This window comes from Hypomesus transpacificus, unplaced genomic scaffold, assembly GCF_021917145.1.
Source record: "Hypomesus transpacificus isolate Combined female unplaced genomic scaffold, fHypTra1 scaffold_170, whole genome shotgun sequence".
Lineage (NCBI taxonomy): Eukaryota > Metazoa > Chordata > Actinopteri > Osmeriformes > Osmeridae > Hypomesus > Hypomesus transpacificus.
In genome coordinates, this window is record NW_025813728.1 from 294,178 (window position 1) to 408,514 (window position 114,337).

Below are 114,337 nucleotides of genomic sequence, written 5' to 3' on the forward strand. Positions count from 1 at the left end.
CCTCCTCCTCTTGGCTTTCTCCGACTGAAGTCATTTAGCACGGCAATTATGGGGGCGGTGTTGGTGGGGAGAGAGGGGAGGGAGGGAGCGAAAGAAGCAAGGTAGAGGGGGTGGTTTGACTCATTTTGATGACATCACTGCGATACAGGGTGTGTGATTTGAGTTGTCATCTGAGTGGCCATATCTGCCCCCTCCCCCCCCCCCCCCCCCATCACCCTGAGGATCTGACTGGATTGGACAGATGAGTGAGTGAAATATTTTTAAATCCACTTAGCCAATCAGAGGCCACCGTGACAGGGTCTGCTCCCATAGGGTTGCCGTACAGCATCAGCTATTGGCTCCAATCAGACATCCAATACAAGCGTACAGACGTCCAATAGAAGCGAACAACTCAGTGGTCAGACGATGTTGGACCAACTTTTTCAACTGTGAAAATGTATGCTTGGAAGCTGTAGAAAGTGAGAAGAGTGTGATGAATCCCAGAATGTACTAGCAGTCTGTACGAATACAAGTGCTCAGGGTTTAGGGGTGTGGGGTTAGAACTCAGCCGGTAACTCTCAGCCCCCATAACAACCCTGCCACGAAGCCCCGTTGTTTATATTTGGAAGTAACCCGCCCCCACCCCACACAAACGCCAGTCCATCTCGCTCACTCTCGGTTATCCATCAAGTTTTGTTGTTTGAAGGAATCTCTCCCTGAGATCCTCCCCTTTCTCCATCGTCACCCGCGCTATTCATTTGGAGCTCTCTGTTAGCCTGACTCCTGGGTTAGGGTCAAGGTCGGGGACGGGAAGGGGTGCGGACAAAAGTTGATTCCGACGCGATGTTCCTTTAAAGCCATATTTGCCGCCGCACACCACTCTCCAGCCCCTTCGATCCAGTGAGACGTCCCTTAACGTCCTGCATGCTGTGTCTGTCGAGACGTGAATCTGTTAGTTCATCCTGTTACTTCGATTTGGTCGTACGCCTGCTTCGTTCCGTCCACACAGAGAGATCCTGTCGGTCCTCACAGGGTTCGTCACTGTCCGGCCATCCTGCTGACGATGCGGCTGTGTTTAGACCGACAGTCTGGGAGGGGGGGGGGGGCGACTTTCAGGATTCTTGTGCTTCCGGGGCTCAAGATGTTTTTGTTTAGGGTTGAGCGACGCTGTTTTCTTAAGTGGTTTGAAGGACTGAGAGTTTCTTTTGTCCGTTGGCCTACTTTGGACTTTTAGAAATTCGGCGCCGCGAAGCGATTGACAGAACGCCTAGTTTGATGTAAAAGGGTTTGAGGGGAACTTAGATCATAGTGGTGTCGGGTCGGTTGGTTTCTAGGTTTTTAACCTCGCACGTCCTCCGCAGCAAGGTGAAATGGTGACTTCTTGACCTTTCAGGGAGGCAGCAGCCAATCAGGAAGCCCCTTCGAATATCCCCCGGCAACCTCTTTGCGGCGAAAACTCATCATAAACACACTCACTCAACTGCCTCTTTATTTACATTTCATTCATGATCGATATCTTATTATTTATTGGTGCTTTAATCATGTCTGTGATGTTATTTATGTGGATGTTTCTACCTACCAACCCACTGGTGGTCTGTAACTTTTTTCTTTTTTGTTGTTTTGGAGTGTTTCCTCTGTTGGTCGTACGTGACGAATCCATGCCGTATGTTTATGAAAGCTGTAATGATTATTCCTCTTTGTGATTCATAAATACAGAGTTCTGGTAGGTGTGGGGGATGGGGGGGGCTGTTAGAGAGAGAACACACATGAACACTCCCTGTACTGTCTTTTCTGCACTAATAAAAAAGAATTGCTGCATTATCGCTTCTAAAGGATTTTGGCGCGTGTTGTTTCCTTCTTTGTCGTTTGCACTGTTTATGCCTTGCGCCTCTCGCCCGAGGGCTAAAACACCATAAGGGGGTTGTAAACGGGCAAAGATTCACAGTTTTCACAGTTTGACAGGTTTCATATATCTGAGGAATTAGAATTAGAAACATTATTATGGCGTTCAGCATAATTACATGGGAGTGGTTTAAAAATACCGTACAACCTTGAAAATGTACCCAGAACACACCCTGTACCATACTATACCACACTGTACCATGGAAACCGTAGATGGACAAACACCACTGGTGTATAAGCTGCTTCTAATCACGGTCCTGTCTGGCGTAGAACCTTCTGGTGTCCTTTCTCTCCACACCCCTCTAGGTTCCACTGTCGTGTGGGAGTTCTCTCTGGAACCTTGGTCTTTATGGCATTCCCTCAGGGTTCTAATTCCGCCTCAGCGTCATTCTCCTTGGAGGTTCCACATTCCGTCACAGCGTTCCTCTCCCAGTCCTCTCCTCGATCCAGCTTTAGCCTCTCCCTCAGGGCCCCCAATGGCTCCATCCACTTCTTTTTGGACTTCCTGGTGTTGGGAGTAAAGCCCCCTGGGTATTGCGGTTTAATGCGGATCCCTCCAGAGTGCTGTTCCATTAAGGCAGGCAGGCCATCTGAAGACATGGCACTGCAGCTTCATTAGTTCTGTTGTACCCACGGCTGCCCCCTAGGGGCCTGGAAAGCTCAGCTGCATGATTCCTGTCTGTCTGCAAGTCCAGCCAGCCTCTATCTGTCTGTCTGCCTGCCTGCCTGCTTGTCCATCCCCGTCTCATGTTTGTCAAGTCTGCTGCACTCCAGAGAAGAACAACTAGCCCTGAAATAACATGGATATCTCTCCAGGAACTATGCAGTGTCACATGCATAGGCTTCTGTAGAGGGTCCAAGAGGGGAGGAATAATAATCCTAATAATGAGAGGAATAAGATGATTCCAATAACTACACTGAGCCGTGTCCATACCACATAACATGGATCATTACTCTAGGGTTTTGTGACTGGGAACCTCAGTGTGAGGGCTCTGGAGGACGTTGCCGAGAGAGAGAGAGAGAGAGAGAGAGAGAGAGAGAGACAGAGACAGAGAGAGAGAGAGAGAGAGAGAGAGAGAGAGAGAGAGAGAGAGAGAGACAGAGAGAGAGAGAGAGAGAGAGAGAGAGAGAGAGAGAGAGAGAGAGAGAGAGAGAGAGAGAGAGAGGAGTTCTCCGACAGGAAGTGATGTGAAGGTGACGAGGGTAAAAACCACAAGGGAGTTCACATCAGGGAAGGGAAAAACGCGTAAGTCCTCGAGAATTCCAAGAACTGCAGCCCCCAAAGAATTTAAAGGGGGAGGGGGGAGTGGGTTGTGTTTAGTTAATGATTGATTTGGGTGTAAAATATGATGTTCTTCTCATGACTGGATCTTTCCAAGCGACCACCAAGGGTTGTTAAAATGCACTTCAACCAGAAACAAACCCCTTAGGAAAGCTAAAACCCATCCCTGGGTCTGAATCCTTTTGGGTTTTGTCATGTTACTGAACTACTTCCAGAGGTTATCTGTCACACCAGGAGTGAGAGACAGGGAAGTGGTGGCGTCAATATCTATGACAAGCACTGTTGCATCTCCACACTGGAGGGGACGTTTGTGTGTGTGTGTGTTTAGGGGTTTGTGCGCGTGTGTGGTGAGTGTGCGAGTGTGGTGAGTGTGAGAGAAAGAGAGCATGTTTGTGTGATGTGTGTGACGGTGTGTAAGTGAGTTTGTGTCAGTGGTGTGTGTGTGTGTTCCCGATGCAGGGTGGCTGACTCCTTTCACTGCATTCTAACGTGCAGAACGGGCACAGTCCGACAGGTAAAACCAAACCCAGGGAGGTTCGTGTCTGGTTAATGCACTGTTGGTACTTGGTGCTGGCTTGGGGAAAACCATGTCCTTTCTGTACGTACAGTACAGACATGATGGCGGACGTGCGGGGGGAAAAAAGAGGTCAAAGGATAGAGGGATCTGTGTCGCTGGCGGGCGTTACAGAGGGCTCCACTGTGTCGTCGTCAAGGGAAGGCAGAGTTCTTTCACACAAGGCCTTTCAGCAGCGAGGACTGTGCCAGAAAGGCATGGGGGGGAGGGCAGTGTACAAGACGAGAGGGGGAGAGAGAGAAAGGGAGAAAAGAGAGCGGGGATATAGACAGGAAAAACACAGTGCAGCGTCGCTTCCTGCAGCGCCACGGCTAAGTGCTGGATTTGCGGGGGAGGAGACCGGAGCAGGAAAGGAAGGGGGAGAGAGAGAGAGTGAGAGAGCGAAAGAGAACGAGGGGGAAAAAAGAAAGAGAAAGAAAGAGAGGAGGGCATGGAAGGCTATTTATAACCCTGAGAGGGAACACTCTGATAGGGTTATGGAATGGAGCAGAGAGGAGACAGAGAACAGGGATGGAGGAGAGATGGATGGATGAAAAGATCGAATGATTCAAAGAAAACAGTGAGGTGGAAAAACGTGACTCCGAAAACGAAAAGGGGATGAAAGAGAGAAAGAGAGGAAATGGAAGGACAGAGGGAGAGAAAGCGAGAGAGAGAGAGAGAGGTAGTGAGAGAGAGAGGAAGAGGGGAATGCATTTACCTTGACTGACACTGCGACACTAAGCTAGCGCAGGAGAGAGAGAGAGAGAGAGCAGGATGTCAGGATTCCAAGAGTTTCCAGTTTTGTAACACAGTGCTTCTCTTCACCACTGCAGTGGTTTGACAGTCAGGTGTCTCATGAAGTATCTGAGACGCACAAACCCCAAAATACCCCAATGGTAACCTCATCACACACACACAAACACACACACACACGCACACAAACACCAATTAAAACAGTATTACTCAGGAGTAATTGCCATTAGATGACATGCATGGAAGCTGCTTTAAGGAAACCCATGAGGAAGGCTCTGATGAACAGTTCTGTAGTACGTTTGTTTTGTTTCGTTTGTTTCTAAGTATATAGAGACCCTGTGCTAATGCAGTCAACGTCCCACACACAGGAAGACACAAAAACATTTAAATGCAGCTGCATTACATTCTTAATTAGGAACTGGGTTAATTCATTTCTGTATGAAGTTCAAAAACGTGGTTAATCGCATAGTTTATGGTCATCAATGAAAAGGTTTTTGAACATGTGCAGTGTACCTAATTCTACACAAATTCAATGTTGGTAGTTATGTCACCAGACACAGGGCAGCTATGACACCAGACACAGGACAGCTATGTCACCAGACACAGGGTAGCTATGTCACCAGACACAGGGTAGTTATGTCACCAGACACAGGGTAGCTATGTCACCAGACACAGGGCAGCTATGTCACCAGACACAGGGTAGCTATGTCACCAGACACAGGGCAGCAATGTCACCAGACACAGGGTAGTTATGTCACCAGACACAGGGTAGCTATGACACCAGACACAGGGCAGCTATGACACCAGACACAGGGTAGCTATGACACCACACACAGGGTAGCTATGACACCAGACACAGGGTAGCTATGACACCAGACACGGGGCTGCTATGTCACCAGGCACAGGGTAGCTATGACACCAGACACAGGGTAGCTATGTCACCAGACACAGGGCAGCTATGTCACCAGACACAGGGTAGCTATGACACCAGACACAGGGTAGCTATGTCACCAGACACAGGGCAGCTATGTCACCAGACACAGGGTAGCTATGACACCAGACACAGGGCAGCTATGACATCAGACACAGGGTAGCTATGCTATCAGAATTTAATTTCTCTTTCACAGTGTCAGGATACAAATAGTTCAAGAACACACACAAACTAAATCAGCACAAATAAGCCCATCCCCAACTGTTGCAGCACCCAATGCCATCTTGAGGACCTTAAAGACCTAGTCCAATCAGATTTCAGTTGGAAGGTTGAACCAGGAAATGTTTCAGAAAAACAAAGTGCTGGTGCTTTATGAGAAAGTGTGAAGCATTCAGCTACAGGTATACAGTTACAGTAAGTATTTTCTTGCCTCTTTTTGCTCACGCATGTACTTTAATATTATTGATAGGGGGTCAGCAACAGTGCCTCGGTTATTTTGGTTATTATGATCTGTTTAAGGCAAATTAATACACATTCAAGTGTATTCTAGGGAGTAATTGTTATATTTTTAGACAGGGATTGTTTCTGGCAAGCCGTTTTATTTGAGTGACACATTTTGTTTTACTTTGGTAACTTTAATAAAGGCTTGGCAGATCAAATAATATTTCTTCACTTTTGTACAGTCACTTGCTAAAAACAAAAGTCATACTTTTGGTTCCTACTTTTTGGGGGGATGGTCACAGAGTTTAGTTTCATTTTTGTTTTTCTCTCTGCCAACCCAAAGTTGCTCCCGGTGGACAGGCAAGTGCCTTCCATGGCAGCTCTGCGACTATTGTTGTGTGTGTGTGTGTGTGTGTGTGTGTAAATAGGTGAAAGAGACTCAAAATGGTAAAGTGAAGAAAAGTTTACAAGAAAAAGTGTTACATGAATGCAGTTCATTTAGCATGTATTCCCTCCTGTTCCCCGAAAATAAAAATTTTGTTTTTTCATCCTGCCTCGCCTGCCTCTGATAGTGTTTCAGACATGGCTACTCTGGACAACTCTATGGATGAGGCTCGGTTCACCTGCTCTATCTGTCTACAACTCTTCACTGACCCAGTGTCCACACCCTGTGGACACAACTACTGTCAAAGTTGTATTGAGGAGTACTGGAACAGCAGTGATTATTGCAAGTGTCCCCTGTGCTAACAGACATTTCCGATAAGACCTGTGCTTCGTATCAACACATCGTTCAGAGACGTTGTAGGTATTTTTCAGATGATGAACGTCAGTGACGATGAGTCTGTCGTCAGGCCGGGGGAGGTGGCGTGTGATGTCTGCGTTGGGAGGAAGCTCCGGGCTCTGAAGTCCTGTCTGGTGTGTCTGACCTCCTACTGTGAGACCCACCTGGAGCCTCACCAGAGAGTGGCCGGTCTGAAGATCCACAAGCTGGTCGACCCAGTGGAGAACCTGGAGGAAAGGATCTGCATGAATCACCAGAGGCTCCTGGAGATGTTCTGTAAGACTGACCAGAAGTTTCTGTGTCAAATGTGTTGTGAGGCAGAACACAAACAACATAATGTTGTGCTTTTAGATATTGAGTCCAGAAATCAAAAGGTAAGATCAAACACAAGACTGTGTTTCACTTACAACCCCCAATTTTGTGGAAGGAATTTTAATGAAGGACATGAAATGTGACTTGTTCTGTGCAGATCTCCACTCGGAAAATAACAGATGATTCAAAACAAGCTACAAAAAATGGAGGAGATCAATCAATCAGTTGATATTACCAGGGTGAGTCTGATCTTTTTAACACTCTTATTTACAGTTTACATTTTATTCATTTAAAGGTTGCTTTATCCAAATTGACATACAAATAGTGCATGAAGAAAACAGCAGAAAATCAAGGAAGAGATGTGCATAGATAGATACAAAAAACACCAATATCTACTTCTAATTCATGCATACGAAGATAACCTTGAGTCCTTAAGTAACAAAATGAATCTTACTTCCCAATATTTGTCAGATGAATGCAAAGAAAGAGTTGGAGACCTGTGACCAGGTCTACACTGCTCTCATCAACTCCATTGAAAAGAACCAGGCTACACTCATTGGGGAGATAACGGAGTATAGATAGCAGCAGAGACTAGAGCTGAAGGCCTCATCCAAGATCTGGAGAAGGAGATTGCGGAGCTTCAGAGGAGAAGCACAGAGCTTAATGACATCTTACACACTGAGGACCACTTCCTTGTCCTAACGGTGGGGAAGTATTGTTTTTTCCATATAATTCATTTATCAGATGCGTTCTTTCGAAGCTATATACAATTGGTGCTTGGAGAAAGTATAGGAGATTATCAAGGGCCAGAAGGTCATTGTTCAAGCAGTTTTTAAGAGGCCGGATTTGGGTGGTCTACTTAAAAAATATTGAGGAATCACAAACATGCAGTCACTTGTAATGAATACCAGAAGTTCTACATCCAATGATCTCATTCAACAGGGATTCAGTCAAAGTTGTCACCAGCCACCACCAATTAAAGATTGGACGAACATCCATGTTGGCCAAGAGGATTTCTTGAGCTGTGTCAGAAATGCTTTGTGTGAGGTGGAGGGTTTGGTCAGGAGTCAAGTTAATCAGCTTTCAGCCACTGGTAAGTCTGTTGACCTTCATAGCTTTATAAGGTTTTGACTTTCATTTACATATCATTAAAAAAAAATATATAATTACAATGACTATCATCATTACCATTTACCACTTCAGTAAAATGATCAAAACTTGTTTTATCTTCTCTAGAATTGAAAAGGATGCAGCATTTTCCAGGTATTCAGACTTCCTTTCCAGTTAATCATTCAAGGTTCACGTTCAGTCATTTAAATCTTTTTGTGTTGTACTTCCTGTTTAGTGGACATTACGCTAGATCCCAACACTGCAGGACCGTGGGTCATCATCTCTGAAGATGGAAAGCAAGTCAAAAAGTTACCAAGGGCACGCAAGGTTCCAAACAACCCAGAGAGATTCACAGAGGATGTGTGTGTCCTGGCCAAACAGGGATTCACCTCAGGGAGGCATTACTGGGAAGTAGAGGTGGGGGGGAAAACAGATTGGAATGTTGGAGTTGCGACTATGTCTGTGAATAGAAAAGAATTCATTTTTATCACACCTGACAAGGGTTTCTTCACTATTGGTCTTACAGGTGGCAATGAGTATTCTGCCAACACAAAACCTGCAGTCCCATTAATAATTTCTGATCCTCTACAAATAGTGGGAGTCTTCTTGGATAATGATGTCGGTCATGTGTCCTTCTTCAATGTGGAGGCTAAGACTCATCTGTTCACTTTCAGAGTGGGTAAATTCACAGAGAAGATCCTGCCCATATTTGATCCATGTCGTCGTAATGACACTAAAGATACCTTCCCGCTTGTAATAAGATGATTTACCTGTGCAGGTAAACAATAAATCAGAGTCTTCTTGGGTCTTCTTCTCTCAAGCCGTACATGGTAAACATATGATGTGATTTTGAAGTTTTGTGAAATTGTTTTAAACAAAAAATTATGTGGATAATGCATGTAAAGGAACAAGGTTAGTACTCAATACTTGCGACGATAAAAATAATTTAAAAAAGATCAATCACTTTTAATGTATTTTTCTTTCTACGTTATGTTTTATGTCATGGAACATTAGAAAGTCCAGAAGGGAACTAAAACAGAGGGGTTCCACAACATGGAGTTAACTTCTCTGTGCCCAATGGATAGTCTCCTGTCATGTCAGATCCAGGGTCATTATTTTTCTGCTCCAATTTGATCATTCAGTAATTCATTCAAGTTGTGTAAGCATGGTATGATTTTGGTTATATATTTCCCTTCATAATGCATTTTACAATTAGTCATTTTAGCAGACGCTCTTATCCAGAGCGACTTACAGTAAGTACAGGGACGTTCTCCCCGAGGCAAGTAGGGTGAAGTGTCTTGCCCAAGGACACAATGTCATGTGCACCGGCCGGGAATCGATCAGGCAACCTTCAGATTACTAGCCCGATTCCCTCAATGTTCAGCCACCTGACTCCCTAATACTAATGGTATGGTTTCTTGGTCTCTTTGGAAAAAAATCATGACACATGATGACACAAAATCATCAACATTGATTTTGCAGTGATGCACTGTGTATATCATGTTGGTGTCCCATTTGTATCTGTTAAATAAATAACATGTCAAATGTAAAAAAAAGTGTTGAAAAGTTTAAACGTTTTAATTTATTGAATAGAATGATTATAATATATATTTTTTGGACTGTTTAGTTTTAAGTGAATAAAAACTCAAGTGAATCCTCACTTTCATTTGAATTTCTATCTCTCTATCTCTTTGGCACACAAACATCAATTATGTCAATCATCCAAGCAATTAAGAGGTTCACTATACAGTTTTATTGACTGGTGCAATGGGAATTCAAACTGTTGACTCACAGACTCTTAACATGGATTAAGAAAATGTGTAACCATATCCATGTGGTATTGTACTTGTGATTTCAAACAACTTCTTTTTTGTGTTTGTGTGTGTGTGTTTGTGGCGTGTGTGTTAGTGGGGATGTGCGTTTGTTTGCACTGGGAGGGACGTTATGATTGGGTGTGTCCTTGTTGAAAGAGGGAGGGGCTTGGAGTTCCAGGAAGAGAACCTGTCAAAGGACTCACACCCAGAGAGTTCCTGGGTAAAGTCCTTTTGCTCACAAGACAAGAAATAAGGGGAAAACAACATGCAAAGTGAGTAGTATCTTAAGTCTACGACTATAAAATGTATCCACTGGAACAGGTGGTGTGTTTGTGAATATGTGGTACTAGGTGCTTTCTCTAAATATGTTTTTTGGAAATACAAAGGCTCATTCAGGTCAACCCATACCTGCGACTAAAGCAAATATTAGTTCTCAGTGCTGTTCATTAAGGGAGGAAGGAGACAGAAAAGTAAACAGTGTTACTAGTTGTTAGTTCAACTGTAGCCTAACCTACCTACTGATACAATTGAATCTGTTTGGTTCACAATTTAGATAACACTTTAATGAGAAAATACTTTTTTCGACCACTGAGACAAACCATTACAGCAACACAATGTCGTTTGTCAAAGTAACAAAACGGGCAACATGAGCATTTTTTAAATGTAGCACTAAACAAACTAAACGGAAAGAAGGGAGATGTTGTTTTTTAAATGACACATACGCGGCAGGTGTGAGTGCTCTGTTGGGCACTTGAGATCAGCACAAGAACTCTGTGGTTTCATCCCGTTCTTCTGCATTCCTGCCATTACAGCAACACAACAAACACCCCCATGGATGACGTAGCAAGTGTTTTCATTTGTTTGATGGTTCGATTGTGGCAAAAATTGTATAAGTTATATTTTGTCGTTGTGCTTAAAATCTACATATAGCAACCATCGTTTGAGGAACTAACTCTCTCTAATCCTGTACGGTCTGATCCTGTTTTATGTGTTGCCCTCTCTCTCGTCCTTTTGATCTGTCTTTTTCTTGCTCTCTCTCCCTCTCTATTTTCCTCTCTCTCTCTCTTGCAGTCCAATGCTAATTATCTCTCTTCCTACCTCTCTCTCCTTCGTTCTCCCGTCTCTCACTCTCTCTCCGTGTCCCTCTATCCGCCCCTCTCCTCTCCCATCTGTCTCACCCACACACACACTCTCAGCGGGAGGTTGGGGGGGGGGGGAGCACGTCCTCCCTCTCTTCACCAGCCATCTTAGCCCCCCCCCCTCTTCCTCTTTTCTCACCCGCCCACACACTCTCACACTACCCGTAATGTCATCTCTCTCTCTCTCACCCCCCTCCATCACCTCCTCCTCCTCCTCCCCCCCCCCCCCCAGGCGTCAGCTCCCCAGGTGGGCGCGTCCTCTGCGAGGAGCAGTTCCAGTGCTCCATCTGCCTAGAGGTGTTCGTGGAGCCCGTCTCCACCCCTTGCGGACACAGCTTCTGCAAGGCCTGCCTGCAGGGCTACTGGAACCACAGCAAGAAGTTCCAGTGCCCCATGTGCAAGAAGAGCTACTCCAGACGCCCCGAGCTGAGCGTCAACCGCGTCCTCGCCGAGATCTCCGAGCAGTTCCAGGGGTTGACGGTGGCGGGGGGAGGAGGAGGCGGGGCGGCCTCGCCCGGCTCCATCCTCAGGCTGGTCCCGGAGGCGACGCACGGGGAGCCGCCGCCGCCGCCGTCGGAAGGCGGGGAGTTTGCCCGGGCGGGGGATGTGCCATGCGACTCGTGCATCGGTAGGAAGATGAGGGCGCTGAAGTCGTGCGTGAACTGCCCCGGGTCGTACTGCGAGGCTCACCTCAGGCAGCACAAGAAGGTGAGCGCCGGAGATCCTGCCAGGGACCACGCCTGTGGACTTCACACGTTAGTCGTCCTTTCTCCAGGATCTGACACTCCTGAAGGCTGACGTTCTTTTTCGCACCTGTTCCGCCGCCCCTCCACCCTTCCGCCCTATCCTCCACCCCTTCCCCCCTCCATCCTCCCCCCCTCCTTCCCAGGTGAAGTCTCTGATGTCCCACCGGCTGGTGGCCCCCACCCTGCACCTGGAGGACAAGATCTGCAAGAAGCACGAACGTCTCCTGGAGGTGTACTGCCGGCACGACCACGTCTGCCTCTGCACTGTCTGCGCCCAGTCCTGCCGCAAGACCCACGAGGTGGTCTCCACCGAGCGCGAGTGGAAGAAGAAGTTGGTGAGCTCCTGTAAACGCATCCTGCTCCTCGTTGAATCCATTTTTTATAAGTATTGATTGGCAAATTGGTGAAGAATGATTCTGGGGCTCTTTGAGCGCGGACTAAACGTCCTGCTTGTGCTTACTCTGATCTTGCGGATCTTCTCTCCCTTTACTTCCTCTCTTTTCTCCTTTTCCTCTATGTCCACCTTCTCTTCCTGCTCATTCCTTCCATTTCCTCCCTCTCCTCCCCCCCCTCTCTGTCTCATTCCTCTCCTCTCTCTCCTCCTTCTCTCCCTCTTCTTCCTCTCTCACGCAGAGTCACCTGGGGAAGATGCGAGCGGAGCTGAAACACCTCGTCAAGGAGCGAACCAGGAAACTGGAGGAGGTCACGCAGTCCATCAAGGTCATCAAAGTGAGTGCCGGGCCTGAGGGGGTGATGTCATCAAAACGCGCCATCTTTCCTTTCATCCCTTCGTAAGAATCATTTAGCCTTCCAAAGTGTACCGCGTCACTAGTATTTTTTTTTATTGAGTTCGCTGCTTTTTCAAATGGTTCTTTTACGATTACAAAGTGGTTCCAGAAGGCACCATTTTGGTCTTCTGGTGAGTCGAGAAAATTCTCCCCTCTGACGCCCCCCCCTTTCCCTCCAGAGGAACAACAAGCACATTTGACACCGTCCCCCTAGCGTCTCCTCCCAGATGGATGACAAACTGTAGGCGTGCTCCGGGTTAGGCTCCGGCTCCGAGGCCGTCCGACCGGTGTGACCGGTACAGAGCCCTGCCTGCTGCCTGCTGCAGCCCCACCCCAGGTGCCTTCTGGGAAATACCAGGCTGGTCGTTAGGGACAATTAAACTCATGGCTGGCAAGGGATAGACAAATACATAGGATAGGATGGAGTTGTTTTGGATGGTTATGCGCGTGTTGAAGCTGACGATGTAAGAAACAAATACGAGTGGTAATGGATATGAGCATGTAAATAAACGCTTTAAAAAGAATTCAGAGGGCCGGATGCCTGTGATGCCACACCCGGAACTCACACAACTCAGAGTACAGGATCGCATGAACAATACAATACAGGAAAGGTTTCGTTTTTCATCGTTTTTTTTTAACACTTTTTTGACGTAGAGACTTCCTCAGGTATCAAAAACAAGTGGGCTCTAATTTCCTGATAGTGTGTTCCAGTTTCCTGCTCTCCTATTGACCGTAAATAGAGAGGATTGCGACTGTGGTCAGTGAGAGCAGTGTTAAAAATACAATAAGGATGAAGTTACAGTGGGGGGTGAAGGGAGGGCTGGATATCTGGAGAGTGACTTCTGCTGACCTCTGGACTTTCAGGAGGCAGGGAAGGCGAGAGAAAAGAGAGAGATACGAAGAGAGAGAGGGAGAAATGAGAAAGGGCAAGAGAGAGCATATTCACAACAATGCAGTCATGTTGTAGTTACAGTTGCAACATTGCATTTACATTTAGTCATTTAGCAGATGCTCTTATCCAGAGCGACTTACAGCAAGTACAGGGACATTCCCCCCGAGGCAAGTAGGGTGAAATGCCTTGCCCAAGGACACAACGTCATTTGGCACAGCCAGGAATCGAACCAACAACCTTCTGATTAATAGCCCGACTCCCTAACCGCTCAGCCATCTGACATACTTTTGTACGAAGTGTTTTAAAGTCGGGTGTCGTTCTGAAAACGATTCAAAACACGCAGACATCTCTCCTGAGACACATAAGCAGACGTTTCGCTGCGGAGGCGTGAGTGAAGTCAGACCGGTTACGGTGGTTCACCTGGTGAAAGGTGACTAACTCCTGGGAGATTACTAAGGATAGGCACGCTCTGCTTCCAAAATAAATAAAAGGTGATTCCGGGTGCAAGTGAAAAAAGACTAGTAACTTACAGTAGAAAAAACCGCACTCTCAAGCTTGCTCGTTGCATCTATTGACCAGTTTATTAAGCTGACAGACGCGTTTCGGCCTAAGTCATCGTCAATGACACAGAAGCAACGAGTAAGCTTGAGAGTGCGTTTTTTTTCTACTTTAAACTCTTGGGAAATGCATTCTGATAAACTTAAACCTCAGATGAGCTCACCGTAGAACACGGAAGGACTCCTCCCCCCTCCCCCCCCCCCCCCCCCCTTGAGCATGGTAACTCTGGAAGACGTGTGTTTGTGCATGTCTGTCATGCCATACATAACCCAAGCATCCATCCCCCCCTCCCCTCCTCCTCCCCCAGAGCGGTGCCCAGAAAGAGCTGGAGGAGAGCTGGCAGGTGTACGCGGAGCTCCAGCGGCTGGTGGAGCAGAGCCAGGCCGAGCTGGTGGAGGTGATCTCGTCCCGGCAGCGCGAGGCTGAGCGGCACGCCCAGGAGCTGGCCCGCGGCCTGGAGAACGAGCTGGGCCTGCTCCGGAGGAGGGCCAGCGAGCTGGATGCCCTCGCGCACGCACAGGACAAGGTCGTCTTCCTGCAGGTGGGCCGGGTCGGGCTGGCTCGTCGACTGGACGCACACATGAACGACAGGCACACACACACAGGCACACACGAACACACACACAGGCTCACACACACACAGGCACACAAGGGCACACACACAGGCACAAACACAGGCACACACACACACATACAAGGTCACACACACAGGCACACACGAACACACACACAGGCACACACACAGGCACACACGAACACACACACAGGCACACACACAGGCACACACACACACATACAAGGTCACACACACAGGCACACACGCACACAAGGGCACACACACACACAGGCACAAACACACACTTGAGAGATCTCAAGTCGCTTATCTACCAGCGAGTGGGTGAGGAAATAGATACACACACACACACACTCATACACACACACCAAGACTAACCTCCCGTCTCCTATCTCTCTCCCATAGAGTTATCTCAACCTTGCGCCCTCCCCCGAGCCTTCTGATTGGTCGGCAGTGAACGTTGACACCGACCTGTACCTCGGCACCCTCCGCTCCACTGTCAGCACCCTGATCGACCGCTTCCAGGAAGAGCTCAAGAGACTGTTCGGGAAAGGTAGAGACGGGAGAGCTTTACAACCGCTTCGTTTATTTTTTAAGAAACATCATTCCAAAGTGCTCTGTGATCCCTGAACGTTTTTCTATTATGAAAATGTTATCTGACACATGTCCTAGAGAAATGCAAGAACCTAATGACTTGAGTTTAATACACAGTGCTGTAGTCAGTTCTGTACTATATTTAGGCTCATCTACATTTTGTCTAAATCATGATCAATTCCTGTTTGACCTCACTTCCTGAGCCCAGAATCTGGGTCAGTGGACTGGCACCTGTAAATAGATGCTGAGTCACACAGATGACAGATGGACCCTCTGTTTGTTTATTACTCCTGGGTAACCCTGCATGGGAGGAGTTTCCTCTAATTTGAACAACTACATCCACTCTAATGCCTTAACTCAGCCCAGCTAGGCTGCCTTGAGTTACAAAACGAGATTACCCCAATCTAGGCGCCAGAATTCAGCCATCTGGTTGTAATGAGCTTCAGACAACAGAGACCTGACAGCAACACACACACACGCACAAACACAACCACACACACGCCTAACTGACAGCAGCACATGTCTGCCAGAGCAGCAGGTTATCACAGTGTGTGTGTCACTCTGCTTGGCTGTGTGTGTTCCTGCTGTGACGTTGACACTGTGCCCTCTCTCTGTTTCTGCCCACAGAGCTGAGGAAGGTGCAGAGCTATGCAAGTGAGTATCAGTTTCAATCACATTTACATCATTTACAGTTACATGACGTCATTTATCAGACGCTCTTATCCAAAGCGACTTACAGTAAGTACAGGGATATTCCTCCCCGTGGCATGTAAGATTTGTGTACATACCAAATTATGGTTCTGGATGAAGGGTCTCAATAAATGTTCAAACAAGACTGGCAAGTTTACAGCTTCCTGCTGTAAAGTTGAGGCACCATGTGGGGGCAGCATTGCACTGTGTGAGTCGGTCTCAAGGTGATTCAACCCATATACATGAAGAACTATGGAATAAGTGCTGTTGTAAAAGCTCTCTCTCTCTCTCACTGGATCTTTATGTCTCTCTCTCCAGGTGAGGTGTACCTGGACCCGGCCACAGCCCAGCGGAACCTGGTGGTGTCCGACGACGGCCGCCAGGTGAGGTACGAGGAATCGCGCAAGGCCTCGCTCAACGAGAGTTCCCGCTGTTTCAGCCCCGCCCTGTTCGTACTGGCCACCGAGGGCCTCTCCTCGGGCCGCCACTACTGGGAGGTGGAGGTGGGCCACAAGACCGCCTGGACGCTGGGCGTGGCGCGGGCCTCCGCCCGCCGGAAGGGCGAGATCAAGCTGAGCCCGGACGGAGGGTTCTGGTGCCTGTGGCTGAAGAGCGGGGAGGTCAAGGCCCTGGCGTCCTCCAGGCTGACCCTCCACCTGGCCGCTCAGCCCAGCAAGGTGGGGGTGTTCCTGGACTACGAGGGAGGCCAGGTGTCCTTCTACGACGTCAAGACCAGGGAGCACCTGTTCACCTTCGTGGATACCTTCAACGAGAGCCTGTTTCCCATCTTCAGTCCCTGCCTCGCCCAGGAGGGGAAGAACGCCGCCCCTCTCGTCGTCAGTCCGGTCAACCTGAGACCCACCGTCCACTCAGGGAAAATCTGACATCGACCAGCCAATCGTGGTTGAAATATACCTCAATCTGGTTTATGTCTGCCCAATCGCAGTTGCGCTACTTATGATGGACTGCCATACTGACTTTCCGAAGTTTCTCTACACTCAACTGGACATGGAAGGAACTATAAGGATTTTTCCCATTCTAATTTTTTTTTACATTTATGTAAGGCACAGATGTTTACTGATGAAGATAAAATCACTTCCGATCTTGCACATGCACAACTGATTTTCTGGGTGTTGATTGCTTCTCAAGGCTAAGGGCTAATTTAAGCTAATGTGAACTACAGTACTGTCTTGTTCTTTTATGTATTGCAGGGTGATAAATATGTACTTTTGTATCTTAATCTGCAGCTGATAAATAAAGATGAATGAATTGGATCGTGTTCCTGCTGAGTCTGAGGAAAGCTAATTTGCATACGTGGTTGGAATTATCTGAAGGGAGAGAACAAAGAACAGGTTCACAACCCAAAGAGAAAGTTAAACACGGAAATTCATTTAAATAGAGACTTCGAAAGGGAAATTGATAAGACTGTTCCAGCAAAACACAGCAAAAACCTGAGAATCAAGACAAGAGAAAGGACACAAAAGTGTCAGGGATAAGATGAGCCCTCGCCAGCTTTGTCTAAAGAGTTAACCCAGCTCCTTCAGCTGACAGGGGGGCCTGGAAAGGGAGGTGGAAGCTGGTCTCTGGGGTACGGGAAGGGGTAGGGACAGGGGCATATTTTTGGGTCTGGTGGGTGGGGTGGGGGGGGGGAGGTCGGAGACGGTGTCGATGGCCGTGTCGTGTGTCATTCTTGGCTGAACGGTCACTGTGGACCGTGAAGCCCCTGGAGCAGCTGCCTTCTGGTGAGTCCCTCTGCTAAGCGCTCCCTCTCTCTCCCTCTCTCTCTGTTTCTCTATGTCTCTCTCCCTCTCTGCTCCCCTGTCACTAACCCTTCCTCTGTCGAAGCGAGGTGTTTTTCTTAACTGATCGGAACGCGTTTTCTTTCAGTTCCTGAGGGTGTTCTTTGGGGTGAGTGAGAGGGCTGTTGTTTGAACATGTCAAATCGTGTGTGAAATACTGGAGCCTGCAACAAACTTCTAAGAGCTTAACTTTTTCTTTCAGTTGGAACGTCTCGACACTTAGATTCTTGACGTTGTGCAATGGGAGGTTTGGACAGAGCTATAAAAACAAATCATTGAGCATGATGAAAGGATTAGAAAGCTGAGGCCGACTGTTGTTTGTGAGAAACTGCAGAGCAGGGCGCTGGGTAGACCAGTATTTTTGGAAAGATGTTAATCTTGGCTTCTATGAATAGCCAACCTTTCTGGACGAGGATTCATAAACCCTGAGCGCTGGTGTTCAAAAGCAGCTACACACACACACACACACGGACACACACACACACACAGTGCTGACATAGCACAGTGTCTCCCAATCAAACAACTGTGTTGAGCATGGGAGGATTATAGCTGCAGAAAATAACAACACAACTGTTCATCACAGTAAAGCGACAAACACCTGACATCAGAAAATAGGCCAAACCCAGCTTTACACATTTTGGAATCATCGCAAACTAATGAGAAAAACTTCTAACTGTATGCCAGAGCATCAAAACATAATTCTGCTCTGTCAGTTACCCAAAATAAATAACGACACCCTATCCACATGACCTAGTTACCTTCTGGGTCAAAGATACACCATCAACGTCATTGTTCTGGGAATAACCCCCTTTTTCAGTTTTCTCTCCCTTTGAATTACTTGTTTATCTATTTAATGAGTCAAAGTTTCAAGCCAACTCCCTCCCCTCTCTCTCCTCTCCTATTTCTCTCTCTTCCCTCTACGATCTCTCTCTCTCCTCTCTCCCCTCTCCTATCTCTCTCCTATCTCTCTCTCCAATCTCTCTCTCTCCCCTCTCCTATCTCTCTCTCTCCCCTCTCCTATCTCTCTCTCTCCTCTCTCTCCTCTCCAATCTCTCCTCTCCTATCTCTCTCTCTCCTCTCTCCCTCTGTCAGGGAATGGCCTCGACGGGTAAGTTGTCCGAGGAGCAGGTCCACTGTTCCATCTGCCTCGACGTCTTCACCAACCCCGTGTCCATCCCCTGCGGACACAACTTCTGCCAGAGCTGCATTCTGGGATACTGGAGGACCAGCCCCCTGTACCAGTGCCCCATGTGCAAGAAGAGCTTCTACAAGAGGCCCGACATCAGCATCAACACGGTCCTGAGAGACATCGCCGAGCAGTTCAAGGAGATCCGCGTGAGGAACATGGAGAAGCTCCAGCAGGAGGAGAAGGAGGAGGAGAAGACGGCGATGGAGGAGAAGAAGAGGAAAGAAGAGGAGGAGGAGAAGTTGGTGAAACAGCAACAGGAGAAGCTCCTTCAGGAGCTCAAACAGAAGCAGGAGGCGGATCAGAAGAAGAAGGCGCTCCAGCAGGGGTCCCTGGTGACACCAGGGGAGGTACGTAAAGGACTGCAGGAGGATCTGCCACCCCTGGTTCCTCCACCACCGCCCCTATCTCCAACCCTGGACCCGAACCCCACCCTGGAACCAGCGCTGGACCCCTGCCTGACCCCATCCCCGTCCCAAACCCCAGCCCTGGACACAGCCTCCACCTCAGCCCCAGCCCGGCCTCCACCCCCAATCCCGGCCGGGTCGCCAAGTCCCTGGGGCGAAGTGTTCTGCGACGTGTGCCTGGGGGAGCGGCTGAGGGCGGTCAAGTCCTGCCTGGTGTGTCTGACGTCATACTGCGAGGAGCACCTCCGCTCCCACAGCGCCCGCTTCACCAAACACAAGCTGATGGAGCCCGTGGCCAACCTGGAGGACCGGATGTGTCCGAAACACGAGAGGCTGCTGGAGCTGTTCTGCAAGAAGGATCAGGTGTGCGTTTGCGTGCTCTGTACCGAGACCGACCACAGGGCCCACTTCACCGTCCCTGTCGAGAGGGAATGGACAGAGAAGAAGGTGAGGTGACGTGGGAGAACGCTGGGGGGGAAATATAAATGTACAAATTTTGTTTTTTTGTTGCTCCTGTTGTTTGTAACTCTACATTCAGATATCGTTCAACATGTCATTGGAAATCAGTCATATCAACTATATTTTAAGGACATTTAGTTTGTCGTTAGTTATCAGTGTGGCAAACTGTTTCAATGAAAATGAACACAGCTACCTCTTAGCTTCAGTCTCACAAATTACAATAAAAGGATTCGACGGCTGTGTTGATTGGATCGACAGTCAGCAGGAAGAGATCGATGACAGGACGTCGCGGTCAGACATCTGAGGGAGTTGTCATGTCGTAATCTGTAATCTGTAATCTGTAATCTGACCGACTGTCCCTTATCTGGACAGGCCCACCTGAGGAGGACGGAGATGGAGGTGCAGCAGATGATCCAGGACAGGCTCAGGAAGGTGGAGGAGATCAAACACTCGGTGGAGCTCAACAAAGTTAGTACTAGAACACTCACCCCACAACCACACCTACTGACCCAGTGTTGTAACCATGCCTACCACCATCCTGACCCAGTGTTGTAACCATGCTTACCATCACTCCAGTCCAGTGCCCAAAGGGAGATTGAGGACAGCATGGCGGTGTTCTCTGAGCTGATCCGCTCCCTCCAGAGGAACCAGGCTGAGCTGGTTCTGGCCTTGGAGGAGAGGCAGAGGCAGACAGAGAGCTGGGCCCAGGGCCTGATCACCGAGCTGGAGCAGGAGATCGCCGAGCTCAACAGTAGGAACACCGACCTGGAGCGCCTGGGACGCACCGACGACCACATCCACTTCCTGCAGGTGAGCGTCTGCTTCCTGTGGGAGGGCATTCACTTCCTGTAGGTAAGCATCCGCTTCCTGTGGGAGGGCATTTGCTTCCTGCACTTTGAACAGATAAGACAACACCAGCTTCTAGGTTTGAAGCATTTTCGTGCTTCATTTCATGTCATATCAACATAATGATAAATTTTACCAGTTGACATGAGGTAAAGAACCGTTAAATCTCATCCTCAGAAACAACCGTAGACATCCTGACAGACCAAACAAGGCAATATCTCTTTTCTTCTCTACTGATCCAGAGTTTTCCGGCCCTGCTCACTCCTCCCCACACTAAGGATTGGTCTGACACCAGCGTCAACACCGAGGTCTGCGTTGGCATCATCAGAAGGGGCGTGGCCAAGCTAGAAGAAACTCTGAGTGAAGAGTTAGAGAAACTGGTTGATACTGGTAGGAACACAGAGCATTATTTTGCTTGCACGATTCAAAGTCGAAACTTGTTCTACTGTAAGGGAGTGTGTGGTGAATGTTATTCTATATCATACATACTAAATGCTACGTATGTACAAACATTTTATTCAGTTTGTTTTATTTTCATTTCACAGAGCTTAAAAGGACTCTCAAATATGCAGGTAAAACTTTCTCAGTTCCATCGAAATGTAAAGAAAATCCCCCTCGCACCAACGCCATCACCCTCACCTCAGCCTCTAACGCCTAACCTCCTTTTCCTCCCTGTCCTCCCTGTCCTCCTTCTCCTCCCTGTCCTCCCTGTCCTCCTTCTCCTCCCTGTCCTCCCTGTCCTCCCTGTCCTCCCTGTCCTCCCTGTCCTCCTTCTCCTCCCTGTCCTCCCTGTCCTCCCTGTCCTCCCTGTCCTTCCTGTCCTCCTTCTACTCCCTGTCCTCCCTGTCCTCCCTGTCCTCCCTGTCCTCCCTGTCCTCCCTGTCCTTCCTGTCCTCCCTGTCCTCCCCGTCCTTCCTGTCCTCCCTGTCCTCCCCGTCCTCCCTGTCCTTCCTGTCCTCCTTCTACTCCCTGTCCTCCCTGTCCTTCCTGTCCTCCCTGTCCTCCCCGTCCTTCCTGTCCTCCCTGTCCTCCCCGTCCTCCCCGTCCTTCCTGTCCTCCCCGTCCTCCCTGTCCTCCCTGTCCTCCCTGTCCTCCCTGTCCTTCCTGTCCTCCTTCTACTCCCTGTCCTCCCTGTCCTCCCTGTCCTCCCTGTCCTCCCTGTCCTCCTTCTCCTTCCTGTCCTCCCTGTCCTTCCTGTCCTCCTTCTACTCCCTGTCCTCCCTGTCCTCCCCGTCCTCCCTGTCCTCCCTGTCCTCCTTCTCCTTCCTGTCCTGCCTCTCCTCCCTGTCCTCCCCGTCCTCCCTGTCCTCCCTGTCCTCCCTGTCCTTCCTGTCCTCCTTCTCCTCCCTGTCCTCCTTCTCCTTCCTGTCCTCCCTGTCCTCCCTGTCCTCCCCGTCCTCCCTGTCCTTCCTGTCCTCCCCGTCCTCCCCGTCCTCCCCGTCCTCCCTGTCCTCCCTGTCCTCCTTCTCCTCCCTGTCCTTCCTGTCCTCCCCATCTTCCCCGTCCTCCCTGTCCTCCCCATCTTCCCCGTCCTCCCTGTCCTCCCCATCTTCCCCGTCCTCCCTGTCCTTCTCTCTCCCAGTGGACCTGACCCTTGACCCCGACACCGCCAACCCCTGGTTGCAGCTTTCGGAGGACCGGCGGCAGGTCCGGCACCTCGGGTCGTGGCAGGACCTACCCGACAACCCGGAGCGTTTCGACACCGTGGTCATCGTCTTCGGCCACGAGGGATTCTCCTCCGGCCGCCATTACTGGGAGGTTGCCGTGGGCGACAAGGACGACTGGTACCTGGGCGTGGCCAGAGCTTCCGTCAACAGGAAGGGGCGGATCGCCGTCAGCACCGCCCATGGTTACTGGGCCCTGGCGATGAAGAAGGGGCAGGGGTATCGGGTGTCGACAGCCCCGCCTCTGCTACTGACCCTTGACCCCAAACCCAAACGTGTGGGAGTTTATGTGGACTACGAGGAAGGGCAGGTGTCGTTTTACGACGTGAGGGCCCGGACTCACATTTACACATTCATGGATAGTTTCAGAGAGAAGATCTTCCCATTCTTTTACTTGTACTGCTCTGACAAGGCCTCGGATACCATGGCGATTTGTCCTGTCACTGAGAAGACCAAGCTATGCTGAAGAGAAGAACTACAAAAGAAATACTACTGGACTACAAGTGCCTTAAGGGCCGGGATTCATTTTGTGTGCTAATAACTTCTTAATGTATAGGTTTGAATGTTTATATTTCTGTTGAGTGTGTGTGGAAGTATTTTCCCTACATGCAATAGTAGTGCTAATGGATTTATATAAAATTATAAATAATTAAGTGACAAATAAAATTACTTTGATTATATTTTGACCCATGAAAATAGCCCAACATGCTTGAATGTATCTACTGGACTCTGAACAATACAGTATGTTAATGTTTTTACTTGTTATTGCATGTCAAACATGTTCCAAAGATACTTTACTATACTCTATGTTGCATAAAACTATGACACAGGTTTACAATAATAAAGATTTTGCAACAATAAATGTACATCATTTGCCCACCTCATGATGTTTTGTCACATTCTACATTTGTAATTATTGATAAAAACCGATGTTGTGTATGACTTCACAACAAAGGCGATTTTCATGACTTCACAACAAAGGCAATTTTCATGACTCCACAACAAAGGACATTTTCATGACTTCACAAAAGAGTTTCGCAGGAAAATCGGTCTCTTCTCCTCCCACAGCTGTGTATTCATGTGGGTGTGAGTGAGTGTTTGCTGACATGTAGCCTACAGTCAATTGTTTGGCTGAGGTGTCCTGGCTTCGTCCAAAACGTGTCCTGCCGAAGGCTACATCAAAACCAGGTATAATTTTCTTTTTCTTTGTCGTTGCTCTGGATCGATTGGGATGATATTTTACAACACGGCAGAGGGATGGTTCATATCGTTGGGAAGTTCTTGAGGACTTTTCTGCGTCAGTTTATTTACCGTGAGATATAAGTTTGTTTGTGTGAGATATTATATCGCATGCACGCACGATAAGTCATCCAGCACCTGACAGGGTGGGGAACAGTCACATGATTTAACCAGCCAATGAAACAACACTTTGTTTGTAAAGAAGCCAAGAATCTATTTGCCTACTTTACCTCCACCTGTGTGACACTTTCCATAATCCACTCTAATAGTACACGCTGGAAGACCACAGACATTCATGAGGTCATTTCTCTCCTGTAGCAATGTCTTCATTGACCTTTTGACCCCAGTCTCCTGTCCAAGGAGCAGTTCCAGTGTTCCATCTGCCTGCAGGTGTTTACCGACCCGGTCACCACTCCTTGCGGACACACCTTCTGCAAGGCCTGCATTGGACAGAGGTGGGAGGCCACAGAGGTATGCCAGTGTCCCAAATGCAATAAAAGATTTTACGGAAGACCCGAGGTCTCCACAAATTCAGTTCTAGAGGAGATTTCCGTGCAAATCAAAAAAAGGAAACTCCAAGTACCAAAATGCTTTGCGGAAGCTTGGGAGGTGGCGTGTGACGTCTGCGTTGGGAGGAAGATCCGGGCTCTGAAGTCCTGCCTGGTGTGTCTGACCTCCTACTGCGAGACCCACCTGGAGCCTCACCAGAGAGTGGCCGGTCTGAAGATCCACAAGCTGATCAACCCTGTGGAGAACCTGGAGGACAGGAAGTGTAGGAAGCACCAGAGGCTCCTGGAGATGTTCTGTAAGACCGACAAGAGGTGTGTGTGTGTGCTGTGCGTCGAGGCAGAACACAAGTCTCATGACACTGTGCCAGTGGAGGAATTGGGAGGGAAAGTCAAGGTAGGGAAAGGTTCTTTTTTTTCGTTTTTTTTGTTCACACACACTCTAGAATGTTCTGCTTAAACAATTCTCAGATGAACAAAGATTCTTCTTATCTTTTCTATAGGCTGAACTTGGGTCCACGAAGATGAAGATTCAGCAGAAGATCCAGACCAGACTGGAGAAGGTGGAGGAGATCAAGAAAGCAGTAGAGCTCAGTAAAGTAAGGCCCCGCCCTCCAAAAACAGACTTAAAAAAAGCATATAACCTCTTTAGTTCTTTCCCTCGACTCCAACCGTTATTTTCCTCCTCGACTCCATTAGGTCAATTCTGATAAGGAAGTGGAGGACAGTGGCAAGGCCTTCACCGCGCTGTTGGAAACTCTGAAGAAAAGAAAAGTTAAACTCCGCCGTGTGATACAGGAGAGGCAGAAGGCAGAAGACGAGTGGGCAAAATACCTCATCGAAACTCTGGAGGCCGAAATCGCTGAGCTACGGAAGGAGAGCACTGAGCTGGAGCAGCTCTCACACACCGAGGACCCCCTGCTCCTCCTACAGGTCAGTACTCCACCTCCACCTCCTCCTCCTCCTCTGGGTCAGTACTCCACCTCCACCTCCTCCTCCTCTGGGTCAGTACTCCACCTCCACCTCCTCCTCCTACAGGTCAGTACTCCACCTCCTCCTCCTCCTCCTCTGGGTCAGTACTCCCCCTCCTCCTCCTCCTCCTCTGGGTCAGTACTCCCCCTCCACCTCCTCCTCCTCTGGGTCAGTACTCCCCCTCCACATCCTCCTCCTACAGGTCAGTACTCCCCCTCCACCTCCTCCTCCTCTGGGTCAGTACTCCCTCTCCACCTCCACCTCCTCCTCCTCTGGGTCAGTACTCCCCCTCCACCTCCTCCTCCTCTGGGTCAGTACTCCACCTCCACCTCCTCCTCCTACAGGTCAGTACTCCCCCTCCACCTCCTCCTCCTACAGGTCAGTACTCCACCTCCTCCTCCTCTGGGTCAGTATTCCCCCTCCACCTCCTCCTCCTCTGGGTCAGTACTCCCCCTCCCCTTCCTCCTCCTACAGGTCAGTACTCCCCCTCCACCTCCTACAGGTCAGTACTCCCCCTCCACCTCCTACAGGTCAGTACTCCACCTCCTCCTCCTCCTCCTCTGGGTCAGTACTCCCCCTCCACCTCCTCCTCCTACAGGTCAGTACTCCCCCTCCACCTCCTCCTCCTCTGGGTCAGTACTCCACCTCCTCCTCCTCTGGGTCAGTACTCCCCCTCCACCTCCTCCTCCTACAGGTCAGTACTCCCCCTCCTCCTCCTCTGGGTCAGTACTCCCCCTCCACCTCCTCCTCCTCTGGGTCAGTACTCCCCCTCCACCTCCTCCTCCTACAGGTCAGTACTCCACCTCAACCTCCTCCTCCTACAGGTCAGTGTCCCCCATCGCACGTCAAGCTAGCCTAGCGACGACAACAAAACTATCTAAGAATGCATTGCAATCCCTGGATTGATGTTGATTCGTGATGACATCTTCCTGCAGAGCCGTCCTCCGCTTGGCATGTCTCTGTCCACTAAGAAGTGGCCCAGGGTCCAGGTTCACACAGACATGTGTGTGGGTACTGTGAGGAGAGCTTGGGCTCAGATAGAGGAGACAGTCAAGATGGAAGTCAAATCATTCACCGACACAGGTAAGATCTGGACGATGTACTTGTGACTGCGTGTCGTGTAACTACGTTTTACTTTACATGTGATTTTTGTCAACAGAGCTGAAGAGAATGCAGAGATTCAAAGGTGTGTCTAGTAAGAATAATTGTTTTGTCTTCAAATACAAAGGGACTATTGTGTGTTTTCATACCGATTAAAGCCTATACTGAGATGTATTTGTGTCTACAGAGGACGTTAAGATGGACGTCAACACCGCAAGCTGCACACTGAAACTCTCTCTGGGAGGGAAAAAGATCAAATATGCCAAAGTGGCCCAGGTGTTACAGGAGCAGCCACAGAGGTTCACCTTCTACTCAGCCGTTTTGGGAGAGAAGGGCTTCAACTCCGGACGCCATTACTGGGAGGTGACGGTCGGCGCGTACGGGCGGTGGGAGGTCGGCGTTGCCACGGAAAAGGTCAACAGGAAGGACGCGGTCGCAAAGAACTCCCAAAATGGCTTCTTTGCTCTCTCAAAGAGTGGATTCTGGGAGTTTGAGGCTCTTTCCTCGCCCTCGACCACCCTCCACCTCACCCCCAAGCCCAGACAGGTGGGCGTGTATGTGGACTATGAGAAAGGGCAGGTGTCTTTTTATGATGTTACCATGACGTCCCACATCTTCTCCTTTTTTGGACAATCCTTCACCGGGAAACTGTACCCTTACTTCTACCTTTACAGTCTGGCCAGGAAATCTGAATCACTGGTCCTTAGCTGAAATACATGTGACAGGTGCTACTGTCTCTTTAAGACAAGGGAAATTGCTGCGTCAGAAATCGCCTTATAGGCCAGCTGTTATCTGGTGTGGTGGATAGCAATCAAGTTGTCTTATGTTGCTTGGTGTGCTTGAAGCTGGTCCCTCTGCTATGATCTTAAGGTTACCAAGTTACATGCATCGCCTCATGACTGACTTGCCTTGTGATTGACTGATCTATTAAAATACACACTTCTACAAAGAGTCCTGTGCAGCTCCTGAGTGGTGATTCTGCTGACAGAGAGTCAAACGTGAAATGTTTTGCAGTTAGTACATGTCTGTATACGCCTGCTCTTTTGGGGAGCTCCGTTGAAAAGTATTTTAAGTGTTTCTAAACAAAACGGTGAGGAAATGCATCCTTGCCCGTCATGTTTATGAGAACAAGCAGGCCAGCGTCAGTAACCGTGCTGTGTCCATAGTCCAGAAGAACCGCCTCTTTTTACTAGATAGTCAATACGAGGAGTGTTCAGATCCGTAGGGGAGGGCGGTACTCTAAGCCGACCCCCGCCAGCCTTCTGAAGACACACTCTGGTTGAGACTATCCAAGACTGGTACCTGGTCTTTAGTAGGACACAGGTAAGTGGACCTTTATTCTTTGGTTTACCAGGTCTTACCAGTCAATTACAAAATATTATTCGTACAATACGGCCTGTCACAAAAGAAAGGCCTTTGTAGGGAAAGGGGGAAATTGTTGGGAAATTAAGAATAGAACAAATGGAACAAAACAACAAAAAATATAGACCGAGCTGTTGTTTTCTTAATGAAAACTTGTAGAAATGTATGTAGATTTTTAGTCCAAGGTATTTGAATACACATCTAAGGCTTGTCATAGGCTAAGCCAAGATGTTCTGCATTTAACTGTTTGTTGTGGTTGAGAGATATCGCAGACTGAAGAGAGTTTCTAGCTTTTAAAATGGTGTTTGTGTCCAGTCGACAGGACACTAACAGAACACATGGTAAATGAACCATTACAATGTGATAATGATTGTTCAGATTCTGGCCAAAAGATCAGATTAAAGTTAATAAAGAACAAATGTACATTTTATGCTGGCTTTTGAAGGGTTAAACGGAGCATTTCCTCGTACGGCAAAGCCATCTTGATCACATGTTTTATGGTAACACTTATGACGTTGCTCTTGCAACATTTCCAATCCTCAATAACAGTAAATGATAAAACAGCCAGCCAAACCTGAACTCATTCAGGATGTTCCTCAAAGATCAAAGGCTGCTCGCATCAATACAAGTTGCGCAACGACCCGCGCTTTAACCCAGGCCCGTCTCCTCCTCCAGCCATGTCTGACGGCGGGCCGCCTCCATGCTGCATCTGCCTGAACGCGTTCACAAGCCCGGTGTCCATCCCCTGCGGTCACCGCTTCTGCCTGGCCTGCATCGGAGAGTACTGGAGGCTCCATCCAGTCTGTCAGTGCCCCCTCTGCAAGGCCAGCTTCCCCACCAGACCCCAACTCTCCCCGGCGCACACGGCCCAGGGAGACGCCACCCGACCTGGGGCCTCGGCATCCGGCTCGCCCCCGCCAAGACCCGGAGAGGTGCCGTGCGACGTCTGCGCGGAGAGACGTCGAGCGGCCGTCAAGTCCTGCTTGGTGTGCCTGGAGTGTTACTGCGAGGCCCACCTGGAGCCTCACTACCGGGAAGCCGCTCTCTGGCGCCACCCGCTGGTGTCGGTGTGGAAGGACCTGGAGGAGGCCGTGTGCAGGCTGCACGGCAGGAGGCTGGACCGCTTCTGTCGGAGCGATCAGACCTGCGTCTGTGCCGTGTGCGCCCGGGAGGACCACAGGGGGCATCGGGTGGTGTCTGTCGCCAAGGAAGCCGTGGGGAAAAAGGTTAGGAAAATCAATTCAATTATAAGTCTTATACCATGGTCTGGGTGAATAGTCGATTCTGATTGGCTGCAGGGGTGTCCATTATCAGGTGATATTGTACACCTCGTCGGGCATTATCTCTTACTTGGACTTTGATGAACTTATTGATAACTAATAGAATAGGTGTTTCTCATTACTAATTTGGTTGTAATTGCTGATGGACGCTATCCATCCATCCATCCATCCAATCTAATCCTTTGCTCTGATCTCCAGGTGAAGCTCAAGAGATCCATGTCGAGGGTTCATCAGGTGATCCAGGAGCACCAGAAGAAGGTGGAGGAGATCAAGCAGTCCCTGGAAGACGCTAGCAGGGTGGGGCAGGTGGCCAGGAGACAGGGCGAGGGACTAGTCAAAGACCTGGAGCAGGAGGTCGCAGAGCTTCAGAGGAGAAGCACTGAGCTGGAGGAGCTCTCACACACTGAGGACCCCCTCCACCTGCTACAGGTCAGTACCCCTTCCTTCCACCTCCCCTCCACCTCCCTCCACCTTCCCTCCCCTCCCCCTCCCTTCACCTCCCCTCCCTCCCCTCAACCTTCCCTCCCCTCCCCCTCCCTCCACCTCCCCTCCCTCCACCTCCTCTCCAGTCAGGTGACCCCCCTTCCTCCCCCTGCATCTTACTTTGTTAATGCACTCTCGTATTTAGGAATGACTGATGGTAGAACATCTGAAGTCTTGGGTGGATCCCTGTGATTAGGCCCTGAGATGGTGTGTGCAGGGCAACACAGTATGATCTGGGTTTAAGTCCCGCGCCCACGTGTACGGTAGAAGGTAGTTTGATTTCCTTTTCTTTTTTCTTCACAGAGATTTCCGTCGTTTTCCTCTCCTCCGCACGTGAAGGACTGGTCTCACTCCATCAAGTCTCTGTTTCAAGACCTGCGGGAGAAACTAGAGATATCCTGACTGCACAGAGATGAACTCTCAGTTTATTCTATGGAATACTGTCCTACTGAAGTGCTTGTATAGTATAATGTTTTACTTTGTATGGAGACATCTTTTTTCATAACTGCACTGTATATGAATGTGGAATCGGTGTTTAAAATGTTAAGAATAGTCTGTCTGTTTATCCTATTTATTGGTTAGCACTGGGTTTTGATACTTTGAACCTTACTACCTCCTGTGAATGAATTTGATCGATGTAATATTAATAAAAATCTTGATTTGTACTGGCCTCTTATTGTCTTATTGTCAGTAAAGGAAGAAGGTGGAATTTGATATATCTGTCAAAGTGAATGCTACCCTAATGTTTGTTTTACAGACAAATTAATCTTTAAGTACATGACGTCCTCAAAAGTTGTTGACTTGTGTTTACCTTCACAAGCAAACAAACACCCACAGAGACAACCTTTATATTTGTATACAAAGTAGATGTGCAAACAGATGTGGCCTTTTTACAGAGAAAGGGAAGTAGTTTACGATCCTTTAGTGGGAAACGAAACTCAACTTGTACAAAGGGCAGGAAGGAGTGAGAGGGAGAGCGAGAGGGAGAGAAAGGGAGAGAGAGAGCAAGAGAGAGCAAGAGAGAGGGAGGGAGAGAGACAGAGAGAGAGAGAGAGAGAGAGAGAGAGAGAGAGAGAGAGAGAGAGAGAGAGAGAAAACAAAACAGAGACAGTATAAAAGAGTGATAGAGAGAGTGAGAGACACATCTCTGCACCTGTGAGGTAAGATGACAGCTGTCCTTCATACTGTACTGCTCTGCTTCTCTACTTTAAAATATATTTGTCACTTACACAACTGGTCCATTTCATTGATGTTACAGTTTATTCAATATTTAGTAACTTCATTGTTGGCACAGTTTGCTAACAAAATCTTGTAAACTATTTAATTGTCTTTACCTTACTGAGCAAATTAACTTGAGCAAACAAGTTATGATATGATACTCATAAAAAACAACTTCATTGTGTCAGTCAGTCATCAGTATAGTATTGAAAAGCTTTTACAAATAGCAGTTGATCGAGGCTCGGGCTGTGCTCCTGATGAGGAAACTGTTCCACCTGAAGTGTGATACTGCAGGAGTTTGTCTGTGTGATTTACCTAACGTACATGAAGACTGGAAAGATGATCTGATCCTTTCCATTCGCTTTTCCTGGTGGAGGAGGAAGAGACGGATTAGTAACCTGTGGCTCCTCCTGCTGTGGGTGGGCCTGGTCTGTGTGTTCATGTGTTTGGAGGTTTGACTTTGAGTTGTTGTGTCGGTTAGTTACCACTAGAGGGCAGTGACATACTGCATTGACCCCCATGTACTTTGCGTAAAGTTAGGATGGCTCGTTCAGCTCATTTCAGTTCCAGTGGGAAGTTCTGAATAGTTCTATATTATTGGGGTACAAGTTGGTTGCGTGAAGCTCAGTCAGTAGCAGAAGAAGTGAGCTTGAGAGTCCAATAATGTGTTCATTCTCCTTCTGACACCAATCAGACATGGCCTCCGCTCTCTTCACCCCCTCCACCTCCTCAACGGCGTTCTCCTGCACCCCCGTCCTGATCGGAGACCACCTGATGTGTTCCATCTGCTTGGAACTGTTCGAGGACCCCGTCACGACCCCCTGTGGTCACACCTTCTGCAAGGGTTGCCTCGAAAGGAACATGGCGCTCAACGACCTGGTGTGCCCGCTCTGCAAGGCCCACCTGCGGAGCAAGCCGGAGGTGAACATCATCCTGAGGGAGCTGATCCAGGAGCTGAAGATAGCCCAGAGCAAGAGGGACGACCACCTGATCGGAGGAGATCCAGGGGAGGTGAGCTCTGTTTCTGATTGGATGATTGAATGGCGGATTGTAGTCATCGACTGAGTAGCGGTTTGATCGTCTTTTCGCATGGTTGGTTGGAAGGACGGATGGATGAATAGATAGATGGATCGGTGGATGAATGAATGAGTAGATGGATGAAAGAATAATTAGTTGAACGAATGAATGAGTAGATGAATGAATGAATGAATGAGTAGATGGATGAATGAAAGAGTAGATGAATGAATGAGTAGATGAATGGATTTGTTAGATGGATGAATAAATGGATCACTACAGCAGAGAAGCCGTCAACATGGATGAGACTCCATCGACAGCACACACCCTGTCAGCAGAAAACTCAACTGGTTGAAACGTCTTTTTCCCGCAGGTGGTGTGTGACGTCTGCACCGGGAGCAAGCTCCAAGCCCTGAAGTCCTGCTTGGTGTGTCTGACCTCCTACTGTGAGACCCACCTGGAGCCTCACTACCAGGCCCGGAGGCTGAAGGGCCACAGGCTGGTGGCCCCCGTGGAGGACCTGGACGGGCGGGCCTGCCTGACTCACGGGCGCCCCCTGGAGCTGTACAGCCGGGAGGACGAGCGCTGCGTCTGCGCTCTCTGTCTGGAGGAAGGTCAAGAGGTCGTCTCCACGGAGACCGAATGGGAGAAGAAGAAGGTGACGTCCGTTTGTCTGTGAGGCGTGACGTGTTGTTGGCTGACGTTGCCTTACACGTATATTGTGTGTGTATGTGTGTGTGTGTTGTATGTGTGTGTCACAGGCTGAGTTGGAGGAAACGATAGCCGAGATCCGACAAAAGGTCGACGAGAGAAAAAGGAAACTGAAGGAGATCAATGAATCTGTCGAGAACTGCAAGGTGAGAGCTAGCATTGAGAGAAGAAGAGGGAAGAGAAGGGAAGAAAGAGCGCAGGAGAGAAAGAGGGGAAGAGAGAAGTGAAAACGTCAGCAGGGTGGAGATCCCACACAGCACCAGGAGTTCAAACCCACTCCTGAGAGACGTTCCCTCTCCCCAGGCCCGGCTGGACCGCGAGCGGAGGGACATCCAGGCGGCGTTCGGTGCAGTCTTGGCCACCGTGCTGGAGGCTCAGGAGGACGCCCTGCGGCCCCTGGAGGAGCGACAGGAGAGCCTGGGGAGGGAGGGGGACCGGCTCTGCCTGGAGCTGCAGGGAGACGTCAACAAGCTGGGAGAGGCCGTCTCAAAGATGGAGGACATCGCCAACATCGAGGACCACATCCTCTTCCTCCAGGTGAGGACAGGGGATGGGGGGGGGGGGGGGGGCTTAGGGAAGGAAGTCCTGAGGAGCGTTAGGGTACTGTGGTGGAAACTTCCATAGACCCCTTGTCCATTATGCATGGTTAGCTGCCATGAAGGATGTGTTTGAAGTGTGGGTTTTATTATCATGAAATATATATTTGAGAGATATACTGTATATAGATTCTCTATAGATGGAGAATATACAGGACTTGTAGGGGAAAGAGAGAGAGAGAGAGAGAGAGAGAGAGAGAGAGAGAGAGAGAGAGAGAGAGAGGAAGACATGCAGAAATAGTGTGAGTTGGCCACGAGAGCGTTTACACCCGTGCAGCTCTAAACAAGTCACGTGACACCTCCATCCAATCAGACGTTTCCGTCCCTGTCGGGCCTGACCGGCGGCAGAGACTGGACCGCCGTTTCCGTGGATACGTCGCTGTCTTTCGGAACGCTGAGGAGCGTCTGCTCCGCCCTGACGGAGAGGACGCAGCAGGAGCTGGAGAAGCTCACCTCCGTGGGTGAGACACCCCTCTCTCTTTTACATCCCTCTCTTTCTTACCTCTCTCTATCACTCTCTCGCTCTGTCTGAGTTTACCTATGGTGAGGAGTGAAAAAGAAATCCCTCTTAATGATGATGACCTGTTTGTTTGTTTGTTCTCAGAACTCGAGAGGATCCAGAAATTTGAAGGTATGCTTTTAAAAACTAAGGATATCATCTAGGAAAAGCCTTGTCCTACATAATTATTTGAACGCCGTTTAAAACCCCATTTCACCCCATTTTCTATCATTATGGTGTTAGTTTTTTTGTATCCGCTAAAGTCCATTTCCACTTCAACCTGTGTGTGTCCCAAACAGTTGCCGTGACGTTGGACACGGACACGGCTAACCCCCAGCTGGTCGTGTCGGCGGACGGCAGAGAGGTGAGACACGGGGCGAGTGCCCGGGAGCGCCCCGACGACCCCGGACGCTTCGACCTCTTCGCCAGCGTCCTCGCCGTCAACCGCCTCAGCTTTGGACGCTCCTACTGGGAGGTGGAGGTCGGAGACAAGACCGGCTGGGATCTGGGCGTCGCCAGCGAGGACGCCAACCGGAAGGGGAAACTGGCTTTGAACCCGGCGAACGGTTACTGGGCCATAGTGCTGTATAACGAGGACCAGTACGGAGCCCTGGAGGATCCACCCACCCTGCTCCACCCCAGGGACAAGCCCCGGAAGGTGGGGGTGTTTGTGGACTACGAGGAGGGGCTGGTGTCCTTCTACGACGTGGAGGCCGGGGCTCACCTCTACTCCTACACTGGGTGTGGCTTCACAAGGAGCCTCTACCCCTACTTCAGTCCACACCTTCTTCTCAATGAGAAGAACGGAGGTCCTCTGACTATCTCACCTGTCAAGCATCGATAGTGTTGGAACTCTGGATACAAAACTAGATAGCCTAACCAAAGTGAAATGTTAATAGCCTGTGTGAAGGCATGATTGATATGCTTTTGATTTACTTTGTATGGTGAAAGGTTTACACTTGAAAACTTTGCATTCATGCCCTTTTATATATGTTTTTGGTATAAAGAGTTAACATTCTGCTGATAATGTACAATAAAGATATATGCAAAAAAAATCTATTAAGTTTTATAGTTAAGTGCATTGGTGTTCAGTTTTTCAATGAAATATTGATTCTTATAAAACTCTTTTTAGGTATCACTGAATTAAACAAACTAAAGTACAGCAAGGGGGAACAGCACATTATTGAAACAAAAGCAAAGAAGAATTTATGAAAAAAATACTGGACTTGTACTGTTAACTAAGGGATTGTATGTCTCAGTGGTTAAAGCATTTGACTGCAGATTAAGACGTTGCAGGTCCATCATGAATACAAACAACATCAATGTATTTGTATGGAGACTTTATTCTTTAAAAGATGCATGATTGTCAGTTAGGCAAGAAGTTTATGCATTCTGAAATAAACAAACAGCTGTATCCTAGTCAGCACTGAGGAGGAAGCCACTGAAAGTGGTATGACCAAAGTCATCCCCCCAAACGTGAGTTTGAGAGCGCATGATCACATAGACCGGGTCCCCCTCGTTCAGCTCCAGGGTCACTGCGTTGCCCCCGTTGTCGGCCTTATCCTCAGCTTTGTGATCCGACGTGGTGACGATTCGTTTTCCATTCTTGAGTAGTAATAACACTACTCCCTCTTCGCCTCCTGCATGATAGAAGTAGCAGAAATAGTACACCCCTTTCATTGGGGCGGTAAAGACTCCTGTGGAGAGAGAGAGAGTTTTTTGTGGTAATCTGTACAGTCCATTTAAAAGGTTAAATATGAGGTTGTCTCGATCTGAAACCCTTCTGCTGTTCCTACTAGTCTAAAACTGATTTCTTTCAAAGCTGGTTCGTAAATTGTTCAGTTTTTTCCTACTATTTTGTTTACTTAGGGAAAAAGTGAACAATTGTGTAGATATAATTAGATCAAATGTACCTGTATTTGAATTGTAGGCATTGCCAATGTTAGTGATGACGGTTTTGTAAATCATTGTGGTGTCAACATTGAAAGGACCAATTGTTCCAGTTCCTCCTGCTGCAGCAGAGAAGATGACCTGTGTTCTCTCTGTGTAAAACAAAACCACATCATTACATTTACATATTTAGCAGACACTCTTATCCAGAGCGACTTACAGTAAGTACAGGGACAGTCTCCCCTGAGGCAAGTAGGGTGAAGTGCCTAGCCCAAGGACACAACGTCATTTGGCGCAGCCAAGAATCGAACCGGCAACCTTCTGATTAATAGCCAGAGTCCCTAACCGCTCAGCCATCTGACTCCCCGTCATCATTACAATCATTACAATTAGCTTGTGTTGTCGAGAAACAATAACGTTTCCTTGAAATTATCCCTTTTACCTTTCTTTCGGAGATGATCAACTTGGCTTTCTAGAAGTTTCAGCCTGTCTTCCAAGGTTGAGGAGGGAAGCTGTGTCGACTCTTGGTCTTCCTGAGCAGCAGACAGACCACAGAACAGCAACACCAGCAAACAGGACAAGTTCTTCATCTTCAGCACGATTCTGTTGGCTATCAAACACCTTCAATGGTTCCCCGAGAAGAAGTCTCTTATTTTATAAAGCAACTGGCAGTTTTTTTTTGTAAATTTCTGGGATTTAGTCCAGGCATATAACTTATTGACAGAGCAGCATACATTCTCTACCAGTGTTTCTGTCATTTACGGGAAATACCTAGCAAAAACATGTGTTAACCCTGAACATACAGATCACCGTCTGAACCAGAGTTGATTGACCGAGTGTCTACACTTCAGGTTAAAGACATTTTTCTGTCCAATAAATCAACTGATGAACAGCAATAGTTGAAGTTAATATCCACTAACTAGACATGGGACCCAATAAACAATAAAACATTGATTGTTCTATACCACATGAAAATAAGTAACAGCAATAGATTTATTCAGTAATAATTATTGAAACATTACTTGGCACTGGGCATTCAAACATTGACAGAGCAGCATACTGTCTGGTTATGCCAGTTTAGCAGTCATTTCCCTCAAATGCTTGGCACAAATTATGTGGATCCTGAACTGACTGGTAAGACAATGAATCAACACAGCGTGTCCACACTGCAGGTTCATGTGGTCATTTATGCGATAAATGAACTGACAAAGAGAAGTTAATACCCACTTGCTAGACATGGCTAAACCCAATCAACAATAAAATATAGCTTGTTCTATACCACAAGAAGAAAAGTAATAATAGTGGATATAAAAACTGAAAACAAACAAACACAAAACAAAAGACTACACTAATATTGTTTTCTTGCAAAACAATTACAATACTTAATAATAATAACTACTGATATAATTCATTACATTAGTCATCAGTAGGCTATAATATTGAAAATCATTTAAAAATAGCAGTTGATCGAGGCTTTGGCTGTGCTCCAGATGTGGAAACTGTTCTGCCTGAAGTGCAACACAGCAGGGGTTTGAAAGTTGTATCGGTTAATTAGCACTAGAGGGCAGTAATGTACATCACTGACCAGTGACCATCCTGTGTACTTGTACATGATGATGGCTCGTTATGCTCATATCAGTTACAATGGGAAGTTCTGAAATTGTTCTTGCCCAGTGCCAAGTAATGTTTTAATAAATATTGTTGATCCTGAACTCTATTGACTGGTAAGACAATCAACACAGTGTATCCACACTGCAGGTTTTAGTGGTAATTTATGCGATAAATGAACTGACAAAGAGAAGTTACGGTAATATCCACTGAATACAGGAGAGTATAAACCATAAGCTATTAAAGTGGTTAACTTGTGTACAGTAAATGCATTGTTTGCTGGTTTATTTTGCTACTTCTCAGTACACCACATTAAGTACACCCCTAAGTACTGTAAGACTTTGAATACTTAAAGTGCAAATCAACACCTCACCACTCTAGTGGGTTTGTTTCTGTTAAAATTTAAAACCGTATAAGAGGGTAAAAACATACCAGGAAAACATTGGTATGATGTAATAAAATTGCTATTTCGTGCATTAAATTAATAGTGTGTATATGATCAGGGATTAATAATAATCAATTGTATTGGTGTCACCGAGTGGCCCCCAAATCCTTTCTGCTTCAGGCCCCATAAAGGGTTAGAGCCGGCCCTGGCTTCAGCCATGTGCTTCAGGCCCCATAAAGGGTTAGAGCCGGCCCTGGCTTCAGCCATGTGCTTCAGGCCCCATAAAGGGTTAGAGCCGGCCCTGGCTTCAGCCATGTGCTTCAGGCCCCATAAAGGGTTAGAGCCGGCCCTGGCTTCAGCCATGTCCCAAAAAAGACACGGAAACACAAATTGTCCCAACCAAAAACTGCAGAGTGAAACATAACGTTGATAGTACATAAAGCTCAAAAAACTGTATTTGCACTTAAATTAATGCCATTTTCTTTTATTTGGCTTCAACTTTTGATGTCTTTACCCACGCTGAAATCCAACCTACTCCCTTGGGTCTCATTCCAGTAAATATCCCAGTGGCAATCATTAATTGTTGTGATCTTTCCACAGAAGTGTCCTTGACTCGTTGGCAAACACGACACATGCTGGGACACCATGAGATACCTGCCCTTTAACTCTTTGTAGGCAGTGGCATGACCAGGGCCGTACGCAGGGCCCAAAAAATACTGAGGTCATGAGTCAGAACTTCTAGGCGGGTTCGGGGGCATGCTCCCCCGGAATTTTTTTAAATTACATTATTTAAATATGGCCATTTTCTCTTATTGAGTCTTAAGGAGCAAAAACATCATCATTATGACTTTTGAATATGGGGCGGTGTGGAGCTTTTGAAATTTTGAGGTAAACATGGGGCATTCTGAGGCTTTTTGAAGGACCTTTATGGGACTCATGAAGTAAGGGCAAGTTACCACAATTATTATTATATGGCAACGACGGTACGAGCGTTCTGATTGGATAATGAGTAGTCACCCCAGCCGCGTATTGCCCTCCTCGCCGGTCAATACGGATCCGTATTGCCCTCTGACGTCAGCTTCAAAATGAGCGATATGGACAAGTCAGCTGCTGAGTTTTACTATCCAGATGATGCTGAAAAGCTTTGTCATCGAAAGTGAGGATGAAGACCAGACTCTTTGAATCACTTGTGTCGTTATTTTGTGATGAAATTAAAGCCATTTTAGCAGAACCATGTTGTCAGCTTTCTATAAAAAGTAATGAGTTGCTTGGCAACACATGAAACACACCGTGAGAAGACTTGAGAGCTAGCTACAATTAGCCTAAAGGTACCATTTATTTTCGTTTACAAAATGAAAAGAATCTAAAATTGCCATATAATAAACTACTTACTAACCTCGACCGTTCGGTCATGCCGGGAAATATCAAACTGAGGCTGGAACGTATCGACCGAGCCATAGCGAGTCAGTTTGATATTTCCCAATTGCCACTGAATTTCATTTTCAATCAATCACATCAATGACATATCAATCGCAAAATGAATGTTGATTCAACCGGTGGAAATTGATTGACAACCGGTACTGACGGAGTTAACCAAACTTTGATTTGATGTTTCCTTATCCGAGTGCTGCAATACAAATATTTCCACATGAAAATGAATCTTTCTTCTCACAGTCATCTGCCACTTAAACTTCTCTTAACCTACATGTTTAGTTTGCTGCGCTCCTCTTCCAGTGACTGTAACTAACATAGGCTATTCACTAACAGTAGCGGTATGTCTATGGCAGAGCCATAGAAAAAGATTCTGCAAATTCTTTTTCTATGGCTCTGGTCTATGGCGGTAACATCAGCGTCCGACTTGTGTTTGGTGGTTACCATAACGACAGTACGTTTTGTTGATGACGCGCAGCACGTATGTCCAAACTCTTGAGCTACTCGGCTCTTCAAGTATAAAATCACGTTACGGTTTGTGGGAGACCAAGATCATCGTCCTGCAGTCAGTTTCACGTGTACTTTATTTTGAGTTTATATACCACGATTTAAGCACAAAAAAAACTGAAATACGAAAAAAAATACCGAGGACACGACCTCGGTGTCCTCAATGGTAGTTACGGCCCTGGGCATGACCATTTAAAGCCCTGGCAACAGCAGCATAGGTGAATTTTATACCATGGTCTGGGTGAAAACTCGATTCTGATTGGCTGCAGGTGAATGATAAGAGGTTGGTATAGCCAGTGGGTAGAGAATTTGGTTTTGAGCATTTGACTGCAGATCTAGAGGTTGCTGTTCAAATCCCCCCTTGCATGTCACTTTGGATTGAAGGGTTTGCTTAGTGAGAACATAATTATCATTATATGATACTGAAATAGTATTTTGACATTAACACAGAAAGTGCTTAAAAGTCATCTAAACACATAAATAACCAGTGTAGTTATTGACATTGATTTGAATGGTCCTGCCTTAGAAAAGTTGGCCAAAGCCAGATATTTATGAATATTTGTTCTATGGTGTAAAAAAAAACTAACATCTGGAAATTGTTATCTTTTTCCTGTACTTTATCAGCATTTGGTGCTATATGGGGCAAATGTCCTCCTTGGGCTTGTGTGAAACTGATAAAAAATGACACACATCAATGACTTCTCCCCTGAGAACTTCAGTTAAGTGACCAGATCCTCTCTTCTCAGTATAGCTGAACACCAAACCATGAAGATCAACTGTTTATTTCTTCTAATTGTCCTCCTCGCTCCTCTTTCTCAAGGAGAAGTGACTTCTTTCAGTAAGTGCAAGCAGTTCTTTGTCAACGGAGTTGCTCCTACAATACTTGTGGACTTAAAAAACAACAACCGGTACCAGCAAATATGTCAGTGTCTCCTGGACCAGAACGACAGACCTGTTTACTACTATGCTACGCTGTACGATACCGCAAACAAGATTCCGGTGTATTCTGCCTATGAGTTTCAGCACAAAGACGTTGATCGGACGGACAAGTGGTACGTCGAACCCCAGGTACTCTTACTCAGTCATCTCTCCAAAACAGTTCTTTAAGATGCAGATCGAGAGTGCATGTCAGAGAGTTTTACGTAAAGAAATGGACACAATTATGCTTTGTATGTGCAGTCTAGATATAACACAGGAGCTGTTAAGGGATAATGCATTAAATTGTTCAGCAATACCAATAGTATAGGTATATACCGCATGCGTACTAATTAAAATGGACCAATATCTACTAATATCTCTATTTACATGATCATATTATTCCAGGTGTCTGAGTACATTCCCTACATTTTCATTTACTACGTTATCTTTCTTCTTGTACTGCACTACCTGTATTTTCATAAACTACATTATCTACTTATTCATGCATGTCCAAGCAAGCGTTTGCAAACCTCAGCCACCTCTCTGTAGCGTGAAACACAGTCTCGACACCCAATGATCCAATGAACTCTGTCCTTCCAAACACCCAATGATCCAATGAACTCTGTCCTTCCAAACACCCAATGATCAAATGACCTCTGTCTGTCCTGTACTTCCTGTAGCTGGACGGAGGTGTGCGCACATGCATGGGCGGCCTGAGCCACATTCCGTCCATAGACAGGGGTCGCCACCAGGCCGTGGGGAAGGACTACGACGGCTCAGGCTTCGACAAGGGCCACCTGTACCCGGTCCACCACACCTCCACCCAGGCCTCCATGTTGGCCACCTCCACCCTGACCAACGCTGCCCCCCAGGACCCGGGCTTCAACCGTGGCCAGTGGAGGAAGCATGAGGAGGGCCTGGCCCTTCACCTGGGGGTCAGGTGCTCCCGGGCCCATGTTGTCACCGGGGTCGTGCCTGGGAACACACAGATTGGGAATGGTGTCAGAGTGGCACGGTTCTACTGGAGGGCCTACTGTTGCTTGGAGACCGGTGTTTCGCTCACCTCGGAGGGTTATTTCGGTCCCGACAACAACGGCCGGGTGGAGACGCTCACTGTGAGGGACCTGGAGACCAGGCTGACTGGGTATTATGGGATGCGGTTCTCTGTGTTTGGTGGGAAGTGTCGATGATTTCACAAGATCAGTAGAGAGGTCTAAGCTGACTCTCAAAAAAGTTGCTGACTAATAAAAACTGTGACCATCTCGGAACAAAGTCTTGTGGCCTTTATTTTTCTCCCATCAATGAAATAAAATGTGTGCAGTAAAAGCCTCCCACAGGCTTAAAACTTCAATTATTATATCAGATAAATTATATATATATTTTTTTTATATTATCACTTAGGTACTGTACACAGTGTGTGAAATAATGCAATATCTGTAAGTTGTTTAAGTGATAAGCCAGGCAGAAGTAACTGTATGCTGTTAATCAGACAGGCAAACAAGTTATGATACTGCTTTTTAGACATGTTAAATGTCTGTTAAATCTACAGGAATTATACACTTTACATATGCATATGGTTTATATTTCTGGTCGATGATAAAGTGTTCTAAAATCGAAAACCCTAACCCTGTGTTTACATAAATACATTAAACATAAATAAAGACATACACATTGACATTCTGTAAGTCTGTACAGGCATACAGGCGTACATTACCAGACAGAGGGAGAATTCATTTAAGTATAAAAGTATTTAAGTATAAAACATGAACAAGCCAGTTCTACTGATGACCAGAGAGTTCGACTGTGTTCTTATTGATCATTTAAGAAGTATAGTCAGGAAGTAAGGCAAATCCTTGAAACAGTCTCACATGTAAACCCATCAGAGACACATACAACGTAATCAGAAGAGCGATATAGACCAGAGCCAGCATATCTAGAGAGCCCTTGAGACACAAGTCATTACACGTGTACTCTCCCACTGCAGTGCCCACGGCCACACTGTGATTTATGCCCCTGTTGGGCTCCCCCGACTGTAGACATGCAGAACATGGTTTCTTTTTTTTTCATTCATGAAACTAGTTGTAGTGACATTTTTGGGGAGGGGAATTGGAAACTAAAAGCTACTTTATTTGGATTATCATTACGATTCCACTTGCCCACCATGGTGTTTGATGAAAGATTAAACAATAACAGGCATGTTTGGTCATGGTTTGGTAATAATAATAATATAATATTGATAATAATAATGATGTCATATTGTTCTGCATGGCAAAACATGACATTTTGTTGATTCTGGTTTCATGTTTGTACAGGCTGTAATCAGAGAGTTTTTTCCTCATCACAAATACTGTTAATTTCCTCATCATGAATCCTAGATTTGGCCATTTTGCTGGTAGATAGAGTCAGCCACCATGTATTGTAAGACACAATTTAAATGATTAAATATCAACTTCAGAAACCTCCACATTGGCTAACTTCAGCATTGATTGATGAAAGCATTTTTTTTTTTTGCAAGTGTAAGGTAGGAGATAAGTCAAATTATTTTAAAGGGGGTACCATTAAGATTCTGAAATATTTCGTTTTTATTGGAAATGTAGTTTAACTCCTTTGTCTAGATATTTTAAATTTAAATATTGACATTGAATGCACTTTGTTGTTTGTTTTAGTTTTTATAGTCAAATGAACAAGAAAGAATAAAACCTTGTATTGAAAGCTGCTCTTATAACTGTAATGACATTATGTTACTCGTGGAGTAAATTCCTTCAGATTAATGCAGAGTGTGAAGGCTGTAACGTTTGTGAAAAGATTATACAGTAAACTTAAGTAAACAACAGAAGATTTTCAACCGAAACGGAAAAGTCAGCACAGACAGGATTGCATTCAAATGTTCCATGACATGAAGAAGACATAAAGACGCTCGTTTTAATGTTTACTCTCAGGTGCATTATGGGACGTTTGATCAAAGACATCCGCTTCCAAACCATCCTCGTGCTTCTCACCTATCTGCCACGTATATAAACAATATCTACATGTCTGCCACGTATATAAACAATATCTACATGTCTGCCACGTATATAAACAATATCTACATGTCTGCCACGTATATAAACAATATCTACGTGTCTGCCACGTATATAAGGTGAAAAGGACAGTGAACACAATATTGAGTTCTCGTTTCCTCTCAGCACAGCAGACTACAACCATGAAGATCCACTGTTTGTTTCTTCTGACTTTACTCATCCCTCTTCCTTCTCAAGGAGAAGTGACTCCTTTCAGTACCTGCCCGCGGTTCTTCTTCAATGGAGCCCCCCCTACAATACTCCCAGACCAAAACCGGTACAAGCAAATATGTCAGTGTCTACAGGACCAGAACAAAAAACTTAATTACTTCTATGCTACGCTGTACGATACCACAAACAAGATTCCGGTGTATTCTGCCTATGTGTTGGGGGACGGACAAGGAGCTAAGCATAGGGAGGACAAGTGGTTTTCCGAACCTGAGGTACTGTATTATCAGTTGAATAGAACAGATCTAAAAGACCTTGCACTCTCATTTCTCCAATACAGTTGACTAAAATGCCATTTGAGAGGTGATTTTCACAACACTGTTAATGTCTGCATTATCCTACACCTAGGGCTAGTACAGAAATACTTTAATTCATGTTCATTGACTTAATCTCTATCTACACTATCATATGTTTGGGGTGTCTCATTTATGCGATGATTGAATTAATACTATTGACTGTAAATATAAATATTGATATTAAATTGACTTTTAGTAAGGGCCAGTCAGAAAGCACCATATAAACTACATGATATAATTATTCATGCACTACCAAGCAGGCGTTTGTAAACCTCAGTCAGCTAAGCATAGCGATGTCACTGCAGTGTGAAGCTCAATTTCAACACCCAGCCAATCATCTCTCTCCTTTCCTAGCTTGATGGAGGTGACCATTTTTGTATGGACAAGATGAGTGATACCATTCCGCAAAGGAACTGGGGTGTACACCAGGCCAAGAACACAGACTACATAGGCACACGACAGACAGGCTGTGTGAAAGGCCACCTGTACCCCGTTCAGCACACCTCGGACAAGGACACTGCGCTGGCCACCTCCACCCTGACCAACGCAGCCCCACAGGACAAGGACTTCAACAACCGTGCATGGAAGACACACGAAGGGGTAATGCGCAATCTGTATACACCTTGTAACACAGTCTACATTGTCACAGGGGTGGTGCCAGGGCAAAGAACGATTGGGACTGGTCGTGTCAGAGTGGCACAGTTCTACTGGAGTGCCTACTGTTGCTTGAGTCCAGGTTGTACACCCAGGTCGGAGGGTTACTGGGGTCCTGACAACAATGGTCGGGTGGTGAGGCGCACTGTGCAGGAGCTGGAGGCCTGGCTGACAGTTCAATATAATACAATGTTCTCTGTGTTTAATGGACAATGTTGATAATTTAACAAGTTCAGTAGGGAGGCCTGAGAATACACTCATACATTTTTTACAATTATTATTAATCAACAATAAAATACAAACTAAGTAAAGATCTTGGAACCAACTAAATGTCTGTTTGTAGTAATTAAAAGAAATGATTCACATTATGCATTTGTATTCGGATAGTATTTCTTGTAGATAAAAGCATTTAATAAAGAAGTAATCTCAAATGAAAACCTGTGAAACCCTGTGTTTATATAAATACATTTAAATGTAAATAACATATGTCTGTACAGTAAGTCTGCACAACACAACTTGATTCAAAGAATACACTTATTTATTTATTTTTACAATGTCCACAAATGTGAATAAGCAAGCCCTGCCTGATCAGAGACACATGCTACCTAATCAGAACAGCGATGTAGACCAGAGCCAGCATATCCAGAGAGCCCTTGAGACACGAGTCATTGTACGTTAAATGACAGACAAGAGTTCTACTGTGTTTCTCATCCATGTTTACAGTGACTCTTAAGTAGTTAGGCAAATCTCTCATGCAAGTGTTTAACTGCCAGTCACACTTCGTGACAACACACCCATGCGCACACACATATTCACGCACACATTCAAATACACACTCACACACATTCACACAGTCAGCAGAAAGAGGGCGTGGCTGAAACAGCGAGAGCTCTCATTGAAACAAGGCCTCGGTTGTTCCCTCGTACTTCACATGGCGATCGTCGTCGGATCCTACGTACCCCTCACCTGGAAAGAAAGAGAGAGAGACAAAGATGGAAAGAGAAAGAGAGTCTGTACATGACTTTTAACTCATGTCCTAGTCTAAAGAAGATGTGCATACGTATTCAACATTTAAACGTTTTACAACTAACAATTTAATTCCAGAATATCCACCAGAAGCACAGGGATATGCCCCCATATGGTACCTGCAGAGTAGAATAACAATCTATCAAAACAGTTCAGTGGGCAGGTCCTTGGCCTGGGTGTTGTCCAAACTGGATCACAGATGAGTGTGAAAGGGATGTAACTTTTGCAGTAGGAGCTAAATCTTTTTTTGCGTTTTGGACGTCCATATGGACGTCCATAGACTGACGGCGATGGCTGCTGATCTTTGCATGGATGGACGGACGGCGATGCTGTTCAGAGTGCCGTCCATAGAGGGAGCATATATTTTGGACGGCGTCATAGCCGTCCATATGGACGGCGATGCTGTTCAGAGTGCCGTCCATAGAGGGAGCATATATTTTGGCATATATTTTGGACGGCGTCATAGCCGTCCATATGGACGGCGATGCTGTTCAGAGTGCCGTCCATAGAGGGAGCAGATATTTTGGACGGCGATGGATTAGCAGGGACGTGATCTTTGCATGGATGGACGGACGGCGATGCTGTTCAGAGTGCCGTCCATAGAGGGAGCATATATTTTGGACGGCGTCATAGCCGTCCATATGGACGGCGATGCTGTTCAGAGTGCCGTCCATAGAGGGAGCATATATTTTGGCATATATTTTGGACGGCGTCATAGCCGTCCATATGGACGGCGATGCTGTTCAGAGTGCTGTCCATAGAGGGAGCATATATTTTGGACGGCGATGGATTGAATGTTTAGCAGGCTGTTGAGCTAACAGAACTGCCGAAGGCTACCATAGCATGTAGCTAGCTACATTAACTTTGGATGACTCAATCTTTTGTCAAGTTAATTTGTATGAATTGCTTGTTAGTGCAATATTTACGCCTTTATTCTGTTTTTTTTACATAATCAGCAGTATGATCTCATGACAATATAGACTTGAAAAACAATATGTTATGGTTTGGGTTTGCCTATAGGCTACATTTATTTTAATTATTTCGAGAATTGTTAATAAAGACTCATTTAAAATGTTAACATTGTGTTATGACCCTATGAAATACATTGCCATTTAGGTCTTTTAAACCGTCAGTTTAAAGTGTTTTATGGGTGGATTTGAAGCCACCAGTCAGTAGCTCCAATCTTGCGCACGGAGACAAACGCAAAACAACAAACACTCGCTTGGAGCGGAGACCAATGCAAAACACAATACGATGTGTTGAGCCAAACCAAAGCCGTCAAAGGCTACCATGAATGTAGCTACAGCAACCGTGGATGACTCAATAAGTTTTGTCACGTTATTTTGTATTAATTGCATTTAAGTGAAGGCTATATATTTACGCCTTTATTTTATTTTTAACATACAAAAGTAGGCCAATCAACAATATAATCTCATGACAATACAGACTTGAAAAACAATATGTTATGGTTAGGGTTTGCCTAGATATAGGCTACATATATTTTAAATATTTCGAGAATTGTTAATAAAGACTCAATTAAGATTTTAACATTGTGTTATGACCCTATGAAATACATTGCCCTTTAGGTCTTTGAAGCCGTCAGTTTCAAAGTGTTTTATGGGTGGATTTGGAGCCACCAGTCAGTAGCTCCAATGTTGCGCACGAACCACTTTGAGCGGAGACAAATGCAAAACGTAATAGCCTATGGGCCTAACACTCCAAATTTGAAAATTTTAAATGAGTCTTTATTAACAATTCTCGAAATAATTAAAATATATGTAGCCTATAGGCAAACCCAAACCATAACATATTGTTTTTCAAGTCTATATTGTCATGAGATCATACTGCTGATTATGTAAAAAAAACAGAATAAAGGCGTAAATATTGCACTAACATGCAATTCATACAAATTAACTTGACAAAAGATTGAGTCATCCAAAGTTAATGTAGCTAGCTACATGCTATGGTAGCCTTCGGCAGTTCTGTTAGCTCAACAGCCTGCTAAACATTCAATCCATCGCCGTCCAAAATATATGCTCCCTCTATGGACGGCACTCTGAACAGCATCGCCGTCCATATGGACGGCTATGATGCCGTCCAAAATATCTGCTCCCTCTATGGACGGCACGAGGGACGTCCCTGCTAATCCATCGCCGTCCAAAATATCTGCTCCCTCTATGGACGGCACTCTGAACAGCATCGCCGTCCATATGGACGGCTATGACGCCGTCCAAAATATATGCTCCCTCTATGGACGGCACTCTGAACAGCATCGCCGTCCGTCCATCCATGCAAAGATCAGCAGCCATCGCCGTCAGTCTATGGACGTCCATATGGACGTCCAAAACGCAAAAAAAGATTTAGCTGCCTCTCAACTTTTGGATGGTGTCCTTTAAATGTTCATACATTGCATATACTTAATATGTCTACACAACATTTATAAATGGTTTGGTTCGTAGATTTAAATCATTTTGACACCAAGGTTGACCGACTTATCATACTGTAATTTCTTCATCATGAATCCTAGATTTGGCCATTTTGCTGCTAGAGGGAGTCAGCCACCTTGTATTGTAAGACACACTTCAAATTATTAAATATCAACTTCAGAAACCTCCCCATTTGCTGACAGACACACAACTCATATTTCCTGGTGGAGGAGGAAGAGACTGATTAGTAACCTGTGGCTCCTCTGGGGGGGGCCTGGTCTGTGTGTTGATGTGTTTGGAGGTTTGACTTTGAGTTGTTGTGTGGGTTAGTTACCACTAGAGGGCAGTGACACACTGTATTGTAGTGATGGGTCTTTCGCGAATGATTATCTTTTTTTAATAGATTAATATAGTCTATAAAAAATGTAATGATTATGAAACAATGAATTTTAATTGTGCTTAAAATAATTGACTAATTCAAAGAACAACAAAAAAATACTTGAAGGCCTACAGGCGCACACGATCATCCTCACATTCTGTTCCTGTCAATCATACACGCGGTGTCAACCAATCATACTGCATGAGGGAGGGCCGAGCTAACTCACACACACTCAGTAGATGAGTAGTCGAAACTCGGAGGAGAACCATAACAAATCAATGCATTTTTAAAGACATTGTGGTTAAGGTCAGGGGCGTGTTCAGGGAGTGGCCTAGGGTGGCACGGGCCACCCCTGAAATCTGATTGGCCGCCCCAATATATGATTGGCTATATGCCCAGTCAGAGGCGGGCCACCCCTATCAAAAATGTCTGGACAAACCCCTGGTTAAGGTAGAGTATGATTTCATATAATAATTGAATTCAAATTGTTTTCACACCTATCATAGTCAAATTCATAGTTAAAACTTGTATTTTTTCAAGAGCCGTTCGAGAGCATTTCAGTGAGCTGAGCCAAACAAGCCGGCTCACGAAAAAGAGCCGGAATGCCCATCACTACTGCATTGACCCTAATGTCCCTAAAAATGACAATTGGCTCGTTCAGTTCATTTCAGTTCCAGTGGGAAGTTCTGAATAGCAGTGCCGGTCCTTCGTCCCGTGGGGGGGGGGGGGGGAGTGGGGGGGGGGGGGGGGGGGGGGAGTAGGGGGGGGGGGGGGAGTGGGGGGGGGGGGGGAGTGTGGGGGGGGGGGGGGGAGTGTGGGGGGGGGGGACCTTGCTTAGGGCACCAAAGGTGCTAGGACTGGCACTGCTAAGTAGTTCTATATTATTGGGGTACAAGTTGGTTGCGTGAAGCTCAGTCCAGCTTGAGAGTCCAATTCACTCAATAATGTGTTCATTTTCCTTCTGACACCTATCAGACATGGCCTCCGCTCTCTTCACCCCCTCCACCTACTCGACGGCGTTCTCCTGCACGCCCGTCCTGATTGGAGACCACCTGCTGTGTTCCATCTGCATGGACCTGTTCCAGGACCCCGTCACGACAACAGAGGTGAGCTCTGTTACTGATTGGCTGATTGATCAAAACTAAATAACCTGAACGAAATGTAATGTTATTAGCCTATGTGATGGCATGATTGATATGTTTTTGGTTTACTTTGTATGGTGAAAGTTTTACACTTGAACACTTGGCATTCATGCCCTTTTATATATATTTTTTGTATAAAGAGTTAAGATTCTGCTGATATTGTATAATGAAGATATATGCCAAAAAAAATGAAATTACGTTTTATAGTTAAGTGCATTTGTGTTTCAGTTTTTCAATGAATTATTGATTCTCATAAAAATCATGTGACTTTTAGGTATCACTGAATTAAACATACTTGATGTACGCAAGGTGGAATAACACATCATTGAAACAAAAGCTAAGAAAATATTGAGCGTGTACTGTTAACTAAGGGATTGTATGTCTCAGTGGTTAAAGCATTTGACTGCAGATTAAGACGTTGCAGGTCCATCATGAATACAAACAACATCAATGTATTTGTATGGAGACTTTATTCTTTAAAAGATGCATGATTGTCAGTTAGGCAAGAAGTTTATGCATTCTGAAATAAACAAACAGCTGTGTCCTAGTCAGCACTGAGGAGGAAGCCACTGAAAGTGGTATGACCAAAGTCATCCCCCCAAACGTGAGTTTGAGAGCGCATGATCACATAGACCGGGTCCCCCTCGTTCAGCTCCAGGGTCACTGCGTTGCCCCCGTTGTCGGCCTTATCCTCAGCTTTGTGATCCGACGTGGTGACGATTCGTTTTCCATTCTTGAGTAGTAATAACACTACTCCCTCTTCGCCTCCTGCATGATAGAAGTAGCAGAAATAGTACACCCCTTTCATTGGGGCGGTAAAGACTCCTGTGGAGAGAGAGAGAGTTTTTTGTGGTAATCTGTACAGTCCATTTAAAAGGTTAAATATGAGGTTGTCTCGATCTGAAACCCTTCTGCTGTTCCTACTAGTCTAAAACTGATTTCTTTCAAAGCTGGTTCGTAAATTGTTCAGTTTTTTCCTACTATTTTGTTTACTTAGGGAAAAAGTGAACAATTGTGTAGATATAATTAGATCAAATGTACCTGTATTTGAATTGTAGGCATTGCCAATGTTAGTGATGACGGTTTTGTAAATCATTGTGGTGTCAACATTGAAAGGACCAATTGTTCCAGTTCCTCCTGCTGCAGCAGAGAAGATGACCTGTGTTCTCTCTGTGTAAAACAAAACCACATCATTACATTAACATATTTAGCAGACACTCTTATCCAGAGCGACTTACAGTAAGTACAGGGACAGTCTCCCCTGAGGCAAGTAGGGTGAAGTGCCTAGCCCAAGGACACAACGTCATTTGGCGCAGCCAAGAATCGAACCGGCAACCTTCTGATTAATAGCCAGAGTCCCTAACCGCTCAGCCATCTGACTCCCCGTCATCATTACAATCATTACAATTAGCTTGTGTTGTCGAGAAACAATAACGTTTCCTTGAAATTATCCCTTTTACCTTTCTTTCGGAGATGATCAACTTGGCTTTCTAGAAGTTTCAGCCTGTCTTCCAAGGTTGAGGAGGGAAGCTGTGTCGACTCTTGGTCTTCCTGAGCAGCAGACAGACCACAGAACAGCAACACCAGCAAACAGGACAAGTTCTTCATCTTCAGCACGATTCTGTTGGCTATCAAACACCTTCAATGGTTCCCCGAGAAGAAGTCTCTCATTTTATAAAGCAACTGGCAGTTTTTTTTTGTAAATTTCTGGGATTTAGTCCAGGCATATAACTTATTGACAGAGCAGCATACATTCTCTACCAGTGTTTCTGTCATTTACGGGAAATACCTAGCAAAAACATGTGTTAACCCTGAACATACAGATCACCGTCTGCAACCAGAGTTGATTGACCGAGTGTCTACACTTCAGGTTAAAGACATTTTTCTGTCCAATAAATCAACTGATGAACAGCAATAGTTGAAGTTAATATCCACTAACTAGACATGGGACCCAATAAACAATAAAACATTGATTGTTCTATACCACATGAAAATAAGTAACAGCAATAGATTTATTCAGTAATAATTATTGAAACATTACTTGGCACTGGGCATTCAAAAATTGACAGAGCAGCATACTGTCTGGTTATGCCAGTTTAGCAGTCATTTCCCTCAAATGCTTGGCACAAATCATGTTGATCCTGAACTGACTGGTAAGACAATGAATCAACACAGCGTGTCCACACTGCAGGTTCATGTGGTCATTTATGCGATAAATGAACTGACAAAGAGAAGTTAATACCCACTTGCTAGACATGGCTAAACCCAATCAACAATAAAATATAGCTTGTTCTATACCACAAGAAGAAAAGTAATAATAGTGGATATAAAAACTGAAAACAAACAAACACAAAACAAAAGACTACACTAATATTGTTTTCTTGCAAAACAATTACAATACTTAATAATAATAACTACTGATATAATTCATTACATTAGTCATCAGTAGGCTATAATATTGAAAACCATTTAAAAATAGCAGTTGATCGAGGCTTTGGCTGTGCTCCAGATGTGGAAACTGTTCTGCCTGAAGTGCAACACAGCAGGGGTTTGAAAGTTGTATCGGTTAATTAGCACTAGAGGGCAGTAATGTACATCACTGACCAGTGACCATCCTGTGTACTTGTACATGATGATGGCTCGTTATGCTCATATCAGTTACAATGGGAAGTTCTGAAATTGTTCTTGCCCAGTGCCAAGTAATGTTTTAATAAATATTGTTGATCCTGAACTCTATTGACTGGTAAGACAATCAACACAGTGTATCCACACTGCAGGTTTTAGTGGTAATTTATGCGATAAATGAACTGACAAAGAGAAGTTACGGTAATATCCACTGAATACAGGAGAGTATAAACCATAAGCTATTAAAGTGGTTAACTTGTGTACAGTAAATGCATTGTTTGCTGGTTTATTTTGCTACTTCTCAGTACACCACATTAAGTACACCCCTAAGTACTGTAAGACTTTGAATACTTAAAGTGCAAATCAACACCTCACCACTCTAGTGGGTTTGTTTCTGTTAAAATTTAAAACCGTATAAGAGGGTAAAAACATACCAGGCAAACATTGGTATGATGTAATAAAATTGCTATTTCGTGCATTAAATTAATAGTGTGTATATGATCAGGGATTAATAATAATCAATTGTATTGGTGTCACCGAGTGGCCCCCAAATCATTTCTGCTTCAGGCCCCATAAAGGGTTAGAGCCGGCCCTGGCTTCAGCCATGTCCCGAAAAAGACACGGAAACACAAATTGTCCCAACCAAAAACTGCAGAGTGAAACATAACGTTGATAGTACATAAAGCTCAAAAAACTGTGTTTGCACTTAAATTAATGCCATTTTCTTTTATTTGGCTTCAACTTTTGATGTCTTTACCCACGCTGAAATCCAACCTACTCCCTTGGGTCTCATTGGCAATCATTAATTGTTGTGATCTTTCCACAGAAGTGTCCTTGGCTCGTTGGCAAACACGACACATGCTGGGACACCATGAGATACCTGCCCTTTAACTCTTTGTAGGCAGTGGCATGACCATTTAAAGCCCTGGCAACAGCAGGATAGGTGAATTTTATACAATGGTCTGGGTGAAAACTCGATTCTGATTGGCTGCAGGTGAATGGTGAGAGGTTGGTATAGCCAGTGGGTAAAGAATTTGGTTTTGAGCATTTGACTGCAGATCTAGAGGTTGCTGTTCAAATCCCCCCTTGCATGTCACTTTGGATTGAAGGGTTTGCTTAGTGAGAACATAATTATCATTATATGATACTGAAATAGTATTTTGACATTAACACAGAAAGTGCTTAAAAGTCATCTAAACACATAAATAACCAGTGTAGTTATTGACATTGATTTGAATGGTCCTGCCTTAGAAAAGTTGGCCAAAGCCAGATATTTATGAATATTTGTTCTATGGTGTAAAAAAAACCTAACATCTGGAAATTGTTATCTTTTTCCTGTACTTTATCAGCATTTGGTGCTATATGGGGCAAATGTCCTCCTTGGGCTTGTGTGAAACTGATAAAAAATGACCCACATCAATGACTTCTGCCCTGAGAACTTCAGTTAAGTGACCAGATCCTCTCTTCTCAGTATAGCTGAACACCAAACCATGAAGATCAACTGTTTATTTCTTCTAACTGTCCTCCTCGCTCCTCTTTCTCAAGGAGAAGTGACTTCTTTCAGTAAGTGCAAGCAGTTCTTTGTCAACGGAGTTGCTCCTACAATACTTGTGGACTTAAAAAACAACAACCGGTACCAGCAAATATGTCAGTGTCTCCTGGACCAGAACGACAGACCTGTTTACTACTATGCTACGCTGTACGATACCGCAAACAAGATTCCGGTGTATTCTGCCTATGAGTTTCAGCACCAAGACGTTGATCGGACGGACAAGTGGTACGTCGAACCCCAGGTACTCTTACTCAGTCATCTCTCCAAAACAGTTCTTCAAGATGCAGATCGAGAGTGCATGTCAGAGAGTTTTATGTAAAGAAATGGACACAATTATGCTTTGTATGTGCAGTCTAGATATAACACAGGAGCTGTTAAGGGATAATGCATTAAATTGTTCAGCAATACCAATAGTATAGGTATATACCGTATGCGTACTAATTAAAATGGACCAATATCTACTAATATCTCTATTTACATGATCATATTATTCCAGGTGTCTGAGTACATTCCCTACATTTTCATTTACTACGTTATCTTTCTTCTTGTACTGCATTACCTGTATTTTCATAAACTACATTATCTACTTATTCATGCATGTCCAAGCAAGCGTTTGCAAACCTCAGCCACCTCTCTGTAGCGTGAAACACAGTCTCGACACCCAATGATCCAATGAACTCTGTCCTTTCAAACACCCAATGATCCAATGAACTCTGTCCTTCCAAACACCCAATGATCAAATGACCTCTGTCTGTCCTGTACTTCCTGTAGCTGGACGGAGGTGTGCGCACATGCATGGGCGGCCTGAGCCACATTCCGTCCATAGACAGGGGTCGCCACCAGGCCGTGGGGAAGGACTACGACGGCTCAGGCTTCGACAAGGGCCACCTGTACCCGGTCCACCACACCTCCACCCAGGCCTCCATGTTGGCCACCTCCACCCTGACCAACGCTGCCCCCCAGGACCCGGGCTTCAACCGTGGCCAGTGGAGGAAGCATGAGGAGGGCCTGGCCCTTCACCTGGGGGTCAGGTGCTCCCGGGCCCACGTTGTCACCGGGGTCGTGCCTGGGAACACACAGATTGGGAATGGTGTCAGAGTGGCACGGTTCTACTGGAGGGCCTACTGTTGCTTGGAGACCGGTGTTTCGCTCACCTCGGAGGGTTATTTCGGTCCCGACAACAACGGCCGGGTGGAGACGCTCACTGTGAGGGACCTGGAGACCAGGCTGACTGGGTATTATGGGATGCGGTTCTCTGTGTTTGGTGGGAAGTGTCGATGATTTCACAAGATCAGTAGAGAGGTCTAAGCTGACTCTCAAAAAAGTTGCTGACTAATAAAAACTGTGACCATCTCGGAACAAAGTCTTGTGGCCTTCATTTTTCTCCCATCAATGAAATAAAATGTGTGCAGTAAAAGCCTCCCACAGGCTTAAAACTTCAATTATTATATCAGATAAATTATATATATATTTTTTTTATATTATCACTTAGGTACTGTACACAGTGTGTGAAATAATGCAATATCTGTAAGTTGTTTAAGTGATAAGCCAGGCAGAAGTAACTGTATGCTGTTAATCAGACAGGCAAACAAGTTATGATACTGCTTTTTAGACATGTTAAATGTCTGTTAAATCTACAGGAATTATACACTTTACATATGCATATGGTTTATATTTCTGGTCGATGATAAAGTGTTCTAAAATCGAAAACCCTAACCCTGTGTTTACATAAATACATTAAACATAAATAAAGACATACACATTGACATTCTGTAAGTCTGTACAGGCATACAGGCGTACATTACCAGACAGAGGGAGAATTCATTTAAGTATAAAAGTATTTAAGTATAAAACATGAACAAGCCAGTTCTACTGATGACCAGAGAGTTCGACTGTGTTCTTATTGATCATTTAAGAAGTATAGTCAGGAAGTAAGGCAAATCCTTGAAACAGTCTCACATGTAAACCCATCAGAGACACATACAACGTAATCAGAAGAGCGATATAGACCAGAGCCAGCATATCTAGAGAGCCCTTGAGACACAAGTCATTACACGTGTACTCTCCCACTGCAGTGCCCACGGCCACACTGTGATTTATGCCCCTGTTGGGCTCCCCCGACTGTAGACATGCAGAACATGGTTTCTTTTTTTTTCATTCATGAAACTAGTTGTAGTGACATTTTTGGGGAGGGGAATTGGAAACTAAAAGCTACTTTATTTGGATTATCATTACGATTCCACTTGCCCACCATGGTGTTTGATGAAAGATTAAACAATAACAGGCATGTTTGGTCATGGTTTGGTAATAATAATAATATAATATTGATAATAATAATGATGTCATATTGTTCTGCATGGCAAAACATGACATTTTGTTGATTCTGGTTTCATGTTTGTACAGGCTGTAATCAGAGAGTTTTTTCCTCATCACAAATACTGTTAATTTCCTCATCATGAATCCTAGATTTGGCCATTTTGCTGGTAGATAGAGTCAGCCACCATGTATTGTAAGACACAATTTAAATGATTAAATATCAACTTCAGAAACCTCCACATTGGCTAACTTCAGCATTGATTGATGAAAGCATTTTTTTTTTTTGCAAGTGTAAGGTAGGAGATAAGTCAAATTATTTTAAAGGGGGTACCATTAAGATTCTGAAATATTTCGTTTTTATTGGAAATGTAGTTTAACTCCTTTGTCTAGATATTTTAAATTTAAATATTGACATTGAATGCACTTTGTTGTTTGTTTTAGTTTTTATAGTCAAATGAACAAGAAAGAATAAAACCTTGTATTGAAAGCTGCTCTTATAACTGTAATGACATTATGTTACTCGTGGAGTAAATTCCTTCAGATTAATGCAGAGTGTGAAGGCTGTAACGTTTGTGAAAAGATTATACAGTAAACTTAAGTAAACAACAGAAGATTTTCAACCGAAACGGAAAAGTCAGCACAGACAAGATTGCATTCAAATGTTCCATGACATGAAGAAGACATAAAGACGCTCGTTTTAATGTTTACTCTCAGGTGCATTATGGGACGTTTGATCAAAGACATCCGCTTCCAAACCATCCTCGTGCTTCTCACCTATCTGCCACGTATATAAACAATATCTACATGTCTGCCACGTATATAAACAATATCTACATGTCTGCCACGTATATAAACAATATCTACATGTCTGCCACGTATATAAACAATATCTACGTGTCTGCCACGTATATAAGGTGAAAAGGACAGTGAACACAATATTGAGTTCTCGTTTCCTCTCAGCACAGCAGACTACAACCATGAAGATCCACTGTTTGTTTCTTCTGACTTTACTCATCCCTCTTCCTTCTCAAGGAGAAGTGACTCCTTTCAGTACCTGCCCGCGGTTCTTCTTCAATGGAGCCCCCCCTACAATACTCCCAGACCAAAACCGGTACAAGCAAATATGTCAGTGTCTACAGGACCAGAACAAAAAACTTAATTACTTCTATGCTACGCTGTACGATACCACAAACAAGATTCCGGTGTATTCTGCCTATGTGTTGGGGGACGGACAAGGAGCTAAGCATAGGGAGGACAAGTGGTTTTCCGAACCTGAGGTACTGTATTATCAGTTGAATAGAACAGATCTAAAAGACCTTGCACTCTCATTTCTCCAATACAGTTGACTAAAATGCCATTTGAGAGGTGATTTTCACAACACTGTTAATGTCTGCATTATCCTACACCTAGGGCTAGTACAGAAATACTTTAATTCATGTTCATTGACTTAATCTCTATCTACACTATCATATGTTTGGGGTGTCTCATTTATGCGATGATTGAATTAATACTATTGACTGTAAATATAAATATTGATATTAAATTGACTTTTAGTAAGGGCCAGTCAGAAAGCACCATATAAACTACATGATATAATTATTCATGCACTACCAAGCAGGCGTTTGTAAACCTCAGTCAGCTAAGCATAGCGATGTCACTGCAGTGTGAAGCTCAATTTCAACACCCAGCCAATCATCTCTCTCCTTTCCTAGCTTGATGGAGGTGACCATTTTTGTATGGACAAGATGAGTGATACCATTCCGCAAAGGAACTGGGGTGTACACCAGGCCAAGAACACAGACTACATAGGCACACGACAGACAGGCTGTGTGAAAGGCCACCTGTACCCCGTTCAGCACACCTCGGACAAGGACACTGCGCTGGCCACCTCCACCCTGACCAACGCAGCCCCACAGGACAAGGACTTCAACAACCGTGCATGGAAGACACACGAAGGGGTAATGCGCAATCTGTATACACCTTGTAACACAGTCTACATTGTCACAGGGGTGGTGCCAGGGCAAAGAACGATTGGGACTGGTCGTGTCAGAGTGGCACAGTTCTACTGGAGTGCCTACTGTTGCTTGAGTCCAGGTTGTACACCCAGGTCGGAGGGTTACTGGGGTCCTGACAACAATGGTCGGGTGGTGAGGCGCACTGTGCAGGAGCTGGAGGCCTGGCTGACAGTTCAATATAATACAATGTTCTCTGTGTTTAATGGACAATGTTGATAATTTAACAAGTTCAGTAGGGAGGCCTGAGAATACACTCATACATTTTTTACAATTATTATTAATCAACAATAAAATACAAACTAAGTAAAGATCTTGGAACCAACTAAATGTCTGTTTGTAGTAATTAAAAGAAATGATTCACATTATGCATTTGTATTCGGATAGTATTTCTTGTAGATAAAAGCATTTAATAAAGAAGTAATCTCAAATGAAAACCTGTGAAACCCTGTGTTTATATAAATACATTTAAATGTAAATAACATATGTCTGTACAGTAAGTCTGCACAACACAACTTGATTCAAAGAATACACTTATTTATTTATTTTTACAATGTCCACAAATGTGAATAAGCAAGCCCTGCCTGATCAGAGACACATGCTACCTAATCAGAACAGCGATGTAGACCAGAGCCAGCATATCCAGAGAGCCCTTGAGACACGAGTCATTGTACGTTAAATGACAGACAAGAGTTCTACTGTGTTTCTCATCCATGTTTACAGTGACTCTTAAGTAGTTAGGCAAATCTCTCATGCAAGTGTTTAACTGCCAGTCACACTTCGTGACAACACACCCATGCGCACACACATATTCACGCACACATTCACATACACACTCACACACATTCACACAGTCAGCAGAAAGAGGGCGTGGCTGAAACAGCGAGAGCTCTCATTGAAACAAGGCCTCGGTTGTTCCCTCGTACTTCACATGGCGATCGTCGTCGGATCCTACGTACCCCTCACCTGGAAAGAAAGAGAGAGAGACAAAGATGGAAAGAGAAAGAGAGTCTGTACATGACTTTTAACTCATGTCCTAGTCTAAAGAAGATGTGCATACGTATTCAACATTTAAACGTTTTACAACTAACAATTTAATTCCAGAATATCCACCAGAAGCACAGGGATATGCCCCCATATGGTACCTGCAGAGTAGAATAACAATCTATCAAAACAGTTCAGTGGGCAGGTCCTTGGCCTGGGTGTTGTCCAAACTGGATCACAGATGAGTGTGAAAGGGATGTAACTTTTGGATGGTGTCCTTTAAATGTTCATACATTGCATATACTTAATATGTCTACACAACATTTATAAATGGTTTGGTTCGTAGATTTAAATCATTTTGACACCAAGGTTGACCGACTTATCATACTGTAATTTCTTCATCATGAATCCTAGATTTGGCCATTTTGCTGCTAGAGGGAGTCAGCCACCTTGTATTGTAAGACACACTTCAAATTATTAAATATCAACTTCAGAAACCTCCCCATTTGCTGACAGACACACAACTCATATTTCCTGGTGGAGGAGGAAGAGACTGATTAGTAACCTGTGGCTCCTCTGGGGGGGGCCTGGTCTGTGTGTTGATGTGTTTGGAGGTTTGACTTTGAGTTGTTGTGTGGGTTAGTTACCACTAGAGGGCAGTGACACACTGTATTGTAGTGATGGGTCTTTCGCGAATGATTATCTTTTTTTAATAGATTAATATAGTCTATAAAAAATGTAATGATTATGAAACAATGAATTTTAATTGTGCTTAAAATAATTGACTAATTCAAAGAACAACAAAAAAATACTTGAAGGCCTACAGGCGCACACGATCATCCTCACATTCTGTTCCTGTCAATCATACACGCGGTGTCAACCAATCATACTGCATGAGGGAGGGCCGAGCTAACTCACACACACTCAGTAGATGAGTAGTCGAAACTCGGAGGAGAACCATAACAAATCAATGCATTTTTAAAGACATTGTGGTTAAGGTCAGGGGCGTGTTCAGGGAGTGGCCTAGGGTGGCACGGGCCACCCCTGAAATCTGATTGGCCGCCCCAATATATGATTGGCTATATGCCCAGTCAGAGGCGGGCCACCCCTATCAAAAATGTCTGGACACGCCCCTGGTTAAGGTAGAGTATGATTTCATATAATAATTGAATTCAAATTGTTTTCACACCTATCATAGTCAAATTCATAGTTAAAACTTGTATTTTTTCAAGAGTCGTTCGAGAGCATTTCAGTGAGCTGAGCCAAACAAGCCGGCTCACGAAAAAGAGCCGGAATGCCCATCACTACTGCATTGACCCTAATGTCCCTAAAAATGACAATTGGCTCGTTCAGTTCATTTCAGTTCCAGTGGGAAGTTCTGAATAGCAGTGCCGGTCCTTCGTCCCGTGGGGGGGGGGGGGAGTGGGGGGGGGGGGGAGTAGGGGGGGGGGGGAGTGGGGGGGGGGGGGGGGAGTGTGGGGGGGGGGGGAGTGTGGGGGGGGGGGGACCTTGCTTAGGGCACCAAAGGTGCTAGGACTGGCACTGCTAAGTAGTTCTATATTATTGGGGTACAAGTTGGTTGCGTGAAGCTCAGTCCAGCTTGAGAGTCCAATTCACTCAATAATGTGTTCATTTTCCTTCTGACACCTATCAGACATGGCCTCCGCTCTCTTCACCCCCTCCACCTACTCGACGGCGTTCTCCTGCACGCCCGTCCTGATTGGAGACCACCTGCTGTGTTCCATCTGCATGGACCTGTTCCAGGACCCCGTCACGACAACAGAGGTGAGCTCTGTTACTGATTGGCTGATTGATCAAAACTAAATAACCTGAACGAAATGTAATGTTATTAGCCTATGTGATGGCATGATTGATATGTTTTTGGTTTACTTTGTATGGTGAAAGTTTTACACTTGAACACTTGGCATTCATGCCCTTTTATATATATTTTTTGTATAAAGAGTTAAGATTCTGCTGATATTGTATAATGAAGATATATGCCAAAAAAAATGAAATTACGTTTTATAGTTAAGTGCATTTGTGTTTCAGTTTTTCAATGAATTATTGATTCTCATAAAAATCATGTGACTTTTAGGTATCACTGAATTAAACATACTTGCTGTACGCAAGGTGGAATAACACATCATTGAAACAAAAGCTAAGAAAATATTGAGCGTGTACTGTTAACTAAGGGATTGTATGTCTCAGTGGTTAAAGCATTTGACTGCAGATTAAGACGTTGCAGGTCCATCATGAATACAAACAACATCAATGTATTTGTATGGAGACTTTATTCTTTAAAAGATGCATGATTGTCAGTTAGGCAAGAAGTTTATGCATTCTGAAATAAACAAACAGCTGTATCCTAGTCAGCACTGAGGAGGAAGCCACTGAAAGTGGTATGACCAAAGTCATCCCCCCAAACGTGAGTTTGAGAGCGCATGATCACATAGACCGGGTCCCCCTCGTTCAGCTCCAGGGTCACTGCGTTGCCCCCGTTGTCGGCCTTATCCTCAGCTTTGTGATCCGACGTGGTGACGATTCGTTTTCCATTCTTGAGCAGTAATAACACTACTCCCTCTTCGCCTCCTGCATGATAGAAGTAGCAGAAATAGTACACCCCTTTCATTGGGGCGGTAAAGACTCCTGTGGAGAGAGAGAGAGTTTTTTGTGGTAATCTGTACAGTCCATTTAAAAGGTTAAATATGAGGTTGTCTCGATCTGAAACCCTTCTGCTGTTCCTACTAGTCTAAAACTGATTTCTTTCAAAGCTGGTTCGTAAATTGTTCAGTTTTTTCCTACTATTTTGTTTACTTAGGGAAAAAGTGAACAATTGTGTAGATATAATTAGATCAAATGTACCTGTATTTGAATTGTAGGCATTGCCAATGTTAGTGATGACGGTTTTGTAAATCATTGTGGTGTCAACATTGAAAGGACCAATTGTTCCAGTTCCTCCTGCTGCAGCAGAGAAGATGACCTGTGTTCTCTCTGTGTAAAACAAAACCACATCATTACATTTACATATTTAGCAGACACTCTTATCCAGAGCGACTTACATTAAGTACAGGGACAGTCTCCCCTGAGGCAAGTAGGGTGAAGTGCCTAGCCCAAGGACACAACGTCATTTGGCGCAGCCAAGAATCGAACCGGCAACCTTCTGATTAATAGCCAGAGTCCCTAACCGCTCAGCCATCTGACTCCCCGTCATCATTACAATCATTACAATTAGCTTGTGTTGTCGAGAAACAATAACGTTTCCTTGAAATTATCCCTTTTACCTTTCTTTCGGAGATGATCAACTTGGCTTTCTAGAAGTTTCAGCCTGTCTTCCAAGGTTGAGGAGGGAAGCTGTGTCGACTCTTGGTCTTCCTGAGCAGCAGACAGACCACAGAACAGCAACACCAGCAAACAGGACAAGTTCTTCATCTTCAGCACGATTCTGTTGGCTATCAAACACCTTCAATGGTTCCCCGAGAAGAAGTCTCTCATTTTATAAAGCAACTGGCAGTTTTTTTTTGTAAATTTCTGGGATTTAGTCCAGGCATATAACTTATTGACAGAGCAGCATACATTCTCTACCAGTGTTTCTGTCATTTACGGGAAATACCTAGCAAAAACATGTGTTAACCCTGAACATACAGATCACCGTCTGCAACCAGAGTTGATTGACCGAGTGTCTACACTTCAGGTTAAAGACATTTTTCTGTCCAATAAATCAACTGATGAACAGCAATAGTTGAAGTTAATATCCACTAACTAGACATGGGACCCAATAAACAATAAAACATTGATTGTTCTATACCACATGAAAATAAGTAACAGCAATAGATTTATTCAGTAATAATTATTGAAACATTACTTGGCACTGGGCATTCAAACATTGACAGAGCAGCATACTGTCTGGTTATGCCAGTTTAGCAGTCATTTCCCTCAAATGCTTGGCACAAATCATGTTGATCCTGAACTGACTGGTAAGACAATGAATCAACACAGCGTGTCCACACTGCAGGTTCATGTGGTCATTTATGCGATAAATGAACTGACAAAGAGAAGTTAATACCCACTTGCTAGACATGGCTAAACCCAATCAACAATAAAATATAGCTTGTTCTATACCACAAGAAGAAAAGTAATAATAGTGGATATAAAAACTGAAAACAAACAAACACAAAACAAAAGACTACACTAATATTGTTTTCTTGCAAAACAATTACAATACTTAATAATAATAACTACTGATATAATTCATTACATTAGTCATCAGTAGGCTATAATATTGAAAACCATTTAAAAATAGCAGTTGATCGAGGCTTTGGCTGTGCTCCAGATGTGGAAACTGTTCTGCCTGAAGTGCAACACAGCAGGGGTTTGAAAGTTGTATCGGTTAATTAGCACTAGAGGGCAGTAATGTACATCACTGACCAGTGACCATCCTGTGTGCTTGTACATGATGATGGCTCGTTATGCTCATATCAGTTACAATGGGAAGTTCTGAAATTGTTCTTGCCCAGTGCCAAGTAATGTTTTAATAAATATTGTTGATCCTGAACTCTATTGACTGGTAAGACAATCAACACAGTGTATCCACACTGCAGGTTTTAGTGGTAATTTATGCGATAAATGAACTGACAAAGAGAAGTTACGGTAATATCCACTGAATACAGGAGAGTATAAACCATAAGCTATTAAAGTGGTTAACTTGTGTACAGTAAATGCATTGTTTGCTGGTTTATTTTGCTACTTCTCAGTACACCACATTAAGTACACCCCTAAGTACTGTAAGACTTTGAATACTTAAAGTGCAAATCAACACCTCACCACTCTAGTGGGTTTGTTTCTGTTAAAATTTAAAACCGTATAAGAGGGTAAAAACATACCAGGCAAACATTGGTATGATGTAATAAAATTGCTATTTCGTGCATTAAATTAATAGTGTGTATATGATCAGGGATTAATAATAATCAATTGTATTGGTGTCACCGAGTGGCCCCCAAATCATTTCTGCTTCAGGCCCCATAAAGGGTTAGAGCCGGCCCTGGCTTCAGCCATGTCCCGAAAAAGACACGGAAACACAAATTGTCCCAACCAAAAACTGCAGAGTGAAACATAACGTTGATAGTACATAAAGCTCAAAAAACTGTGTTTGCACTTAAATTAATGCCATTTTCTTTTATTTGGCTTCAACTTTTGATGTCTTTACCCACGCTGAAATCCAACCTACTCCCTTGGGTCTCATTGGCAATCATTAATTGTTGTGATCTTTCCACAGAAGTGTCCTTGGCTCGTTGGCAAACACGACACATGCTGGGACACCATGAGATACCTGCCCTTTAACTCTTTGTAGGCAGTGGCATGACCATTTAAAGCCCTGGCAACAGCAGCATAGGTGAATTTTATACCATGGTCTGGGTGAAAACTCGATTCTGATTGGCTGCAGGTGAATGATAAGAGGTTGGTATAGCCAGTGGGTAGAGAATTTGGTTTTGAGCATTTGACTGCAGATCTAGAGGTTGCTGTTCAAATCCCCCCTTGCATGTCACTTTGGATTGAAGGGTTTGCTTAGTGAGAACATAATTATCATTATATGATACTGAAATAGTATTTTGACATTAACACAGAAAGTGCTTAAAAGTCATCTAAACACATAAATAACCAGTGTAGTTATTGACATTGATTTGAATGGTCCTGCCTTAGAAAAGTTGGCCAAAGCCAGATATTTATGAATATTTGTTCTATGGTGTAAAAAAAACCTAACATCTGGAAATTGTTATCTTTTTCCTGTACTTTATCAGCATTTGGTGCTATATGGGGCAAATGTCCTCCTTGGGCTTGTGTGAAACTGATAAAAAATGACACACATCAATGACTTCTCCCCTGAGAACTTCAGTTAAGTGACCAGATCCTCTCTTCTCAGTATAGCTGAACACCAAACCATGAAGATCAACTGTTTATTTCTTCTAATTGTCCTCCTCGCTCCTCTTTCTCAAGGAGAAGTGACTTCTTTCAGTAAGTGCAAGCAGTTCTTTGTCAACGGAGTTGCTCCTACAATACTTGTGGACTTAAAAAACAACAACCGGTACCAGCAAATATGTCAGTGTCTCCTGGACCAGAACGACAGACCTGTTTACTACTATGCTACGCTGTACGATACCGCAAACAAGATTCCGGTGTATTCTGCCTATGAGTTTCAGCACAAAGACGTTGATCGGACGGACAAGTGGTACGTCGAACCCCAGGTACTCTTACTCAGTCATCTCTCCAAAACAGTTCTTTAAGATGCAGATCGAGAGTGCATGTCAGAGAGTTTTACGTAAAGAAATGGACACAATTATGCTTTGTATGTGCAGTCTAGATATAACACAGGAGCTGTTAAGGGATAATGCATTAAATTGTTCAGCAATACCAATAGTATAGGTATATACCGTATGCGTACTAATTAAAATGGACCAATATCTACTAATATCTCTATTTACATGATCATATTATTCCAGGTGTCTGAGTACATTCCCTACATTTTCATTTACTACGTTATCTTTCTTCTTGTACTGCATTACCTGTATTTTCATAAACTACATTATCTACTTATTCATGCATGTCCAAGCAAGCGTTTGCAAACCTCAGCCACCTCTCTGTAGCGTGAAACACAGTCTCGACACCCAATGATCCAATGAACTCTGTCCTTCCAAACACCCAATGATCCAATGAACTCTGTCCTTCCAAACACCCAATGATCAAATGACCTCTGTCTGTCCTGTACTTCCTGTAGCTGGACGGAGGTGTGCGCACATGCATGGGCGGCCTGAGCCACATTCCGTCCATAGACAGGGGTCGCCACCAGGCCGTGGGGAAGGACTACGACGGCTCAGGCTTCGACAAGGGCCACCTGTACCCGGTCCACCACACCTCCACCCAGGCCTCCATGTTGGCCACCTCCACCCTGACCAACGCTGCCCCCCAGGACCCGGGCTTCAACCGTGGCCAGTGGAGGAAGCATGAGGAGGGCCTGGCCCTTCACCTGGGGGTCAGGTGCTCCCGGGCCCACGTTGTCACCGGGGTCGTGCCTGGGAACACACAGATTGGGAATGGTGTCAGAGTGGCACGGTTCTACTGGAGGGCCTACTGTTGCTTGGAGACCGGTGTTTCGCTCACCTCGGAGGGTTATTTCGGTCCCGACAACAACGGCCGGGTGGAGACGCTCACTGTGAGGGACCTGGAGACCAGGCTGACTGGGTATTATGGGATGCCGTTCTCTGTGTTTGGTGCGAAGTGTCGATGATTTCACAAGATCAGTAGAGAGGTCTAAGCTGACTCTCAAAAAAGTTGCTGACTAATAAAAACGGTTAAAATCTCTTGTGGTCTTCATTTTTCTCCCATCAATCAAATAAAATGTGTGCAGTAAAAGACTCCCACAGACTTAAAACTTATATTTATCAGATACATTATATATTTGTTATATTATCATTTAGAATGGAAAGCCCTAACCCTGTGTTTACATAAATACATTTAAACATAAATAAAGACATACACATTGACATTCTTTAAGTCTGTACAGGCAAGCATTACAAGACAGAGGGAGAATGTATTTAAGTATAAAACATGAACAAGCGAGCTGTACTGATGACCAGACAGGTCTACTGGGTTCTGATCGATCATTTAAGAAGGATAGTCAAGAAGGTAGGAAGGCAAATCCTTGAAACAGACTCACATGTAAACCCATCAGAGACACATACTTCCTTATCAGAACAGCGATATAGACCAGAGTCAGTGTGTCTAGACAGCCCTTGAGACACAAGTCTTTGTACGTTAAATGACAGACAAGAGTTCTACTGTGTTTCTTATCCATTTTTACAGTGACTCCCAGGTAGTTAGGCAAATATCTCATGCCAGTTTCTAACTGGCAGTCACACATCGTAAACACACCCATGCGCGCACACACTTATTCATGCACACTCTCACACCCTTGTACACACACAGCAGAAAGAGGGCGTGGCTCCAAATGGTTTACTTTACTTTATAAGAAAAATATAAATATTTAAACTTGCCCATGTACATGAGTTTGAAAACTGTTCTCATTGTCAATAACATGCTAAAATTGAGTTGAAGAGGGTTACACTGCCTTTTTCACTGCAAATTTGTTGAGCACAGTGGGCCTTGTCACCTTATAGTGGGGAATATTTCATGTCAGTGAGACAGTCAAACTTATGTTGCCATTTCCTTGATTATTAGTGTTACTTGATTATTAGTGTTACTTGATTATTAGTGTACTATTAAGAGTCGCCATCCAATCAAACAAAACACAAGGTATTTTGCCACTTGAAGAGAAACTTAAAATAAATGAAAAGTTATAGAATAGTTGACCCCTATCATGGACACACATTGCTGACACACATGTAAGGGGTTAAATATTTGGCCAAACAAACCGATTCCTCTAGGTTTATAAAGGAAGAGTGTATTAACATTAACCAAGAATGGTTAAATTGAGGTTAAATAAAATGTATATTTAATAACATTGCAAATGAAGGAAATCAATTATAAGGTAAGCATGTTACAAAGTAAAGGTTTTAAATCTGACCTACTCTACCTTATTATTATAAATCAGAGAGAGCGAGAGAGACAGAGAGAGAGAGAGAGAGAGAGAGAGAGAGAGAGAGAGAGAGAGAGAGAGAGAGAGAGAGAGAGAGAGAGAGGGAGAGAGGTGAGCAGGGACAAGGAGTAGGACAAGCCAGAGCTGAGGAGAAGCCCTCAGGAGATCAATAATCTACAGAACAATGCTTCATAATTCCCTTCATACCCACGAACAGCCAAACAGACAACATCTTGACCCTTACTTACGACTAGCAATGCTACAGCTAAGCTACACAATGAGGTGTGAGGGCCCTCAGGCAGAGACTCTGTCCAGCAACTTCAGATTTGAGCATATGAGAGGTGGAAGCAGGGTGACACCCAGCCTTACTCACATGCATACTCACACACAGCTATCGTAACAGACTCACATGATGATGCAACCCCATCAGAGACAGACACTTTCTGTTCTCCTGTGCTCTTATCTGTTGTTACGGTGACCATCAGGTAGTAAGGCAAATCTCTCAGGCCAGTGTCCAAATGCTTGTTTCACATTGTAGACACACACACACATATTTGTAGTTCTAAACATACAATTCTCTACACTTGGCACAGTCTTTATTGAGAAAATGTATTTATTGTGTCAACTAAGGAAACACGATCATCACAGTAGTGTTTTCCACTCATCGAGATGATTTTCACTTTCTTACAAACGATCATCCCATTGATGGTGTGTTTGTGTGTCTATGAGAAATGTTCATTTACAGCCCAGTTTTAAGACAGTGTTTGCTTTTGCAAAACTGGAGTCGTGGAGTTTGGAGTTATGCGTTAGCTTTTTGGGATTTGTGTTAAGAATGTTGAGAATAACAACCATGCTTTTTAGAAAATGTGAGTAAGCAATTGAGACAAACATTTATCAGACTGCTTTAGTCCAAACATGTCCTACTGGATGGAGGTTCCCTTCGGACGACTCCAGGTTCGATTCCCACTCGAGGCCTATTGGTGCTCAGGTGGTCTATCACCCGGGGCCTTTCTGTGTGGAGTTTGCCTGTTCTCCCTGTGCTCACATGGATTCCTCCGCTAAGAACCCCAATGTAAGACCATGCAAAACAGATCACTCTCCTGTCCCTGGACAGGACATGGACAGGCGCTTGACCATGGCCCCAAATTGCACTTCAATGTCTACCCACTGCTCCTAGCTGGTACCTGCCTGCTGCTCCTAGCTGGTCTCTACCCACTGCTCCTAGCTGGTACCTGCCTGCTGCTCCTAGCTGGTCTCTGCCCACTGCTCCTAGCTGGTCTCTGCCCACTGCTCCTAGCTGGTCTCTGTCCACTGCTCCTAGCTGGTCGCTGTCCACTGCTCCTAGCTGGTCTCTACCCACTGCTCGTAGCTGGTCTCTACCCACTGCTCCTAGCTGGTCTCTGCCCACTGCTCCTAGCTGGTCTCTACCCACTGCTCCTAGCTGGTCTCTACCCACTGCTCCTAGCTGGTCTCTACCCACTGCTCCTAGCTGGTCTCTACCCACTGCTCCTAGCTGGTCTCTTTCCAATGCTCCTAGCTGGTCTCTACCCACTGCTCCTAGCTGGTCGCTGTCAACTGCTCCTAGCTGGTCTCTGTCCACTGCTCCTAGCTGGTCTCTGCCCACTGCTCCTAGCTGGTCTCTACCCACTGCTCCTAGCTGGTCTCTACCCACTGCTCCTAGCAATATCTACATGTCTGCCCCGTATATAAGGAGAAAAAGACAGTGAACACAATATTGAGTTCTCGTTTCCTCTCAGCACAGCAGACTACAACCATGAAGATCCACTGTTTGTTTCTTCTGACTTTACTCATCCCTCTTCCTTCTCAAGGACACGTGACTCCTTTCAGTACCTGCCTGCGGTTCTTCGTCAATGGAGCCCCCCCTACAATACTCAGAGACCAGAATAAACCAGACCGGTACCAGCAAATATGTCAGTGTCTACTGGACCAGGCCGGCTCAACTGTTTACTTCTATGCTACGCTGTACGATACCAAAAACAAGATTCCGGTGTATTCTGCCTATTTGTTGGGGACTGGACGTGGAACTACTAATAGGAGGAACCCATGGTATTCCGAACCTGAGGTACTGTATTTTCAGTTGAATAGAACAGATCTAAAACACCTTGCACTCTCATTTCGCCAATACAGTTGACTAAAATGCCATTTGAGAGGTGATTTTCACAACAATGTTAATGTCTGAATGATCCTACACCTAGCTAGGGCTAGTACAAAAGTTTGGGGGTGTCTCATGCGATGATTGAATTCATACATTATTTATTTATTATATAAATAATAATGTTAAATTTACTTTTAGTTAGGTCCAGTCAGAGAGCACCATATAAACTATGTGGTATACTCATTCATGCACTACCACACAGGCGTTTGTAAACCTCAGTCAGCTAGGCATAACAATGTCAACACAGTGTGAAGCTCAATTTCCGAGCCAATCAACTCTGTCCTTTCCTAGCTGGATGGAGGTACCGGTTTGTGTATTAACGAGATGAAAACAGACACTAATAATCAGGCCATGAACAATGACTACTATGAATCAACCTACGACAGAGGCCACCTGTACCCCGTTCAGCACACCTCGACCTATGAAGCTATGCTGGCCACCTCCACCCTGACCAACGCAGACCCGCAGACCTGCCACTTCAACCGAGATGTATGGAGGGCACAAGAAACGAAAATTTGCAAACTGTATACACCTGGTAACCCAGTCTACATTGTCACAGGGGTGGTGCCTGATCAGCGGCGTAACAAGGACTTGGCAGGCCCGAGTGCAGATCTCACCAACGGGCCCCTTACCGACCTATCGTCAGGCGAAATTATTGAGTTTTCAGTTTAGCAATGCGCAAGGAAATTTAGGCTACTCATGATGTACAATTAAGGGTAACGACTGCTCCTTCTATGTGAAGATAGATTACGGTTTTCAAAGATGAACGGCTCAGACTCGCGAGTCTCTGGCTCTAGATTATGCTTGCTACAACACGGAATGAGCATAATGGAACAGTCAGTCATGAGCCGACGTATCTGAGACGTTTGAAATAGAGCACGGAGATGAGAAGAAAATCTGATCATTTACCGAGGCTTATCCGACGTTATGAATGACGTTTCGATCTGTCATGTGTGCTATCTGGGTACTAGTAAAAAAAAAACAGTCACTTCGATGGTGAATATTTGATTTTATGTTCGTTAGATATGCTAGTTTACATTTAGTCTATCTAGCTTTAGCTATTTTCCGACTACATCCTGCACATAGTTTACTATATCTAACCTGGCCGCTGCCTGGTAGCCTAGGCCTATATGTGCATTTTTATGACGTTTAATAGCCATGTCAACTGCATACACCAGACCGTAAACGTTATATAATTATTAGCCTACCCTGGTGGCTGAGTTTCACACTCATTGCTGTTGCCGGGCTGGGGGTCAGACGTAGCGTCCTCTTCAACACGCTTCGCCACAATCCAAATGAGCATAGTTTTGACAGCTTTGCCACCCTTACATCTTGCTCTTTTCGTTCCTGCCGCTTTCTGGAGCCACTATTATGTTAAAGGGCATGGCATGGGGTAGCCTAATTCGCTTCAAAACACTAATGCAACACAACTGTAGTATCCCAACAACAACTGTCTGTGGTATTCCAACAACTGGATGGGAACAATCGTGTGTGGGTGGGCGGGAATCTTTGACAACAATATTACCCAGACATCCTTGCTATTTTTCGAGGGCAATATTACTTAATAAAAACGACATTTGTTTCATTCAGCAAAAGGCAAATTAGGAAAAATTAATTATTTGCTGTTGTTAACACTGACTGTTTTTAAAATGTTTATTGGGCAGGTGATAGCTCATAATTCTGAATAACTGACACCATAATTGAGAAATGTTTGCGAATTGATAACACTGGATCATATGTGATCCTCAACTTGCGGTATTACAGCGGTGCAAGGGGCCCGGTCAGATTGCTTTAAGGGGCCCGGTCAGGTTGTCTCACTTTTACGATGAGATCGAGGACGGGCCCCCTTTCGCCACGGGCCCTAGTGCAGCTGCACTCCTTGCACTCCCTATAGTTACGCCACTGTGCCTGATTACATTGTTGCTCTGTCAGGCCAAATAGTGTCCTAGGGCCAAATAGTGTCCTACCTGACGTCACAATGCCGTTCCGAAGCGAGGACGCGTCCGTCGCTATGCCGACCTTAAATTCCTGAGATTTCTATGCGTGCTAGCAGGAAACTGTCATGGTTGCTATACTGGTTACTAGGTAGGAAGTTTTGTATTTAGGCTTATTTAAACCAGTTTATTCTACTCTACTATATAAAGTTTTGACTCGTTTGATAGCTGGTGCTAGCTGGCTAGTTGTTTTCGTCAAAATAATTCACTTAGTTAGCATAAATTTTAACAGACCGGGAAGGCAACACGTATAGTATTCTACCTGCGCGTGTTGCTGTCTTGGGAATGTCGAACAAGTCAAAACTTTAAATAGTAGAGTAGAATAAACTGGTTTAAATAAGCCTAAATACAAAACTTCCTACCTAGTAACCAGTATTGCAACCATGACAGTTTCCTGCTAGCACGCGTAGATATCTCAGGAATTTAAGGTCGGCATAGCGACGGACGCGTCCTTGCTTCGGAACGGCATAGTGACGTCAGGTGGGACACTATTTGGCCCTAGGACACTATTTGGCCTGACAGCTCCAATTAATAATAGGGTACGTGTGGCTAAGTACTACTGGAGTGTCTACTGCTGCTTGAAACCAGGTTGTACACCCAGGTCGCAGGGTTACTGGGGTCCTGACAACAATGGCCGGGTGGTGACGCTCACTGTGCCGCAGCTGGAGGTCTGGCTGACTGAGTATTATGGGATGCAGTTCTCTGTGTTTGGTGGGCAATGTTGATGATTTAACAAGTTCAGTAGAGAGGCTTAAGCATACACTCATATATTTTTGACTATTGTTATTACTCAACAATAAAATTAAAACAAAGTAAAAATCTTGGAACCAATTAAATGTCTGTTTAATACAAATGTATTTGGATAGTATTCCTGGTGGATAAAACATTTGAATAAAGAAGTCGTCTAAAATGAAAACCTGAACCCTGTGTTTATATTACTACATTTAAATGTAATCAAAGACAAACATATGGAGACTGGCACTCTATCATAACCAAGTCTGTACAGCCACACAACACCACGTGATTTCGCCACGAGAGGGAGTCAGCCACCATGTATTGTAAGACACAATAAAAATGATTAAATATCAACTTCAGAAACCTTCCCATTTGCTGACAGAGTGAAAACGGAAGCATTTTTTTAAATCTTTAACATAGCACACTGTTTTACATACACGTCCTGCCAGTGTAAGGTAGGATATCAGCATTTTTATTTTGAAAAGTAGTACCATTAAGATTCTGAAATATTTAGTTCCTATTGGAAATGTAGTTTAACTCCTTTGTGTAGATATGTTTAATTTAAACATTGACATTGAATGCACTTTGTTGGTTGTTTTAGTTTTTACAGTGAAACGAACAAGAAAGAATGAAACCTTGTAGCCAAAGCTGCTTCTATAACTGTAATGACATTATGTTACTTGTGGAGTAAATTCTTTCAGATTAATGCAGATTGTGAAGGCTGTAACGTTTGTGGAAAAATAATACGGTAAACTTAAGTAAACAAAAGAAAATGTTTAACCAAAAGACGAAACGTCAGCCTAGATAGGATTGCGTTCGAATGTTCCATGGTCATAAAGACGCCTCTCGGTTAAATTTTTTCACTCAGGTGCATTATGGGACCTTTGATCCAAGATGTCCGCTTCCAAACAATCCTCGTGCTTCTCACCTGCCTGCCCGTTCCAAGTACTACAACATTCTCACACGCACAGTTTACCGATGCATGAAGGCGCCTATGCTGATTTGAGTTTTTAACACTTATAATCGCAACTGTGGTTGAAGCCACAGTTTAACTTTGACTTATTTTAAATATTGTGCTACGTGTGTATTCTCACGAGTGGGAAATTCCAAACAGTAAAATATAACAGACGCAACTTTGTTTCCCCACTAGATAACGCCGCCTTCAACCTCGTCGTCCCTTCGGAGCCTGTGATTGGTTTTGAGGGCGATGACATCATCCTTCCCTGTCGCCTGTCTCCCCAAAACAGCGCAGCTCACATGCGGGTCACATGGTTCAGGCAGGGGCAGTTTGATTCCCCCCTGTATGGGATTGACAACGGGAGGGTGACTGTGAGACAGGACTACCTGGGCAGAGTGAACATGTCCACCCAGGGGCTGGAGAAGGGCGATGTGTCTCTGGGGCTGAAGGGAGTCCTGCTGGCTGACAGAGGAGAGTACAGGTGCCAGGTCTTCTACCAGGATTGGATTAAGGAACAAGTTGTCAACGTCCAGATTAAAAGTAAGTCAATGTTTTTAGTGAAGGGTAATAAGTGTAAGTAATTATGGAAAGTTATTCTGAACTTATTCAGGTCAATGTGAAGTCAATTTTCTGCAAATTTCTTCCCAATTTCTTTCCTCTTTATTGGGACCAGGGAGGGGAAGTGTCCCTAAGATCTCCATAGCAACACGCAACAAAACCTTCATCCAGCTGAGCTGCAGCTCTGAATTCTGGTACCCTGAACCTCACATGCTGTGGCTGGACCACCTTGGAAAGGAAGTGACATCAGCACAGACGGAGGAAGCGAGACAGTCTCGTGACCTGTTCTCCATCAGCAGTCGAGTCAAACTGGGGAAGGAGCGACTCCAGGGCATCTCGTGTGTGGCGATGTCACATGACAGGAAGTCCAGGCTGGAGTCTGCTATGAAGGTGACGGGTGAGTTTGGGGGTGAGAAGGTTAAGTGGTTGCAGATTCCTAGTTACAGGAATAGCACAGTACTGCATGTGTGTAGGCCTACATCTCTCTCTCTCCTTGTTTAATTACACGGTTAACTGAAATACTACTGGTGCTCCAATGATAGACTTCATCTGACCTCTGCTTCCTACCCCTCGACTTCCTACTGCTTTTGTGTGTCACCTGCATTAAATTGTTTTGTCCACATGCGCACTACTCACCTGTGATTTAACCCTGAGTTTAACCCCATGAACAGCCTTGTGTGTTCTTTTGTTAACCTGTCTCAGTTTTTAATTTTTTTAATGAATGTTTCACGTTGCCTGATGTAACGTTGCAATTTCCCCCAAGGGATTAATTAAGTCCCTGCCAACTTCTCTGCCTTCCAGTTTCCCATAATCCTCCCTCCCTCTCTCCTTGTTGGTTCTAAGATGACGATCTGTAGGCCAATATATCTGTCCCTGTTATAAAGGACAGTATTTTTGAACAAACGTTCTCTCTCCTGTAACAGAGGGGTTTTACCTCGGTAGCGTGGAGGACCGCGGCTACGTCTACGCCAGTCTGATTCCCTTCTTCCTGACCCTGGTGTCCATCTCGGCGTCCACTGTCTACACCCTCTTTCAGGGACAACGTGAGTCTCTAACATTCCATTTTGCATTTAGTCATTTAGAGAGGGAGTCAGGTAGCTGAGCGGTTAGGGATACGGGTTAGTAATCTGAAGGTTACTGGTACCAATTTGGGAATCGAACTGGCAACCTTAAGATTACCAGCCCGCTCAGCCATCTGACATCTGACAGCCGGCTTGTCAGCTGGTATTGTGTCGTGCATCGGCCTGGTTCACCTTTGTGGACGACGCAGTCAGATTTCTAATTCATGCTTTCAATGTTGTTGTCACGGAACATCTTTGTTGACAAGTCCTCACCAGATTGTTTTTCCTCCTGTTTTCAGATGTTAAGAAAAGACTTAATAGTTTGGGTAAGTTTACTGGTAGTAATACTACTGGTACTACAATGACTTCAATTTCTACCACTACGACTACTACATTTACATTTAGTCACTAGTTCTACTACTAAGTCACTAGTTCTACTACTATTGATATTGCTATTATTGCTACCAGTATTACTAATACTACCAAAACTAGTTCAAGTACTACCAATGTTACTATTAATAGCACTACTACTATTGGTAATACTACAATTACTGCTAATGCACTATTGCTAGTTATACTACTATTATACTACTACTAGTATATTTTACTGTTGATTGTTCTTCTACAGGTACACTCTTGCACTTTTTGAGTTTCATGTTATTTAATTGTAACTTGTTTAACTGCATGCTCTTATGGTTCTTCCCTTTGGCACTTATTTGGTTTTTCACAATTTATGCTTCATGTTTTGGCTGCTTATAATATTTGGGGCAACCTCGTTGTTATGATCAGTGACCTATGCTCTTTTGTAAAACTCTCTTTTGGAAGTCGCTTTGGATAAAAGCATCTGCTAAATGCATAAATGTAAATGTACTACTATTACAAGTACTACCACTACTGTTAGTACTACTACTACATTTAGTATAGAATATTTTACTTGTAACAAAAATGTGTTTTACTGCTCTAAAAGTGTTAAACATATTAACAAATATCTTTCAATTATCAATGCAGATGACACACAAACAGAGATAGATAAAGCCGAAAAAGGTAAAAAGAAAAGTGTATTTTTTTATATAAGAAATATTTATGGTAAATCGAATGTTAAACTCTACATATGTAATTGTAAATTATGGTTCTATATTTCACAGAAAGACGTGACTATTTTAACAGTATAAAGAAAAATGAAGAGTTGTTTGGTAAGTGTTCTTCTGTTGAAAGATAAATCCATGGTTAGATTGACAGTAAAAGTACCATTGTTGAGATTAGACAGAATGTATACATGTGAAAATTACACACAGCTTGATATACATTGATGAAAGAACATATTTTTACTCAATAGAAATCACTGGCAAAATCCCTGACTCTGGTAACTATGACAACCACCTTTAATTATCAAGTCACTATAAGATACCCTCATGCACATGGGGATCATCTGCAAACGCAAAAATAAGTTTACCTTTTGTCTTCTTCTCTAGTTTGGAACTTAATGGTGGAGTGCGCAGGTAATTGTTATTCTCAAATTATAATACTATCACCGCAACAGTGTAGCTGAATGAACATCTATTGGGCTTATAAACAGAATAATTATAGATGGAACATTTGTAGAGAGGTGGTGTACTATAAGGTGTGCAGCATTGCAAGTATTGACAATCATCCTCTCCTTACAGAGGAGGTGACGTTTGACCCTGACACGGCACATAACTGCCTGCACGTATCAGAAGAGCACACATCTATCAAGTGTGGACAGGTCGGTACAGGACAATGTACAAACCAAAGGTTTGGAAAGGTTCAGTGTGTCTTGGGAAGGACAGGGTACGCTTCAGGTAGACATTACTGGGCGGTTGATCTGGGGAACAACAGTCAGTGGAGTGTGGGAGTCGCCCAAGACCCTGAGAACAGGGGGTCGGATATCTCCATCCGCCCAGACAACGGCTACTGGAGTATCTGTGTAAAGGGAGGAATGCTGCAGACTGTTGAGGAATCACCTACTGTTCTGCCTTCAGAACTGACGCCTGCTACTCTGGGAGTGTTTCTGGACATTGAGAGTCAGAGAGTCACTTTCTTCAACGTGAAGAAGAGGTGTCACATCCACTCCTTCTCTTTCTCTGAGAGATCTACCAAGGAACTGTTTCCTTTCTTTGGACCTTTGACTGGGTGTAAAGAGGAGCTCAGAATTACCCCCACCCACTCAAGCTTAGAGTGAACGATGAGATATTATTGGGTAGATGGGTCTCATAAAAATCAGATTTATTGTATAAAAAGCCTTTTAAGCAATGCGAATTGTCAAGCACAGGTATAAACAAAGTAGAGTTTCAAGTTTGGTATGATAGCACCACAGTAGTTTTCTTACAGTGACTTAAGTCTATGCCAAACACAATTGGTTTCAAGATCAGATTAATCAATTTACAATACATCATTGCACATTTTGGATAATACAAATATTAAATCATGTAAGATTTTGTTTTCAAACAATGTTAAATTTGTATTTGAATGGGCTTTATGTTTTAATTTGTAAGTAAGTCTATCTGAACATATTATAGACTATAATAGCAATGAAAACAATGTAAAAACAATGATAATACATGCAATGTAAATGATGTCCCTCAATTCTCATAAAACTGATGACAAACATGTGAATCGGTTGTTTTTCTTCACACAGGCTGATCTACAGGGGGGGCAAGGGGGGCAGCTGCCCCCCCACTCTAGAGCCTTGAACCCCCAGCTGCCCCCCTAACTTTGATGATCCAAAAACTGTACTTGTAAAAAACAAAAAGCCACTATGTCCACAAGCTTATCAAAACATTGAACTGAACAATACATTTACTGAAAGTGAACAATTATAAAAAAAAGTATTTTAAATGTATTCTTAGCCCCTCAAATAGCTACGTCCCTGCATCAAACGTGCAGAGCGGCGTTCACACAGTCTGGCTCGCACACAGGGAGTCTGCTGCGATGCGGTGGCACTGCATCCCGGCAAAGAATGGAGACACACGTTTAACTTAAAGTTACATTGGTAATGAATGTAATGTATGCTAAAAACGATTCAGCATCAGCAAAAACAGCGAGTCTATTACGTTAGCCAAAAGTCAAATTGCTTCATTTTTAGGAGCACATTGATTAGTTTTGATTTTAGTAAAGACATGAACAGCTTAATATATAATATAAACTCTTGTTTGTATCCATAACGTTTACGATGGTCGCTGTTTCGCCAATGTTACGTTACAACACACAATAATACAGGGCCAGTTGGGGGATTTTTATATGACTAGCTAAGCAGTCTTCAATTCACTCATGCTCCCATATCGTTTGTGAAAGTAGAGTGAAGTGCCTTGCCCAAGGACACAACGTAATTTTTGCACGGCCGGGAATCAAACTGGCAACCTTCAGATTACTAGCCTGCCACCCCATGTAAAATGTTCTAGATCCATCACTGACGAAAGAAATGTAGGCTACAGCAACATCGACGATGTTTTGTGTCCGAGTTCTTTCTTTGATGTGTCATCGGACGTGAAAAGTAATTATTTATTCCACTTCCACAGGTGTCGTTTTGGTTAAGACAGCCATGTCCTTAGATACCAATGTCAAGATACAATCGAAACATCAATGAACACGTTGGTGGTTTCCTCACACAGTGTGCTGGTACAGGAAGGTAGTATATGTTAACTCCAGTGTTGTTCAACAGTTTTATCTATGCAGTTGTAACCGGGTAGTTTTAGGACCCAGGAGCCCACAGCTTCTTACTTTTTAAATCTATTTTATTACAGTTTGTTTTTAACTATGTTTTACTATGGACTGTGGCACTCTGAGATTCAGAATGTAGAGTGCGTTATAAATTAAATTAATTATTATTTTTATGTATGCACTGCTGCTGTTGTTTATTACTAATACAAGTATTTTCTACTACAGGTGTTTAGGTCTGCCACTGTTTTTTCCAGTATTAGTTTCTTACAGTTTTGTTTTGCTTAAAGGGCTGGTTTTCTGTGCTTATTGTTTTGGGGGTTTACTTCTATTTTTGAGCCTTGGTTGTGTTGGGCTGGCTAACCTGGTGATGGTGTTTGCAGTCAGTGTGTTTTATCCTACAATGTCTAAATGGTTGCTATGATATGTAGATGTGATGTGAAGATAATATTTAGTGTGGCTCTTTATATATGCATCCCTAGTCACGTGTGTTGTAGCCTTCCCCAAGTTATGAGTTCCCTCAACCATATGTACGCTGTTTTAGGCCCAAGTAATGTAGGCCTACAGTCACACCTGCTCTTAAGTGTTTGTTATTATTGCAGCATGTGCCGTCTGATTTTAAAACTGTGGCCATAATAAACTTAGTATATATGTTTGATACCACCTCCTCTGTGATAGTTCATTTGATTGGTCAGGACACTAGTCAGAGTTATAGTATTTCCAATTGAGGATCTTTCGCCCGATCTGTGAGAGTGGCGTAGTCGAGCACCCCGCCACACAGTTATAATTGGTTTTGTCCTTCTGGTTCGATTGACAGAATCCTGATAGGGTGTTGATTATTATTCCTTGGGGAGAACAAGGGCCGAACCACATCCTTGTATTCGGGCCCATCATCAAACATGTGAAGAACAGAACCAGTTACAGCGTTGTAGAAAGTCACCTTCTTGTTGCAATAATCCAGATCGACGCCAACCTTTTCTGGAATATCTTTACCAGACAGACAATCATCATCATCGGGGGTTGTAGGAGACTTTGCTTTCAGTGTTTCTCCATTAGACAGCCTGATGAACCAATAACCACGACGAGGCCTACTTAAATCCAACTTTCCGCCGCTAACCGCTGTTTCCCGGGCAACGCCCAGCACCCAGTCAACCTTGTCCTTAACGTCCACCTCCCAGTAGGATCTCCAAGCACGACCTATAGTACCCAACACGTAGGGCTCATCGGTACCGACGCCCGTCCATTGCATCGTTTTCTCGTCGATCTCCAGGTTAGGGTGGGCTGTGTCCACATCCAGAGTGACGTTAACTGTGGAGAAAAAGGAGGAAAGACAAGTCAGACAATTGTGAATTTGGTATTCTTTTTTATGGATGAAAATGTTGTTATTGTGAATGATGTGACGTACAAACACTTACCGCCAAACACACGTGAAAAATCTGAAATGATTTGAGAAAAAACGCATAAAAGATTTGTAGATTAATATATTAACTTAATTACAAATTAATTACATAATTACAAAAACTAAATGTATTACTAACTATGACAAACCCATGTCCGAAGTCCTACTTTGACGTGATGTTTGTGTTGGACCATCTTTAACACCTGTACCAGTAAACAATACACCAGAAGATCCACATTTTGTTAAAGGTAATGATGATTGCAAATTACATTATTTACTTACATGTGTTGTGTACAGTTTGTCTATACTGTTCTTTTTAAGTGACATTGGCGTTGTATGTTATAGACTATAATGTAATGTGTAGTTGAGTACTGTGCTAAATTCTTAAGCACCCACGAAAGAATGACATGAATATTGTCTTAACAATGTTTTGTCTTCTGTATTTGTGTGGCAAAATAAACGTACAATGTTATGATTAAAATTGAAGTGAAAAAGTAGATTCAATGCAAAACATCTGAAAGAATTTTTGAAACACGCACAAACGATTTTTTTACAAATTAATTACATAATTACAAAAACGAAATACTATTACTAACTATGACAAACCCATGTCCGAAATCCTACCTTGACGTGATGTTTGTGTGAAACCATCTTTGACAGCTGTTCCAGTAAACAATACATCAGCAGATCCACGTTGTGTTAAAAGTAATGATGAATGCAAATTACATTATTTACTTACATAGGTTGTGTACAGTTTGTCTATAAAGTTCATTTTAAGAGGCAATAGCGTTGATGTTATAGAATGGAATCGAATATGTAGTTTCTTCAATTTTCTAACTATAAGTTTATATGTTGTTCATTCCTACTTTGATGTAAGCTTGTTTTTAGTAAGTGTGTACAGCCTTTTTTACTCCAGAAGGTACCATTTAAAGTAAAGAAAATTTTTTGTAATTACAAAAAGAAAATACTATTACAAACTATGACAAACCTATCGTTAAAGTCCTACCTTGATGTGATGTTTGTGTCGAATCATCAACACCTGTACCTGTAAAAAATGTATCCGCAGATCCACATGAACATTCTTTCAGTAGAGGTAATGGTGATTGCAAATTACATTATTTATTTATTTACGTGTTGTTTACAGTTTGTCTAAACTGTTCATTTTTAAAGACATTCAACTTATCTTCATGTTCATGAAATCATATAGTATCGACTAGTGTAAACCACCTTTTTTAACCTTTTTTACACCATGAAATACAATTTAAAGTAAAGAAAATGTTTATAATTACAAACAAAAAAATACTTTGACAAACTATCTTAAAATCCTACCTTGACGTAATGTTTGTGTAAATTCATCAACTCCTGTAAACAGTTAATCAGCAGATCCACATGAACATTCTTTCATTAGAGGTAATGGTGATTGCAAATTACATTATTTATTTAAATGTTGTTTACAGTTTGTCTAGACTGTTAATTTTTAAAAACATTCAATTCAGCTTCATGTTTCATGAAATCATAGTATCGACTAAAAGTGTAAACCACTTTTTATTTTTTTTATTTTACACCATAAAGTACAATTTAAAGTAAAGAAAATGTTTATAATTACAAACAAAAAAATACTATTACTAACTATGACAAACCCATGTACAAAGTCCTACCTTGACGTGATGTTTGTGTGAAACCATCTTTAACAGCTGTACCTGTAAACAATAAATCAGCAGATCCACATTTTGTTAAAGGTAATGATGAATGCAAATTACACTATTTACTTACATGTGTTGTTTACAGTTTGTCTATACTGTTCATTTTAAGAGGCAATAGCATTGATGTTATAAAATGGAATCGAATATGTAGTTTCTTCAATTTCTAACTATAAGTTTATATGTTGTTCATTCCTACTTTGATGTAAGCTTGTTTTTAGTAAGTGTGTACAGCCTTTTTTACTCCAGAAGGTACCATTTAAAGTAAAGAAAATTTTTTGTAATTACAAAAAGAAAATACTATTACAAACTATGACAAACCTATCGTTAAAGTCCTACCTTGATGTGATGTTTGTGTCGAATCATCAACACCTGTACCTGTAAAAAATGTATCCGCAGATCCACATGAACATTCTTTCAGTAGAGGTAATGGTGATTGCAAATTACATTATTTATTTATTTACGTGTTGTTTACAGTTTGTCTAAACTGTTCATTTTTAAAGACATTCAACTTATCTTCATGTTTCATGAAATCATATAGTATCGACTAGTGTAAACCACCTTTTTTAACCTTTTTTACACCATGAAATACATTTTAAAGTAAAGAAAATGTTTATAATTACAAACAAAAATATACTATTTTTATAGTATTATTAGTAGTACTATTTCTATACTGTTCATTTTAAGAGGCAATAGCATTGATGTTATAAAATGGAATCGAATATGTAGTTTCTTCAATTTCTAACTATAAGTTTATATGTTGTTCATTCCTACTTTGATGTAAGCTTGTTTTTAGTAAGTGTGTACAGCCTTTTTTACTCCAGAAAGTACCATTTAAAGTAAAGAAAAATGTTTGTAATTACAAAAAGAAAATACTATTACAAACTATGACAAACCTATCGTTAAAGTCCTACCTTGACGTGGTGTTTGTGTAGAATCATCAACACCTGTACCTGTAAAAAATTAATCAGCAGATCCACATGAACATTCTTTCAGTAGAGGTAATGGTGATTGCAAATTACATTATTTATTTATTTACGTGTTGTTTACAGTTTGTCTAAACTGTTCATTTTTAAAGACAGTCAACTTATTTTCATGTTTCATGAAATCATAGTTGGCTAAGACTGTAAAGCACTTTTTATTAACCTTTTTTACACCAGAAAGTACAATGAAAGTAAAGAAAAATGTTTATAATTACAAAAACAAAATACTTTGACAAACTATCGTTAAAATCCTACCTTGACGTAATGTTTGTGTAAATTCATCAACTCCTGTAAACAATTAATCAGCATATCCACATGAACATTCTTTCATTAGAGGTAATGGTGATTGCAAATTACATTATTTATTTAAATGTTGTTTACAGTTTGTCTAGACTGTTAATTTTTACAGACATTCAACTTATCTTCATGTTTCATGAAATCATAGTATCGGCTAAGAGTGTAAACCACTTTTTTAAAATATTTTTTACACCATAAAGTACAATTTAAAGTAAAGAAAATGTTTATAATTACAAAAACAAATACTATTACTAACTATGACAAACCCATGTGCAAAGTCCTACCTTGATGTGATGTTTGTGTGAAACCATCTTTAACACCTGTACCTGTAAACAATTAATCAGCAGATCCACATTTTGTTAAAGGTAATGATGAATGCTAATTACATTATTTACTTACGTGTGTTGTTTACAGTTTGTTTATACTATTCATTCTCAGTGGCATTAGCATTGTATGTTATAGAATGTAATGTGTTGTTTATTTAATTTCCAAATATAGGCTATTTATATGTTGTTCATTCCTACTTTGATGTAAGCTTGTTTTTAGTATGAGTGTAAAGCCTTTTTTTACACCAGAAAGTACCATTTATAGTACAGATTTTTTTTATAATTACAAAAAGAAAATACCATTACAAACTATGACAAACCTATCGTTAAAGTCCTACCTTTATGTGATGTTTGTGTAGAATCATCAACACCTGTACCTGTAAAAAATGTATCCGCAGATCCACATGAACATTCTTTTATTAGAGGTAATGGTGAGTTGAGTGTAATAGTGATTGCAAATGAAATATTTATTTATAGGTGTTGTTTACAGTTTGTCTAGACTGTTCATTTTAAGTATTTAACTTGTCTTTGTGTTTCATGAAATCACAGTATCAGCTAAGAGTTTTAAGCACTTTTTTTTACCTTTTTTACAACACCAAGAATACCGAAAACGATAACAGATATTACCGCAGATACCTGACACCGTAACCACTGCTAAAAACAGGACCAATAAGACCCACTGGCTCATAATTAAGTGCAAACCCAACCACACTCCTGAACTACACTAAACTAGCAGGGGTGCCTACAGCTGCCTGAAGGGGGTGCCAATATGCCAATTCTCCACAAACTGAAATGATAGATGAAAACCGCGCAGAGATTTCTTTTTTTAAAATTCTCGTGCGCCCCCCACTTGACATGAAAAAATGCCGCCCCGGGCGGCTGCCCGGTTTGCCCGTGCCTAAAACCGCCCCTGGCTGATGACACGCAGCTGTACCTGTCGTTCCCCCCCACCGATCCGGGGATCTCAGCTAGGATTGAGGCCTGCCTTGCAGACATCTCCGCCTGGATGACCGAGCACCACCTCAAGCTGAACCTCGCCAAAACAGAACTTCTCATCATCCCAACCAAACCCTCCATCTCCAACAACCTCTCAATCACCCTGGGATCTGCGACGGTGACCCCTTCATCCTATGCCGGGAACCTTGGGGTTACCATGGATGACGAGCTCTTCCTCACGGCCCACATTGCTGCGGTCTCCCAGTCGTGTAGATTCACCCTCTACAACATCCGGAAGATCAGGAGATACCTGTTTGAGCACTCCACCCAGCTGCTTGTCCAAGCAATGGTCCTCTCCAAGTTGGACTACTGCAACTCGCTGCTCGCCGGTCTCCCAGCATGCGCAACCCGCCTTCTCCAGAGGATTCAGAACGCAGCGGCCCGCCTGGTCTACAATCTACCCAGACGCTCCCACGTTACCCCGCTCCTCATCTCCCTCCACTGGCTACCCATAACGGCCCGCATCTGATTCAAGACCCTGGTACTGACCTTCCGAGCAGTCAACGGGACTGCACCCGACTACATCAAGTCTCTCCTGCAGCCTTACACCCCCACCCGCCACCTACGGTCTTCTTCAGACAACCGTCTGGTGGTCCCACCGCTCAAGACCGCCCGGTCCCAACACAAGCTCTTCTCCTGCCTGGCACCCCAGTGGTGGAATCAACTCCCCACCTCCATCAGAGACACCGACTGTCTCTCCACCTTCAAGAGAAGGCTCAAGACGCACTTGTTCCGGGAGTACAACGGTACTTAGGAATGGTTTGCTGAACTCAATGCTAGTTTCCTCAAGGATCAGAATGACTCTTGCTTAGAGACTGTTGCTCTTGTTGGTTAGTGGTACCTGATTTAAACTGTTGTTTTCTATTTTAGTTAATCTTATTTTTATTTTACTGTTGCTTGCTTTTCTACAGGTACACTTGCACTTAGAGATTCATGTTGTTTAATTGTAACTTGCTTAACAACATGCTCTTATGGTTTTTCCCTTTGGCACTTACTTTTTGGTTGTTCACAATGTGTGCTTCTTGTTTTGGCTACCCGCAATGCTTTATGCTTCTATCTTGTTGTTATTATCAGTGACCTATGCACTTTGTAAAGCTCTCTCTTGGAAGTCGCTTTGGATAAAAGCGTCTGTTAAATGAATAAATGTAACTATGACAAACCTTTCGGTGAAATCAGACTTCGACGTGATGTTCGTGTAGAATCACCTGTACCTGTAAATAATGAATCAGCAGATCCACATGAAAATTATTTCGTTAGAGATAATGATGATTGCAAATAAAATTATTTATTTACATGTTGTTTACAGTTTGTCTATACTGTTCATTTATTTTCATTTCATATTTCTTCAAGACTTTTCTGTTGTTTTTTGTACCTAAGACTTTTGTGCTTCTGGTTCAGTTCTGTGACTGCACCTTATCAAATATAATGAGCCAAGTAGTTATGTATCCTAGCTCTAAATGTTTAACTGGAAAGTGCCTAAATAACTACACTGCTCAAAAAAATAAAGGGAACACTAAAATAACACACCTAGATCTGAATGAATGAAATAATCTCATTAAATACTTTTTTTATTGTTCCATTGATAATTACTGTGTTATTTTGTTATCAGCACATGCAACTATGTAAAGAAAAAAGTATTTAATGAGATTATTTCATTCATTCAGATCTAGGAGTGTTATTTTAGTGTTCCTTTTATTTTTTGAGGTGTATACTTTGAGCTAAGAGTTGCCACCATTATCTTCCAAGTAAGTAAAAGATATTCAATTTATCTTCATGTTTCAGAAAGCATATTATCACCTAAGAGTTTTAAGAACTTTTTTTGTACCTTTTTTATACCCCAAACAATAGAAGAAGATAGCAACGCAGATAACCACTGCTATAAACACGATCCACTGGTTCATAATTAAGTGCAAACCCAACCACACTCCTGAACTACACTAAACTAGCAGGGGTGCCTACAGCTGCCTGAAGGGGGTGCCAATATGCCAATTCTCCACAAACTGAAATGATAGATGAAAACCGCGCAGAGATTTCTTTTTTTAAAATTCTCGTGCGCCCCCCACTTGACATGAAAAAATGCCGCCCCGGGCGGCTGCCCGGTTTGCCCGTGCCTAAAACCGCCCCTGGCTGATGACACGCAGCTGTACCTGTCGTTCCCCCCCACCGATCCGGGGATCTCAGCTAGGATTGAGGCCTGCCTTGCAGACATCTCCGCCTGGATGACCGAGCACCACCTCAAGCTGAACCTCGCCAAAACAGAACTTCTCATCATCCCAACCAAACCCTCCATCTCCAACAACCTCTCAATCACCCTGGGATCTGCGACGGTGACCCCTTCATCCTATGCCGGGAACCTTGGGGTTACCATGGATGACGAGCTCTTCCTCACGGCCCACATTGCTGCGGTCTCCCAGTCGTGTAGATTCACCCTCTACAACATCCGGAAGATCAGGAGATACCTGTTTGAGCACTCCACCCAGCTGCTTGTCCAAGCAATGGTCCTCTCCAAGTTGGACTACTGCAACTCGCTGCTCGCCGGTCTCCCAGCATGCGCAACCCGCCTTCTCCAGAGGATTCAGAACGCAGCGGCCCGCCTGGTCTACAATCTACCCAGACGCTCCCACGTTACCCCGCTCCTCATCTCCCTCCACTGGCTACCCATAACGGCCCGCATCTGATTCAAGACCCTGGTACTGACCTTCCGAGCAGTCAACGGGACTGCACCCGACTACATCAAGTCTCTCCTGCAGCCTTACACCCCCACCCGCCACCTACGGTCTTCTTCAGACAACCGTCTGGTGGTCCCACCGCTCAAGACCGCCCGGTCCCAACACAAGCTCTTCTCCTGCCTGGCACCCCAGTGGTGGAATCAACTCCCCACCTCCATCAGAGACACCGACTGTCTCTCCACCTTCAAGAGAAGGCTCAAGACGCACTTGTTCCGGGAGTACAACGGTACTTAGGAATGGTTTGCTGAACTCAATGCTAGTTTCCTCAAGGATCAGAATGACTCTTGCTTAGAGACTGTTGCTCTTGTTGGTTAGTGGTACCTGATTTAAACTGTTGTTTTCTATTTTAGTTAATCTTATTTTTATTTTACTGTTGCTTGCTTTTCTACAGGTACACTTGCACTTAGAGATTCATGTTGTTTAATTGTAACTTGCTTAACAACATGCTCTTATGGTTTTTCCCTTTGGCACTTACTTTTTGGTTGTTCACAATGTGTGCTTCTTGTTTTGGCTACCCGCAATGCTTTATGCTTCTATCTTGTTGTTATTATCAGTGACCTATGCACTTTGTAAAGCTCTCTCTTGGAAGTCGCTTTGGATAAAAGCGTCTGTTAAATGAATAAATGTAACTATGACAAACCTTTCGGTGAAATCAGACTTCGACGTGATGTTCGTGTAGAATCACCTGTACCTGTAAATAATGAATCAGCAGATCCACATGAAAATTATTTCGTTAGAGATAATGATGATTGCAAATAAAATTATTTATTTACATGTTGTTTACAGTTTGTCTATACTGTTCATTTATTTTCATTTCATATTTCTTCAAGACTTTTCTGTTGTTTTTTGTACCTAAGACTTTTGTGCTTCTGGTTCAGTTCTGTGACTGCACCTTATCAAATATAATGAGCCAAGTAGTTATGTATCCTAGCTCTAAATGTTTAACTGGAAAGTGCCTAAATAACTACACTGCTCAAAAAAATAAAGGGAACACTAAAATAACACACCTAGATCTGAATGAATGAAATAATCTCATTAAATACTTTTTTTATTGTTCCATTGATAATTACTGTGTTATTTTGTTATCAGCACATGCAACTATGTAAAGAAAAAAGTATTTAATGAGATTATTTCATTCATTCAGATCTAGGAGTGTTATTTTAGTGTTCCTTTTATTTTTTGAGGTGTATACTTTGAGCTAAGAGTTGCCACCATTATCTTCCAAGTAAGTAAAAGATATTCAATTTATCTTCATGTTTCAGAAAGCATATTATCACCTAAGAGTTTTAAGAACTTTTTTTGTACCTTTTTTATACCCCAAACAATAGAAGAAGATAGCAACGCAGATAACCACTGCTATAAACACGATCCACTGGTTCATAATTAAGTGTGAATCCAACCACAGTCCTGAACTACACTGGTCCATCGCTGAGGCCAATGTGCTCTGCTCCATAACCGAATATAGGAGAAACAGGAGAATCAGCAGCAGCAGCAGGGCTGCTGTTGTAGTCCGTTTGATGACTCTCATTTCTGAAGCAGGTACGTTAGGCTGGACAGTTAGCAGCACCTGCATGTTTATGGGAATAAACATAATTTTTTTTTCACCCCTGATTGAAATACACGGACATGGCCTCTCAAGAGCTACAAACACACAGGAAAAACTGAACATCTATCAGAGCGTGATCATTTTGTTTTTAAACTTTACAGTGAATAGATATACAACATTCTGCAATCTAGATGACTGAAAGAATTTGAGAATTCACTTAAAAACACGGATGTGTTATAATCCCAAACACTATCTCCTTGTGTCAGTACACATGTTTAATTTAGCAGTATATTTCGATTTTAAGGACGGGCAAAAAGACTTAAAAGGTTTGGGAAGCCTCTGGTATAGTAAAAGTTATTAAGCCATACCTTCCTTTTCCAGTGACTGCTTGTTCAGTTGTTGCCTTTCAGTATCTTGCTTTTGGACCTTGCACGTATACCTGAAGTTAATGTTTAACAACTGATCAAAAAAATGTATTTTATCCAGGAAACAGCAGCGTCTGCAGTTATGCAAGAGAGTGAGTGAGAGCAAGAGTAACAAAGTTTGTGACATGGAGGAAGATAAAGTGAGGAGAAGTTACTGAACTTCTGTGTTATTCAGGGCTACAAGGGTTTACTAAACCTGACTGCAGGAATCATCACTCTGGTTATAACTGAAAAAAAGTAAAATGTCAATTACCGGTTGTAAATTGGAAAAAATATTTTGTTACACACAATACAATATAGTAGAAGTTCCACCGTTGCCTAGAGAACAAAATGGAGCAGAATGCTGAGGACGGGTGACCTTTGACCCAGTCATGAGACAGATGAAGTACTATAATCCCCTGCCCTTGGCCTCAATATGGATTGGTTTTATTACCGGATGTAGTGATCCTGTGATATTTCCGACGAGAGATTAGAGCATGAGAAAAAATTAGAATAAATTTGATTGAGGTGTTTCATTAGTTGATAGGCATCTTTACAGAGTATGTGGGTCAGTGGTCTGTGAGTGTCAGTAGATGTGCTACAGCAGTGAGTGATGCTTGCAATTTAAGCACACACGCACACACATTTGCACACATGCACACATTTGCACACATACATACACAGTTGCAAACAAAGAACGAAATAACATTCTTCTAGAACGACAAGATACTTTTTTTTTTTTCAGTATTGTACAAGAAACTGTCAATTTCGTCTTTTTGTGAATTTCAAGATCTTTACTTCATAAAACAGCTGATATTCTTAAGACTTTCCAGTGAGGTTAGGTTACCTTCTCTTAAAATTTTCACAGTAAGGGTATTAATTTCTTCTTAGTTAACCAGAGGACATCGTGGTTGTCAGTTGAAGAAGAACAGGGACACGACAAGGAGTCTGAAGGTTGATCCAGGTGTGTGTGACAGGAGGAAGAACAACAAGAAGATATAGAGAACCGGCAACCTTCTGATTAATAGCCCGATTCCCTAACCGCTCAGCCATCTGACTCCCAGTACCAGTAATAATACTACTGGTACTACTATGACTTAAATTTCTACTACTACGACTATTAGTTCTACTAGTATTACTATTGCTACTATTACCACTATTACCACTACTTTTACTATTACTACTAGTGTTACAAATACTACCACAACTAGTTCAAGTACTATCAATGTTACTATTACTAGCACTACTACTATTGGTAATACTACGATTACTACTAATGCACTACTGCTAGTTATACTACTATAACTAGTACTACCACTACTGTTAGTACTACTACGACATTCAGTGTAGAATATTTTACTTGTAACAAAGCTTTACTGCTCTAAAAGTGTTTAACGTATTAACAAATATTTTTCAATTATCATTACAGGTGACACACAAACTTAGAAAAGTTAGAAAATGCAGAAAAAAAGTGTATAACATTATTTATATAAGAAATATTTATGTTAAATCGAATGTTAAACTTTACATGTGTCATTTTAAACTCTGGTTCACAGAAGGACCTGATTTATATTAACAGTATAAAGTAAAATGAAGAATTGATAATACAAACATATTTTTAATCAATAGAAATCACTGGCAAAATCCCTGACTCTGGTAACTAATCATTCTTAATTTTTAATAATCAATTTAAACCCAGACAACAGCTACCGGAGTATTTGTTTTGAGGATGCAACGCTGCGGACTGTTGAGTTGCCCATGGAACTGAAGCCTGATACTCTGGGAGTGTTTCTGGACATTGAGAATCAGAGAGTCACTTTCTTCAACGTGGAGATCTACCAACGAACTGTTTCCTTTCTTTGGACCTTTGAATGGGTGTAAAGAGGAAATCAGAATTACCCCCCCCCCCCCCCCCCCCCCCCCCCCCCCCCCTTCTCAAGCTTAGCGTGAACAATGAGATATTACTGAGTAGACAGGTCTCATAAAAATCACATTTATTGTTTAAAAAGCCTTTTATGCAATGCGAATTGTCAAGCACAGGTATAAACAAAGTAGAGTTTCAAGTTCGGTATGATAGCACCACAGTAGTTTTCTTACAGTGACTTAAGTCTATGCCAAACACAATTTGTTTCAAGATCAGATTAATTATATCATAAGCAAAAATTCTAATACATCATTTAAAATTTAGGATAGTAAAAATATAAAATCATGTAAGATATTGTTTTAAAACAATATTGAATTTGTATTTGAATGGGATTTCTGTAATGATTAGTAAGTAAGTCTACTATAGCCTATAATAGCAATGAAAACAATGTAAAAACAATGACATCACGGTACGCAATTGTATGTCCCTCAATTCTCATAAAACTCTGGCAGATAAACGTGTGAATCGGTTGTTTTCCTTCATTTACATGGAAGAAATGTACAGCAACACTGACGATGTTGTATGTCCGAGTTCTTTCTTTGATGTGTCATCAGACGTGAAAAGTATTTCTTTCTTTCCACAGGTGTAGGTTTAGGCAGTGGCGTAACTATAGGGAGTGCAAGGAGTGCAGCTGCACTAGGGCCCGTGGCGAAAGGGGGCCCGTCCTCGATCTCATCGTAAAAGTGAGACAACCTGACCGGGCCCCTTAAAGCAATCTGACCGGGCCCCTTGCACCGCTGTAATACCGCAAGTTGAGGATCACATATGATCCAGTGTTATCAATTCGCAAACATTTCTCAATTATGGTGTCAGTTATTCAGAATTATGAGCTATCACCTGCCCAATAAACATTTTAAAAACAGTCAGTGTTAACAACAGCAAATAATTAATTTTTCCTAATTTGCCTTTTGCTGAATGAAACAAATGTCGTTTTTATTAAGTAATATTGCCCTCGAAAAATAGCAAGGATGTCTGGGTAATATTGTTGTCAAAGATTCCCGCCCACCCACACACGATTGTTCCCATCCAGTTGTTGGAATACCACAGACAGTTGTTGTTGGGATACTACAGTTGTGTTGCATTAGTGTTTTGAAGCGAATTAGGCTACCCCATGCCATGCCCTTTAACATAATAGTGGCTCCAGAAAGCGGCAGGAACGAAAAGAGCAAGATGTAAGGGTGGCAAAGCTGTCAAAACTATGCTCATTTGGATTGTGGCGAAGCGTGTTGAAGAGGACGCTACGTCTGACCCCCAGCCCGGCAACAGCAATGAGTGTGAAACTCAGCCACCAGGGTAGGCTAATAATTATATAACGTTTACGGTCTGGTGTATGCAGTTGACATGGCTATTAAACGTCATAAAAATGCACATATAGGCCTAGGCTACCAGGCAGCGGCCAGGTTAGATATAGTAAACTATGTGCAGGATGTAGTCGGAAAATAGCTAAAGCTAGATAGACTAAATGTAAACTAGCATATCTAACGAACATAAAATCAAATATTCACCATCGAAGTGACTGTTTTTTTTTTACTAGTACCCAGATAGCACACATGACAGATCGAAACGTCATTCATAACGTCGGATAAGCCTCGGTAAATGATCAGATTTTCTTCTCATCTCCGTGCTCTATTTCAAACGTCTCAGATACGTCGGCTCATGACTGACTGTTCCATTATGCTCATTCCGTGTTGTAGCAAGCATAATCTAGAGCCAGAGACTCGCGAGTCTGAGCCGTTCATCTTTGAAAACCGTAATCTATCTTCACATAGAAGGAGCAGTCGTTACCCTTAATTGTACATCATGAGTAGCCTAAATTTCCTTGCGCATTGCTAAACTGAAAACTCAATAATTTCGCCTGACGATAGGTCGGTAAGGGGCCCGTTGGTGAGATCTGCACTCGGGCCTGCCAAGTCCTTGTTACGCCGCTGGGTTTAGGTGAAGACAGCCAGACACCTGACACAGTGTGCTGGTACAGGAAGGTGGTAGGCCTACTCTAGTGCTGTTCAACTGTTTCATCTATGACGTTATAATTGGTGTTTCTATCTGGGTCAATTGACAGAATCCTGATAGGGTGTTGATTATTATTCCTTGGGGAGAACAAGGGCCGAACCACATCCTTGTATTCGGGCCCATCATCAAACATGTGAAGAACAGAACCAGTTACAGCGTTGTAGAAAGTCACCTTCTTGTTGCAATAATCCAGATCGACGCCAACCTTTTCTGGAATATCTTTATCAGACAGACAATCATCATCATCGGGGGTTGTAGGAGACTTCGCTTTCAGTGTTTCTCCATTAGACAGCCTGATGAACCAATAACCACGACGAGGCCTACTTAAATCCAACTTTCCGCCGCTAACCGCTGTTTCCTGGGCAACGCCCAGCACCCAGTCAACCTTGTCCTTAACGTCCACCTCCCAGTAGGATCTCCAAGCACGACCTATAGTACCCAACACGTAGGGCTCATCGGTACCGACGCCCGTCCATTGCAGTTTTCTCGTCGATCTCCAGGTTAGGGTGAGCTGTGTCCACATCCAGAGTGACGTTAACTGTGGAGAAAAAGGAGGAAAGACAAGTCAGACAATTGTGAATTTGGTATTCTTTTTTATGGATAAAAATGTTGTTATTGTGAATGATGTGACGTACAAACACTTACCGCCAAACACACGTGAAAAATCTGAAAGGATTTTAGAAACACGCATAAAAAATGTGTATTCATTTTGTATAAATGTATTTATAAATTAATTTAAGACATTCAACTTATCTTCATGTTTCATTAAATCATAGGATGTAAAGCACTTTTTTAAAACCTTTTTTAAACCAGAAAGTACAATTTAATGTAAAGAAAATGTTTATAATTACAAACATTAAAATACTATTACTAACTATGACAAACCCATGTACAAAGTCCTACCTTGACGTGATGTTTGTGTGAAACCATCTTTAACAGCTGTATCTGTAAACAATAAATCAGCAGATCCACATTTTGTTAAAGGTAATGATGAATGCAAATTACATTATTTACTTACATGTGTTTGTCTATACTGTTCATTTTAAGTGGCAATAGCATTGTATTATATAGAATGTAATGTAACGTAGTTTAATTAATTTCTAACTATAGGCTATTAATATGTTGTTCATTTCTACTTTGATGTAAGCTTGTTTTTAGTAAGAGTGTACAGCCTTTTTTACACCAGAAAGTACCATTTAAAGTAAAGAAACATGTTTATAATTACAAAAACAAAATACTATTACAAACTATGACAAACCTATCGTTAAAGTCCTACCTTGACGTGGTGTTGGTGTAGAATCATCAACACCTGTACCTGTAAAAAAGTAATCAGCAGATCCACATGAACATTCTTTCATTAGAGGTAAAGGTGATTGCAAATTACATTATTTATTTACATGTGTTTGTCTATACTGTTCATTTTAAGTGGCAATAGCATTGTATTATATAGAATGTAATGTAACGTAGTTTAATTAATTTCTAACTATAGGCTATTAATATGTTGTTCATTCCTACTTTGATGTAAGCTTGTTTTTAGTAAGAGTGTACAGCCTTTTTTACACCAGAAAGTACCATTTAAAGTAAAGAAACATGTTTATAATTACAAAAACAAAATACTATTACAAACTATGACAAACCTATCGTTAAAGTCCTACCTTGACGTGATGTTTGTGTTGGACCATCTTTAACACCTGTATCTGTAAACAATACACCAGAAGATCCACATTTTGTTAAAGGTAATGATGATTGCAAATTACATTATTTACTTACATGTGTTTGTCTATACTGTTCATTATAAGTGGCAATAATATTGTATATTGTAGAATGTAATGTAATGTGTAGTTGGGTACAGTCATAAATTCTTATGCACCCACAAAGGAATGACATGAATATTGTCTTAACTCTTTTTTTGGCCTCTGTTTTTGTGTGGCAAAATAAAAGTGCAATTTTAAGAGTAAAATTGAAATGAAAAAGTATTTTCATTTCATTATTTCTTAAAGACCTTTCTGTTGATTTTTGTACCAAAGACTTTGGCTCAGTTCTGTGATTGGACCTTATCAAATATAAGTACGTACGTATGTATCATTGCTCTAAATGTTTAACTGGAAAGTGCCTAAATAACTACTTTGAGCTAAGAGTTGCCACCATTATCTTCCAAGAAAGTCAAAGATATTCAACTTATCATGTATATGAAATCATAGTATCAGCTAGAGTTTTATGCACGTTTTTGGTACCATTTTTACACCACGAACAACAGCTGATAGCAACGAAGGAAGCTAACACCCCAGCCAGTAAAACCAGGACCCACAACGCTGTCTCAATGACAGTCATTTCTGAAGCAGCTACGTTAGGCTGGACAGTTAGCAGCACCTGTTTGTTTAGGGAAATAAATGGACGTAAGAAAATTAACTCCTGAATGAAACACACGGACGTGGTCTCTCAAGAGCTAAACACAAAGGAAAAACTGAACATCGGTCAGAGCTTGATAATCTTGTTTTCAGATTTTACACTGAATAGATGTAGGCCTACAATCTGAAATCTAGATTACTGAAAGAATTTGAAAATTCACTTAAAAACACCGATGTGTTTAAATCCCAAACACTATCTCCTTGTGTCAGTACATTAGTTTAATTTAGCAGTAAATTTCGATTTAAGGACGGGCAAAAAGACTATACCTTCCTTTTCCAGTGACTTCTTGTTCAGTTGTTGCCTTTCAGTATCTTGCTCTTGGACCTTGCACGCATATAAATACATGAAAGTAATGTTTAACAGTTGATCATAACGTTTTTTTTTTATCCAGGAAACAGCAGCGTCTGCAGTTATGCGAGAGATTGAGTGAGAGCAAAAGTAACAAATTTAAGTTTCAATGTCGCAAACTTAAGAAGATGTAGCGAAGATAAGACACTGAACTTCTGTATTAGTCAGGGACCAAAGGGTTTACTGAACCACCTATCATCACTCTGGTTATAACTAACAAAATTGAAATGTCAAAAACGATTTGTTATACACAATATATTACAGTAGAGCTGCCACCGTTGCCTAGAGAACAAGAGGAAGGGAGGGAGAATGCTGAGGATGGGCGATCTTTGATCCAGTCATGAGACAGATGAAGTACTATACTCCCCTGGCTTTGGCCTCAATATGGATTGGTTTCATAGCCTGAGGTAGTGTTCCTGTAATATTTCAGACGTGAGACGAGAGCATGAGTTAGAATAAATCATTTGATTCACCGGTTTAATTTGTTCAGGGCTGGCCCAAGCTTTAATGGGGCTAAGCAGAATTGATTTTGGGGCCCTCAGCCTCGCCCTTTATATACACAAAAATATTATTAATTACATTAACCTGTAATTTCATGTGCTCCTGGGGGCCCTCTGGTGGCCACGGTGGCCCTAAGCAGCCACTTAGTTCGCTTATGCTTTGGGCCGGCCCTGAATTTGTTGATGGGCATCTTTACAGAGTATGTAGGTCAGTGGTCTGTAAGTGTCAGTAGATGTGCTACAGCAGTGAGTGATGCTTGCAATTTAAGCACACACACACACACACATGCACACATTTGCACACACACACATTTGCACACACGCACAGTTGCAAACAAAGAACGGAATAATGACAAGCAACATTCATTGGTTTTTAAATTCTTTTTTTTTTCCTTCAGTTTTGGACAAGAAACATTCAATTTAGTCTTTTTGTGAATTTCAAGATCTTAATTACTTCCCAAACAGCTGATATTCTTAAGACTTTCCAGTGAGGTTAGGTTACTTTCTCTTAAAAAAATAGCACAATAAGGGTATTAATTTCTTCTTAGTTAACCAGAGGACAGCGTAGTTGTCGGTTGAAGAAGAACAGGGGACACGACAAGGAGTGTGAAGGTCGATCCAGGTGTGTGTGACAGGAGGAAGAACAACAAGAAGATATAGAGAACTGACAAATCTTCCCCTTCTTTAGATAGATACACCCTTGTCCTCCCTCACACTCACAGACGGCCAGTAAGGAGTGAGACGCAACACCATGAACAAGGAAGACACCGCTGAAGAACACAAGGTGGACAATGTTCAACTGTGAATTCTGGGGGGTTTTTTCGGTCGTTTTTTTCCGGCGAGGAAACACACCTTTCCTCCGTGCCTTACTCTGCGCCCTGACTCTCAGCTGTTGGACGTCATCACTAGATTGTCTGACTAGAGCTTACAAGGGATGCGGTACGGGGAGGAAATGGAAGGTGACATCACAATGCGTTTATGAAAATATGTTAGGAATCAGAATATTGGTGTAGTAAAGGAGCTTCAGACCACTGTCGGCCAGAGCAGAGCAAAACCCCAAACGGTTGTAAACATTTATTCGTCGTCGTCATCGTCCTCGTCATCATCATCATCCTCATCATCCTCATCATCCTCGTCATCTTCCTCATCATCCTCGTCATCATCCTCATCGTCTTCATCATCGTCTTCATCATCCTCGTCGTCCTCGTCATCATCCTCGTCGTCATTATCCTCGTCATCGTTGTCAGGGTCGATCTTCCCAGACAGGACGTCCTCGACCCAGGTCTCCAGCTCGTCAGCAGTGGGCATGTCCTCGTCATCGTCCATCTCCAACCACACACTGTCGGCCTGTGGGAACGAGACACACAGAGTAGGGATATGGGCTTTCTAGCACGTTCCCACGCTGCTCCTACGACGCTCCTCGTCTGAAATCGATACCCAGACTGGGTTTGGCGGCGAAAGGTGTTATTCGCTGCGGAGCCACGCTAAACTAAGCTGCTTCTTTCAACCTTTTCTTCACTTCACTCCACAGACAAGGTAGACGTTGAAACTGTGTTAGGCCTGAAGACTTCCAAGCTGACTCTAACTGTATTCACATGCGCTGACAGTCTAACAGTATGACAATCTTTTTTTTTGGTCTAGTTCGACTTGTTTCTAGTTTAACTGTAAATCTAGTGACTTGCTTTAACAAACAAAAACATTTAAATCCTTTCAAGGGAAATGTTCTTACTGCCAAATGTAATTGTTTCAAGCGGAAGCAAGCTCATTACTAAAAACTGTGTTTTTAATCTGAGAGGAAATGTTTGCAGCGCGATAGAGTTGTCCTTACATCCTCAACATCCACCACTCCGATCTGAGGAGAGGACAGGTCGATACCGAAGGTCTTCTCCCAGTAGGGCACGAGCTACAGGAGGACAGAGAAGGACGACACAGAAAGAGGACGTTTTGACAGTTATTCCTCACAGACAGAAACGTATATATTTCTAAGTCCAGCATTGTGCCCATCCTGCTACTTCCCCAACAGACACAAACTGGAAAGATCCGGGTCTGTAAAAAACTTTTTTTTTTTTTTTCTACAGTGTCGATCGTTAAATCAATGGGCTGGTTCCCCCTCACCAGAGGGAAATCATCAGGGTCGATCCAGATGATGCTGAGGTCGGGGTTGTCCGTGTTCTCGCGGGCCACCTCCTTCAGGATCTCCAGGAACTCAAAACCATCTTGAGGAAAGGACAAAGGTGAGCTTATTACCAAATGCCTGATCGACCCTGAATGGAGCAACCGATTTTTGCCACCAGTAGCATGCCATGTCAAAAACAGACAATAATCACAATGATAACAATAATGCTAACCAACAGTATCAAGACATAGTCAACTGCAGCTGCATCACACAAAACGACCACCACGCTACACCAGCCGTTAAGACGGTGCCTGTGATGGACGTGCTGTGAGGGGAGAAGCCACATTACCTGGGTCGTCCTCCTCAGCGAAGGCAACAATGTGCTCGCCGTCGATGTCATCCTCCTGTGAGAACAAGAGAACATCACATTTGTTCTCTTTGGGCCTTGCATTTACAGAGAACATCACATTTGTTCTCTTGGGCCATTGACTCAAAGTTTATTCAGTATTCTTTCTGAAGGTTCCAGATCTAATGATCTTTTAGCACAGGACAGGCAGGAAGTCACCCCAGTACTAGAGCTCAGTCTACCTCAGTGTTGTCAGGTGACTGCAGATCAAAACACCCAGTACAGATCAAGAGGTTGTACGTTTAAATCCTAAGAATGAATGCTGCTTTGGGTAAAAAGCTCCTGCTAAATGAAGCAGATCGACTGTCTGAACCCAGTGTGATGTGGGTCGATATGTTCAGTTGGAGGCGTTCAGCAATCTTACCCAGACCTCGTACATGCTGTGAGGCTCCAGCTTCCTCAGGGTAGGCCTGTAAAGGAGAACAGCATGAACAAACCACAGAGTATCTGCTGAGGGGCTCTCTCCTCCTCTCTCTCCTCCTCTCTCCTCCTCCTTTCTCTCCTCCTCCTCTCTCTCCTTCTCCTCTCTCTCCTCCTCTCCCTCCTCCTCTCTTTCCTCTCTCCTCCTCTCTCTCCTCCTTCTCTCTCTCCTCTCTCCTACTCCTCTCTCTCCTCCTCCTCTCTCCTCCTCTCTCTCCTCCTCCTCTCTCTCCTCCTCTTCTCTCTCTTCTCTCTCCTCCTCTCCCTCCTCCTTCTCTACAGACAGGGATCTCAGGAGGAGCGGTTGTCTACCCTCCGCCCCTCCCCAGTCCTGCCGAGGGCGTGGCGCCCATGCCCCGCCCACCTGTCGTGCTCCTCGATGTAGTCCACAAGCTCCGCCTCCATGTAGGGCTTCCCTGGGATGGTGTCGGGCTCGTCCATGAAGGGCTCGTAGAAGTCCACCTCGTTCAGCTTCAGCTTCAGTCTCTTGGCAATCTGGGAGGGGAACAATTCAAAAAGAGCTTTTCAAACAGTCCTTTTCTGTGGGAAACACTGGTATTCCCCCTAAGCAGCAGGCAGATCTACAGTCATGGGAATGCTTCTCATCCGGCAAAAGACGAATTTGGAGGTGGGGTCCTTTAACCTTGCACCTGGCCTCTAGATGTCACTTGGACTTTCGGGTTAGGGTTAGGGTACCTTGGGGTCAAAGGTGGCGTAGAACTTGATGAAGGGGGTGAAACTCCTCGGCCGCGTCGTCGTACTCGATGAAGTCTGGGGACAGAGGAACAGGGGATAATCCGTTTCTTCCCAGCGCCGAGAGATTCCAATCAGTCTTTGCCCTTGACTGCGTTGCCGCGGTAACTTACGAGGAGACTTCTCGCTCTTGAAGTAGCCCACCAGCTTGATGTCCTCGTCGATGTTGAAGAAGCCCTTCAGCTCCCGCTCGTTGTCGATGATCTCCACGGGGTCCTCGATCACCTGCGGGGGACAAAGATGGAAGGAGGGGAGGAGAGGAGGAGAGGAAGAGGGGAGGAGAGGAGGAGGGGAGGAGGAGAGGAGGAGGGGAGGGGGGGAGGAGGGGAGGAGAGGAGGAGGGGAGGAGGGGAGGAGAGGAGGAGAGGAGGAGAGGGGAGGAGAAGAGGAGAGGAGGAGGGGAGGAGGGGAGGAGAGGAGGAGGGGAGGAGAAGAGGAGGGGAGGAGGGGAAGAGAGGAGGAGGGGAGGAGGGGAAGAGAGGAGGAGGGGAGGAGGGGAGGAGGGGAGGAGAGGAGGAGAGGAGGAGGGGAGGAGGGGAGGAGGGGAGGAGAAGAGGAGGGGAGGAGGGGAAGAGAGGAGGAGGGGAAGAGAGGAGGAGGGGAAGAGAGGAGGAGGGGGAGGAGGAGTGAAGAAGGGGGGATGAGAGGTAAAGAGGTGGAGACAGTTCTGTGGCCTTCAGTTGGTCTCCGTCCACCCTTGAAATGTAGCGTGCGTTCCAGTTATCGACTTTTGACGTCGCATTTTTGTCCGCGATGGAAATGATCTGTCTTAAACCTACGTCGTACAAGAACTCCACCAGGGTGTCTGCAGCAAGCTCGCCATCGTACTCGATGATCTCGTTGTCGGAGAAAATGTATATGCTCTCCACTTCATCCAGACCTGAGGAGGCAGAGGGGGAGGGGCAGACCAAGTTTAGGGGGTTGTGTAAAGATCTCTTAAAGATATACAGTCTGACACAGTCTCCGATTAGTGGTTGCATATGAGTATTAAAGGAAGCAGTTTTGCAAGGATTTTTTTCTGTAGAGATCTTTGGTGTTGTGAAACCCTCTTGTGCCCCTGCTGGCTTGTGTTCAGGTCATGAAGACGTTATACCTCCCGCAAACACTAGAGGGCAGAGCTCCATGTGATTTCTCATTAGAGAACTTTTTTGAGGGTGTGAAGGAAGTTTGCTGGTTATGTCATGCTTGATGCATGTGATTAAATTGGGTCGAACAAGTAAAACGCCTGCTTCCCTTTAAGAGAGTTCAATTTTAAGTACCTTTGCACATTTTCTTAGTGCAATTTGGTGGGTTAGTGGCCTTTTAGTACTGATTTAGTACAAAAAGTGCCTTTTTAAATGGATTTATGTTACTAATGTTGACTGTTTTTCCACTGCAATTCTGCTACAACTGTGCAGATTTCACATCAGTGATATCCATCCTATCTGTGTGTAGATATATAGTACATATAAATACAGTAACTGTATATCTGAGTCAGGGCGAGGCCTCACCCAGCTTCTTGGCCACGGCTGAGTCCTTTTTCTCATCGACCAGAGCAAACCCAATGTCCTCGTCGTCCAGATCATCCAGCACCTGAGCTGCAAGCTGGAGGTGGGGAGGGAGGGAGGGCATTTAGTAAGTGCATACAATGAAAATATGTGGTACGTAAAAGCCAAAGTATTCTGGGTCTAAGTGTGAATGTTATGGTTTGCCATCTTGCAGTGACTGCCTCAGCCAACAAGCAGGTTATATTGGCTCAGCTCATTCATGTGTTTATGTTTAGAAATGCCTTCGTTTCAGATAGAACGATTCAGAACTTCCATAGCAGACACACAGACATGGTCACACACACACACACACACAGACATGGTCACACACACACACAGGCATGGTCACACACACACACACGATCACACGCACACACACACACGATCACACACACACAAGCTCTATGCATGGCATGAAACATATTTCCACCATACACCCACTGCCCACGGCATTTCCTCTCTGTTTCAAGGCCTTAAAAGCAAAAGCCTTAGATTGCTGCCTTGCACTTTCTAATTCTGTGCGAAACTGGAGCCATTGACAGACAGCCGCCGCCAGCCAATGGGAGTGCGGCAGAGGCAGCCAGGCGGGTAAAAAGGAGGGGCGGGACTTGGTCCAACTGTGTCAAAGGGTGGAGACGCCACAACAGGTGCAGAGAGAAGGAGCAGGGGGCTCACGCTCAGTATAAGGGAACTCACTCAGCTCCAACACACACAGACACACACACATACACACACACATACACACACACATACACACACAGCCTCCCATACTTCCTAATTACTGCTTAACTTACCTTTTATTACTTTTAACATCCCTGTAATTTCTGGCTAACGTTCTGTAACTGATAACATCTACCATACTCAAGCAGACAGTTGAAAATGATCCATTATTTCGAAGGAGAAAAGTTCCCATTCAACCAGCGTCGGAAATGCTCAATACCTAGACAGAAGTAATCCAGCTCAGATAGCATTCACACAGGAAAACCATCTGCCAAGAATCTACAGTTCAACAGCATCGTGAGCGGCTAGTTATGTCTGCACACAAGCATGGCGCAGCAGCTATGAGATCTTGTCCCATCAGTGATTGATGACCACCACCACCATCCCTTCTACACGCTGTAGGAAGCTGATGGGACGAGTTGACAACTCTCATAGCAAGGCCTGCCTTGCTGTTTGCTTGAAAATGTTCCTAGATTGATGGATGAATGGATGAATGGATGAATGGATGATTGGATGGATGAATGAATGAATGAATGAATGGATGGGTGGATGGATGGATGGATGAATGGGTGGATGGATGGATGAATGAATGGGTGGATGGATCATACTAATGTGTATTGTCTTTGCTTGAGAGAGAAAAGGATTCTAAACAGAATACATCATTTGCCAGACAGACTGTAGACCAGAAACTCTGAGATGCACACAGCCCCAGCCTCAAACCCAGCCTCAGCCCCAGCCTCAGCCCCAGCCTCAGAGTCAGTTTGTGCAGAGAAGGGGGTCACAGAACACTATCTACACATCTACTGGATGTTCTCTCACTCCACTTGATTGGGCTTTCTTTGATTTCTTAATTTTGACTTCAAATCGCTTTGATTTCGTTCATGACAAACGTCACAGTTCTGTCAAAACGGAACTATGAAACACGTTTAGGCCTGTCAGAATGAAACATGAATCATCCAAACGTCCAAGTGAGAGATAGAACCACCAGTAGCTACAGCGACCCCCATCTGGAAGCCCGTGGTGTTGCGTGGCCAGCGGACACAGCTGGAGCAGAGATGGTCCTAGACGTACCTGGTAGGTCACAGCAGCAGGGCTCGTGAGCAGCTGCAGAGAGAAGTCATGCTTTAGGGCACAGGACCACATAAGTCATTCACCAGCTGTGTGGGACAAAGGTTTGGGCATTTCAAGCCGCCATACTCAGGTCAGCACAGCAACAAGGTCATAGAGCCCCCAGCGGGTCATGGAGGACATCATTGTCATTCACCTTGTCAGGTTCTGTAGGACAAAGACTTCAACACAGGCTGTGATTATCAGGTCAACACTGCAAGGGCATTCATTTCCAGCAGGTACTTTGGGACATCACTGTCATTCACCTTTTTTGAGGTACTGTAGGACAAAAACTGTCATTATCAGGTCAAAAACTGCAAGGTCATCCACGATTCACCTTCTCCACAAGACAAGGTCATTCATCTACAAAGGTTGTTCACCTCCTAAGCTGGGGTCGAGATCCATGCTACCACGCTGATGGACCAGCACATGCAGGGATGATGAACTACAAACATGGAGGCAGAGTGACCTTAGGACTACAAAAGACACACCCCACAACTTGGTATCAACGTTTGAGACCCTAGATTGCGACAAGGATGAGGATTTTGTCAATATTTTTGGGGACGTATACAGATGCCATCTCCACAACCCTGTAGTCTAACCCAAACCCCTGACCTCAACACTGAAGACTCCCTCCCATCCTTTCTGCTACGTAGCCCCCCCCCTCCCCCCCAGGGCTGCCTATATTAGCTTCCCATGGGTACGTATGTATATATGGCTGTGAGGCTAACGGCAGGTCAGAAGGAGGGGGGGGGGGGGGTGTTAGGCTATATCACAACTATATAAGGAGTCTGGTGAGAAGTCTTGTCTACCTCAGACAGGACTGACGGGGGCGGGGGGGCAGGGGGCGGGGTGGCAGGGGGCGGGGGGGCAGGGGCTGGGGGGGCAGGGGGGTGGGGGGGATTTGAGGAGGAGAGGGTAAAGAAGTGGCCTGCCAGACACCTTATCCCCGAGCGAACACTTGCTTGAAGTCTGTCACACCATCAATCATGTTCTCCCTCTTGCACACGCAGACCCTTCTCCCCAATGTTCTCAAATGTGTCTGTCTTGCTCTTGCTCTTCTTACTTTCCTTCTTTTTCTTTCTCTCAGCCGTCAATTTTCCCTGTACTTTCTTAAACACATGTTACTCTCTCTCTCTCTCTGTCTCTCTCTCTCACTCTTTACCTCTCTGTCCTCTCCAACTCTTGACCTGACCCTGCTGGAATGAGAGCCAAATAAAAGTGGGAGGTCTTGGCACCTGTTCCCCCGAGCAGTCTTGCCACAGTCATTAGGGCAAAGTGTGACTAGTTAGCCCACTTTGGAACAGAGCGAACAGAGACAGAGAGAACAGAGACAGAGAGAAAGGCAGAGAGAACAGGAGAGAGGGAAAAGTATAAACTGTGTGAACGTGATTCGGTAACACTTTAGATCCTTCAATCTCCATCCCTCTGTCCGACTCTCTCCTCCTCCTCCCTACATCTTCCCCTCTCGTCCCTTCATCCATCCTTCTGTCCAACTCTCTCCATTTCCTCCCTTCATCTTCCCTTCTCGTCCCTTCATCCATCCCTCCCTGTTCTGTCACGGTAGCTTCACCGGGTAGCCTCCACAATCTGTGTCTCTGTCTGTCTGCGACTCTCCATTTCCTCAGTGTTTGGTGGGTCCTAAGTGAATCAACGCATGTCATGCGATGAGTCACACGTCTTTCACAGTGTTTGTGTATATGTGTGTGTGCGTTTGATTCATCACCGCGTGTCTGTGTGTACAAGTGTGTGTGACTGCACGGGGATCTGCGTGTGTTTCTCTGTGTGTGTGTGTGTGTGTGTGTACAGAGATCTGTGTGTGTTTCTCTGTGTGTGTGTGTTTGTGTGTGTGTGTGTGTGTGTGTGTACAGTGATCTGTGTGTGTGTGGATCTGTATGTGTGTACGGAGATCTGTGTGTGTGTGTGTGTACAGAGATCTGTGTGTGTGTGGATCTGTATGTGTGTACGGAGATCTGTGTGTGTGTGTGTTTGTCAGTGGATCAATATGTGTGTGTGCACAGTTGTGAAGTGAGTGTGCTGAGTGAGAGCTGGGCTGGCAGTGCAGGAGGCCTCTTGGTCATGTGCTCTCTAGCTGCACAACTGTTGTTGTTCTGCTCGTGCCACTCAACAGCAGTGGGGATGTCGTTGAAATGTAATTATCAGAGGTATGGAGAACGAAATGTGTGTGTGTGAGTCCATAGGCAGGTTGAATCCAATTCAATTCCAACCCAGATGTAGGTTCAAACATCATTTGAATAATCCATCTAAATTGCAAAACGCATACTTTAAAGTCTTCAAAATGGTTTGCCGTGTTGCTTCCCCATTCAGCACTATGCTGAACATGAATACTGACCAAGAATGTGATGGGGACACGGCATGTGTCACTTTGGGACCAATATGGCCGTGTTTGGTTACCATGACTCGGGAGCTGGGACTCCTCCCTCCACACAGTCCACACCTTCAGCAGATTCCCTCTCCTCTTCTCCTACCTCTTTTCCTTCCTCTCAAACTCTCTCCTGCTCTTCTCTTCATCCTCTCCTCCTTGTCAATTCCTCCCTCCCCTCCCTTCCTTCCCTCCTCCCTCCCCCCTCCCTGTGTGTGTTAGTGATGTCCTAGAGCCGTTGGGTTACCTAACAGCCAGCTAGCAGCCTATGAAAGATTCAGGTACAGAGGCAAACGAAACCAGGAAAACACACTTGGCTGTGCTGGAGGCATAGACTGAGGCATGACAACACACACACACACACACACATCCCAACTCACACTGTACTTCTTTGTGCTCGAAGCAGATTTCAAAACATGGCAAACACACACACACACTCCATCATGTTATGTGAAGGCATACACACTGGTTACTTGCACACACACTAGTCACTTGCATACACACTAGTCACTTGCATACACACTAGTCACATGCCTACACACTAGTCACTTGCATACACATTAGTCACTTGCTCATACACTAGTGACTAAGTATTGTAGCACAAAAACAGTCAGAAAAAAATCTTTAGGAATGGTTTGAGATGAAGGGTTCTTGGACCAAACAAATGTACCCAAACTACCAAGGACTCTGGCAGGGGAACAGGCTTAGTGAGACACTCATGGACAGCACAGAGATCCACCACCATCTGTTCATGACTCATGTTGACAAAATAAGCACCGCCTAATAAATATCAGACATCTAACCAACCGACCAATGCCCTCGCATCTTGCCGATCAGACATCTAACCAACCGACCAATGCCCTCGCATCTTGCCGATCAGACATCTAACCAACCGACCAATGCCCTCGCATCTGGCTGATCAGACATCTAACCAACCGACCAATGCCCTCACATCTGGCCGATCAGACATCTAACCAACCGACCAATGCCCTCGCATCTTGCCGATCAGACATCTAACCAACCGACCAATGCCCTCGCATCTTGCCGATCAGACATCTAACCAACCGACCAATGCCCTCGCAAGCAGGGTGAAGTGCCTTGCCCAAGGACACAACGTCATTTGGCTCAGCCAGGAATCGACCTGGCAACCTTCAGATTACTAGCCCGATTCCCTAACTCAGCCACCAGACTCCCACATGTCTTTGCCTGTCACACACACAAGGCCGTCACTTTGGATAAGTGCTAAATGAACACATTTATTTTATTCCGTTCTTGTCTATGGCCACACGGTGCTCAGATGGGCAGAAGTGGATCAGTGTAGTGACACATACTTGGCACGGTTCTGCAACGCTTTTGAACATGTACCTGAACACTGAGGTTACTGAACGCTGCCTTGCTGCTGCTGCGACTCCCGCCGGCTTTTCAGGAGGTAAAACAAGGGAATAACAAGGGAACAGGTTTTTCAGTTCACTCGTTTTAAAGATTAATGATGCACTTTGCTCAACTGTCTTCTCCCACTGTTTCTTCCCATGAATAAGAGATAGAGTTACGGCAGACTGGAGAGAGAGAGAGAGAGAGAGAGAGAGAGAGAGAGAGAGAGAGAGAGAGAGAGAGAGAGAGAGAGAGAGAGAGAGAGAGAGAGAGAGAGAGAGGGAGGGAGAGAGAGAGAGAGAGAGAGAGGGAGGGAGGGAGGGAAGGAAGGAAGGAAGGAAGGAAGGAAGGAAGGAAGGAAGGAAGGAGGGAAGGAGGGAAGGAGGGAGAATGAGAGAGAGAGAGACGCCTCAAGACTGAACATGCCGACCTCAGGAAATCGCCCTCGCCCCTCCTGTGGTCATGGACGGAGCTAGACATTGGGTTTGTGCTGAACGACCAAAGGGGTTACGATGGAGTCAATTATTTCTCTGTTCTCTCAACGACAGTATTAGCCAGTGAACACGTAACAAGATTACACGTGGCACCATCTTCCAGTAACAGGCAGACCCATTGCAAACTGATACACTGTCGATCAGGCGACAGACAGACAGACAGACAAAGAGAGAGAGAGTTGAGAGGAGGAGGTCAGTGACAGGGTTAAGCTTGGGAACGGAAGGTTTATAATAGACCCACACAGCCAGCCAGTCCAGCAGTCAGCCAGCCCAGCAGTCAGCCAGCCCAGCAGTCAGTCAGCCCAGCAGTCAGCCAGCCCAGCAGTCAGTCAGCCCAGCAGTCAGTCAGCCAGCCAGCAGTCAGCCAGCCAGCAGTCAGCCAGCCCAGCAGTCAGCCAGCCCAGCAGTCAGTCAGCCCAGCAGTCAGCCAGCCCAGCAGTCAGCCAGCCCAGCAGTCAGTCAGCCAGCCAGCAGTCAGCCCAGCAGTCAGTCAGCCCAGCAGTCAGTCAGCCAGCCAGCAGTCAGCCAGCCCAGCAGTCAGCCAGCCCAGCAGTCAGCCAGCCAGCAGTCAGCCAGCCAGTCCAGCAGTCAGCCAGCCCAGCAGTCAGCCAGCCCAGCAGTCAGTCAGCCAGCCAGCAGTCAGCCAGCCCAGCAGTCAGCCAGTCAGCCCAGCAGTCAGTCAGCCCAGCAGTCAGCCAGCCAGCCCAGCAGTCAGCCAGCCATCCCAGCAGTCAGCCAGCCCAGCAGTCAGCCAGCCCAGCAGTCAGTCAGCCCAGCAGTCAGTCAGGCCAGCAGTCAGTCAGGCCAGCAGTCAGTCAGTCAGCCCAGCAGTCAGCCAGTCAGCCCAGCAGTCAGCTAGCCAACAGCCAGCCAGTCCAGCAGTCAGCCAGCCAGCCCAGCAGTCAGCCAGCCCAGCAGTCAGTCAGCCAGCCCTCAGCATACTGACGCTGGGTCTCCACAGAAACTATTTTGTCCCTTCAAAGGGACTCGCTGACAGCTTCCACAGGTTGCAGCCCCAGGCTGGCCCTCTCAGCTCAGCCTTGGTGCCCACCAACCATGTGGAACTTAGGACCCAGCGGAGTAGCTGTCAATACCCCGCCCCTCACTGCAGTTCCTGTGGTCAGCGACTGCACTTTCATGCCCTTTGGAGCGGTGGTCTTCAACCCTGGTCCACAGGGTCCACTGTCCTGAATGCTTTGGATGGTCAGATGTTGGAATATGCAATGTGATGATTTGAGGCAATAAACACGTGATGAAGTACAGATGAAATAGTTTATGTACAAAACAATGAATGGTAGCGCAATAAAATTTGGATGCATGGTCATGCTGGAATAGAAATGTCTTTCTAACTGACTTAACCTTCCATAATGGTTGTCATGGTGTCGGTTGTAGATAGACCGGTGAGGTGGAACTGGAGAGATGTAACACCACAACACACATCGCCCAGAAACACACACTCTACTGAGAGTGCAAAGACAGATACCGTATCCCATCTCACATCACACCACAGGCCTCATGGATGCACAGTCATCCTTGTGATTGATGTCAGTACTTAGTCTGTCTCTCTCTACCTTTTTTTTCTGCTTGTCCCTCAGTGTTTAATGCTTGGCACTTTTGCCTCACCACAAGGAGGTCCTGGGTTGGATTTCAACTTCGGGCACTGTAGACATCTCCTGGGCATATCTGTGCAGTTGGTTTGATATCAGCTGTCAGTTATTGTTATTTGTGTTGGAAATACAAATATGAATGTGTTATTAATATGTTACTAATTTGCTACTGATATAGTCACAACAGGTGTGCTGCTCCTAAAGTACATTCTCCTAATGAAGAAATCCTAAAAAGCAACCTGATACTGATAAATATATACACACACACACACGGACACACACGCACATACACATGCATATACACACACACACAACACACAAACAAAGACACACGCAAACACATGCAAACACACGCACACACAAACACAGACATACGCACACAGCCACATACACACACAAAAACAGACACACGCACCCACAGTCTCCCCAGCCCCATTTAGCAGACTCAAGTCTGCCATGGTTGCCCTCTGAGGCACCCGTTAGGACGGTGTGGTTTTCAGAGAGGCGTGAAGGCCGGACGTTCCGACAACGACTCGGTGGAACCTAAGGAAGGCCCAAGTGGAACACACCGACCAACCCACTCCCTTACGTGAGGCCCGGCGCTAACCAAGGAACGCTGGCCCGTCTAACTGGGGAAGGAGAAGGAGGCCGATGGCAGCGTTCCAATACAGTATTGGAACGCTGCCATCGGCTCTCCCTTTAGACGTGTGAGCAGAGAGTCAAGGAATGACACGAGGCTCTGTCGGTGTGTTGGAACTCTCTGGGCTTGCTGGATGCTAGAATATAACTAGATCGGGCCTTAAAGAAGCTAAGCTCAAAGTCGTGTTGATAAGTGCCGACGATCACATTTGTCCTGCACAAACAGACGGCCAATGCTGGAAGATGGATAGTCTGTTTGCTGTCCACGGTGTTTGACATTGACATTACACACTGCTGCTGACACACACTCACACGCATTCTACTGAAAGCATGTTCCAAAAGAAAACGTCGAGTGCAACGTATTTGAATCAACCTTTCAGGTTTGCGAATATTCCTAGGTCAAGACCCAAATCCAGGTTGACTAAAACCCACATCTCTTCCCTGGCTTTGGATTCTCTGTTGTTTTCCAGCTCGATCGTGTGAGAACACCGAACCACGGCAGACGAAGCCTGTTGAAGCCTAATGAGGACATATCCCTGTTATTATTTCCCTTTAACAGCTGCCCAGTGACGCGGTGGCTGTGATTACAGGCTGACCTTTCAGAGCCAGACACTACCGCGGTCAACACTAATGCCCGAGCATGTGACGTAGCATGGATGAATGACAAAGTCAAATCACATCAATTTGCATTTGTAACTAGCTCCCAGTTCCGCTTCGAACAAAAGGTTATATGAACATACACAATGTGACTCTGCATTAGTGGATTTACTCTGACAAAACGTGCATTGATATATAACTTTAAATAGGAATGAAACGAGGATAATGATGTGTGTTCCGTCCGTAGATAGCTATAGTTCTACGGAGGATGGGGGTGGTGGTGATGTGTTCTGATTTACCATTTACCAGAACTCTGTATAACTCGATACAACTATAATCTCAGGAAGCCGGCCCTCGTCTGTTAATATTCTACTGCAAGAGGGGGTCAGATGGCTGAGCGGTTAGGGAATCGGGCTATTAATCAAAAGGTTGCCAGTTTGATTCCCGGCTGTGCCACATGACGTTGTGTCCTTGGGCTAGGCACTTCACCCTACTTGCCTCGGGGGGGAATGTCCCTGTACTTACTGTAGGTCGCTCTGGATAAGAGTGTCTGCTAAATGACTAAATGTAATGTAAATGTACTGTGTGAGACTTGAGAGCCCTGATAGAAGCATTTAGCAAGGTGGTCTTTAGCCCGCTAGCCTACAGCAAGCCAGCCAGCAAGCTAGTCTGTAGAGAGCTAGCCTGTAGCAAGCTCACCTACAGAGAACTAGAGTCTAGCAAGCTAGCCTGTAGCATGATCTGTCTCTGCAGCATGGGTACGTGGGAAAGGAGTGAGGGTATGAAGGAGGCAGGTGGGGTGGAGGGTGCTGTGGGATGACTGTAACCTGAACCGTGTGGAGCTCAGTGATTTATGCTTATCGGAATGTACTGTAAGACAAAGGTCAGGGGTCAACCTCACTGAACGGGATACTAGCCGGCGCTGCGGGCCACATGGACACACGACAGTGAGAGGTGGATGGAGAGAGAGAGAGAGAGAGAGAGAGAGGGGGGGAGAGAGAGAGAGAGAGAGAGAGAGAGAGAGAGAGAGAGAGAGAGAGAGAGAGAGAGAGAGACAGAGGGTGAGAGAGAGAAATAGGGAGAGAGAGAGAGATAGAGAGAGAGGGAATCCAGAGATAGAGAGAGAGCGAGAGCGAGAGAGAGCAAGATGGTGTCATCTGTATAAGTGAATTTGATGCTGAGTCCACACACGATGACTTAGGCAAATGCACCTGAAATAGACGGGTGTCACTGTCTGGCTCTGGACATTAAACTCAAGCCAAATAGCCAACACTTTATACCCCCCACCTCTTGCCAAGAATTTCATAGACTCACTGGCATCCTAAACTACGTTCTAGACATCGTGCATGGATACACCAGTTACCGTGGCACAAAAGGTTTCTTGCAACTGACGTCTACTGTAGGCACGGTCCTTGCCGTGTTTCTGAAAGCCGATTTTCCAATTGAGCTCCGTCCAACTTGAAGATGTCACGCTTTGATCTGAGCAGGTGAAGACGCCCCACTGCTGCCGTGACAGTATTTCAAGGAGGACGATAAAAAGCTTGTCGAATCGAGGCGCGGCAATGCGCAACCGAAACATTTCTGAAAAGCGTGTTGATGGCACGTGGTCGTCCTGGTTACCACCGACTGGAGAGAAGCCGCGCCGCGCCTGTTACCTGATAGTAAAAATAGATTAAAAACCCCACGACTGAGCAACTTCCTCGGACCGAACCAAAGTGTCTATCCAACAGAAACTGATCTGAGAGGCTCTTACGGAGGCCCGCACATTCCCCCGTGCCAGGCCGATCTCAGTGGATCCTGTTTAGCCGAAGAGTTTGAAGCTGACTCCCCCTGAGGTCAGAGGTGACGCGTCGGAGATGGTTCAGGTGCGACAAGCGCTTGACCTCCGCAGGAAGAAGATGCCTAAGTCGCCAGTCGAGCGAGTGAGAGGGTGTCGTTGCACGGCCATGAGAGGGATGGATGAAGGTGGGAGGGGGGGGGGGTTGGATTCAGCATGCGGGGGGAATGGGGAGGGGGGGGTTGCTTGCCCTAGATGACAGATTTTTTTGGCGCACCTGCAGTTTTTTTCTCCCGCTCCTCTCTTCTCTCTCTCTCTCTCTCTCTCTCTCTCTCTCTCTCTCTCTCTCTCTCCCTTCTTCTCTCTCTCTCTCTCTCTCTCTTCTCTCTCTCTTCCATCCCAACTCAAACACAATGTTCGGACACCGAAACATCTTCTGGTTTACGGCACTCGCGTGGAAAACGTCAAACTCAGCCGTCATGGCGATGCTTCATGGCACTGTCACAGTTTCAATCAATTCCATTCATGCTGTCCCTATTTAAAGGACGTTGGCAGCCGCTCCAAACGTCTCACTAGGTACTGGAACATTAGATGACATGTCCTGTGCTACACATTATACCTGCAATACACTGTCCATCCTTCATATCTGTGGGGAGATCCATGCAGACACACTCAAACCTTTCTCAGCCTTGATCACAGCAATCTCATTTAACACTACACTGTGGCCCATAACAGTTCCTCTTCATAAACGGGGTCTTTGACAACAGGAGACCAGTTAAGATCAGTAGGGAGTCAGATGGCTGAGCGGTGAGGGAGTCGGGTTAGTAATCAGAAGGTTGCCGGATCGATTCCCCGCCGTGCAAAAATGACATTGTGTCCTTGGGCAAGGCACTTCACCTTACTTGCCTCGGGGGGAATGTCCCTGTACTTACTGTAAGTCGCTTTGGATAAGAGCGTCTGCTAAATGTAAATGTAAGATCAGATAGACTAAACTGTCCCAAAGGAAATTTGTCTTGGACTAATAAGGTTTCTGCTGTTGAAATACAAACAACGGAATGTATACATAAAATAAATGTTCCAGTCAAGTTTTTACCCCTATGATCCATCCTGATCCGGTGTGTTTACCTGTTGTTTTACAGTATAAGTGCCTCAGGGCTTAAACCTGATTGGCTGACTCAAACGCCAGGACAGGAAGTGTGCTGTGCGACCTCACAGGGTGTAATTAGCAGCTCCCCCTGGATCGACGCAGCATCTTCAATTAGCCCAGCTCAGCACGCGCCCGATCGATCTCGAAAACGCGGCCTCATGAAGTCGCGCTGGACGAAAGCGAAATGACTAAATGTGAACGATGATTTGTCGCAGGGCCCGCGACCTGGGGACTGGTAACAGTTGTAACACACTATGCAGTGTGTTGAGAACAGCTCTGGCTCTCACTGGCCCAGAACAGGAGTATTGGTACAGCTCAGAGGTAAAGAACTGGACTGCAAATCAAGAAATTGCAGGTTTAAACCCCCCCCCCCCCCCCCCCCACCGCCTCTGCATCGCCTTGGAAGAAAGCGTCAGCTGGCTGGACCACATGATAACAGCGTGGTGGAGCAATAGAGAAAAGGAAAGTGTAGAGTATGACAGCAGTGAGAAATAGATGCCGGCTCCCTGGTCTCTCCCATGAGAGCTGTTAGTCTTCCTTGCTAAGCACAGAGAGCTGTCTGGGGCTGGTTACAGAGGTGACTTACAGCCTCCAGTGCAGCCCTGTAAGAGGACACAACCGCCCCCGGGGAATGCAGAGAGCAGCCAGTCTGAGGGGCATACAGTACAGGGAGCGGAGGTCGTGCCAGCAGTCTGAGGGGCATACAGTACAGGGAGCGGAGGTCGTGCCAGCAGTCTGAGGGGCATACAGTACAGGGAGCGGAGGTCGTGCCAGCAGTCTGGGGGGAGGGGGGGGGTACAGGCAGGCAGGTACAGGAGGATGGGAGGGCTGAGAAGGGATGTGTGAGGTGGAAGGGTTTGGTCATTAGGGGTGTGTTGGGTCTGTGGAGGCTTTGGAGGGAGGAAGGCTAGAGGAAAAAAGACTAACGGGAAAACATTTGGGGGTGAATGACTAGGGACTTGTAAAGTTCTAGAACTTTGTAAAGTTCTAGAAATTCTAAAGAAGGAGAGTTAGAGGTGGGTTGGAATGTGAAGAGTTGGAGGTGAGAGTTTGGGCTGTGGTTTTGATCATGTTTCATGATCATGATCATCAAAGTTTGGAGAAAGATGTGAGAACAAATGGAAAGATCTACGTTGAGTCAACTTAGTTCTTAGAATACTTCAGACCAAGGAGGAACAACTATTTTAGTGAGGGTTAAGGGGGTGGATGGGGGGGGGGGGGCAAGGGGTGTGTAGGGGTCTAAATCAGACGTCATGCCGAACTCAGCAGTTCTCTGTTTGTCCACACACACACACACACACACGCTAGCTTGTGAGTACACAGAAGCTAGTTCAAGACAC

At 44.4% G+C, this 114,337-nt stretch overlaps 15 protein-coding genes and 1 long non-coding RNA gene across 16 annotated transcripts; 10 read left to right on the top strand and 6 right to left on the bottom strand.

The window, feature by feature from the left end:
* Positions 1 to 5,743: 5,743 nt before the first annotated feature.
* Positions 5,744 to 8,371, top strand: LOC124489095 (E3 ubiquitin/ISG15 ligase TRIM25-like). The gene is given in 5 exon segments (XM_047051749.1): positions 5,744 to 6,996; positions 7,092 to 7,173; positions 7,406 to 8,027; positions 8,171 to 8,197; positions 8,280 to 8,371. Coding segments are annotated over 2 exon segments (744 nt in total). The 5' UTR covers positions 5,744 to 6,324; the 3' UTR covers positions 7,164 to 7,173; positions 7,406 to 8,027; positions 8,171 to 8,197; positions 8,280 to 8,371.
* A 1,650-nt stretch (positions 8,372 to 10,021) lies between these two features.
* On the top strand, positions 10,022 to 17,118 carry LOC124489084 (E3 ubiquitin-protein ligase TRIM39-like). Its single transcript, XM_047051729.1, has 8 exons — positions 10,022 to 10,130; positions 11,230 to 11,705; positions 11,887 to 12,078; positions 12,377 to 12,472; positions 14,289 to 14,522; positions 14,961 to 15,108; positions 15,777 to 15,803; positions 16,158 to 17,118. The coding sequence occupies exons 1-8, from the start codon at positions 10,124 to 10,126 to the stop codon at positions 16,721 to 16,723; spliced, it is 1,746 nt and encodes a 581-aa protein (XP_046907685.1). The 5' UTR covers positions 10,022 to 10,123; the 3' UTR covers positions 16,724 to 17,118.
* Positions 17,119 to 17,597: 479 nt separating this feature from the next.
* On the top strand, positions 17,598 to 23,867 carry LOC124489077 (E3 ubiquitin-protein ligase TRIM39-like). The gene is given in 9 exon segments (XM_047051711.1): positions 17,598 to 17,747; positions 18,731 to 19,217; positions 19,220 to 19,343; positions 19,345 to 19,678; positions 20,063 to 20,158; positions 20,267 to 20,500; positions 20,779 to 20,926; positions 21,082 to 21,108; positions 22,119 to 23,867. Coding segments are annotated over 8 exon segments (1,995 nt in total). The 5' UTR covers positions 17,598 to 17,747; positions 18,731 to 18,733; the 3' UTR covers positions 22,667 to 23,867.
* On the top strand, positions 23,336 to 26,741 carry LOC124489089 (nuclear factor 7, ovary-like; the record flags this gene model as incomplete). Its single annotated transcript, XM_047051737.1, has 7 exons — positions 23,336 to 23,388; positions 23,787 to 24,342; positions 24,449 to 24,544; positions 24,645 to 24,878; positions 25,853 to 26,000; positions 26,077 to 26,103; positions 26,206 to 26,741. Coding segments are annotated over 7 exons (1,638 nt in total), but the record flags the coding sequence as incomplete, so codon positions are not given.
* A 511-nt stretch (positions 26,742 to 27,252) lies between these two features.
* LOC124489093 (E3 ubiquitin-protein ligase TRIM47-like) lies at positions 27,253 to 29,813 on the top strand. The gene is made up of 4 exons (XM_047051743.1): positions 27,253 to 27,341; positions 28,056 to 28,606; positions 28,859 to 29,089; positions 29,447 to 29,813. Exons 2-4 carry the CDS (start codon positions 28,058 to 28,060, stop codon positions 29,543 to 29,545), a joined length of 879 nt encoding a protein of 292 aa, XP_046907699.1. The 5' UTR covers positions 27,253 to 27,341; positions 28,056 to 28,057; the 3' UTR covers positions 29,546 to 29,813.
* A 456-nt stretch (positions 29,814 to 30,269) lies between these two features.
* LOC124489087 (E3 ubiquitin-protein ligase TRIM39-like) lies at positions 30,270 to 34,224 on the top strand. Its single transcript, XM_047051734.1, has 8 exons — positions 30,270 to 30,303; positions 31,056 to 31,372; positions 31,749 to 32,033; positions 32,137 to 32,232; positions 32,390 to 32,623; positions 32,996 to 33,143; positions 33,287 to 33,313; positions 33,481 to 34,224. The coding sequence occupies exons 2-8, from the start codon at positions 31,058 to 31,060 to the stop codon at positions 34,023 to 34,025; spliced, it is 1,650 nt and encodes a 549-aa protein (XP_046907690.1). The 5' UTR covers positions 30,270 to 30,303; positions 31,056 to 31,057; the 3' UTR covers positions 34,026 to 34,224.
* A 364-nt stretch (positions 34,225 to 34,588) lies between these two features.
* On the bottom strand, positions 34,589 to 35,886 carry LOC124489066 (complement C1q-like protein 4). Its single transcript, XM_047051698.1, has 3 exons — positions 35,514 to 35,886; positions 35,095 to 35,223; positions 34,589 to 34,878 (listed from the first exon to the last, which is right to left on the bottom strand). The coding sequence occupies exons 1-3, from the start codon at positions 35,659 to 35,661 to the stop codon at positions 34,598 to 34,600; spliced, it is 558 nt and encodes a 185-aa protein (XP_046907654.1). The 5' UTR covers positions 35,662 to 35,886; the 3' UTR covers positions 34,589 to 34,597.
* A 3,799-nt stretch (positions 35,887 to 39,685) lies between these two features.
* On the top strand, positions 39,686 to 41,159 carry LOC124489107 (endonuclease domain-containing 1 protein-like). The gene is made up of 2 exons (XM_047051761.1): positions 39,686 to 40,070; positions 40,601 to 41,159. Exons 1-2 carry the CDS (start codon positions 39,768 to 39,770, stop codon positions 41,108 to 41,110), a joined length of 813 nt encoding a protein of 270 aa, XP_046907717.1. The 5' UTR covers positions 39,686 to 39,767; the 3' UTR covers positions 41,111 to 41,159.
* An 8,423-nt stretch (positions 41,160 to 49,582) lies between these two features.
* LOC124489105 (complement C1q-like protein 4) lies at positions 49,583 to 50,963 on the bottom strand. Its single transcript, XM_047051759.1, has 3 exons — positions 50,591 to 50,963; positions 50,172 to 50,300; positions 49,583 to 49,955 (listed from the first exon to the last, which is right to left on the bottom strand). The coding sequence occupies exons 1-3, from the start codon at positions 50,736 to 50,738 to the stop codon at positions 49,675 to 49,677; spliced, it is 558 nt and encodes a 185-aa protein (XP_046907715.1). The 5' UTR covers positions 50,739 to 50,963; the 3' UTR covers positions 49,583 to 49,674.
* A 2,244-nt stretch (positions 50,964 to 53,207) lies between these two features.
* On the top strand, positions 53,208 to 54,637 carry LOC124489108 (endonuclease domain-containing 1 protein-like). Its single transcript, XM_047051762.1, has 2 exons — positions 53,208 to 53,548; positions 54,079 to 54,637. The coding sequence occupies exons 1-2, from the start codon at positions 53,246 to 53,248 to the stop codon at positions 54,586 to 54,588; spliced, it is 813 nt and encodes a 270-aa protein (XP_046907718.1). The 5' UTR covers positions 53,208 to 53,245; the 3' UTR covers positions 54,589 to 54,637.
* A 6,254-nt stretch (positions 54,638 to 60,891) lies between these two features.
* On the bottom strand, positions 60,892 to 62,093 carry LOC124489067 (complement C1q-like protein 4). The gene is made up of 3 exons (XM_047051699.1): positions 61,901 to 62,093; positions 61,482 to 61,610; positions 60,892 to 61,265 (listed from the first exon to the last, which is right to left on the bottom strand). The coding sequence occupies exons 1-3, from the start codon at positions 62,046 to 62,048 to the stop codon at positions 60,985 to 60,987; spliced, it is 558 nt and encodes a 185-aa protein (XP_046907655.1). The 5' UTR covers positions 62,049 to 62,093; the 3' UTR covers positions 60,892 to 60,984.
* A 2,368-nt stretch (positions 62,094 to 64,461) lies between these two features.
* On the top strand, positions 64,462 to 65,971 carry LOC124489106 (endonuclease domain-containing 1 protein-like). The gene is made up of 2 exons (XM_047051760.1): positions 64,462 to 64,858; positions 65,389 to 65,971. The coding sequence occupies exons 1-2, from the start codon at positions 64,556 to 64,558 to the stop codon at positions 65,896 to 65,898; spliced, it is 813 nt and encodes a 270-aa protein (XP_046907716.1). The 5' UTR covers positions 64,462 to 64,555; the 3' UTR covers positions 65,899 to 65,971.
* A 7,010-nt stretch (positions 65,972 to 72,981) lies between these two features.
* LOC124489062 (butyrophilin subfamily 1 member A1-like) lies at positions 72,982 to 77,322 on the top strand. Its single transcript, XM_047051692.1, has 10 exons — positions 72,982 to 73,056; positions 73,262 to 73,609; positions 73,743 to 74,024; positions 74,551 to 74,670; positions 74,988 to 75,014; positions 75,697 to 75,732; positions 75,834 to 75,881; positions 76,025 to 76,051; positions 76,161 to 76,187; positions 76,353 to 77,322. The coding sequence occupies exons 1-10, from the start codon at positions 72,987 to 72,989 to the stop codon at positions 76,886 to 76,888; spliced, it is 1,521 nt and encodes a 506-aa protein (XP_046907648.1). The 5' UTR covers positions 72,982 to 72,986; the 3' UTR covers positions 76,889 to 77,322.
* A 3,453-nt stretch (positions 77,323 to 80,775) lies between these two features.
* On the bottom strand, positions 80,776 to 81,455 carry LOC124489055. Its single transcript, XR_006958751.1, has 3 exons — positions 81,421 to 81,455; positions 81,092 to 81,124; positions 80,776 to 80,807 (listed from the first exon to the last, which is right to left on the bottom strand). It is a non-coding gene; the product is annotated as an uncharacterized LOC124489055 (long non-coding RNA).
* Positions 81,456 to 92,608: 11,153 nt separating this feature from the next.
* LOC124489110 (nuclear factor 7, brain-like) lies at positions 92,609 to 94,927 on the bottom strand. Its single transcript, XM_047051764.1, has 6 exons — positions 94,912 to 94,927; positions 94,333 to 94,374; positions 93,954 to 93,992; positions 93,581 to 93,622; positions 93,323 to 93,343; positions 92,609 to 93,215 (listed from the first exon to the last, which is right to left on the bottom strand). The coding sequence occupies exons 1-6, from the start codon at positions 94,912 to 94,914 to the stop codon at positions 92,661 to 92,663; spliced, it is 702 nt and encodes a 233-aa protein (XP_046907720.1). The 5' UTR covers positions 94,915 to 94,927; the 3' UTR covers positions 92,609 to 92,660.
* A 1,373-nt stretch (positions 94,928 to 96,300) lies between these two features.
* casq1b (calsequestrin 1b) lies at positions 96,301 to 103,033 on the bottom strand. The gene is given in 12 exon segments (XM_047051765.1): positions 96,301 to 97,281; positions 97,763 to 97,837; positions 98,050 to 98,150; positions 98,400 to 98,454; positions 98,821 to 98,866; positions 99,241 to 99,371; positions 99,573 to 99,608; positions 99,610 to 99,647; positions 99,743 to 99,854; positions 100,409 to 100,509; positions 101,120 to 101,213; positions 102,947 to 103,033. Coding segments are annotated over 12 exon segments (1,134 nt in total). The 5' UTR covers positions 103,019 to 103,033; the 3' UTR covers positions 96,301 to 97,008.
* Positions 103,034 to 114,337: the final 11,304 nt, after the last annotated feature.

Excerpts from the sequence above, each read along its gene's own strand:
- LOC124489110 (XM_047051764.1), bottom strand. Across the intron at positions 93,993-94,332 it reads AACACAAACATCACGTCAAG|GTACAGGTGTTGATGATTCT; the intron begins GTAGGACTTTAA and ends ACTTTTTTACAG. Across the intron at positions 93,344-93,580 it reads CACACAAACATCACGTCAAG|ATTTTTCACGTGTGTTTGGC; the intron begins GTAGGACTTTGT and ends AAATCCTTTCAG.
- LOC124489067 (XM_047051699.1), bottom strand. The coding sequence starts at position 62,048 with ATGAAGAACTTGTCCTGTTTGCTGGTGTTGCTGTTCTGTGGTCTGTCT. Across the intron at positions 61,611-61,900 it reads TGATCATCTCCGAAAGAAAG|AGAGAACACAGGTCATCTTC; the intron begins GTAAAAGGGATA and ends TGTTTTACACAG. Across the intron at positions 61,266-61,481 it reads TGCCTACAATTCAAATACAG|GAGTCTTTACCGCCCCAATG; the intron begins GTACATTTGATC and ends CTCTCTCCACAG.
- LOC124489066 (XM_047051698.1), bottom strand. The coding sequence starts at position 35,661 with ATGAAGAACTTGTCCTGTTTGCTGGTGTTGCTGTTCTGTGGTCTGTCT. Across the intron at positions 35,224-35,513 it reads TGATCATCTCCGAAAGAAAG|AGAGAACACAGGTCATCTTC; the intron begins GTAAAAGGGATA and ends TGTTTTACACAG. Across the intron at positions 34,879-35,094 it reads TGCCTACAATTCAAATACAG|GAGTCTTTACCGCCCCAATG; the intron begins GTACATTTGATC and ends CTCTCTCCACAG.
- LOC124489106 (XM_047051760.1), top strand. The coding sequence starts at position 64,556 with ATGAAGATCAACTGTTTATTTCTTCTAATTGTCCTCCTCGCTCCTCTT. Across the intron at positions 64,859-65,388 it reads AGTGGTACGTCGAACCCCAG|CTGGACGGAGGTGTGCGCAC; the intron begins GTACTCTTACTC and ends TACTTCCTGTAG.
- LOC124489087 (XM_047051734.1), top strand. The coding sequence starts at position 31,058 with ATGGCCTCCGCTCTCTTCACCCCCTCCACCTCCTCAACGGCGTTCTCC. Across the intron at positions 32,233-32,389 it reads AATCTGTCGAGAACTGCAAG|GCCCGGCTGGACCGCGAGCG; the intron begins GTGAGAGCTAGC and ends CCCTCTCCCCAG. Across the intron at positions 32,624-32,995 it reads ACCACATCCTCTTCCTCCAG|ACGTTTCCGTCCCTGTCGGG; the intron begins GTGAGGACAGGG and ends CCATCCAATCAG.
- LOC124489062 (XM_047051692.1), top strand. The coding sequence starts at position 72,987 with ATGGGACCTTTGATCCAAGATGTCCGCTTCCAAACAATCCTCGTGCTT. Across the intron at positions 73,610-73,742 it reads TGTCAACGTCCAGATTAAAA|GGAGGGGAAGTGTCCCTAAG; the intron begins GTAAGTCAATGT and ends TATTGGGACCAG. Across the intron at positions 74,671-74,987 it reads CACCCTCTTTCAGGGACAAC|ATGTTAAGAAAAGACTTAAT; the intron begins GTGAGTCTCTAA and ends TCCTGTTTTCAG.
- LOC124489084 (XM_047051729.1), top strand. Across the intron at positions 12,473-14,288 it reads AGTCCATCAAGGTCATCAAA|AGCGGTGCCCAGAAAGAGCT; the intron begins GTGAGTGCCGGG and ends CTCCTCCCCCAG. Across the intron at positions 15,109-15,776 it reads CAAGAGACTGTTCGGGAAAG|AGCTGAGGAAGGTGCAGAGC; the intron begins GTAGAGACGGGA and ends TTCTGCCCACAG.
- LOC124489105 (XM_047051759.1), bottom strand. The coding sequence starts at position 50,738 with ATGAAGAACTTGTCCTGTTTGCTGGTGTTGCTGTTCTGTGGTCTGTCT. Across the intron at positions 50,301-50,590 it reads TGATCATCTCCGAAAGAAAG|AGAGAACACAGGTCATCTTC; the intron begins GTAAAAGGGATA and ends TGTTTTACACAG. Across the intron at positions 49,956-50,171 it reads TGCCTACAATTCAAATACAG|GAGTCTTTACCGCCCCAATG; the intron begins GTACATTTGATC and ends CTCTCTCCACAG.
- LOC124489107 (XM_047051761.1), top strand. The coding sequence starts at position 39,768 with ATGAAGATCAACTGTTTATTTCTTCTAATTGTCCTCCTCGCTCCTCTT. Across the intron at positions 40,071-40,600 it reads AGTGGTACGTCGAACCCCAG|CTGGACGGAGGTGTGCGCAC; the intron begins GTACTCTTACTC and ends TACTTCCTGTAG.
- LOC124489093 (XM_047051743.1), top strand. The coding sequence starts at position 28,058 with ATGTCTGACGGCGGGCCGCCTCCATGCTGCATCTGCCTGAACGCGTTC. Across the intron at positions 28,607-28,858 it reads AGGAAGCCGTGGGGAAAAAG|GTGAAGCTCAAGAGATCCAT; the intron begins GTTAGGAAAATC and ends TCTGATCTCCAG. Across the intron at positions 29,090-29,446 it reads ACCCCCTCCACCTGCTACAG|AGATTTCCGTCGTTTTCCTC; the intron begins GTCAGTACCCCT and ends TTTTCTTCACAG.
- LOC124489108 (XM_047051762.1), top strand. The coding sequence starts at position 53,246 with ATGAAGATCAACTGTTTATTTCTTCTAACTGTCCTCCTCGCTCCTCTT. Across the intron at positions 53,549-54,078 it reads AGTGGTACGTCGAACCCCAG|CTGGACGGAGGTGTGCGCAC; the intron begins GTACTCTTACTC and ends TACTTCCTGTAG.